This window comes from Chlorocebus sabaeus, chromosome 22, assembly GCF_047675955.1.
Source record: "Chlorocebus sabaeus isolate Y175 chromosome 22, mChlSab1.0.hap1, whole genome shotgun sequence".
NCBI classification, from domain to species: Eukaryota; Metazoa; Chordata; class Mammalia; order Primates; family Cercopithecidae; genus Chlorocebus; species Chlorocebus sabaeus.
In genome coordinates, this window is record NC_132925.1 from 95,273,630 (window position 1) to 95,392,500 (window position 118,871).

Below are 118,871 nucleotides of genomic sequence, written 5' to 3' on the forward strand. Positions count from 1 at the left end.
GTGCACCATGATTGTGCCTGTGAATAGCCACTGCACTCCAGCCTGAGCAACACAGTAACACCCCATCTAGAGATTTTTTTTAATTAAAAAAAAAACAAAAACTATTTGGTAAGAGATGCCTCACCAAGGACTTTGTCCTACATATTAGAGCTGCACATTTTGGCCACTTCTAGTTCTAAGAGAATCTGGGAGACCCTTTTAGGTTTCCAACCTCTAGAGCAGCTTTGTCCAATAAAACTTTCTGTGATGATAAAAATGTTCTATACCTGCTCTAATAGAATGGCTTCTAGCCACATGTGGTGACAACACTTGAAACCTGGCTAGTATGACGGAAAAGTTGAATTTATGATATTATATGACTTAAATTAATTTGAATTTAAATAGCCATATATCACTAGTGGCTACCATATTGGACAGTCACACTTTTTTGGAGACAGGATCTTGCTCTGTTGCCCAGACTGGAGTGTGATGGCATGATCGTGGCTCACTGCAGCCTTGACCTCCCTAGCCCAAGTGATTCTTCCACCTCAGCCTCCCAAGTAGCTGAGATTACAGGTGTGTGCCACCACACCTGGCTAATTAAAAAAAAAAATTGTAGAAATGCAGTCTCACATGTTGCCCAGGCTGGTCTCAAACTCCTGGGTTCAAGCAATCCTCCCACCTGAGCCACTGAAGTGCTGGGATTACAGGCATGAGCCACCATACCCAGCTACAACAGCCACACTTTTGAAATGAAGGAAGTACAGGAGAAAAAGGGTTAGAAAAGATGTTGGGTGAGCCAAGCCATGGTGCTTGTCCCAGGACTACTCTTAATTTCTTGCACTTCTCTTCTGTCTTGACTTCAGCAATAAAATACTTTGTCAGTTCTACTTCTTTGACACAACTTTCCTAGTACATAGCATCAAACATCTGGGCTCTCAAAACGGGCTGATCTGTTCCTTAATCCACCTCTTAAATATTAATGTTCCCCAGGTTTTCCTTGACCTTTTCACTTCACTTTTAACATCCTCGCTCTCTAGATGAGCTCACCAACTCCTTGCTTCACCCACTCTCTTAAGCTGATGACTTCCACATCTGTATATCTACTTCAGTGAACTCCAGCTCCATGCATTTGTCTCCCTACTTGTGTCTCCCTAGATATCTCACAGACACCTCAAGCTCAGCACATCTCAAGTTGTATAGATACCGATGGAACAAATATTTATTTAGCACCAGGTGAATGCCAGGCAGTGAGTTAGATGCAAGTAGGCTAGACATGAGCCCTTTGGGTATTTGCAGTTTAGCAGGTGCAATAGGGAGGTTTTCTCTTCTATACTGGCTTCAAACTGTCTTCTTCTGGTTCCATTCATTCTCACCCAAGTGCAGAGTTGGTTGTTGTTGTTGCTGTGTTTTTACTTTCACAATACCGTCCTTCTAGATCAGAGGTTCTCAACCTCTTTAGTCAAAAGCTCTTGACATTCCTAAAAATTATTCAGGACTGCAAAAAACTTCTTGGTGTTGACTTATAAATAAGATAGACATTTTTAAATATCCATTAATTTATTCAAATTCAATAATAAATTCATTACATTTTAACATTTACATTATTTACAAAATTTTAAAACGAAAATAACTTTATTTTCCAAAACCAAAGACTAGTTAGAAGAGTTGTACCATTTTACTTTTTTGTATATCTCCTTAGAGACTGGTTAATGGAAGTTAGCTGGATTGTTACATATTCTTCTGCATTTAATCTGTTGGGATATGACAAATATGTAGCCTCTATACACTCATATGAGAATGAGAATAAAAGGCAAAGAAAATCTTAACTCTTTAAGAAAATAGTTTGTGAAATTACTGTGAAGTTTGGGCTTCACGGAGCACCTGAAGGGTTTCCAGGAGTCCCCACATCGTATTTTGAGAACTGGTTGCTCTCCAGAACACCAGGGTCACTTTCTTATTTTAGGCTTGCAGATGACCTAGACTATTGTAAAGGTGGTTTGTCACATAGGGTGGTTTGGTTGGGCTGTGCCTACCTCATGTCATAGATGAATTCTCCCTTGCTGGTTGACCACGGGTAGGCTGCAGACAGCTGTCAAAGGAAGACCTGCAACAGATGGCTCCTGGTCACAGGAGTGTGCACTTGAATTGTAAGGGGTGGTCTTGGGCCACTGACACAAACTCGTGAACTGGTGACGATGATGCCTGCACATGCAGGAAGCTGAACACACTCCACGTCTTTGTTCCACCTCCTTGCTTTGTGGTCCCCCCAGTTCAAAAAGTCCACGCAAAGGTCCTCCCTCCTCATGCTTCCTCATTTCTCTTGTGGTCCTCAGGTATCTCCCCAGTCCTAGACTGAATCTCCTCTTACATTATTTTCTTTCCATTATAATGTTAATTTTTAAATATCACTTATTCCTTTTATTGGCTTTTGTTAATCAACATCTTGGTTTTCAAAACTTATTTCTGATGTGCAGTTTTAAGAATCTTATTTGGATATTAGAACTAAATATTGTTTTATTCTCCTTGCATTCCTGCTGCAACAATGCCAAATTCTCCCTGAACTGCCTCTAACTAAACAGGTAAGGGACACTTACATGGCAGGACAGAGGGAAAAAATTAAGTCAATTAACATTTCAACTGATTATCTGCCAAACAGGCAGTTGCAGACTTCATCCCCCTGTCCCCATAAACCTATTCCTCCTGGGTTCCCTAGTCTGATGGATGGCCCCAGTTTCTTTCCACCCAAACAGTGGCAACAAGGAGAATAGAAGTCAGATCTCCATTCATTCATTCATTCATCCATCCTCTCATTTAGCATTGGAATACTTACTATGTGCTGGGGATAGAGTGGGGATGAAGAAAAACACAGGCCTTGTTCTCATACAGCTTACCTTTTAGTGGAAGAGACAAACAATAAACAATTTCCATTATTAAAGATACTGTGAAGAAAAACAGATTATAAGGTCAGAGATGGCTGATGCCAGTGTTGGAATGTTCTCAGTACACCCTATAGCTCTCTGTAGCTCCTGGCACATTGCCTGGCACCAGCGGTCATATTTTAAATGAAAGTACAAGAAAAACAGATTAGCTCATACAAGTAAGGGTTAGTGAATGGGCCTCTGTGACTGAGCTGTGTTTACCCCTTCACTCCTGTACAAGCTGTTCTTTTCTGACTTCCCTTCCACAGAAAACCTCCAGGTTTCTAGAACGGGATTCCAACTTAATGGCCTATGTTATTGTAACCGAGCGAGTTATAGAGAGAACCCCACACTCTGAGACTAACTCAGGAGTCCTTTATTACCGGCGACCAAGAGACAGCTAGAGCTCGAAATTCTCTTGGCCCCGAAGAAGGGATTAGATTTCTTTTTATACCTTGGTCTAAGTAGGGGAGGGGGAGTCTAGCTGAAGCAATTTTTTTACAGAAGCAGAACAGGCAAGAAGTTAAAAGATAAATGGTTACAGAAACAGTTATAGGAAAATAAATAGTTCCAGGTGTAGGGACTTAAATTATCATGAAGTGATAAACGCAGGGGCTTTGGGTACCATCAACCGAGCGCATTCTCAGGAACTGCTGGTACAACTTGCCTCAGTATTTTATCAGAAAGCACATTCCTGGATGTGCCTGGAGTCAGCTTGCACCAGTTATGTCCTTAAGGGAGGGGGACAAGGGGCTGCAAGCAAAGAAACCAAAATGGCATCTGTCCGGCTCTCTCAGCTATGAGAGAGTCAGTCAGGTTAAAACAAGGTAGGGTATCACATTTCCCACTCGTGTTTTGGGGAATCAAATAATTGATTCCTCGGTTATAACAAGGGGGTTATATTGGATTCTAAGATACGTAAGTTTGGCAGAAGCTACGCATTGCTTTACAAAGTTAAGAAACCAATTTGATACACAAGGCCTGAAGACTAATCTTAACAAGAGGAGGAGAAGGGGTCCTGCCAATCCAGTAATTAGAGTAGTTAGCCAGGGATTCCAGCTAAATATGCTTTGGTACCAGGGGGTGTTACTTTCTCGTTCCTGCTGGCATCTATCTAGGTTTTCTCGAACTCTTTGAAGAGTATTTTTTATGACTCCAGACTGATTGGCATAGAAACAACAACCTTCTCCTAGAGCTGCGCATAAACCTCCTTGGGAGAGAAATAGCAGGTCTAAGCCTTGGCAGTTTTGAAGAACTACTTCAGCTAGAGACTCTACCTGGGTACGTAGTATATTTGTGGCTAACTGGAGATTGCTTAAATCAGCATCTACTTGTTGAGATAGGGATATTAGTCTAGTTTCTCGTTGAATCAGGGCAGTCGTGCCAAAAGCTGTTGACCCAGCTATACTAAGGCTGGCCAGAAGGGGTGCAAGGAGTGGGGCAGCTTGGCGAAACTGGGAATGCAATTCAGGGGGAGTGATGAGAAGTTGTCCTTCTGGTCCACTGTACATGTAGACCTGGGGGAGTACATGAACACATAGGAGAACACATAGGAGAGATCTAGGTTCAGGACCATTGATGCAGCAAATGAGGCCTGAAGTGCAGGCCAATCAGGTATTGTTGGGTGCCTGGTAGGAGACTGAGGCATTTAAGGAAGTAAGTAGAGACTGATTATAGGTAGCCTGAAAGGGAGAAGCAGATAAGTTATACTCTGTGCTAATTAGACAGGAGGCATTCCCTGACACGTCTCCTAGTGTAAGGGGACGGGGGCATGTATGACAAGAAAAAGAGTCAATTTTGAGCATGGCTTCTACTCCTAATCCAACATAATATGGGGGTTTAGCCTTTAGGCACAGCCAGCAATCTTGGGCTAGTTTAGGCTGGGTGAGATTAAGGAGGTGATGTACCCTGTCCAGAATGGACATCAGGCTGGGTTGGAGGTGTTGTCATTGCAGCTGGGACAGTTAAATCAACTCTATCTGAGTGTTTTTGGAACATAGGGTCACCTAAATCAGTTAAAGGTCCAATTGGCTTAGGAGGGCTCCATGGGACCAGGATTTTTTTCTGGATGGTGAACATAGTTCCAACATCAAATCTCGAAATATAAAACCTTAATCTCCATGACATGCCATAATACCATTGAGTTAAACTAGGATTACAGACAGTTATATTAAGAGGATTACAATTTCCTATAGTACATGGTTTAGGACGGGAAGCATGAGCTATGGAAAGGGTTGAGGATTGGGTTGATCCTCCAGAGTAAGTGACCAAGGTTATACAAATCCAGAGAGGGCAGAAAAACTGATAAGAATCTCAACAACTAGAGTCAGGGTGATTTCCAGGACAAAGGTAAAAGTCAATGCTCTGGAGCCCTTTTTCTGCACCCTTAGAACTTCCACATCCAGTCTGGCTTCCGGTGTGTCCGAACCCTGCAGCAAGGTCAACGTTCCCCGCTCCCATGATCAGCAGATTGCATTGCTCTTCGAGGGTACGGGCAGGTTCTGGGAACAAAGCATATAAATCAACTACAAAAGAGACTTCCTTGGAGGTTCCTGCCTTCTAGGTGGTGTTTGCAAACACGCGTCCTGTCGTGAAGGAAGTGAGGAAAAAAGAGCAGGAAGGGGCAGAGGACATAACAGGTAGAAACAGACAGAAGAGGTAAATAAAAAGAATTAATCTGATGACTTTATTCGACTTAGGAGCAGTTTTAAGGGGCCTGGCCCCGGCTTGGGGACCTGTGTTTCTTGCCGGGCTTTGTTGGCCTTTTTGATGCGAGAGTGATGAATCCAAGCCATAATGCCATCCACCCTCAGAGCCATCGGCATGGTGAGGATGACAGTATGAGGTCCTTTCCAGGCAGGAGTGAGTCCTTCTTTCTAGAACTTTTTAACATACACCAGGTCACCCAGCTGAAAAGAGTGGCAGGGCCCAGTCTGGTCAGGATCTGGGTTGGGGTGTGCTCCCTGGATAAGTGGCTGGATGATGTCTTGTACCTGTTGGAGAGACTGCAGGTACTGTAACAAGTTAGGTTGTGAGATTTCTGCTAAATGGGTATCTCTTAGCTTAGGCAAGATAGGCAGAGCCCTTCCGTACATGATTTCAAAAGGTGAAAACCCAGCTTGATAAGGGGTGCATTTTACTCTAAGAAGGGCTAAAGGAAGGAGCTTTACACAATTTTCACTGGTTTCTAGGATTAATTTTGTAAGAGTACTTTTTAGGGTGCGGTTCATGCGTTCTACTTGTCCAGAGCTCTGGGGTCGATAGGCACGATGGAGTTTCCATTGACTGTTTAATGCCTTGCTGACCAACTGAGCTATGGACAAGGTGACGTTTCGTCCATTATCAGACCTTATGGCAACAAGCAGTCTATGTTGAGGGATGATTTCATTGAGTAAAAGCTTAACTACCATAGTGGCAGTTTCGTTTTTGGTGGCAAATGCCTCAGTCCATCTGGAAAAGGTGTCTACTAGTACCAGGAGGTATTTATACCCTACCTGGTGTGTAAAGTCAATTTCCTACCTTTCTCCTGGTGAGCTTCCCCGGAGGCAGTGGCCTGGGCTGGGCTTAGTACCTTGCTTGGCATTTACCTGAGCACAAGTCATGCACCTGAGAGCTGCTTGGTTAGTTAAGTCCTGAAGGTGGGGGATCTTGAAATGGCTCCTTAGAAGCTGGGCCAGCTTTACTCCTCCCAAATGGGTGGTAGAATGCATTTGATTAAAGTTTCCCCGAGGGCTTGGGGCATGAAGATTCTGGAATCAGGAAGAGTTCACTAACCTTCCTGATTTTTACTGGCCTGAAGATCTAAAGCTTGTTTTTCTTCCTCTGGGGAGTATTCTGGGTGGTCTGGCAAGTCAGGTTGCGGAAAGGACACAGCGGGCAGCAGGGTTAAAGGTATGATCGGGAATGAGCTGCCTCTCCAGCTGCAGAGTCTGCTTTTTGGTTACCACGAGCAATGGCCGTGTCTTCTCTTTGATGTTCTTTGCAGTGAATTACAGCCACCTGTTGAGGGGGCCAAACAGCTTCAAACAGGCCCAAAATTTCTTTATTTGTGACAGCCTTTCCTGCTGAAGTGAGTAGCCCTCGCTCTTAATAGATGGCCCCGTGTACCTGTACAGTAGCAAAAGCATACCTACTGTCAGTGTAGATGTTAATACGTTTGTCCTTACCCCATCGGAGGGCCTGAGTGAGGGCAACCAATTCATCCCTCTGTGTCGAGGTACCTGCCGGCAGTGCCTGGGCCCACGGTACATCTGTCTCCGTAGTAACGGCTACACCAGCCTTTTGCATTCCCTGTTCAAGGAAGCTGCTACCATCTGTAAACACAGTGGTGTCTGCCTCCTTTAGAGGCACATCTTGGAGATCAGGTCAGCTAGCTTCCATAGTTTCTAACAGTTCTTGGCAGTCATGGACAGGTGTGGTAAAGTCTGGATCAGAGAGCAAGGTAGCTGGATTTAAACACCTTGTGGGAGAGAAAGTTAAATGAGGCTGATGTAACAGTAAACTCTGATACTGCAGGATGTGAGCATTCGACATCCATTTGCCAGAAGCACTTCATAGCAAAGTCTCTACGGCATGAGGAGCCATAAGGGTTAAATTCTGGCCTAGAGTCAGTTTATCAGCCTCCTGGATGAGGGTTGCTGTTGCCGCACGGCTCGAGACAACTTGGCCACCCGGAGGTCACAGGGTCCAGTCTCTTAGACAAATAGGCTACTGGGCATTGCCATGGCCCCAAAGTCTGAGTGAGTGCCCCTTTAGTGACTCCCTGGCTTTCATGAACAAAAAGGTGAAATGGTTTTGAGATATTTGGGAGGGCAAAAGCGGGGGCCTCAGTTAATGCCTTCTTCAGATTTTGAAAAGCCTGTTCTTCTTTGTCAGTCCAAATTAGCGGGCCATTCCCTCCAGTAGCAGTGTACAGGGGCTTGGCAATTTCCGCAAACCCCAATATCCATAGGCAACAGTATCCCACGGCCCCCAGGAATTTACGTACCTGTCTCTTAGTGGTGGAAGTGGGGATTTGCAGGATGGCTTCCTTTCAAGCATTGGTGAGTGCCCTTTTTCCCTCATTTATTTCATACTCCAGGTAGGAAATGCTGGGAAGACAAAACTGGGCCTTCTTGGCTGAGACCCAAATTCCTGAAGGAGGTAAAGTAGGTCCCTAGTATGTTGCAGGCAGCTGTCAGTAGTTTCAATAGCCAATAACAAACAGGTCGTCTACATACTGGAGAAGAGTGCAGTTTAGGTGACTGGCTCAGACGGTATAAGATCCTGTTGGAGGGCTTCCCCAAAAAGCGTGGGGGAATTTTTTAAACCCTGGGGTAATCGAGTCCAGGTTAATTGGGTTGTATCTCCTGAGCTAGGATCTGTCCATTCAAAAGCAAAGATATATTGGCTTTTGAGGGCCAAAAGAATAGCGAAGAAAGCATCCTTTAAGTCAAGGACAGTGTACACCGTATATTCTGGAGGGAGCAGGCTCAGTATTAGGGTTAGGCACAGTTGGATGGATGGTGACTGTCCACTTGTTAACTTCCTGCAAGTCCTATACAGGCTGGTAATCATTTGTTCTGGGCTTCTGGACCGGCAAAAATGGAATATTCCAGGCGGACTGACATGGTGTGAGTATACCAGCTTATAATAGTTGCTGAATATGGGGATTGATTCCCTCTCTAGCCTGCTGACTCATAGGATATTGTTTTACCTGAACCGGCAGGGTGGTGGCTAGCAGTTCTACAAGTACTGGCGGATGGTGCTTTGCCAGTCCTGGGGGGTTTGACTCGGCCCAGACTCGAAGAAAGAGAGTCTGTAAATCGAGTAGGAGAGAATTAGTTTTATTCTCTGGCGGTTGTGAGGGTGAAACTGAGAGATATTCCTCTGACAGAGGGTGGTTAGCAGGGACTGAGCAGTAGGGGGCGTTGTGTCCCCTAACATGAGGTGAGTTTGTTGGGCTGAGGAGAGATGGACGCCTATAGCTTATGAAGCAAGTCTCATCTGAGGAGGGGCAAGGGGCACTCTGGGACCATGAGGAAAGAGTGGGTTACTCTTTTCTGTCCCAAACTCACCTCTCGTGAGTGGGTGACAGGATATTCTTGAATAGCTCCAGTAGCCCTTTGCACAGCCACCTTTTTATTAGAGACACTGCCCAAGGGTGTCTGCAGTACTGAGTGATCCGCCCTGGTATCAATTAGGAAGCCTACAGGCTGGCCCCACACTGTGGAAGTCACCATGGGCTCCTGGGAGCCAAGTGAGAAGGAGCACTGGCCTGTCAATTATCAGATCCCTCCACTGCGGGGAAGGTGAGGATCATTTATTTTCTGGTTTCTCCTCTGGCTTTAATGGGCATTCCTTTTTCCAGTGTCCAATCTGCTTGCAATAAGTGCATTGGTTTCTTCGTAGGGGAGCCTGCTCACCTTTCTGGCATTCTTGGTGGGGACTCGGGGTCCCCTGGCCAGTGCTCTGTGATGGGGGTCCTACATTTTTGGCTCCTTGGACTGCAGCCACTAAGATTTTTGCCTGTCTTTTTGATGCTTTGTCTGCGGCCCTTTCAGCTCCCTGAGCTGCCTCAAATTCTCGATTGTCGAAAACTCTCTGGGCTATCTCTAAAAGCTGGCTGATGTTCATTCCAGCAAATTCCTCCAACTTTTGTAATTTTTTTCTAATATCAGGGGCTGCCTGAGCCACAAATGCCAAATTAATAGCACAGCTATTTTCAGGAGCCGCTGGGTCAAAAGGGGTATAAGTACGATAGGCCTCTTGGAGTTGTTCTAAAAACGCTCCTGGTAACTCAGCAGGCCCTTGGACAACTTCAGTGTTCTTAGACAGATTCATAGGTTTTTGAGTGGCTTCCTTGATACCCACAAGGAGATACCAGTGAAAATCATCCAAAGCTCTCTTCCCACCCCAGGGGTCTGGATCCCAATCAGCCCAATCCTCAAGGAGGTCTTGGGCTTCCTCCTCTGGTCTACCGGCTGATGTAAGGAAATACTTTCTGGCTTCTCTTTGGATATGGTCCCTCTCTTCAGAGGTGAGAAGGGTTAAAAGGAGTTGCTGACAGTCATCCCAGGTGGGCTGATGACTCCAGAGCACGGACTCCATCAGTGAGGTTAAGACCTGGGGCTTTTCAGAAAAGGGGGATTATGAGCCTTGCAGTTGTACAGGTCAGAAGTAGAGAAGGGGACATAAACTAAAAATGGAGCAGAGCGCTCACTGCCTGGAGGGATTTGGGCTGCTCTCAGAGGGAGAAGGGGGGCTGCCTCCTCTGGTTGAGGCTGTAATCAGGAGGATATAGGTGGAGAGGCCACAGGGGATGTAGTTGAGGAGACAAGGGAAGATTCTGGGGGAAGAGGAGGGTTATAGGGCAGCGGAAATGGGTGAAGGAAACTTTCCCCTTCTTCAGAAGGAGGTAGTACAGGAGGAGCCGAGGGAGCTGAGGGTTGGGGCAAAAGTCAGGTCTGGCTTAAAAGGACCTTGGAGGTAGGATCATGAATGGCGCATGAGTGGAACCATGGAGGAGAGCTCCGGACTAAATCTAGCCATTGATCAATGTAGGGAAATTGATTGGGATGACCGGGAGTTCCAGCAACGACCTGCCACACAGCCTGAACAGCTGTGAGGTTTTGTGACCCTTCTGGGAGCCACTTGGTTCTGAACTGTGACCATTCTACTTCACAGAGTGTCCGGAGTTTGCCTTTTTTAAGGCGGACCCCACAATCATCTGAGAAGCCTAGAGAGAAATTCTGCAACATACATTGGAGAGGGCTCCAATCTTTACGGGGCTAGGAAGAAGAGTTTCCAATTCTGGAGGCAATTAACAAGGTTTGAACAAAAATATTAAACCCAGCACGGACAGAGATATTCATGGCCTGGGGGGCTATAGTATCAGAAGAACAGAAGTATTATAGCTAGAAGAGGTAGGAAAACAACTATAGCCAATGCTTCTTGCCACGTAAGTCCTGTCTCCTCAAGCTTCGAGATCTAGGGAGAGGAAAAGAGGTGGGTCTGAGGGATCCTCAGCCAGTGGGACCTAAGTGATGTCCCCCTCCTTCTTGACTTATAACCCAAATATTTTTGGTGTCTCCATGACTTGAAGGCAAAAAGTTCAAACTCGGCCCTTTCCTTCAAGGGTTTAAGGAGGAAGAACAGAGCCAAGTCTTGGAGGCGCTGGACTTGCTGCAACACGGTAAAAAGAGATGTGTGGGGTAGGGGATGAGGATGAGGAGGAAAGGGGCCACTCAGCTCTTCCCAAAGGTTGGAGAGTAGCCATGGAGGGGTAAAATAAGAGTCCAGATGGAGTAGAGCAGTATGGGCATAGGTTTCTCTTCACGGTGCCTTATTTAAGGGCACGGGAAAAGTTACAGGATGACAGAAAAGGTGAGCAAGGAGGTCAGCAGGGTGGCTATTTTGAATCCACCACTGGTCTAAGGAGGAGGTGGACCAGTCACTGGGGGCGTGAGGTGTGGCAATCCAAATGCCAGCAATCTTTATGGTGCCAGAAATCCCTAACGGACGAATGTCTTCCACACCCTTCCCCATAACAACACCTGATTTGTTTCTGACAGAAAAGTCAGGACTGGGATGGCCAGCCCAACTGACTAATGAGGAATTTGACCTCCTGGGATAGAAAATCTGTATAAGGACCTTGAAGAAGTCCTTGCCCAGTCGTCTTGGGCAGTATCAACGACCTGACATACGAAATTTAGACAAACACCAAACAGGACAATAGACACTGTGGTATATAAACAAGTATGGCAATTTTTATAGACAGACGGGGGTGGGGGGGCGGTCCCGTGATGGGATAAGTCAGATGCCCGCCTGGCCGCTCCCCTCATGGGGACTTAGGCTCCTCTTGGCATTGGCAGGCCGGTATAAACCCCTGGCTCGGATCGAGCTATGCCCGATGCTGCCCTAAGCCTTATGAGGTTGCCACAGAACCACAGGTGAGGGCCCTCTCAAACTCCGTAGCTTTCACTGTGGAGCTACAAACTGGAAATTCAAGCACAAGCCCTTGAACTCCATTCACTCACTCACTCACTCGCTCACTCAGAGTTTATTACAGTTTTTATACCCATTCTAAAACAGAGTTCTCCTGGAGACCTGAATGAGAGGGAGAAGATATAGAGATAGAGAGAGACTAGACTTAACAGAGAATCCTGACAGAAACCAGGAATCTGTCCTACAGCATCCTGGCATGTGGACAGAGTCTGAGGGAGGACCCTCATCAGGGCCGTTTCCTTCCCAGAAAGACAGAGTCAGATCTGACTTACCTTCCCGGGACCAGAGACTGAGGACTCAGGAGTTGAATTTGGTTGGGCGTGCCAGCAGTTGATCCGTTCCCCTCTGGAAGATGGTGGCCTATGGGGCCCTGGAATGTCTTCAGGTGGCACCTTCCCTATAAGCCCGCCATCTGTCCGGGGGAGCCGGGAACGAGTTCGGCCCTCACCCAGTGGTAGATCTCGCTGGTGACTCCAAATGTTGTAACCGAGCGAGTTATAGAGAGAACACCACACTCTGAGTCTAATTCAGTAGTCCTTTATTGCCAGCGATCGAGAGACGGCTAGAGCTTGAAATTCTCTCTGCCCTGAAGAAGGGGCTAGATTTCTTTTTATACCTTGGTCTAAATAGGGGAGGAGGAGTCTAGCTGAAACAATTTTTTTTTTTTCAGGCAAAAAGTTAAAAGATAAATGGTTACAGAAACAGTTACAGGAACATAAACAGTTCCAGGTGTAGGGGCTTAAATTATCACAAAGAGATAAACGCAGGGGCTTTGGGTACCACCAACCGAGTGCATTCTCAGGAACTGCTGGTACAGCTTGCCTCAGTATCTTATCAGAAAGCGCATTGCTGGATGTGCCTGGAGTCAGCTTGCATCAGTTATGTCCTTAAGGGAGGGGGGCAAGGGGCTGCAAGCAAAGAAACCAAAATGGAATCTGTCTGGCTCTCTCAGCTAAAAGAGAGTCAGTCAGGTTAAAACAAGGTAGGATATCACAATGTAATTTTCAATATCATAAAAAAAGGAAGGGGTTCATTGTTTAGGGCTAACTTATAGGTCAGGAGTGGTGAAGATGTAAGACCTTGTTGAATTTTGGAAACTAATCTACCATCATTGTGGTGGTTAATTTTACGTGTCAACTTTACTAGGCAGAGGGTGCCCAGATATCTGGTTAAACATTACTTCTGGATGTGTCTGTGAGAGATTAGAACTTGAATTGGTGGGCTAAATAAAGCAGATGGCCCTCCCCAGTGTGGGTGGGCATGATCCACTGAGGGCCTCAATAGAAAGAACAAAAAGGCACAGGAAGGTTGAGTTCTTGCTCTGCCTGACTGCTTGAGTTGAGATATTGATCTTCTCCCTCCCTTGGCACTCCTGGTACTTGAACCTTCAGACTCAAACTGGAATCCACACCATTGGCTCCGTGGTTTTCTGGCCTTCAAACTATGCCACCAGCTTACCTGGGTCTCCAGTTTGCAGTTGGCAGATCGTGAGATTTAGCCTCCATAATTGCATGAACCAACTTCTTAAAATAAATTTCTCTTGGTGCATCTATATCTTCATCTAATCTTCTGTTTATTCTGTTTCTCTGGAGAACCTTGACTAATACAACCATCCTTATGAGATTTTTGAAAAGATGTGGAGATGTGGCCAAAGGTCACTGAAGGCTTCTGATCTCCCACATGGTTTCTGTGTAGGTGGAATAAAAAGAGAATCTAGAAGCGTTGGGAAGGTGGTGAAAGAGGAGTTTTGGTGTCATATGCTTTTCCTGGGAAAGCTGCTCTAGCCCCAAGGTTATGAGAGAAGTTACTGCCTCTGGGTGATAACAGCAGCTAAGGAGTGAAGCAGGCCCTTCCAATGTGTTGGCTGAGCCATGGCACCTTTGTGTGGAGCTGGCAATGTTTAGACCACATAGTAATGTCACCATTTCTGGGATAATTCTAGTAAATAAGAACAACCAGCAGGGCTGTCCAGCCACAATGACTGGGCACAAGCTGGACTTGGAAGATGTCAGGGACCCAGCAATAATGGGACTAAAGAATCCCCAGAAAACTTTCCTCTGGAGGAGAAACTATAATGCATCTTTACAGGATCATTTCTCGACGCTGTAACTCCTAATGTAACTTTTCCTAATATTAGGAAGTGTGTGATCTTGGGCATGGGGAGTCATCTCTCTGAGCCTCAGTTTCTGCTATCTGCAAAATGGGCATAGCTATCCTTAGGTGGCCATGAGGAATAAATGGGATAGCAATGCCAAGGAACCAAACACAATGCAAGGTGCACAGTAAGATTCTCAACAAATGTTGGTTCTTTTCAGTTTCCCTTGTGTCTGCAGGCAGATGAACTCCATGCCAATTTCACTCAGCTATTGCAATGGATACAGCAACCATGCTTTTAAGATCTTGAAGTTAGAAGACCAAAGAGCCCTGAAGATCTCCCAGCTTCCCAGAGAGAGGGGGCAATGTTTTTAGTGGGCCAGCAGGGTGATGTGCATGAATGCTGGTTGGGCTGGTGCCAGGCCTAAAGGGGTTGGCCTGGGAGGGTTCCGTTGTTGTGGGGCTTGGGGGTGAGTGGTTCTGTCCAACTGGGAGTAAAGTAGAAGAGGGGGCAAGGAAGAACCCAAGTGAAAAGGATGGGAGGAAGTCCCACTCCTCCTGGAAGCACGTTTGTAGCTGCTTGGTCTGGCCAGGGGCAGCTGGAGGGAGGGCAGTTCAGTCAGTTTGACATTAATTCACATCTACCAGGCCTATTGGAAGGGAACATCTATTGAGACCAAATTGTCCTGGTCTCAATCACAGAAATTTAGTTTGCCCACACTAGAAAGAAAAGCAATGAACATTTTGGATTATCCCCAGGAAGATTGTCTGTGATTTGCAATAACATCATAAGGAAAATAATTTAAAAATACGGGCCCAATATGTTCTTTATTTGGCTCCCCCATGAGTCCTCAAACAGAAGCACCCCTGGGTGGAGTCAAGAGAGGAAACAAAGGAAATGAGGTTTGGGGTTTGTAGAAATGCCTAATGTTGGCCTGCTCCAGTGCCTGGAGGGCACTGCAGAATCACTGGTGCTGCTGTTAAATCTAGTGCAGATGACAAGTTATGAGAAAGCATATTTATGTTTCCTTATCTGTTACAGTGATTGTTGGGGAAACCAGCCCCACACCACCTTGCGGGTACCCCGAGTCCAACGGAGAAAAAGGAGTTAGAAAGAGACAGAATAAGTGTTTAAAAGGCGGGTCCAGGGGACGGGAGTGGTAGTGTTGGAGGCTTGCTCACAGCCCAGAGCTCTCGGGCTCTGCCTAATTTATTGGTTTACAAGCTCTTTGTTCTTAGGGCAGATGGGAGGGGTAGGAAGGGATGAGGAAAATGATTAATCAGTGAAGGAGAACTCGTGAGTCATTCAATAAGATGTACAGCAGTGGTGGTTTCTGTGAATTTCCTTGAGCAAAGGCGTGTGTCTAAACTACTTAAGATCTTTAACTTATCGGGACTGAAACAGGTGGGAGCAGGTTTCAGGAGGAGCCAAGATGTTTGATTATGCCCCACTGCTTCAAGGGAGTGTTATCTCCTTGAGCAACTTGTGGAATGCCACTGAATGGTTATGCTCCCAGGGCATAAAAACATGAAGGCAATAAGGAGACTTTTCTCTGTAGAGGCCGCCCATGGCTCCCCATGGGTGTCTCACACAGGGGAGACCAACTCAACTGGCACCCCAGAAACTCTTTCCCACAGTGGTCAGAGTAGCTGCCCAAAAGTTACTGTGGATGGAGGGGCCAGTTGCCACCCACTCTCCTGATGGAAGTACTGAGTACATTGGCCTGAGACTGGAGTCCACTCCAATAGCCCACTGTCCAGCCCCTGGCCTTACCAATGCTCAGGACAGATTAGAAATGGACCAGAAGTCAACAGCACCCTCCTTTCCTCAACTTGCCCCTTGGGTGGGCATTAGCTCATCCAGAGAATTTGATTTGGCAGATACCATGCTTCTTTTATATCATTTCTTTGCCACCTAATTTGGACTTATTATTGTAGAAATATAAGAAAATATAAATAAGTAAAAGAAGAAAAAAAGAAATTATATTTCAAAGATAACCAGTTAAGCTTTGGTCTTTTTTTTATAGACATTTAAATTAAGGAGTGCTAAAAAAAAAAAAAAAATACATAGAAGCACACAGACACTTTTTTTTCCTTACAAAACCAGATGGTGGGAGAAATGGAGCTCTGCAGGGCATTTAAGTCTGATCTTCCTGTCACTTTATTGTAGAGTAGCCTCCACTGCAGGGACAGAATTCAGCCTGGCATGAATTCTGGCACAGAATTCATGCCAGTGAACCCTGCCCCTCACAGAATACAATTCTGGTCACTCTGGGTGACAGAAGGGGATTTGCAGCCAGTTTCAGCTGCAGAAGGGGTTACTAGCCATGTATAGAACTTTTTTACGTCCAAGAAGTTATGATTTTTAGAATAACCCTAAACAGGCAGGGCGTGGTGGCTCACACCTGTAATCCCAGCATTTTGGGAGGCCAAGGTTGGTGGATCACCTGAAGTCAGGCGTTCGAGACCAGCCTGGCCAACATGGTGAAACCCCATCTCTACTGAAAGTACAAAAATTAGCTGGGCATGGTGGTGCAAGTTTATAATCCCAGCTACTTGGGAGGCCGAGGCAGAAGAATCACTTGAACCTGGGAGGTGGAGGTTACAGTGAGCCGAGATCATGCCAGTGCACTCCAGTCTGGGTGACAGAGCAAGACTCCAAAAAAAAAAAAAAAAAAAGAATAACCCTAAATACAATCCTAATGTTATGCACCTTCCTGTCACCTTTAATCTTGGTGTGCACTTAACACCCCTGAACAGGTTTGATGAGTTCCGTAGAACCATACTAAAAGACTTTACAATTTGAGAAGGGAACATAAAGCAAAATGTAATCTCATTTATCAAAGTAATACATATTAATTGTGAAAAAATAATTCAGAAATACAGATGGTAAAAGCACTCATTCTACTTTTGCATTTAAACAGTTCTTTGTTGTTTTGGGTTTTCCTAGTATGTTTCTAAGGGGTGTGGGTTGGTCTCACACTCGTCTATATCGTTTTGTAGACTAATTTGCCTTATATATTTTAAAGCTGTGCTGATAGGTTCAGGGTGTATGTAAGTTTATGACAAATCATTCAATAGTTACTGAACATTTACTGTACACCAGGCACTGTCCAGGGTTCTGAAAAAGAGTCACGAACAGGATACACCAGGATAGAAGCGCCATCTAGTGGACATAAAACAAGTAACTATACTTGTTTTATTCAAAATTTAGGCGGGTGTGGTGGCTCATGCCTGTAATCCCAGCTACCTGGGAGGCTACTTGGGAGGCAGAAGAATTGCTTCCGGGAACGCGGGAAGCAGAGGTTGCAGTGAGCTGAGATCGCACCACTGCCCTACAGCGTAGGCGACAGAGCGAGACTCTGTCTCAAAAAAACAAAAAAGAAATAAATTGTACTATTTGAAGGAGAATCCTTAGTGTTCCCCCTGACCCCCATTTGCTCTCACTGTCTCTGAGACAGGGTCTCACTCTGTCACCCAGGCTGGAGTACAGTGGTGCAATCATCACTTACTGCATCCTCTACCTCCTGGGCTCAAGCCATCTTCCCTCCTCAGCTTTCTGAGTAGCTAGGACTATAGGCGTGTGCCATCATGTCCAGCTGATTTTTGTATTTTTTTTTTGTAGAGACAGGGGTCTCACTATGTTGCCCAGACTGGTCTCAAACTTCTGGCCTCAAGTAATCTTCCCGCCTCAGTCTCCTAAAGTGCTGGGATTACAGGCATTAGCCACCGTGCCCAGCCTCTCAGTTCTGTTTTCATCATAATTCAACATTTCACAGATTAATGTTAGTAGTCTATGTCATCAGATGATTATTTATAAAGGTAACAAATAGGTTGGAAGATAATTACAGTAATTCTTAAGCTTCTATATTAACAAGTATTGAAAATTTTCACCCTCCTCTCTTAGAGAGTGCCATTTAAACTAAAAATTGAATTTTAAAGGACTGCTATACCCCTGAAGGTGTGAAAGAGGAGCATTATATGCAGAGGGAAAAGTTGCTGCAAAGGCTCAAGATGTAACTGATTGGGCTGATCAGGTGACAGAAGGGAGGCCACTGTGCCTGGATGACAGTCACAATGTCAGAGGTGCAGTCAGAGTTGGGCAGAGGCCTGCCTGCTGAAGACCATGTTGGCCAGGTTAACCAATTTGAAGTTGCTGGGGGGAGATTAATTTCAGTGTCAGGAGGCCAATTAGGGCAGCATTGCAGGAGTACATTTGAGAAAAGATGGTGGCCGGGACCAGGGGTGAGGTGCTGTGGAGATGGAAAGAAATGGGTGGATTTACAATGTATTTTGGAAGAAAAATAAACTGGACTTGCTAATGTTTTAGATGTGAGAGGGTGGAGAATTAAGAGCAACTTCTAGACTGGGTACGGTGGTTCTGGCCTATAATCCCAGCACTTTGGGAGGCCGAGGCAGGTGGATCACTTGAGGTCAGGAGACCAGCCTGGCCAACATGGTGAAACCTCATCTCTACTAAAAATACAAAATTAGCCAGGCATGGTGGTGCATGTCTGTAATCTCAGTTACTTGGGAGGCTGAGGCAGGAGAATCGCTTGAACTCAGGAGGCAGAGGAGGTTGCAGTGAGCCAAGATTGTGCCATTGCACTCCAGCCTGGGCAATAAGAGTGAAACTCCAACTCAAAAAAAAAAAAAAAAAAAGTAACTTCTAGGTTTCCTGACATGGATATTGTTCAACAACTTAGGGATTGATTGTTCATTTTTTATCAATAAGAAATATTCCATTCTATGGCCATTAAAGGCTTAGCCTTAGAGCCTGTTTTGTTTCTACACAGCTTTTTCTCTTGTTAGAACTTGCTTGGTATACCCTTTTCCTTTCCTTTCTTTTCAACCTTTTCTATTGTTTGGTTTTATTATAGGTAAGTCTCTTGTAAAAAGTCTCCCCCCTTCTTTTCTGTCTCCCTACTTCCTTTTAATAAGGAACATAACATGTTTGCATACATTGTGATTAAGGATAGACTCGGACTCTGTAAGACTATATTAGTGTCTTTTATGTCCCATGCTTTCTCTCCTATATTCCTCCTTGTCTGCTCTTTGGTGCAGTAAAAATTGAGTGGAAAAATCAGGAACAGGGAGACTTAGTAGGCTTATACCCGTAGGCACACTGGTTCTTTCTAGAGTCTCCTTCATCTTTTCTGGGCCCACCTCACATGCAGAGGGTTCTGGTTTAGGACACAGAGATAGCTCCCTCTTCATGGCCTCTAGCCTCTCCCCATTGAAAGCATTGTTTCTCATTCTTTCAAAGACTGTATTCCTTTTGAATTTTTTTTTTTTTTTTTTTTCCCCTGAGACAGAGTCTCACTCTGCCTCCCAGGCTGGAGTACAGTGGTGCAATCTAGGCTCGCTGCAACCTCCGCCTCCCAGGTTCAAGTGATTCTCCTGCCTCAGCCTCCCGAATAGCTAATTTTTGTATTTTTAGTAGAGGCGGGGTTTCACCATGTTGGCCATGCTTGTCTCAAATTCTTGTGTTCAGGTGATCCACCTGCCTCGGCCTCCCAAAGTGCTGGGATTACAGGCATGAGCCACCACGCCTGGCCTTGAATGTTCTTATTTCCATCCCTTGCCCCAATTTAATTATTGGGCCTCCCAGTCCAACAGAGAATCACTCCTCTTGTCCTGTATTAGAAACGGAATATTCTGACCAAGGATCCAGGAAGATTGACTCCTGCTCTGCCAGTCCCACTTCTTCCGTGCTGAATTCCCAAAGGAGATCCATGCAAAGAACAGTAGCCTGTTAGGAAATGGAACTTACCAACTGTGTCTCATCGTTAACAGTTGTCACCTGTTTCCCTAATTCAGGCCCTCTGCTGAAGATCAGTTTAATGACATGGCTCTCGGATGACCATACTTTATTGTCCAAACTGGGAAACTCTGTAGAATAAAAATGAGTGAAAGGGTCTGTCATTAATAATCATACCAAGAAACCATGAAGGTCAGTGTAGGCTGTCCTGCTTTTTCAATCAGACTCAAGTAAGACTTCTACTGCCCTCTGGAGGCTGCAACCAAATCTCAGGCTTTTACCCTCTGCCGTGTCCCATAGTAGAAGAACAAAGTCACACAAAGAGAGGGCAACAGGGGTCCCAGCTTTAAAACCAACATTTATCATGTCTACTAAATAAGGTTGGCCTGGTGACGTCTGGGACTCTGACTCATCCAATTAGCAACGGCCCCTCTTTTGCTGGGGAACTTTAGAAAGGGGGTGGGAAGGGCAGTTGTCAAAGTAAGCTTTCTCATCAGGAAGATAAAACAGAGTTTTCCTCCCCGTACAGTTCTCTACTGTGAGAGTTCCTATCTTGGCTTTCCCTCATCACTTGCTAGCCTTCCCTTGTTTGCTACCCAAGAGTTCGATTCCTTGTAGTTGGTTTGCTGACCCCATCTCCTTGGTGTGCTCTCAAGACAGATTCCATTCATTCCATCTTCTCTGCACAGAGTCTCAGAATGGTCTCTGACTTACTCTCTCAAAGGGCTCCACTAGTGTTCTAGTCACTTTACTATATGTCTCTGGTGTTTGCCTTTTCTATTATTGGCAGTGGGTTAGGACAGAACTCAGAGCAAGACGTTGATTCTGGTTCAGAATATGATGATAAATTCACTGACATTAATATCTGGGGAAAAACAGATGTTTGAATCTGGAGCAGCCTGTGAAATGAAAAACCACTTAGAAAAGATACGGGAAAATCCTTCAGAAAAGAACATAAGTAGCAAGAGATCTCATATGAAAACAACTAAGGATTAAAAACAAAAATCCTCCACAAGTTAGGGAGGCCAGAAATATAACAGATTTGGACAAAGATTCAGTTCCAGCTCCAACTTAATTAAACATCACAAGGTTTCCACAGAACAGAAAGCCATAAATATGATGAATGTGGTAGAGTTCCCTCTGTATTCAGCTTTTCATCATCGAGAGAGAATTCAGTGGGGTAAGGTTCTGTCAATGTGAGTGTGGAAAGGCCTTCACTCTCAGCTCTATCCCTTATGGCCCACCAAAGGAGACATTCTGGGGTTAGACTCCCCAGGAAGATTTGCCCAGCTGTGGAAAATCTTTCAGCCAGATTTCAGATCTTAGGCAACATCAGCAAGTGCACACTGAAGAAAAATCCTATGTATGTAACGAGCATGGGAAAGTTTCAACCTGGAGCTCAGCCCTTGCTGCCCATCGAAGAGTCTACATCAGGGAGTGTTCAATAGGGCAAGGGGCCTCATGGTGCAACTCAGGGCAGGGCTGGAGAAGCCCTTTGAGGGGCATTGACTATGGGAAAGGCTGAAGTGGGCACCAGAGGCTGTGCCTGCATCAGCGACCACACCGGAGAGAAACATGTGAATGTGGGGCGTGTGGGAAAACCTCAGCTGGAGCAGAAACCTGACAAGGAATCCACACTGGGAGAAACCCTAAGGAAGCAGTGGGTTATGGCTTTGCCACCCTCCCTGCAGGCTTCTCCCTACTGTGGCTTCTGTGATGTGAGAGGAGACCTCTGACCCAGAGAAAAGCTTTCCCACAGTCACTGCACTGAGTGCTTCTTCCCAGGGGGATTTGCTGGTGGGCACCAAGAGCAGAACTCAGAATGAATGAACATTTTCCCACCTTCACTACACACATAGAATTTCACTCCAGTGCATGATTTCTGACCTTTCCTAAGGCCTGAAATCCACTCTAAAGACCTCCTATAACCAGAACAGGTATAGCCTCCTCTGAGTGACTGCATTGTTGGGTGAGCAGCAGGGGTGGAGTGGAGGGAGAAGGCTTACCCGCACTCACTGCAGGTTCTCCCCAGTGTGGAGTTTCTGATGCTGACCGAGGCTTGAAATTTGACTGAGAGCTTTCTTATGCTCCTCACCTACACAGAGTTCTCTGTGGTATGGATTTCCCGATACCTCAGGATAGATGAGCAATGAACAAAGGCCAAGGTCTTGAGGTATCTGCAGACACCAGAATTGCTCTGCTGCCTAGAGATAGTTCTAGGTGAGCGTACTTGAAATCTGACCAGAAATGCCTACTTGGAAATGACTTGCCAATGCTTTGGCGGTTTTCCTTTCTTTTTTGTCAAAAGGTTATTTGGTCTCCTCACTATAAAAACTGGTTCAAGAGTTATGCTGGCTGGAAGAAACAAAGCATTTTGATCACATATAAGATGGTATAGCTCTTTCTCACTTTCTCATTAAGCAGTTGCTTAAATGCTAACAATAAAAAGGCTTTCAGAGTTGACCGTGGATACAATAATATGACCTTCTCTTTTTCTTTAAATTTTTTTGTAAAGACAGGGTCCTACTATGTCACCCAGGCTGGTTTCCGACTCCTGAGTTCAAGAGCTCCTCCTGCCTCAGCCTCTGAGTAGCTTCTGAGTGCTAGCTGACTACAGTGGCACCACAGAGCCCAGCACAATAATAACTTTTTAAAAATAGTTTGGGCCAGGCGCAGTGGCTCACACCTTAATCCCAGCACTTTGGGACGCCGAGATGGGCAGATCACCTGAGGTTAGAAGTTCGAGACCAGCCTGGTCAACATGGTGAAACTCCATCTCTACTAAAAATACAAAACTTAGGCGGGCATGGTGGCAGGTGCCTGTAATCCCAGCTACTAGGGAGGCTGAGACAGGGGAATTGCTTGAACTCGGGTCGGGAGGTGGAGGTTGCAGTGAGCCGAGATTGCACGACTGCACTCCAGCCTGGGTGACAAGAGTGAAACTCCGCCTCAGAGAAAAAAAAAAAAAAAAAAGCTTGCCCACTCCAAACTTTAGGCTCAATGGCATTTCTCTGTCACAAACAAGAAACTTCAGAACTCTGAAGCATGACACCAAAGCCTCTCCCTGCTCTGGTTCACACCCTCTTTTCTGGCCTCCTATCCCCAATGTCCCTCACCTTGTTCTCAAGGCAAACCTATCCACAGGAGATGAAATCTCACCAGAAGTTCCTGCTGGAACCGCCAATCATGCCTCTGTCACCCATGCTTAACCAACTGAGAGGAAAGCAGCACCACTCTTTCTCTACCTTGGGCTACGTTTATAGGGTCCAGTCTTTTCACATCCCCTGGTTCCCACTAACAATCCTTTTTTTTTTTTTTTGAGATAGGGTCTCACTCTGTTGCCCAGGCTGGAGTGCGGTGGTACAATCGCAGCTCACTGCAGCCTTGACCTACTGGGCCCAAGCGATCCTCCCAGCTTAGCCCCTCCAGTAGTTGGGACTACAGGCATGTGCCCCTATGCCTGGCTAATTTTTGTATTTTATGTAGAGATGAGGTTTCGCCATGTTGCCCAGGCTGGTCTTGAACTCCTGAGCTCAAGTGATCCACCCACCTTGGCCTTCCAAAGTGCTGGGATTATAGGTGTGAGCCACTGTGCCCTGTCTGGTTCTTAACAATCTTTAATGTCGATGGGAGAAAGAAGAGATTTGGTCCTCGTTTCTCCAAGCGTGGCCCTCAGACTAACAGCTCTCCACCACCTGGGAGCTTGTTAGAAATACAGGCTTGTTGTGACACACTGAGGATGAAAAATAAAATTTTAAAAAGATAATAACACTAATAATAAGATGTAATGCAGGCTCTCAGGCCCTACCCTAGTCCCACAGTATCAGAATCTTCTTTTTAACAGGCTTGCCAGGTGATTTGTATGTACCTTCAAGTCTGAGAGGCACTGGTCTGGATGGAAACTTTTATTTACAATTTCTACTCCATCTCTAGGATCCCTGATAGTCTCAAGGAGGAGAGACTGAGAAGCAAACGGCACATAACGGGGTTAACGTCATCTCCTTGACAGCAACTAGCAGGTCATGCTGGAAGCTGTGGGCTCTAAAATCCCAAGGCAGAGGAGAAGGAAGCTGAAACCAGTGGAACCATTGGCCAGCCTCGGGGCCAAAGATAACTGGGGGTGGAGCAGTTTTTTGTATGGCCCCACCCTCCAGTCAGGCAGAGGCCAACCTTGTAACCTTGTTGGTACAAACTAAAGAAGAGGCTTCTACTACTTTTTTCATAAGAAATCAGTTGGAAACCTTTCCACGCGGTCAAAACAAATTTAGAGCAGTGCTTCTCAACTTTAATGCATGGAAGGACCACTTGGGGAGCTTTGCAAAAACCCAGTGCCTAAGCACCACCTACAAGATTCCGATTTAATCGGTTTGAAATGGGGTAGAGAATTGCATTTAAAAAAATCTCTCCATGTCTGCAGCCCAGGCATGGCCAGTGTGGGCAGAGCACCCCAGCCCTGGGAGCGCCCCGGTGGAGCGGGCTGCTTGACAGAGGAGTCAGCTGGGCCTGTGGTGGTGGGTGAGGGGCCAGGCTGGAGCTGTGGTGGTAGAGCTGCGGGGTCCTTCATGAAGAGAGATTTGGGGGCACTTCTATCTCCTCTGCACAGTTGATAGTTTGGGTAGTGAAGACATGGCTGACAGTGTCGAAACCTTTCTCCAGGACCTTCTTCCCAGGGGAGTCAAAGACTCCATCTGGGGTATTTGTACCATCTCCAGCTAGATGCTCCAATCCAGCAAAAGAGAAGAGCAGCGTGGAAGAAGGGCAAGCAGTGTCCTGGCACAGAGAATACCCCAGAATATAGAGTGGGAGCAAGAGAATGAGCCAGCAAGTGTGGTAGAATTTTCCAGTGTTGCATTTGGGATGATGGAGTGCTCTGGTTCAGTCTACTGTTGCTTTATCGAGTGTTTATTCCTGGGCTTCAGTGAGTAACAGAGTGAATTACTTATGATCCATCACTGTGTGGAGATGCTTGCTCATGGCTGGAATTTTTCCTCATATAAATTTCCAGGGCTTTTTGGGTGCTCCCCTTGTTGATGCCTAGCAAAGTTGTGAATGCCATTTGATTCCAAGATACAGCTGACCTGGCATTTGAAGCATCAGGGAGGAAGCCTCACCCATTCCCTAGTGTCCACAAAATAACTGCTGCCATGCTCTCCACTCTTTTGCTGCAGGCTCTTTCCCCCGTTCAGGGAATGTCTGTGAGTCTCTTTCCCACCCATCTTGTTGGTCAGCTGGTTACTCTCCAGCGTTTTTCTCTTCTTGACTCACTCTACTGCTTCAAATATGGTTGGTTCAATAAAGGAATTGAAACGTACCAGCGGTTGTCTAACTTAGAGAGGAACTCGCTTTACTACTTTGGGTTTGGTTTGCCCTTGGCTTTTCTCACAGCAATGCAGTCATCATATATTATCCATGACTGTCTTTTCTCTATCCTCTTTCCTTTGTTCATTATCAGTGCAATAAGGCAAAGATCCCCAGCAAAACATACCTCTTCGAGTTGCATCTCTCCTCCTTGGTGGTCTTCTTAAGCAACAGACTCTTCCACAAGACAGTCTCACCTGCAGTCTGTCTTGAGCAGCTCAACCTCTGCAGAGAAGTTCCCTTCACCACATATATCTCCACCTAAACTGAAGGCTACTGCAGGCCTGAGTCACCTGCCATTGAGGGGATGGGTGGGATTGGAAGGAGGCTGTGGCAGCTTTTTTCCCAGTTCACCTCCCCCTGCCAAGGAAGGCACGATTCATTCTGCCAAGGGCCCTCTGCATAACCCCTCTCTGAGGCACTGGAATCTTTTATCTCTGGTGCACATAAGGCAGAATCTTCCTGACACCAGTGTGTGGATTTTTAACACCACTGAGAGTTGAAAGGACCACCGTTTTTTTAGTGTGTTTTTTTTTCTCTTTTTTCTACAGTTATTTTTTTAGCATTTGCCAGTCCCTATGACTGGACGGATTTGAATATTTTGTTTTTCTCCCTGTGCCATTTACCTTCCCACCTTTCCTTCCTGCCTTCTACCACCCTTGGGTGAATGAAATTTGTAATTCCAGCTGTTGCATTTTGTGGATTTGTTATCTTTGTTGTTTTTCTGTGAAGCACAAACATTGGATGTGGGAGGTAAAGTGTCCCAGTTGCTCCTGGTCACTCCCTTTATAGCCATCACTGTCTTGTTTCTTGTAACTCAAGTTAGGTTTTAGTCCCTCTGGCTCCACTGCCAAAAAAAAAAAAAAAAGGTCTGAAGAGATGGGACAGGAAGAAAGACCTCACAGCCAGATCTTCAGACCGTCTGGGTTTTAAGGAGTGATTTTCTTTCTTCCCTTTGAAGGAGAAAAAGCTATTTTCACTGCTACATTTAAACTCCCCCAACTCGGCGGAGGTACCAATTCTGGACAAGTGCCACTGCAACACAATGCTCAGAGAGCCTGAACTTTTCAACTCTGTTGCGGGGTGTGGGGTAGAAATTTACTATTGGCCACTGCTGGGTCTGTTTCATATTTCAGAGGAATATTAGGTGCTACAAAGAGGAACTGAACGCGTAAACTTTTTAAACTAATTAAACCTGTGATTGGTTGGTGTTTTCCCGTCATTTTAAGAGACTAAATATGGCGGGCAGATGTCAAAATACTTGTACAATTTCAAAATGTCACAATTAAATGTGAGTTGGTTACACATACACATATTTTCCCAGTGTTTCTAAATGCAGCTAAGGTTGAACTACCAATTTAGAGGTCCCTGGAGTGGTTCTCTAAGCATGGTGCCCCAAACGGCTGTGTCACCTGGGAACCAGTGATAAATGCAAATTCTCAGGTCCCTCCGTAGACCTACTCAATCATAAATGTAAAAATGGGGTCCAGTGATTAAGGTTTTAACACGCTCTCCAGATAAGACTAATGTGTTTCCAAAGCATGTCATAAAGGCCAAAGAAACACACACAGGATGCAACTTGACGGTCCCTTTTGTGGATTCCTGTAATAACCTACATGTGTTATTGAAACCCGATGTTTAGATTCATGTACCTGATGTGCAGTAAGCCAAACACTGACACATCAGCACTTAGGAGCAGAGAAGGATTTATTTAGTTTGGCCAAAGCGGGTGGGTGAGAGACCCTCCCTTACTTCATTACCAAGTCTTATGTTCAAAGACTTCCCTTTGAACATAACTGGTGGCTCTTCTGAGTAAAGTAGGTATGCAGGAGGTGGAATGCCCAACAATCAAAGCTGTTTGCATCTCTTGGCCTGATCAAACTTCTGGATATCATCAAGAAGGTCTGCATCACCTAAGACTCATTGTGATTTATTTACTGTCACGTGTGTCCATCTAGAAGACCATCTGAACAGGCTTAGTGTGGGCAACAAGACTGTTTATTCACTTGGGTGTAAGTGAACTGAGTCCAAAAAGAGAGTCAGCAAAGGGAGATAGGAGAGGGGCAGCTTTGCAGGACTTTGGTAGGCAGTGGAAAGTTACAGTTGAAGGTGGTCATCTGTTGTCAGCAGGGGAGGGGTCACAAGGGGCATGGTGGGGAGATCATGAGATCCATGGTCCTGCAGAAGAATGTCATAGGGTTGATTGATCAGTTAGGATAGGGCAGGAACAAATCATAATGGCGGAATGTCATAAGGTTGGTTGATCAGTTAAGGCAGAAATTGGCTGTTTCACTTCTTTTGTGGTTTCTCGGCTGCTCCAGACTTCTTGGCTCTCGAAGGCTGTCTAGATGTATACGTGCAGGTCACAGGGATTACAATGGCTTAGCTCCAGCTCAGAGACCTGACATTTATTTGCTTGTTTATTTTTAGAGACAGGGTCTCGCTCTGTCACACAGGCTGGAGAGTAGTAGTGGAATCAAAACTTATTGCAGTCTGCAACTCCTAGGCTCAGGTGATCCTCCTGAGTAGCTGGAGCTACAGCACATCCAGCTAATTTTTTGATTTTTTTTTTTTTTTTTTTTTTGTAGGGAGGGTCTTTCTCTGTTGCTCAGGCTGGCCTCAAACTCCTGGGCTCAAGCAATCCTCTTGTGTTGTCAGCCACCCAGAGTGCTGGGATTAGAGGTGTGAGCCACATGCCTGGTCTCCTTGTTCTTTAAAAGAAAAACAAGGCCAGGCGTGGTGGCTCACGCCTATAATCCCAGCACTTTGGGAGGCTGAGGCAGGCGGATCATGAGGTCAGGAGTTCGCCACCAGTCTGATCAACATGGTGAAACTCTGTCTCTACTAAATATACAAAAGTTAGCTGGCATGGTTGTGGGCACCTGTAATCCCAGCTACTCGGGAGGCTGAGGTAGGAGAATCACTTGAACCCGGAAGGCAGCTGCAGTGAGTCAATATACCGCCATTGTACTCCAGCCTAGGCAATAAGAGCGAAACTCTTTCTCAAAAAAAAAAAAAAAAAAAAAAAAGAATTTGCTTGCCTGGCGCAGTGACTCATGCCTGTAATCCCAGCACTTTAGGAGGCTGAGGTGGGCACAACACAAAGTCAAGAGATCAAGACCATCCTGGCCAACATGGTGAAACCCTGTCTCTACTAAAAATACAAAAATTAGCTGGGTGTGGTGGCATGCACCTGTAGTCTCAGCTACTCGGGAGGCTGGGGCAGGAGAATTGCTTGAACCTGTGAGGTGGAGGTTGCAGTGAGCCAAGATCACACCACTGCACTCCAGCCTGGCGATAGAGCAAGACTCTGTCTCAAAACAAAACAAAAGCATTTGTGTTTTTATATTATGTTTATGTTACAAGCAGTACCTTCAGCAGAACCAGCAGCACGCTTATGCTGGGAATATCAGTGATGTGTGTATTTGTTAATGGCGGCCAGTGTTGAAATGATACTTCGCTGTGACACCCACTTCAAGGGTATGGACTGCTATGTCTGTTGGGGGAGGAACGGAACAACGAAGCAAGTAGCCTAATAATCAAACTATAACTGGGGATAGATGCCCGTTTCTGGTCCCTGTCAATCTAAGAGGAATGTTGACAGAAGAAAGTGTAACCAAAAGAGACTTACCAGGCCTGGACAGGATGCATGAGAAAAAAATTTGTACCTTGCAATTTCACTAGAGTGTGTCTAGGTGCAGATTTATATTTATTTATCCTGTTTAGGATTTATTGGGCTTTCTAAATCTAAGGATTTTGGTTTTTCAATAATTTTGGAAAATTAACAGCTATTCTATCTTTGAATACATGTGGTTAATTTTTTTCTTTTCTGGAACTCCTAATAGCTGCAGGCAAAATCTTGTAATTTCTTCCTCCATGTCTCTAAGACTCTTTCATATTTTCATTTTGTGTGTGTGAACCTATGGATTCTACTGAAACTTTCATATTTTAAATCTCTGCATCTCTGTGCAGGAGAGTTTTCAGGTTATCTAATATGCAAAATTACTTGAAACAGAAGTCCTGCCCACAACTGTTGATTGGTTTAGAAATGGGCACGCAACTTCAACTGACCAACCAAAGCCTTTTCCTGAGATTGTTTTGAATTAGAACTAAAGGCAAAGCTATTAGATGTGTTCTAACTGACTTTCTAGTCTCTGGTTTCAGGGATTTCTAAGATCCAGCTGCACCCCTGCTGTTCAAGTGTTTATGTAAGATACTTCCCCTTTTGCTCCAACTAGTTTGATCTGTGGCTCTTATGTATGATGAAGAGAGCCCTAATTAATGCACAGGATTATTTCAAAATTTCCAAGTACCATTTCAGAGAGGGAGTGAGGAACTGCAGACTAAGGATGATGTGGGAAATTTGAGAGATTTTTTAAAACTTTGTATATTCATTATCTATGTGTTGCTACATAACAAATTATCCCCAAACTTATGGCTTAAACAACAAACATTTCCTGTATCACCGTTCCTGTGGGTCAGGCATTCAGGAGTAGCTTAGCTGATTTGTTCTTGCTCAAAGTCTGTCCTGAGATTTTACCTGTGATGTTGACCAGGGCTGTCATCATCTAAAGGCTTGCCTGGCACTGGAGGAACCACTTCCAAGATGGTTCACTAATGTGACTGTTGAAGTGGGGCCTAAGTTCCTCGCTAGCTCTTGGCAGGAGTCCTCAGTCTCTTGCCACATGGGCCTTCCATGATGCTGCTTAAGTGTTCTCAAGGCATGGCAGCTAGCACCCTTTAATGTGAGTGATCTCAGAAACAGAGGACAAAGGAAGCCATAGACATTTTTATAACCTAGTCTTGGAAGTGACCCATTATCACTTCTGCCTTATTCTATTTGTTAGAAGCAAGTCACTAAGTCCAGCTCCATCTCTTGAAGAGAGAAGTAGCAAAAACTTGTGGACATACAGTTGACCCTTGAACAACATAGGGGTTAGGAATACTGACCCACCATGAAGTAGAAAACCTGCATATAACTTTTGCCTCCCCCCAGATTTAACTAGTAATCGTCTACTGTTGACCAGAAGCCTTAGAGATAACATAAATTGTTGATTAACACATATTTTGTATGTAACATGTATTATAGACAGTATTCTTACAATACAGTAAATTATGAAAAGAAAATGTTAATGAGAAAACTGGGCAGTTGTAGTGGCTCATTCCTGTAATCCCAGCACTTTGGGAGGCCCAGGCAGGATTGTTTGAGGACTGGAATTCAAGACCAGCCTTGGCAACATAGTGAGACTCCATCTCTACAAAATTTTTTTTGGCTGGGTGCCGTGGCTCATGCCTGTAATCCCAGCACTTTGGGAGGCCGAGGTGGGCAGATCACGAGGTCAGGATATCAAGACCATCTGGCTGACATGGTGAAACCCCATCTCTACTAAAAATACAAAAAATTAGCTGGGCGTGGTGGCAGGCACCTGTAGTCCCAGCTACTCAAGAGGCTGAGGCAAGAGAATGGCATGAACCCGGGAGGTGGAGCTTGCAGTGAGCTGAGATCGTGCCACTGCACTCCAGCCTGGGCAACAGAGCAAGACTCCTTCTCAAAAAAAAAAAAAAAAAAAGAAAAAGAAAAAAATTGTTTTTAATTAGCTGGGCATGCCAGGTGCGATGGCTCACGCCTGTAATCCCAACACTTTGGGAGGCTGAGGCGGGCAAATCACCTGAAGTCGGGAGTTCGCCACCAACCTGACCAACATGGAGAAACCCCGTCTCTACTGAAAAATACAAAATTAGCTGGACGTGGTGGCGCATGCCTGTAATCCCAGCTACTGGGGAGGCTGAGGCAGGAGAATTGCTTGAACCCGGGAGGCGGAGGTTGCAGTGAGCTGAGATCGTGCCTTTGCACTCCAGCCTGGGCAACAAGAGCGAAACTCTGTCTCAAAAAAAAAAAAAAAAAAATTAGCTGGGCATGGTGGCATGCACCTGTGGTCCTAGCTACTTGGGAGTTTGAGGCAAGAGGAACCCTTGAACCCAGGAGTTTGAGGCTGCAGTGAGCTGTGATCATGCCACAGCAACAGAGTGAGATCCTATCTCAATTAAAAACAAAAAAATCTTCTCATACCTGTAATCCCAGCACTTTGGGAGGCCAAGTTGGGAGGATGACTTGAGCCCAGGAGTTGGAGAGCAGCCTGGGCAATATGAAGAGATCCCATTTCTACAAAAATTTTAAAAATTAGCATGTGTGGTGGTGTACACCTGTGGCTCCAGCTACTCCAAAGGCTGAAATGGGAGGATTGCTTGAGCCAGGGAAGGTGAGGCTGAAGTGAGCTATGATTGTGCCACTGCACTCTAGCCTGGGTGACAGAGCAAGATCCTATTAAAAAAAAAAAAAGTCATAAGGAAGAGAAAATATATTTATTATTTATTAAGTGGAAGTGGATCATCATATAGGCCTTCATCCTCACTGTCTTCACATTGAGTAGGCTGAGGAGGAACAGAAAGAGTAGGGGCTAGTCTTGCTGTCTCAGAAGCAGCGGAGGCAGAAGAAAATTCATGTATAAGTTGACCCAGGCCATTCAAATCCATGTTGTTCAAGGGTCAACTGCATTTGAAAAACACCATGTCATTCCTCCATGGGTTATAAACGTCACATTAGCCCTGCTGCTCCATCCAGACCACCATTTCACCTGAATTTATAACCTTCCTTCTTAGGAGGATCTTGATGTCAGTTTTTAGCACTCACTACTCCTCATGTCAGGAGCTACACCCATGTTTGCCAGTCACCAAACCTGCATGTTGGTCATGACCAAGGCTGGAAGACCTGATGAATTGTAACATTTCCTCCAGATGCCAGACAAACCTCAGATGGGTTACCCCAGACCTGAACACTGACCTACATCCTTCACATGATGGCAGTAGATAGTATGCGCACACTTCACAGGAGTCCCTCGTTTACACCAGTCATGGTGTTCAGCAGGGAGATGCCTGGGCCCTGTGACTACCCAGCCACTTGATTTCTGCCTACTGTCTCCAGTCTGTCTCCTGATTTGGAAGGAACAGTTGAGGCATTCTGACTCTGTATTTAACTGTCCTCTGCCACTGTCCACTGATTGATGATTATACATAAAGTGTCAACTGGATACTCAGTGGTACACATCTTCCTACTAACGACTCCCCTAGTCCTTTCATCTTGCCTTTTATAAGTCTGCATCCAACTTGTTACACTCTAACACCCCCAACAGAACAACTGTGGTTTCTGTATCTCCCAGCTTCTCTGCACCGCCTACCTCCACTAACATCCTAGCAGCCAGGCCATACAAGATAAACTATTTTCCGGGGTCTTGACATTAAGGTAACCAGAGTCAGGCCATGTGGGAGATCATAAGCACAGGACACATCCAGCTCTCCTTCTGGCAAGCAACCCACTCATCTCCAACCTACTCAGAGAACAATGACCTAGGCTTGTTGAGAATAAAAGAGGTCCTTAATCCCATGGCCCTCTGACACCAGCTGTCCCCACCTTGTGGATCCACCTCATCTTTCTGACAGCAAGGCCAATCCTGAATCATTCATATGGTCCAGCAACTAAAGGGTTAATTTGGTGATTCGGGAGGGGCTAAAGGAGCTGTTTTTCCATCTTGTCTCATTCTACCTGTGAGGAGGGGTTGCAGGGAGGGAAAGAAATTGGCCTCTTCAACACCTCCTTCCAGTCCACAGACAGAACTGAAACTGTTACCTAGGTCTCTTCTTCTCAGGGATGATATTTAAAAGATTAACAACCAGTGGCTGGGCGTGGTGGCTCACTCCTGTAAACCCAGCACTTTGGGAGGCCTAGGCAGGTGGATCACCTGACGTCAAGAGTTCAAGACCAGCCTGGGGAACATGGCAAAACCCCACCTCTACAAAAAAAAAAAAAAAAAAAAGAAAGAAATTATCCGGGTGTGGTGGTGCACACCTGTAGTCCCAGCTACTTGGGAGGCTGAGGTGGGATGATGGCCTGAGCCCAGGAGGCGGAGGTTGCAGTGAGCGGAGATCCTACCATTAACTGCACTCCTGCCTGGGTGATAGAGCCATACTTTGTCTCAAAAATACATAAATAAGCCAGGCGCAGTGGCTCATGCTTGTAATCCCAGCACTTTGGGAGGCCAAGGCAGGTGGATCACCTGAGTTCAAGACAAGCCTGGCCAAGATGGTGAAACCCCATCTATACTAAAAATACAAAAATTAGCCGGGTGTGATGGCACGCGCCTGTAATCCCAGCTACTCAGGAGGCTGAGGCAGGAGAATCGCTTGAACCCAGGAGGCAGAGGTTGCAGTGAGCCAAGATCGCACCACTGCACTCCAGCCTGGGTGACAGAGCGAGACTCCATCTCAATAAATAAATAAATAAATAAATAAATAATAAACAAGGCCGGGCGCTGTGGCTCACACCTGTAATCCTAGAACTTGTGGGAGACCAAGGGGGGTGGATCACCTGAGGTCAGGTGTTCAAGACCAGCCTGGCAGACATGGCGAAATCCTATCTCTACTAAAAATGCAAAAATTAGCTGGGCATGGTGGCCTGTGTCTGTGGCCCCAATTACCGGGTGGCTGAGGCAGGAGAATCACTTGAACCCAGGAGGGGAGGCAGAGGTTGCAGTGAGCTGAGATCACACCACTGCCCTCCAGCCTGGGTGACAGAGGGAGACTCCGTCTCAAAAAAAATTAAATAAGTAAAAAATAAATAAATTCCTAATGCTAAATGCCACATAATCAAATCAAAATTTTACGGAAGTATGTGAATCCCCTAACAGACTAGCTTTTCCTGCAAACAGGAAATTCATAGCAACCATTCAGAAAGAGCCCAGTTAACCTGAGTCAGCATAAGGCCCCCTCTGCTTTAATCCTTAAAAGAAAAGTAACCTGATGTTAATCAATCTATTTTTTTTCTATTGTTTGGCTTTCTTGTTCCCACCTTTAAAAACCCACTGTTCTGCCACATGCTGTCTTTTTTACAGAAGTTTTTACTACTTTGTACTTGCTTCTCCAACTCATAATGTTACACAGCCTCTCCAGGATGTAACCCAAGAAGCAGCCTGCTCTTTCTCGTTCTCTCTCTCTTCCTTCTCTCTTTCATTCCTTTTCTCTCTCACTTCCCTCCTTGCCTCCCTCCGTCCCTTCCTCTCTTCCCCGCTTCCTTCCTTCCTTCCTTGGGTCTCGCTCTGTTGACCAACCTGGAGTACACTGACCCAATCATAGCTCACTGCAGCCTCGACCTCCCCGGCCCAAGCAATCCTTCCGCCTCTGCCTCCGTAGTAGCTGGGACTACAGGCGCACACCACCACGCCCAGCTAATGCTCTTTCTGGTGTGAGTTTTGACCCTCATCCTAACCTGTTGTTCTTTGAGTACACTCTGGGCCTTGATGCATCGGGTCATTCCTGCTTTCCCAGGTGGTAACCGTTCCCGGGCAGGGATTTTAGTTTTCCTTGGAATCTTGCCCCCTCACTATCCTGCCCACAACCCCCTACGTCTAGCTTCTGGGATCCCAGCTAGGAGCCATGCTATCTCCAACTCTCCCTCTACGGGGACTTGGGACGGGAGAGCTTTTATGAAGCACCGTAATGAAAAGACCAAAAGATTTGGATTCAGTGGCTATTCCAGTTACGGACTCTATTTCCTTTGGCAACTCTAATCAATGGTGACAGCCAGTGTATTATGAGCTACCGGAAGTATACAGAAAAGTACCAGAAAAAAATACAAGCATTATCATCAGTCGCTTTCAATTAAATAACTGTTACATTTCAACATAGTGTTCGTAACCACTTTACATTGATGTATTTGTGTAATTTCTTATTATCTGTTTTTCCCACGAAGCTCCAGCTCCATCCAAAGTGGGCAATTGAGTACCTTGGTGTTGGGAAAGGCAGTCAGTCATGTGCAGCCTGATGACCCTTGAACAGTTGCAAAACTGTGCCTAGGGCTTGTAGCATTTACTTAAAAGGAGATAATGAGCTCTAATGCCAGTGCTGGGCTTATTGCCTTGTTTGGGAATTTCCCCATTCAAGGGTTTTATGTTTGGGGACTTGCTGGCCCTATTTTGTTTGTTCTTTGAGACGGAGTCTCGCTTTGTCTCCCAGGCTGGAGTGCAGTGGCATGATCTCGGCTCACTGCAACCTCCGTCTCCCAGGTTCAGGCCATTCTCCTGCTTCAGCCTCCCAAATAGCTGGGATTCCAGGCGCCGCGCCACCACACCCAGCTAATTTTTAAAATTATTTTTGGTAGACACGCGGTTTCACCATGTTGGCCAGGCTGGTCTCGAACTCCTGACCTCAAGTAATCCGCCCGCCTCGGCCTTCCAAAGTGTTGGGATTACAGGCGTGAGCCACCGTGCCAGGCCGCTGGCCCTATTTTTTTTTTTTTTTTTTTTTTTTGGAGACGGAGTCTCGCTGTGTCCCCCAGGCTGGAGTGCAGTGGCGCGACCTCGGCTCACTGCAAGCTTCGCCTCCCGGGTTCACGCCATTCTCCTGCCTCAGCCTCCTGAGTAGCTGGGACTACAGGCGCCCACTACCGCGCCCGGCTAGTTTTTTGTATTTTTAGTAGAGACGGGGTTTCACCGTGGTCTCGATCTCCTGACCTTGTGATCCGCCCGCCTCGGCCTCCCAAAGTGCTGGGATTACAGGCGTGAGCCACCGCGCCCGGCCGCTGGCCCTATTTTCACCGCTAGCTTTGGATCCTTTTCTTCCCTGAAAGGAGAGAGGCCTCTAGGGCAGCCGTGTAGACCCGATGGGAGGGATGTAGAATAACACTCCAAAGCCGATATAGGCCCGGAACGCGCCTAAGCATCAGAGCATGGAAGGGAAGTGTCCAGCGGAGGGAGACAAGAGATATTGTACAAGCCCTGGCGCCCGCCGCCCTGGGGCCAGGGAGAAGCAGAGACGTTGTGCCTCCCAGTTTCCTAGAGAGGCCGCGGAGGACCTGGGGAGGTGACACGCGTGCGCAACTGGGGCAGTCGGAAGGTAGGCGCGGGGCAGTCGGCTGAGGTGGCTGCAGTAGGATGATTGTCTGTTGGCGGCGGGAGTAGGTGAGCAGCCCGGCGGGGCGCGGGGCGCGGGATGGGGAGCGGGGGCACCTGTGCAGGCGAGAGTGGCGGGTGAGGCCCGGCCTGGAGGCTGCATCCGGGGCGGGGGTCTGACCGTGGATCCTGCCCCGCCACGCCGAGGGGGTACCTCTTCGCCCCCTGGGCGTCTGGGGCAGAGAATCTGGAAAGAGTCCCGGTTTCTCCCGGCTTTATCTTTTCACCCAATTATGCGAATAAAGCGTACTTATTAGAGACAATTAGATAACATGGGAAAGTGGAAGAAAAGTGAAAGTAGCCACCGTCCGGAAATCTTAGTCTCCAGGTCTCCTGATACTGAAAACATCTGGCATAGACTTCTCCCTTTTTCTTGTCTTATTTCACTTCCTAGCACCTGTCGCCGTCTAGCATAGCATATATTTGTTTATCGGTTTATCTTCCCATAAGCCCCTTGCGAGGGCAGTGCTTTTTGTCTGCTTTATTGTTGTTACCTTAGTGTGTGGGACATAGTAGGTGCTCCTACTATGTTTGTTAAATTAATGAAAGAAGGAATATCTAAACTGGGAGACAAGAAGAATTGACAGTTTTTAATGTCTTTTTTTTTTTTTTTTTTTTTTTTTAATAGCCCATTGCCAAGTTAAGAATGTGAGAGTGACCTTGCGCCTGGAACATTTCCTTGCAGAGTTAGAGCCCTCACAGCCTGTGCTGCTGCATTTAATGCCTTGTGTCTTTCACTGTTTCAGGCTTCGTGTCTACTCCTTTGTTGTGTTTAATCTCTTAAGTCAGTGGCCTTCATTCATTCTCTCAGCTTTCTGTATTTCACACCCCATGGGAGTGGGGAGGGTGGATTGAGATCTTTCTTCCTTACTAAGTGGGTTGTGTGCATCACACCAGCTCTATTGCTGTGGAGTGGATGTGCTAGCTCTGGGGGATCTTTGCATTGCAGGAGGCTGGATCTTGTGCCCTGTTTCTCCTTTTGCTGTAAGTTTACACTGTTTCTCTTGGGGCCTCATGTGGTTGATGTCTGTCCTCAGCGACCTCAGATCATGTGCTGTCCCTTCCTTGATGGCCTTTTAATCTTGGCAGCACAGCCTGACCACCTGGTGAATAGTGGAACGGCCATGGTGATGCACAGGGATCTAATATGTTCCTTTTAGGTGCTGTATGGTATTTCATCATATAAAAATGCTACTTTTATTTAGCCATATTGATGGACAAGTAGGTTGAATCCAGTATTATGTTATTACAGAGAATATTCTAGTGAATACCTGTCTAAATGTCTGAATACCCGTGCAAGTGTTTTTCAGGGCAGATTCTTACAAGTTAAATGCCTGTAGCATAAGGAATATGTCTTTTTAGTTTTACTGTGGACTTTCAAACTATCCTACCTGTTAGCTATTACATTTCCACTTCTATTAGTGGTTTGTGTGTGGTGTTCTTTTTTTCTTTTGCTTTTCTTTTGGACAGAGATTTTTTCATATTGTTGTATTCAAATATATTCACTCTTTTCATTTTGTTGTCTTAAATTCTTGCTTACACCAGGGTTCTTAGAGTCTTATGGTTTTTTTTGGTTTGTTTTTAAGCTTTTTTTTTTTTTTTTTTTTTTTGAGACCAAGTCTCACTCTGTGTCACCCAGGCTGGAGTGCAGTGGTGCGATATCAGCTCACTGCAACCTCCGCCTACCTGGTTCAAGCAATTCTCTGCCTCAGCCTCCCGAGTATCTGAGATTACAGGCACCTGACACCACACCTGGCTTTTTGTTTTTTTTTTTTTGTTGTTGTTTGTTTGTATGTTTAGTAGAGATGGGATTTCACCATCTTGGCCAGGTTGGTCTTGAACTCCTGACCTTGTGATCCACCCGCCTTGGCCTCCGAAAGTGCTGGGATTACAGGTGTGAGCCACTGCACCCAGCCTGTTCGTTTTGTTTTTTAAGTTTCTTTAATTTATTTTTTGTGTGATTTTATTTACTATTTTTATTTGCCTAGCCAATTGTGTCAATACAATTCATTGACTAGTTTAATTTTTCCCACTGACTTGTAAGGCTACTGTTACCAACTCTTAAGGGGGGTTGTTTGACTTCAGTGGGTCCTTTACCTGCCTGGTGGTGTTCATGCCAATAAAATGAGACCAAGTTCCGTTAAGCAGAGCAGAAACTTTGTTTGTTGATGAAGGACTGGGGAAGGAAAAGCTTACGCTCAAAGTACCCTCCTCTGGGTGTGGTGAAGAGGGATATTTAAGGTCTCTTAGGGCATGTAGTGGGGCAGGGATTCCTGGAAAGAGGTGGGGCCCTATGGGAAGAACTGGAGTGTGCTCAGTCTCATTCTTTCTTTTTTCTTGTGTGTGTTTGTTTGTTTTTGAGATGGAGTTTCACTCTTGTTGCCCAGGCTGGAGTTCAGTGGTGTGATCTTGGCTCACCGCAACCTCCGCCTCCCAGGTTCGAGTAGTTCCCCTGCCTCAGCCTCCCTAATAGCTGGGATTACAGGCATGCACCACCATGCCCGGCTAATTTAGTATTTTTCGTAGAGATGGGGTTTCTCCATGTTGGTCAGGCGGGTCTTGAACTCCCGACCTCAGGTGATCCACCCACCTCGGCCTCCCAAAGTGCTGGGATTACAGGTGTGAGCCACCACGCCTGGTCAGTCTCATTGTTTCTTTTGTACTCAGCGCTATATGTGCCTAGGAAAGTGTATTTCTCCCTTCTAGGTGGAGATTTTAATAAGGTAATGAAGCAAGGATTCAGGCCTGGGTAGCACTGCTGAGCTAAGTTCTCGTTTGTGGTTACTGACATGTGGTCTTTGTCTCTGTAAGCAAGCACAGCTGCTGGCACAGGTGAATTTTACAGCTGCTGGGGCTCTTCAAAAGAAGGTCTTGCTGCTGTAAGTAGACAGGGATTGTAGGAATTTAATCAACTTGAGCAATCAGACAGTTTTACAGCCTCCTGGCCTGCAGCCTGTTTCTTCCTAAACTCTGTGTGGATTGCAATCACCTAGTTAGTTAAAACCAGCTCCTGACAGACCCCAGCAACTTATAGATGAACCTGAGTGAACTCTTCTCATTACATGCTAAAGTCTCCACCTGGGAGTAGGTATAGCTTCATTACCATAACCTCGTGACTTAGGTGCTGGCATAATGACTGCGTCTGTACCACTGGGACCCCTCCTATACATGCGATAATGTAGCCTCTCCCCTCTCCATTGCTCCGTAAAACTCTCCTATTTCCCTCGGAGAGACACTGCTTTGGAAAATATTCCCAGTGTCCTCCTTACTTAGCCAAGTAATAAAACTCCTATTGATCCAAACTTGCATACTCACAGTTGTTTGTTACTTGCCAGGTGAATGAACCCCATTTTTTTTTTTTTTTTTTTTTTTAGGTAACACTGTGGTGACACTATCTCTGTCATACATCAAACTTATAAAATTAGCTGGGCATGGTGGTGCATGCCTGTAATCCCAGCTACTCGGAAGGCTGAGGCTGGAGAATCACTTGAATCCAGGAGGTGGAGGTTGCAGTGAGCAGAGATCTCGCCACTGCACTCCAGCCTCCGCGACAGAGCAAGACTCCGTCTCCATAGAAACAAAAAACCAAACCTTACATATGTATATAAGCCTGTGACAGGATTCTGTACTTTTCCTTTTATCTACGGTTTGCATATTTCTTCAGTAATACATGCTGTGTTAAGTACTGCAGCTTCATATTAAACCTTATTGTCTGGTAGAACAAAACTTTCCACATCTAAAAAGTTTTCTTGACTATTATTTTACTCATTCGTTTGAATTTTAGAATATGCTTATCAAGCTCTAAGAAAAATTACATTGTGATTGGCTGGGATTTTGTTGACTTTGCATGTTAATTTAGAAAAAATGGACATCTTGAAGGAGTGTTTTCCCACACAAAATGTATTTATATGTGTTATGTCTTTTGGCAGAGTTTTCTATTTCTCCACTAAGGTCTTGTACATTTTTTATTGGCTGTATTTCTGAGTACTTTATATTTTTGTTGCTATTGTATTAATTCATTTCTGATTGGTTGCTACTGTGTTGGAAAGTTATTGAGTATATGTTGATTATATATTCAACCTCCTGAATGTCCTGTCATGTTCTAACCGGTTTTTTGGTTCATTCTGTGTAATTTTTTAGGTGATGTCTCATATCATTCATGAGTATATTTGCTTTGCATCTTTCTTGTCTGTTTTCTGCATATTTTTTTTTCTTGTCTAATTGCATTGTCTAGGATTACATTGTTTGTTTCTATTTGTAATTGCAAAGCATTTTGTGTCTTTACCATTTAGTGTCACGTCTGTTGGAGATTTCTTTTATCTATTCTGCATATCAGTTTAAGGATGTCTCTATTCCTGGATTGTTAAGAGTGTGCACAAAAAGAAGATATAGTTACTTAATTTTAAGAGAATACCAATACTGTAAATAGCTTTATGCCAATAAATGTGAAAAGCTGGATGAATACTTGGATCGTTTCTTCCTTCTTACTATTATGTATAATGCTGCTATGAACATTTGTGTATGAGTTTTTGTATGGACATTTATTTTATCTTGGGTATATATATAGGAGTAGAATTGCTAGATCAATTAGTAAATGTATGTTTAACTTCGTGAGGAACTGTCAGACTGTTTTTGTAAGTGTATGCATCAATTTACATTTCCACCAGCAGTGGATAAAGTTTCAGTATCTCCACATTCTCACTGATTTTTTATTTATTTTTCTGAGACAGAGTCTTGCTCTGTCCCCTAGGCTGGAGTGCAGTGGGGTGATCTTGGCTTACTGTAGCCTCAACCTTACAGGCCCAGGCGATCTTCTTACCTCAGCCTCCTGGGTAGCTGGGACCACAAGGTGCGTGCCACCAGGCCCAGCTAATTTTTTGTATTTTTTATAGAGATAGGATTTTGCCATGTTGCCTAGGCTGGTCTTGAATTCCTGGACTCAAGCAATCCCCTCACCTTGGCCTCCCATGATTGCTTATTATTGGATTTTTGTTCTAGCCACCTTACTGGGTATGAAGTACTATCTTATTGTTCTGTTAATCTGCATTCCCTGATGACTATCCTGTGTACTTATTAGACATTTTAATATTTTCTTTGGAGAAATGTCAATTCAGACCTTTTGGCCATTTTTATTTTTGAGATGGAGTCTCATTCTGTCACCCAGGCTGGAGTTTAGTGATGCAATCTCAGCTCACCGCAACCTCCGCCTCCTAGGTTCAAGTGATTCTACTGCCTCAGCCTCCCGAGTAGCTGGGATTACAGGTGCCTGCCACCATGCCCGGCTAATTTTTGTATTTTTAGTAGAGATGAGGTTTCGCCGTGTTGGCCAGGCTGGTCTCAAACTCCTGACCTCAGGTGATCTACCTGCCTCGGCCTCCCAAAGTGCTGGGATTATAGGCATGATCCACTGTGCCCTGGCCCTATTTTAAAATTTGTTGTTTTTTTCTTTTTATTGTTGAGCTGTAATATATAAAGAATATAAACATATATTCTGTCTATATAAAGAATATAAATATATATTAATATATTTATATATTAAAGAACGTAAATATATTCTTTATATATTCTAGATACAAGTCTTTACCAGATACATGATTAGCCAGTGTTTTCTTCCAGTCTGTGGATGGCTTTTCACTTTCACTTTCTTCTTATAGTCTTTTGTGTACAAGAGGTTTTCCTTTTGGTAAAGTCCAATTTATTTATTTTTTTCCTTGTTTTCATATGATTTTGGTGTGCATGTGGCAAGAATCCATTGAATGTCACAAAGACTTATACCTAGGTTTCTTATAAGAGTTTTAGAGTTTTAGTTTAGTTTTTTTGTTTTTTTTTTTTGTTTTTTTTTTTGACATAGATCACTCTGTTGCCCAGGCTGGAGTTCAATGGCACGATCTTGGCTCACTGCAACCTCTACCTCCCATGTTCAAGCAATTCTCCTGCTTCAGCCTCCTGAGTAACTGGGATTACAAAGGCCCACCACCATGCTCAGCTAATTTTTTCTATTTTTAATAGAGATGGGGTTTTGCCATGTTGGCCAGGCTGGTCTCGAACTCCTGACCACAGGTGATTCACCTGCCTCGGCCTCCTAAAGTGCTAGGATTACAGGCGTGAGCCACTGCACCCGGCAAGGTTTAGTTCTTATATGTAGGTCTTTGATCTTTTAGAAGTTATTTTTATGGATGGAGTGAGGTAGAGCACCATCTTCATTATTTTGCAGGTGCTTATCCACTTGTTGCACCATTTGTTGAAAAGATCATTCTTTCCACTTTGAATGATCTGGCACCATTGTTGTAAAATAATGACTAGAGATGTATGAGTTTATTTCTGGACTCTTAATTCTAATCCATTGAACTGTATGTCTATTCTTATGCCAGGAAGCAATACAGTGAAGACTGTTGTTCTGTAGGAAGTTTTGAAATTGAGAAGTTTGAGTCCTTCAACTTATTCCTCTTTTTCAAGAAGAATTGTGATTGTATGGGTCTCCTCACATAATTTTAGAATCAGCTTTCGACTTCTAAAAAGATGCACCCTGGGAATCTGATAGGGATTGTGTAGAACCTATAGATGAGTTTTGGGAATATCAATGGGACTTGTGTTTGAAGAAAAGAGAGGAATTAAAATGTTTTGGCCAGTGCGTGAATTCATTGACATAACTTGGGAAATCCAGAGAGGAAGGCAGTAAGAACATGCATGTTAGACACTGAACTTAAGGTGTTGCAGGACCCCCAAGTGAAATGTCCCATAGGCAACAGGAGGCATGTGGTAGGGGTCTAGGAGGGAAAGAAGAACTGTGAGAGCAGTATTAAAGCAATGGGAGTTGGTCAGATTGCTGATGGAAAGAACAAGGAAGCACTGGGGCCTGAGTTTTAAGGGGTCTATAATGAGAGGGCAGGAGCAGGAAGAGGAACCAGGGCATGAGGAACCACAACTGTGAGGGGAAAATCAGGGCTGGCTGGTGCTAGGGAAGCCATGGGAGAGAGAGTGTGGCCAGAATAGCTTCCTTGAAAAAGGTTGATGAGAGTGAGGGCTTGGAGGAACACCCAGTTCTCAGCTTGATACGGGACCTTGTACTGTGCCCTCCAGGGAAAATTCACAGCACTCTTGGGATAATGCCTTATGGAAGAGGTTAAGAGTCAGTGTGTGTGGAGGTGCCTGGGTTCTCTTGAATCCACTTATTGGGAATATAGATCTTATGGGAGCCAGAAGCAGGGCTTGTCCCACTCATAGCTTTCTTTCCTCCCTCAGCTCAATGTGCTTCTCCAGTTCCTACCCTTCCTCAAGTGGGGAACTCAGGACCTCGGATGGTCAGGCCCCAGGTGAGCTTGGTTCTTTGTGTTTTTACCACATCCCCATTAGTCTGGTCCAGGAATGGCTAGAGGTCTCACCCCCAGGACTCTGCCCCATCTAAGACTGTTCCTGTGGCTCTCCTGCCTCATTGCTTCCCCTGGAGGTAATGGACTCTATCTTGCCTTGGACTTGTCATTTTTGAGGTGTCATCTCAGCTCCTCTCTCCCACACTTTTGCCCACGAAGAGCAATACGGGACCTTAGCTTGATATGGGACCTTGCCCTGTGCCCTCTGTACCCCTGATGACTCTGCCTTTCAGGCTGTGAATGTTACTGAGCAATTGGAGCTTGTCATTCCAGGATACTGTGGCGTATAAGGACCTTTCTGTGGGCTATACTCAGAAGAAATGGAAATGTCCCGCACTCAGTCAGAGAGCCCTGCAGTGGAACATGATGCTGGAAAATGACTGCAGCATGGCCTCCTTGGGTAATGATTCTGTTTCCCAGTCACTTAGAGTCTGCATGCTGCACATTCTCTTTTCTATATTCCTTGTCTCTTTAAACTTTTTACTAAGAAAATTTCCAAACACAGATAAACTAGAGTGAATAATATAAGAGCCAGTGTGTGTGAAGCTGCCTGGGTCCTCTTGAATAGGGACCCTCTGCCCCCTTCCCTCAGCCTGAACAATGATCAGCATCCTCATTACCTCATTATTGATTGACATAAGGTGATTTAGGTAGGGTTTTTTTAGTTGTAAGGAATAGAGAGCCACTCAAGTTATTGTAAGAAGCTGTGAGTCATAGGCTTGAAGGAATGAGAACCCGGAAAAAACTGATCAGCCAGACCAGACTGTGGGAAGCAAGGCCTTGACTCAGGGCAGCCTGGGAGCCTGAGCAGCAAAAGCAAATGCATGTTGATGCCTGTGTTCCAGTGTGAATGTAATATAGCTGCTCTCAGTGTATCTGGTTTTTTTCTGCTTGTCCTCCTGCTGCCCGTTTTCTTCACTGTGAATCTTTTGTCCTTATCATAGCTCTTTCCTAATTGTATTTCCTGTTCCCTTATATTTGTTGCTTGCTGTGTCTCCTAATAGCTTGACTTCTCTCCATGTGTCACTTCAGATTCCACTGCCACTCATAATTTTGCCCTACTTTCAGTTCCAAATTTCCTCAGAGACAGATTCCTTTTGCTATAGCCATTACCCATCATCTCAGTTGGGCAGAGCTTTGGCCCAGGCCATGGCAGAGGCTGAAGACCAACCTACAGATAAGCTGCCCTTGGATCTAGTACCTGGTTCTAGTCCATTCACTTGCGGTCCATCATGGGATGTTCAGAGTCACTTGCCACAAAGCATGGTTGCCTAAGTGTTCCTCTCTGCAAAGACTGGGGCAGTGCAGTTTCCTGGGAGGGCTTCTTGGCAGGGCAGGTGCTGTAATTGATTCGTATAGGGCAGTAGCCAACTCTGGAAAGGGTGGGCTTAGGAATCACTCACCCAGACATCTTAAACTTTTCATAGGCTAACTGGCATGATGGCTGTGGCCCCAATTCAGATGTGATTGAAAGGAACCCACATTTTGGTGTTTTTCCTTGGCCATGATTGCTCTGCCTTCTCCCAGATTTTGTATTCAGAATTCCAAAAGGCAAATATTTACCTGTTCAGTTCCTTTATATTCTAGAGAATCAAAGAAATTTTAATTTATATTTCAAATGATTGATGTCCCTGTTATCTTTTCTGGGAGTATACAACTGGCTTCTACCAGGCCAATGCTCTGAGGGCCAGTGGCATCCCCACTTTTAGAAATCTGCTGTCTCCTTCAATACTGCCATCCAGCTTTTCTTAACCGATAGCTTCTCCGAATCTCATTACTGTCCTGTCATACAACATCTCTCCTTTTGTACGCTTTCCTAATCATACCCTCATAGTAGAAATTTCTCAACTCATTCCCATCTTTTCCTTGTCTCTTTCTTATATTTGACTTGAGGTATTTGCCAGCCTTCCCTCTCCCAACATCTTTTCTGAGAACCATGGAACCATATAATGTCATGGTTGGAAGGGAACTCAAAGTTTACCATTTTGCTAAAGAGACATGGCATGAGAGTGACTTATATAAGATCACAGCATGCTTTGCAATCCAGTCCCTTGCTTTCCAATGGCCTTTCTGACTTGGCTGTGCTGGCTCGATATCTTTTTTCCACCCTCCTCCACTGACCATCTTCTTCTTCCTTGTTTTTCTATCCCTAAGATACAATTGAGCATTTTGCTCTTGTTTTTAATGTGTCATCTCATTTCTTAACCATAATGTGACTTTTTTTCAGGTACGTTAGCTCTTTATGATTCTGTTTCTTCAACAGGAAAAGAAATGAGTAAAAGTTGTCGTCTTCTTTCTTTTGGCAGCAGGTGGGAACATGATGGAGAGTTCGGAGTTGATTCCGAAGCAGGAAATTTTTAAAGGATCAGAGTCATCTAATAGCACATCAGGGGGACTCTTTGGGGTGGTTCCTGGGGGAGCAGAGATTGGAGATGTTTATGAAGATACCTTCAAAGAGTTAGAAGGACATACCACAAATGAAGAAGGGAGCAGACTAGAAAGTGATTTCTTGGAAATAACAGATGAAGATAAGAAAAAATGCACAAAAGACAGATATGAGGAATATAAGGAAGTTGGGGAACATCCACATCTGTCTTCCAGTCCTGCTGAACATGAAGGAGTTTTAAAGGGACAGAAATCCTATCGATGTGATGAATGTGGCAAAGCTTTTTATTGGAGTTCTCACCTTATTGGCCATCAGAGAATCCACACTGGAGAGAAACCCTATGAGTGTAATGAGTGTGGGAAGACCTTCAGGCAAACCTCCCAGCTCATTGTTCATCTCAGAACCCACACAGGGGAAAAACCCTATGAATGCAGTGAGTGTGGAAAGGCGTATAGGCACAGCTCCCACCTCATTCAACATCAGAGACTCCATAATGGGGAGAAACCCTATAAATGTAATGAATGTGCAAAAGCTTTTAATCAGAGCTCCAAACTCTTCGACCACCAGAGAACCCATACTGGGGAGAAACCTTATGAATGTAAGGAGTGTGGGGCAGCCTTTAGTCGCAGTAAAAATCTTGTTCGACATCAGGTTCTGCACACTGGTAAGAAACCTTATAAATGTGATGAATGTGGGAGAGCTTTCTGTTCCAATAGAAATCTCATTGACCATCAGAGAACCCACACTGGGGAGAAGCCTTATAAATGTAATGAATGTGGCAAAGCCTTCAGTCGGAGTAAATGTCTTATTCGACATCAGAGCCTCCACACTGGCGAAAAGCCGTACAAATGTAGTGAATGTGGGAAAGCCTTCAATCAGATCTCTCAACTCGTTGAGCATGAGCGAATTCATACTGGAGAAAAACCATTTAAATGTAGTGAATGTGGTAAGGCATTCGGTCTGAGTAAATGTCTTATTCGGCACCAGAGACTTCACACAGGTGAGAAGCCCTATAAATGCAATGAGTGTGGAAAATCCTTCAATCAAAACTCATACCTCATTATACACCAGAGAGTTCACACTGGTGAGAAACCCTATGAATGTCATGAGTGTGGGAAGGGCTTCAGTTATAATTCTAGTCTTATGGTACATCAGAGAACCCATACTGGGGAAAAACCCTATAAATGCAATAGTTGTGGGAAAGCCTTTAGTGACAGCTCACAGCTTACTGTGCACCAAAGAGTCCACACTGGAGAGAAACCTTATGAATGTATTGAGTGTGGGAAAGCCTTTAGTCAGCGTTCTACTTTTAATCACCACCAGCGAACTCACACTGGAGAGAAGCCCTCAGGTCTGTCTCAGTCATCTTCTTAAGGCATGGTTCTCTGAGACAGAGAGCAAAGACCTTTGAGTTAAGCTTTCTTTATAAGAACGATGTTGATCATGGTCTCCTTGGAGACCACTAATCACAGTGGGGACCATACCCTACTTGCTTTTCCTTGGGTCACTAAGGTGGAAGAGTAGGTGCAAGTTAGTCTGATCCTTACTTAGTATTAGGAAATTAGGGATTACATCTGTCATGAACTTGTAGGTTTCCTTCTTTCTCTTAAAAAACTATTTAAAAAATCTGTCTTGTTAGTATGCATTCCATAATCAGATTCTGCATTTGAAGAACAGCAGTTGTATTATCTTTATTCTATTGCAGTTCCTCCACTGGACCATTTACATAAAATCACTTTTAAAGTCATTCTACAAGATTGTTCTTCCCTGCTCCTTGGCTATCTCCTTCCACAGCTATTTTTAAAATTTGTACTGTAAGCTACATCCTCTCATCATTTTTGTGTTTTCTAGCTAGAAAACTTTTTCTTCCTGTTTACTAATCACTTCCTTCACAATGTTCAAGATTTATGCCATCTCTGAAAGACTTTCTTCTTCAAATAGTTGTTTGTTTAGTTTATACTTCTATTGATTTGGCCTTAATGCTTTAAATTAGCTGGTGCTACAATGTATAACTGTTAAATGTTTTTGTAAATTGTTCTCAACTTACAATGTGATATGTGTATCACATATATACAGAGTATACACATATATAGTTGTGTATGTGTATACTTTCTTTTTTTGTTTTTTGTTTTTTTTTGAGACAGAGTCTCAGTCTTGCTCTTGTTGCCCAGGCTGGAGTGCAATGGTGCAGTCTTGGCTCACCACAACCTCTGCTTCTCGGGTTCAAGCGGTTCTTCTGCCTCAGCCTCCCGAGTAGCTGGGATTACAGGCATGCACTACCATGCATGACTAATTTTTTTTTTTTTTTTTTTTTTTGGATTTTTAGTAGAGATGGGGTTTCTCTATGTTGGTCAGGCTGGTCTGAAACTCCCAACCTCGGGTGATCTGCCCACCTCGGCCCCCCAATGTGCTGGGATTACAGCTGTGAGCCACTGCACCCAGCTGCATATGTGTATACTTTCATACCAGCTTTTAAGCTTCTGAGATCAGGTATGGTATCTATTTATTTTAGTATATACATAATAGTTTTGAGTATGCTAGTTCTTAAATAAGTTTTAAAATTCAAATAGAGCCATCATTAACATGGGCACAGGCTCCCCTCTCCCCATCACATCCACTGCACTAGAAGCTTCTAAAGAAGGAAGTAGGCTGGGTGCAGTGGCTCACACCTGTAATCTCAGCACTTTGGGAGGCCGAGGCGGGCAGATCATGAGGTCAGGAGATCGAGACCATCCTGGCTAACATGGTGAAACCCCATCTCTACTAAAAATACAAAAAAAAAAAAAAAAAAAAAAAAAAAAAAAAGCCAGGTGCGGTGGCGGGTGCCTGTAGTCCCAACTACTTGGGAGGCTGAGGCAGGAGAATGGCATGAACCCAGGAGGCAGAGCTTGCAGTGAGCCAAGATCTCTCCACTGCACTTCAGCCTGGGTGACAGAGTGAGACTCCGTCTCAGAAAAAGAAAAAAAAAAAAAAAAAGGAAGTGGCATCATAGTATATCACATACAAAGGCTCATGTAGCCCTGAAAGTCTTACTACTGGTACCTCAGCCTTAAAGAGCTAATGGATTTGTGTGTGAATGAGTGTCTGTTTATCTAGGTACTGGGTTGGGCAGATATCCTACTGATAACATACTTTGACCTGCACACTTATTCCATTTCTGAACTATTTGACTGCATCCTGCTTCCTAAATAAAAGTTATAGTTGGCTGGGCACAGTGGCTCACGCCTGTAATCCCAGCACTTTGGGAAGCCGAGGTGGGCAGATCACTTGATGTCAGGAGTTCAAGACCAGCCTGGCCAACACGGTGAAACCCTGTCTCTACTAAAAATACAAAAATTAACAAAGTGTGGTGGCGGGCACCTGTAATCCCAGTTACTTGGTAGGCTGAGGCAGGAGACTCGCTTGCACCTGGGAGGCAGAGGTTGTAATGAGCTGAGATCGTGCCACTGCACCCCAGCCTGGTGACAGAGTGAGACTACATCTCAAAAACAAAAAACAACTTATAGTCAAAATTTACTGCAAGAAGACTTGACTTTCATGGCTGTAATATAGATGATTGAAAATTTCAACTAGTAGCATTCCTGGATGATTAGAATTCAGAGTGATGAGGTTTTTGGTAAAATAGTGGTATCAAACTAATCAGTTTTCCATATCAGCTAGTCCTTTCTCACTACAACTGCTGTCTTAATTTCAAGATGAGAACTGTGCCTTAATTATCTTCCAGACCATCTTTCCTTCTGCAAAGACATGCAAAGACATAAGAAACAAGAAATATTCTCAGAGTATTTTCTTTCCTTCTGCAGTCCTGTGTCAGTCCATGAGCTTGAACCACCTTTCCTTCCACCCTTGCAATAATGGCCCAGTGCTGGTGGACCTTTGCCTCTAATGTTCACCCTGTTCTCTTTCCATCCCTGAGTTTTTTTTTTTTTTTTTTTTTGAGATGGAGTCTCACTCTGTCGCCCAGGCTGGAGTGCAGTGGCACGATCTCTGCTCACTGAAAGCTCTGCCTCCCAGGTTCACGCCATTCTTCTGCCTCAGCCTCCTGAATAGCTGGGACTACAGGCGCCCACCACCACGCCCGGCTAATTTTTTTGTATTTTTAGTGAAGATGGGGTTTCACCATGAACCAGGATGATCTTGATCTCCTGACCTTGTGATCCGCTTGCCTCGGCCTCCCAAAGTGCTGGGATTACAGGTGCGAACCACTACACCTGGCCTCCATCCCCCAGACTTCTTAACAGGCTGACAGGACCCGCAGTATGACAAAGGTGGAGGAGGAGGCTGGAGGGGCAATGTCAGTCATGTAACCTGGAGGGGTGATTTTGTGAGCTGTTGTGTATGTTTCAGACAATGCAGAAGAAAGGAAAGAGAATTGAGGATCAAGAAAATCAGAATTAAATGTGATTGGGGAGATGTCTCAGACAAAGTCAGAAAGGATTACTGGGGGCCTAAAGTTTTTCAGGGCCTTTAGAAATTACTGAACTTGACTGGGCACAGTGACTCATGAGCCTGTAATCCTAGCACTTTGGGAGGCTGAGGCAGTCAGATCACTTGAATCCAGGAGTTTGAGACCAGCCTGGCCAACATGGTAAAACCCCGTTTCTACTAAAAATACAAGAATTATCCGGGTGTGGTGGTGCACATCTGTAATCCCAGCTACTTGGGAGGCTGAGGCAAGAGAAGCACTTGAACCTGGGGGGGCAGAGATTGCAGTGAGCCAAGATCACACCACTGTACTCTAGCCTGGGCAACAGAGCGAGACTCTGTCTCAGACAACAACAACAAAAGCACAAAACTGAACTCATGACACAGCTGGAATTTTACCATTTGTGAATATGTATTTTAAATGTTTTCAACTTGTTTTTTGTATTTTTTTTCCATTTTCCTTTAAAAGATATGCAGATAGGACTTTTTCCTCTTTAAGTGTCTTATTTTGGGAGCCTCCAGATTTCAGGGAAGAGCCCCACACCATATGAGTACACGAGTTGGACATTTCTGGTTCCCTGCCCTGAGTTGGACATTGCCAGTCATGTCTGCAGAACTATCCTGCCTGTTGGGAGCTGCAGTTTTACTTTCTGGTTCTTGTCTGCTCATCCCCTACCATACTAAACCTCTAGAGTGTGGGAATGTGCACCATTCCTGACTATATTAACTCACTACCACCAGTCTGGTGGGGGTGCTCAGTACAAGTGAATCCTCAAAAAGCCTCAGGCTCTTGGATGGAGGAAAATTGGCTGCATTTGAAAGCCATACTTCAGGCCGGGCGCGGTGGCTCAAGCCTGTAATCCCAGCACTTTGGGAGGCCGAGATGGGCGGATCACGAGGTCAGGAGATCGAGACCATCCTGGCTAACACGGTGAAACCCCATCTCTACTAAAAAATACAAAAAAAAAAACTAGCCGGGCGAAGTGGCGGGCGCCTGTAGTCCCAGCTACTCGGGAGGCTGAGGCAGGAGAATGGCTAAATCCGGGAGGCGGAGCTTGCAGTGAGCTGAGATCCGGCCACTGCACTCCAGCCTGGGTGACAGAGCGAGACTCCATCTCAAAAAAAAAAAAAAAAAAAAAAAAAGAAAGCCATACTTCAATTTCTATTGGTCATTGCTAGTATAAACTTTAATTATTGATTTAAACAAATTTTATCTGGATCCAATTATGTCGATAAATTATTTTTAGGTTTAATAGTTTGTTAGATTCATTTCCTAGCTTTTCTAGGCTTATAATAATTTATTTGTCTTTTAATTTGATGTCACTTATGTTGTGCATTAGCAAGAACTTTGAAAAACATGGAACAGTAGATGTCTTTCTCTTAACTCTTGGGGGAATGTTTTTAGTCTTTTGCAGTTTCATATGGTGTTCATTGTTGGATTCTGATGTTCTGTTGCATTTAGGAAGTTTCCTTCTAATCTTATTTCTAGAAGAAGCAGTGTAGTTTAGTGGTTAAGAGCATAGATTTTGTTCCCAGTGCCCTAGGTTCAACTTCTGAGTCCACCACTTTGTTAGGTGTGTGACCCTGGGCAAATCACTTAGCTTCCTTGTATCTTAGTTCCTCCATCTATAAAATGGAGCTACCTCACAGAGTTGTGAAGAATACATTATTGTAACAATGCTGGGCACACAGTGCACAGTTTCCCAATTGTTATTATACTTAGAGTTTTGTTTTCGGTTTTTTTTTTTTTTTTTTTTTTTTTTTTTTTAGACAAGGTCTCCCTCTGTTGCTCAGGCTGGAGTGTAGTGATGTGACCATAGGTCACCTCAGCCTTGAACTCCTGGGCTCAAGGGATGCTCCTGCCTCAACCTCCCCTGTAGTTAGGAATACAGGCATGTGCCACCACGCCCGACTAAGTTTTTATTTTTATTTTTTGTAGAGATAGGGTTTCGCTGTTTTGCTCAGGTTGGTCTTGTGGTCCTGGCCTCGAGCGATCTTCCTGCCTTGGCTTCCCTAAGTGCTGGGAATACAGGTGTGAGTCACTATGCCTGGACTAAAAGTTTTTATTAGGATTGGTTACTATATTATATCAAGTTTAAAAACTCCATTGTTGTAATTTTATGAGTTACTTTTTTTTCTTTTTGTAATTCATTTTCTTGACAAGTTTGCAAATATTTGCAGTTTCCTTGTACTTTTCAAGTAAAATCTATTTGTTCATAGTTTTTATTAAGTACAGAAGTAGATTCAATTTGGTAATGCTTTGCTAGCTTTGCAAAAGAATTTGGAAAAAATTTTGTTTAACTTATTACCACGTAAAGTTTGTGTAACATGGGAATTGTTCCTTGAAGACTTGCTAAAAGTAACTGGGCCTGGTTCTTTGGGTGAGGGGATTGGGAGGGATATATCTTTAGCAACTCTTTTAGTCAGTTTGAGCTATTATAACAAAATACCTAGAGGGTGGCTTAAACAACAGACATTTATTCCTCACAGTTCTTTAGGCTTTAAAGTTCAACATCAAGATGCTAGAATGGTTGAGTGCTGGTGAGGGCTCTCTTCTGGTTTGCAGATGGCCCCCCTTTTCCTGTGTCCTCAAATTTCAGAAAGCAAGAGCACTGGTGCCTCTTCCAAGTATAATATTTGAGGTTAAGGCTTCCAAGTCTTTTAAGGGCATTAGTGAGAATGAGGGCCCCATTCTCATGACCTACTCCAATCCTAGTTATTTTCCAAAGGCCCGCTACCCCCAAATATTATATTTGGGGTTAGGGCTTCAACATAAATATTCATTCCATAACATTTTACTGCTAGCCTTCACATCCTTACATACAAAAATAAGTTCATTCCATCCTAACAGCCTCCAAAGTTTTAACTCATTCTAGTATCAACTAACATTTAAAGTCCAAAATCTCATCTAAATATCTAAATCAGGGCCTGTTGCGGTGGCTGATGCCTGTAATCCCAGCACTTTGGGAGGCCGAGGTGGGTGGATCACGAGGTCAGGAGTTCGAGACCAACCTGACCAACATGGTGAAACCCCATCTCTACTAAACATACAAAAATTAGCCAGGCGTGATGGTGTGCACCTGTAATCCCAGCTACATGGGGAGACTGAGGCAGGAGAATCGCTTGAATTGGAGAGACAGAGGTTGCAGTGAGCCGAGATTGCGCCATTGCACTCCAGCCTGGGTGACAGCGAGACTGTCTCAAAAATATCTAAATCAGATATGGATGAGACCCAAGTTTTAGTTTATCCTGAGGCAAAATTCCCCTCCAGCTGTGAAACCAGACAACTTATGTGCTTCCAAAATACAATGATGGGATAGGCATGGATTAGGTATTCCAATTCCAAAAGTGAGAAATTGGAAGGAAGAAAGGGATGATGAGGCTGGGTGTGATGGCTCATGCCTTTAATCCCAGCACTTTGGGAGGCTGAGGTGGGAGGACTGCTTGAGTTCAGGAGTTTGAGACCAGCCTGGGCAACGTAGGGAGACCTCATTTCTACAAAAATAATAAAAATAGTCGGGCATGGTGGCTTGAGCATGGGAGTTCGAGGCTACAGTGAGTTGTGATCGTACTGCACTCCAGCCTGAATGACAGAGTGAAACCCTGTCTCAATAAAAAATAAAAAAGGATGGGGGAGGCAGGGTATGATGGTCCTATGCGAGTCTCAAACTTAGCAAGGCAAATTTCATGAAATCTTAGGCCCATGAATAATCCTCTTTGGTCCTATACTGTCCTCTCCAGGACCCCCTGGGTGGTGGTCCTGACCCTACAGATCTGCCAGGAAGGGTTGACTCCCCCGTAGCTTTTGTTGGAGACCATCTGGCCTGTGGAAACTGGGGCAGTATCCCTCATGATCTCTGAATAGACAAGAGAAGAGTCATTCTTGTATGGAACAGTGGACATTCACAGCCTTCCTCATTCCTGGCTTCAGGACTTCAGATATATCAGAGCTAAGGGCTTCAACATATGAATTTTGGGGTCACAGTTCAGTCACTAGCAATACTTCCATTCCCCTGACCTGCAACATGTCCAGTTACTTCTGAAAATACTTGTCATCCACTATATTAATAACGTGCTTATTGCCAGCCTATGAAACAAGTTGACCACTCCATACATAAGGTCATAGTTAATATGACACATGCAGGCTGAGTTGTCAGTCCTGATAAGATCCAGGGACTTGCCCAACAAGTGCAGTCCCTGGAGCTACCTGGTCCAGTAATTAGAGGAGTATTCCTGATAAAGTCAAAAATTGTCCTTGGCAGCCCCCACCTAAAAGAAAGAAGCTCAATAGCTGGTATGCCTCTTTGTCTATTGGAGATAACATGTATCACATCTCAGTATTATTTTGCCTCCTTTAGTTAAAATTACCCACAACACAGCCACCTCTGAATGGGGCCCTCAACAACAGCAGACTCTAGAGGCCTATCATGCATTAACATAGGCCTGCCATTAATGTAGGCCCATGGAACTACAGGTCTCATTGACTCCTACCCATATGGATTGGATACTGTGGCAACAAGAGACTGCTATCAGGGTGCACCAGGCCCTTGGCTTTTGGACATATAAATTATCCAAGATGGTTGCCATGTACATTCCCTTTGAATGGCAGCTACTAACCTGCTATTGGGCTATAAGGGAAACAGAACACTTGACTACTGAAGCACTGTATGTGACCTTAAGACCTGAGCTGCCCATGTCATGCAGGTATTGTTAACGAAAAATAAAAATGGAAGCCCCAGTTTAGAAATACCCTAAGGCTGACCACCTGCAACCGTGTAACCAAAACAAATCATTCTGATTTCCCTGAAATGCTGTCTCTGATCATAAATGAAATGCAAAATGTAAGCTTTACATCCTTGCCAGCATGATTCACTGAAGTTAAACCAATCAGCTATAGACCAACAAGCTTAAACAGCTCAACTTTCCATAAAAAGAATGTATAACAGCCAATTATAAAAAAGGTCAAAATATCCCCCCCTTTATGCATTATAAACTGTGTTGTAACTGCTGTAAGATTAATTTCTTACCACTTGATTTGAGTCTTCTAGATTGTGGTCTGTACTTCTTGTTTGAACAATAAACTTCTAAATTTTTCTTAACTTTATCTGATTTTATTTTTTTCACAGTGCTCACTAATCCTAATAAAACACGACAGGTTCAGCCAAGTACCATCATTAAATGGAAATGTTACATATAAGATGGAACCTGATTGGGATCCCAGGGGGTCTACCAACTCCATGAAGTAACTGTCTTGCCAGAGGACGCTGAACAGCCCATATGGGATGTTCCCTTAGCTAGGTGCAGCCTAGGTTCGAAGATGTTCCAGCTGATGGTATGAGTTGACTCACTGAGGGATCTGTGAAACTCAAAACTGATAAACTCTGTCCGTTGTAGCCATCCATCTTGCTATGGATTGAATGGTTTTGTCACCTCCAAAATGTTAAAACTTAATCCCCAGCAATGCTGCATGCTTATAGTCCCAGCCACTCAGGAGGCTGAGGTGGGAGAATTGCTTGAGCTCAGGAGTTCAAGACCAGCTTGGGAAACATAACAAGACCTTGTGTCTAAAAAACAAAAAAATCCCCAATACAATAGTGTTGGGAGATGGGGCCTATGGGAGGTGTTTAGGTCATGAAGGCTTACCCTCAGGAGTGGATTAACGCCCTTAAAAAAGGCCTTGTGAGAGTGGGTTTGCTTTCCTCTGCTGTTGTGCCATGTGAGGAACAGTGCTGTTTGCCTCTGGAGAGTGCAATGTTCAAGGCACCATTGTGGAAATGGAGACTTTGGACTTCCCACCTCTAGAATTGTGAGAAATTAAATTTCTATTTATAAAATTACCCAGTCTCAGGCATTCTGCTATAGCAGCACAAGTAGACTAAGACACACACTAAGGATAGTCATCTTTTGACTGAGACCAGACAAGGATACTCTGCCCAATACTCTGGATGAACTCTGTGCTGTGGTGATGACTGTGCAGGAAAATATAACAGCAATTCTCTGCCACACATTTACAGACTTACGGGCCATTACAAATGGACTAGCCATATGTCCAGTGACTGGCAGATTAATGATTGGACCATTAAGGGCTCCCCTATGTAGAGACAAGGACTATGACAGCAGTTTGTGAACTAGGAAAGAGACCTACTTGTCACTTATGGCATAGAACCATTCAAAAGAGAACATGAACTCAGAAGCTGATCTAGTATGTGCTCAGAAAATGGCCAAAATCATCCCTTGGATCTACCACAGAATGGGACACGGAAGTCCACCTCAGATGCAAGAATGGGCCACATCACGAGAACTTGCCCTAAAAGAAATGGAAGTCAAAGATCCAGTGCAGTCGTGTGAGGCCTGCCTTTAGCCCAGGCCATACAGTGTGGTGAACTAGGACATAACATCTGGGACAGAGGGCCCATGTCAGTGTGATATTGATCACATTGGACAGCTAGCTCCCAGACATGGATTCTGGTGAAGCCTCACTGCCATGAGTATACGTTCTGGAGATGGGACCACCATTCCAGTATGCCATGTAGATACGGAAACCACTATTATGGCTTTAGAGAAACACCTCTCTTGTATTCTGATATCCAGCAGGATTCCAAGCCAATCGAGGCCACCACATTTCCTGCTGCACAAGCTACACAGCAATGGGCATTTTCCCATGACATATGATGGGACATTTTATACTCCCTAACATTACCTGGTGAATGAGTTGATAGAATGATGGAATAGTAGAACTTGAAAAAAAAATTAGAAAGAAAAAAAAAATGATGGAATGGGTGGCTCAAGCAACAACTATGCAAAGGCCATTGGGGAGAACAACTTAATGGGTGGTACCCCCACCTCACAAAAGCCATCTGAACACTAGAACACTGCAGCGGAAGAGAAACACATCACTGCGATGCATTTTGGGAAATACTGAACTTGGGACAGGTGGAGGACCAGGCAATTCCTTGATTAGGCTGAGCCTATGAAATCCCAATCTGAGTATACCCATCCATTCTTTTTTTTTTTTTTTGAGATGGAGTCTCACTCTGTTACCCAGGCTGGAGTGCAGTGGCATGATCTCGGCTCACTGCAAACTCCACCTCCTGGGTTCAAGCGATTCTCCTGCCTCAGCCTCCGGAGTAGCTGGGATTACAGGCGCATCCCACCACGTCTGACTAATTTTTGTATGTTTAGTAGAGACCGGGTTTCGCCATGTTGGCCAAGCTGGTCTCGAACTCCTGACCTCAGGTGATTCGCCCACCTCGGCCTCCCAAAGTGGTGAGATTACAGATGTGAGCCACCACGTCCAGCTCCCAGCCATTCTTCTTTCTTCCTGCTGGAAATCACTACCCAGGGGTGGTTTTGGCCTGGGCCACAGTAGTGCCACCAGTGAGCCTCCTGATTTAAATCTGGAGGCATTGGTACCTTTGGGCATTTCTCTCTTGTGGGACCTCATGGGGACAGGGAAAGGGTTGATAGAATATTGAGGAACTAATGTTCCTCCAGTTGTAACCAGCACCTCTGATCCCAGGGTGGGCAATATTATAAGATATGTCAGATTTCTTCAGAATGTGACCTCTCTCTCCAGGTTGGATGACCAAGGCTGAAAGGTTTAGGTCAAGTAACAGGGGTCGTGGATCCCTGCAGAAGTTATAGCCTCAGGAATCAGAATACTCACCCCATGTCATTGGACAAGAGCATCTCTAGAGGGCTGGGGAGTTTCACAGGCTGGGGCATGTGGGATCATCAATCTTTACCTTGTTCAGTCTCACAGAAGACTCTGCCATGCCTGGCATGACAACACCTAGATAAGAATCAGTACAGCTGTGGTGAGAAAGAGGCAAGCAAACAATGCTGGAGTTGTTACTGAAGTCTCTCCTATCCTATAATTCCATTGTAATGGCCTGGCTGTTACCCAGTGTCTTGGACTTTCCTCAAACTATCACGCCTGGCCCAGTTCACATTCTAAGCTATCAGTGGCTCAAACTGCTGAATGACTCCCTTGTAACAAGTCCACAGGCAGGCATACTCTAGAGTATCCTGCTTTAACATTATGACAAAAGGACTCCCGTATTGGTGTGAGCATTACTGACTTCAGACGTGGATGTACCACATGTAGTTTTTCTCACCCTGCAACTGTGGGGCAAATACAGGCTGAGACTGTATATAAATGGACTGACCAGGACTATAACAACAAATGCCTGACAGGTGTCACTTGTGCCCTTGTAGGTATGTATTCCTCTGTGGCCCTCAGTGTCTATCTCCAGAAGGATCTTGTTGCCTTGGAGTCCTGGGGCCCACTGTCCATGTCAACAACTGTACAGACAGCTAGAAGGGACCTGCTCTGCCAACCTGCCACAGGATGACTTGTAGCACTCTCCCAGGAGAACAAACCAACAGCTGGTTTCATTCTGCAGTTCACATCCTTTTTTTTTTTTGAGACGGAGTTTTGCTCTTGTTGCCCAGGCTAGAGTGCAATGGCGCGATCTCGGCTCACCGCAACCTCTGCCTCCCAGGTTCAAGCGATTCTCCTGCCTCAGCCTCCCTAGTAGCTGGGATTACAGGCGTGTGCCACCACACCTGGCTAATTTTGTATTTTTAGTAGAGATGGGGTTTCTCCATGTTGGTCAGGCTGGTCTTGAACTCCCGACCTCAGGTGATCCGCCCACCTCAGCCTCCCAAAGTCTTGGGATTACAGGCATGAGCCACTGCGCCCAGCCATTCTTTTTTTGTTTTTTGTTTTTGTTTTTGTTTTTTGAGACAGAGTTTTGCTCTTGTTGCCCAGGCTGGAGTGCAATGGCGCGATCTCGGCTCACTGCAACCTCTGCCTCCCAGGTTCAAACGATTCTCCTGTCTCAGACTCCCGAGTAGCTGGGATCACAGGTGCATGGCACCACACCCAGCTAATTTTTTGTATTTTTAGTAGAGACGGGGTTTCGCGATGTTGGGCAGGCTGGTCTCAAACTCCTGACCTCAGGTGATCCACCCACTTTGGCCTCCCAAAGTGCTGGGATTACAGGCGTAAGCCACCATGCTTGACCCAGTTCACCTTCTAATACCAGGCATCAGCATATAGACTCTTGAAAAAATAGTGCCCAACCTGTCCTTAACCGTGGTGGAAATAACTAATGCTGCTGCCCAAGCTATCCAAGACCAATGAGGCTCACTAAACTCGCTAGCAAGGTGATAATGGACAATTGAACAGCTTTTGATTATCTGCTAGTGGAATTATGCCATTGCTAAAACCTGTTGTTCTGTGTATGTTAATTCAGAGAAAGTAGAAACTGAGCTACAGAAGATCTATGCTCAGGCAGGATAGTTATCTGCTTTATGCTTGCAGTCTCCCTTAGACTCATTTGTTGAATTCTTCAATTTCAGTTGCCTTATTCCGGGCACTTGGGTTACTGGCTGAGCACCATCCTGTAGGGAGGCCTGATCATCCCCCTGGCTCTGGTTCTCCTAGTGATCCTGTGAAGTGCTGTATCAAAGTGACAGGGATTTTCAGCAAACTAGGAATAGAGAGTAACTTTCTCAACTTGATAGAGAACATCTACAAAAAACCTATAGCTAACATTACACTCGATGAGAACCTAGAAGCCTTTCTGCTAAGAACAGGAACAAGACAGGGATGTCCCCTCTCCCAGTGCTTTTCAGCATAGTACTGGAAATCCTAGCTAGTGCAATAAGACAAGAAAGGGTAATAAAAGGTATACAGATTAGGAAGAAAGAAATAAAACTGTCTTTTTTCACAGATAACATGATTGTCTATGTAGAAAATGCAAAAGAACAAAAAAATCCTGAAACAAGTGATTATAGCAAGGTTGCAGAATACAAGGTTAATGTACAAAAGTCAGTCAATTCCTTATATATCAGCAATGAACAAGTAGAGTTTGAAATTTAAAACACAAAACTCCATCTCAAAAAAGAAAATTATACAAAATTAGCCAGGCATGGTGGTGCATGCCTGTAATCCCAGCTACTCCAGGGGCTGAGGCAGGAGAATTGCTTGAACCCAGGAGGCAGAGGTTATGGTGAGCCGAGATCACACCATTGCACTCCAGCCTGGGTAACAAGAGTGAAACTGTCTCAAAGACAACAACAAAAAATTAACATTAGCACCCCCCAAAATGAAACACGTAGGTATACATCTAATAAAATATGTACAAGATTTATATGAGGAAAACTACAAAACTCTGATGAAAGAAATCAAAGAACTAAATAAATGCAGAGATTTATATTTAGATGTTCATGAATAGGAAGCCTAAATATTGTCAAGATGTCACTTCTTCACAACTTGATCTATAGATTCAATGCAATCCTGATCAAAATCTAAGCAAGTTATTTTATGGATATCAATAAACTGATTCCAAAGTTTACATGGAGAGTAGACCCAGAGTAATCAACTTAGTATTGACGTAGAAGAACAAAGTTAGAGGACTGACCCTACTTGACATCGAAACTTACTATAAAGCTATAGTAATCAAGGTCATATGGTATTGGTGAAAGAATAAACAACTGGATTAATGGAATAGAATACAGGGTGCAGAAATAGGTGCACATAAATATAGCTGGCTTATCTATGGCAAAGTTAGAGTAAAGGCAATACAATGGAATAAAGTTGTCTTTTCACAGATGGTGCTAGAATAAATGGACATCCACATGCCAAAAAAATTTTGAATCTAAGGCCAGGCACGGTGGCTTACACCTGCAATCCCAGCACTTTGGGAGGCCGAGGCTGGCAGATCCACGAGGTCAAGAGATCAAGACCATCCCGGCCAACATGGTGAAACCCTGTCTCTACTAAAAATACAAAAATTAGCTGGGCGTAGTGGTGCACACCTGTAGTCCCAGCTACTCAGGAGGCTGAGGCAGGAGAATCGCTTGAACCCGGGAGGCGGAGGTTGCAGTGAGCTGAGATTGCACCACTGCACTCCAGCCTGGTGACAGAGTGAGACTTCATCTCAAAAAATTTAAAAAAAAAAAAAAAATTGAATCTAGACACAGATCTTACACTCTTCACAAAAATCAAGATGAACTATATGCCTAAATGTAAAACACAAAACTAGAACACTCCTAGAACATAGAAAAATATCTAGATGACCTTGGATAGGTCTAATGACTTTTCAGGTACAACACCAAAGGCACAATAATGGAAGAAATAATTGATGAGCTAGATTTTGTTAAAATTATAAACTTCTGCTCTGCAAAAGATACTGTCAAGAGAATGAGAAGACAAGCCCCAGACTGGGAGAAGATGTTTGCAAAAGACATATAAAGAACTGTTATCCAAAAAATATGGAGAACTCTTAAAACTCAACAGTAAGAAAATGAACAACTCAATTTAAAAGATCAACAAGGCCAGGCATGGTGGCTCACGCCTGCAGTCCCAGTACTTTGGGAGGTTGAGGCAGAAGGATCACTTGAGCCTAGGAGTTCAAGACCAGCCTGGGCAACATAGTGAGATCCCCCATCTCTAAAATAAATAAATAATTTGAAAAATCACCAAAACCTGAACACACACTTTGCCAAGAAGGTATGAAGCTGGCAAGTATGCATGTGAAAAGATCTTCAGCATCATATGTTGTTAGGGAATTGCAAATTAAAATCACACTGAGAGGAGACACTGTGACACACCTATTCTGAATCTAAACACTGACAATACCAAATGCTAGTGAGGATACTAGCAAACAGAAGCTCTCACTCATTGCTGGTGGGAATGTAAAATGGTACAGTAACTTTGGAAAACAGTTTGGCCGCTTTCTTATAAAACAAAAAATACTTCACCATCTGATCCAGCAATTGTACTCCTTGGTATTTACCCAAATAAATTGAACATTTATGTCCACACAAAAACCCGTACACAGATGTTTATAAGCAGCTTTATTCATAACTGACAAAAGTTGGAAGCAACCAAAGTGTCTTTCAGAGGCAACGTGGTTAAATAAACTGTGGTATATCAAACAATGGAATATTATTCACTGCTAAAAAGAAATGAGTTATCAAGTCATGAAAAGACATAGAGCCCAGCCTGGGCAACATAGTGAGATCTTGTCTCTACTAAAAATAAAAAAATAACATTAGCTGGGTGTGGTGGCATACACCTGTAGTCCCAGCTACTCAGGAGGCCAAGACAGGAGGATCGCTTGAGTCCAGGAGATTGAGGTGGCAGTGAGCTATGAGTGTGCCACTGCACTCTGGCGTGGGCAACAGAGCAAGACTCTGTCTCTTAAAAAAAAAAAAAAAAAAAGAAAGAAAGAAAAAAGAAAAAAAGAAAAGACACAGGAAACATCAATCTGAAAGGTCTGCATACTGTATGATTTCAACTGTATGACCTTCTGGAAAAGGCAAAACTATGGTAAAAAGATCAGTGGTTGCCACAGGGAGGAGGGAGGGATGAATAAGGAGAGCACAGAGGATTTTTAGGGCAGTGAAACTATTCTGTATAATACTATTTTATGGCTATTAGTAAACTGATTCCAAAGTTTACATGGAGAGGCAAAAGACCCAGAATAGTCAACTCAGTATTAAAGTAGAAGAACAAAGTCAGAGGACTGACTTTACTGGACTTTAAGCCTTCCTATAAAGCTATAATGATCAAGACCATCCTCCTGCCTCAGCCTTCCAAGTAGCTGAGACTACAGGTGTGCACCACCACACTATTCTGGAAATTATTCCGTATGATGCAGAATACATGTATGTGGATACATGTATTTATACATTTGTCAAAAAACCATAGAATGTATAGCACCAAAAGCGAACCTTAATATAAAGTCGTGGCCTGGTGTGGTGGCTCACGCCAGTAATCCCAGCACTTTGGGAGGCTGAGGCAGGTGGATTACTTGAGTCCAGGAGTTTGAGACCAGCTAGGGCAACAGAGCAAAACCCTGTGTCTACAAAAATACAAAAAAATTAGCCAGGTGTGGTGGCTTGCACCTGTAGTCCTGGCTACTCAGGGGCTGAGGTGGGAGGATCGCTTGAGCCTGGGAGGTCAAGGCTGCAATGAGCTGTGATTGTACCACTGCACTCCAGCCTGGGCAACAGAATGAGACCCTGAAAAACAAAACAAAAACATACACACACACACACACACACACACACACACACACACACATATATATTTGATTGTAACTAATGTACCACTGTGGTTTGGGATGTCTATAGGGGGAGGTTATGTGTGTATGGAAACAGAGTGAATTGGGAACTCTCTGTTCTTTCTGTTCAATTTTGCTGTGAACCTAAAACTGCTCTAAAAAATAAGGGTTGTCCAGGTGCGGTGGCTCATGCCTGTAATCCCAGCACTTCAGGAGGCTGAGGAGAGTGGATTGCTTGAGCCCAGAAGTTTGAGACCAGCCTTGGCAACATAGTGAAACCCCATCTCTACCAAAAATACAAAAATTAGCCAATTTCATAACCTGGTCTCAAAATAAATAAATAAATAGATTTTAAAAATAAGGGTTATTCATTTTAAAAAGTGACAGGAAGATTCTGTGAGCAAACCTAATCCATAGGAGTTGTTCAGGCCCCATCAGACCCAGCTTTGCCTCCAAATTCAGGGCAGATGGTGGTCTGCTCGATTCAGTATCCTTTCATTTGCTTTTTCAGCAGCCAAGCAAGGGTCAGTGGGTAGACTGCTGGGAAAGACAGTCCTGCACAGCCTGTCAACCCTTGCAGTTTCAAAGCATGTGCCTTGGGCTTGGAACTTTTACTTACATGGTGATAAAGAGCCTCCACACCCTGTCCTGGGCTCACTGCCTTGTTTGGGAAGATCTTTTCCTGTACCAGGTTTGACATATACTTCTTTGTTCTGCTTAAACATGTGCATCATATGGCACCAGCCCGACCCCACTGCTATATCTGTTCTCAGTGGGAAGGGAATGGGGTCCTTCCCAGGCAACACGCAAAGAATGTATGCAGACCATCTGTCTGCCTTGGTTGCAGGGCAAGTCCCACTGGTCATGGGGAACCAATGCTCTCTATTGAAGCTGATCTTACTGTCTCTTCTCTGCATGAATAAAATGTTCTATCCAGTGCTTGTGTAAGTCTTGTCTTTCTTGACACCCCCAAACCTGCAAACCCTGCAGTGGCTTAACATCGCAGGACTGCTGCTTTTGGTGGTACTCATTGTTAAGCTCTGCTGTCCTCTACCCAGCAGGACTCCTCTGTTGGAGGTGGAAACAGGTATCAGTTGCTTGACACCTGGTGACTGATATACCCCAGGTCTGGAACAGTAAATTCCAGTGCACATAGTGCACACTCAGTAAATTCTTTGTGAATGAAAGAATGAATGAGTATAGATAGATGTGGCTTCCAATACCCATACTGATACTTCCTACTTCTTTGTTCAGACAGAGAATAAGGAAAGCAGGAGGAGCAGGTTTGCTTGGAGCACAGGTGGTGAGTGAGTTGTTGGTGCCAGTGGAATGGTAACACATCATGAACTAATTCTATTAGTTGTCTCAAGTCTTGGAACTTCCACCTCCAGACTTTGTTTCTTTTTTTTTTTTTGATATGGAGTCTTGCTCTGTTGCCCAGGCTGGAGTGCAGTGGCGCAATCTCAGCTCACTGAAAGCTCTGCCTCCCGGGTTCACGCCATTCTTCTGCCTCAGTCTCCTGAGTAGCTGGGACTACAGGCGCCCGCCACCATGCCCAGCTAATTTTTTGTATTTTTAGTAGAGATGGGGTTTCACCCTGTTAGCCAGGATGGTCTCGATCTCCTGACCTCGTGATCCGCCTGCCTTGGCCTCCCAAAGTGCTGGGATTACAGGTGTGAACCACCGCGCCCGGCCTCAGACTTTCTGTAAGAGAGCTTTGCTCCCTTATGGGCTCTTGTAATGCCAAAGCTTTGCTTTCTAAGCCTGGCTCTGATACAGACTTATTACAGAAATCAAACACTAATATGATTGTTTCCTTTCCCCTTACATTCTCGCTCTAATAAGGCCAGCACCCTCTCCTCTCTTCCTGCTTCTCTCTCTCTCTCTCTCTCTCTCTCTCTCTCTCTCTCTCTCTCGGCAATGGAAGTCAGTGAACAGGAGGAGGATCACTTCAGGGCCCTGAGGAAAAATAAAATTTTGAAGATTATTTAGTGATGTGATAAAAAACACTTGATATTAGAATGGCGAATGAAAAAAAGGCAGGACAGAAGCAGTTGCCAAAAGATGAAATTGCAACAAATTTAGTTTAAAGACCAAATTAGGCCAGGCGCGGTGGCTCACGCCTGTAATCCCAGCACTTTGGGAAGCTGAGGCGGGTGGATCACCTGAGGTCAGGAGTTCAAGACCAGCCTGGTCAACATTGTGAAACCCCGTCTCTACTAAAAATACAAAAATTAGCTGGGCGTGGTGGTGGGCGCCTGTAATCCCAGTTACTCAGGAGGCTGAGGCAGGAGAATCACTTGAACCTGGGAGGCGGAGGTTGCAGTGAGCCGCGATCGCGCCACTGCACTCCAGCCTGGCTTCAGAGCGAGACTCCGTCTCAAAAATAAATAAATAATAGTAATAAAGACCAAATTAGGTTTTGTTAGTGATTCTAGATTCAGGCAACATCTCATTCTATAAAATAGAATGGGTATTCTGATAAACTGAACAGAGTAGATTGGCTTTATGAGCAGAAAAAGGCCAAATAAAGCAAAAATAGGGAACCAAAAGCAGACTGGTTGGCATTAGTTATTTCAGATTACTTTCCTTGTAAGGGTTAAAGCAGAGGGGACTTCGTTATCATACCAGCTAAATCTGGCCTGTTTGAGGATTTGGCTATTATCACAGTAGAAACCTCCTAAGGGCCTGGGTTAGATATAGAGAAGATTGATTAGTCAACAGATGTTTATTGAGTACATACTATGTAGTGAGTGTTGTTCTAAGTACTTGAGGTATAGCAATGCATGTAAACAAAGATTCCATAGTTTTTCTTCCTCATGGCTATGGCCTGACTCAAAGATTCTTTTGCCCCCTCTATTACCAATAAAGTTTAAACTCCTCATGTATATTCCCTCCTGGCTTCCTGATCCTCTCTCTTTCTCTACTTTTATGTTCAGATGCAAGGAATATCCTCTGCAGAAAAAGATGGAAGGTGGAGGAGGGAGTTGAGTTCAATTTTTCATTTTAAGTCCTTCATTAGTACTACTTAATGTATCAGTATGTTTTTGATATAAATGATAATTTTAAAATTCATTTAAAATTGGATCACCTTCTAAAATCTCATGTTAAAATGTATTTTTCAGTATCTTAAAATTAGAGACAGAAGGGGGAATTCAGAGAAGATTAATTATACTGAAAGGACACAAAAACACAAAGACTTACCTACCCCCTTGCTCCCTATGGTTACACCCTTTGTTCTGCTTCTGCTTTCTTATCTCTGCATGTACCAGAGGTTTCGAAAGTTCTGTGAGTACCTGTTTTTCTTCCCGGGGGTTAGGTCACAAGACATGTTTAAGTAAGATAAACCCCTGCTGCCATAAACTGGTTGTGCAACCTGACGCAATATGATTAACTGCCTTTGTGTAGAAACTGCTCTTCCGTCTCAAATGTTGAACTGAAATACCCGAAATGGCGGGAACCAATCATAACTAGCCAAATCGCCTTGTTTGAATACCAGCCAATCATACATCTGATCTGTATAATGATTCAATGACCACTTTTCTTAGACTATCTAACACTGTGTAAAACTCTGGGAGGGAACTCTCTCTCTCTCTCTGGACCCTCTCATGCTGAGAGTGAGTGGGAGTTCCGGGTTCGAACCTGTAATAAAGATCCTTGCTGCTTAGCTTCGACTCTGGACTCTGGTGGTCTTCTCCGGGGAATAAACGGACTGGGCACAACAATTGGGGGCTCGTCTGGGATTTCCCCCCGAGTCCACCAGACCCCTGAGTGAGTGAATCTGTAGGTAAGCCGGCTTTGTCACTGTCTCTGTCCTTGTCTCTGTCTGTCTCTCTGAAATTTCGTGAAATCCGTAATTCGTAATCTGTATTGGTCTGATCTGTAGGTGGCACGGTCTTGGCGGACGCGCTAGAAGACAGCCACTCGGGACTGGTGGGAGACATCCCCCAGTGCCCATCTGGGGGCCTCCATCCTTGGTTGCCCCATCTGACTTAGGTCGGAAGTCCGACACGCGCTCGCGAAGGCTCACCGTCTGCCACTGTCTGTCCGTTATTGTTAAGTGTTAAGTGTAAGTCCAAAACAGAACATAAAACCTTTTCTTTCCCTTCCAGGACCAGGCCTGTCGGATATTTCCCTCTGCTTCACACTCATTTTCGCCCCTCCTTCTCTTTGTAGGAGCAGTCCAAAAAAATGGGCAATCACCAGAGCACGCAGCTCTCACTCCTTGTCACCAATTTCAAAGATGTGAAGGCTCGGGGGCATAACTTAAGTGTAGAACTGAAAAAAAGGAAAGCTAGTTACTTTCTGTCATTTGGAGTGGCCCTCTTTCAGCGTCGGGCGGCCCTCCGAAGGAACTTTCTGTCTCTCTATTATTACTAAGGTAAAAACTAAGATTTTCCTGCCAGGGCAGTCAGGACATCCTGATCAAATTCCTTATATTATAGTGTGGCAAGATCTCGTGGAAAACCCACCGCCCTGGATAACTCCATTCATCCCTGAGCCCTGCAAGGTCCTAGTAACGCGACCTACAAGACAAAGGACCCCCTCTGCTCCCTCGGCCCCTGTGCTGCCGGACAGCCAGGATCCCCTAACATTAGAACTCACTCTCCCCCCACCATATCCGCACCTAGTCCCGCAGGACCCAGTCCCCCAGGGTGGTGCTTCCGTAGAGGGAAACCGAGAAGCGGAGGCTGCCGAGAGCAAAAGTAACCCGGGGGGGCCGGCCGGCCGAACGCGAGGCCGCGTACAGCGGGACCAAGCTTCCCGACTCCCTGACTCTACTGTAGCCCTGCCTCTCAGAGAAATAGGATCGCTCGATGATACCAGACTCTCCCGTCTCACATATTGGCCTTTTTCCACTAGTGATCTATACAATTGGAAGTCCCAAAATGCTCGGTTCTCAGATAATCCCAAAGATCTAACCTCGTTGTTAGACAGTGTCATGTTTACTCACCAGCTGACCTGGGATGACTGTCAACAGCTCCTCCGAATCCTGTTCACAACGGAGGAGCGGGAAAGGATCCAGGTAGAGGCCAGAAAACTAGTTCCAGGAGATGACGGCCAGCCAACTGCGAATCCTGACCTCATTAACGCGGCTTTTCCCTTGACCCGACCCAGATGGGACTACAACACGGCGGAAGGTAGGGAACGACTACTCATTTATCGTCAGACTCTGATGGCAGGTCTCCGGGCTGCAGCTCGCAAGCCCACCAATTTGGCTAAGGTATATTCTGTGTTACAAGGTAAGACAGAAAGCCCTACTATATATTTAGAGAGATTAATGGAAGCCTTCAGACAGTTTACCCCTATGGACCCAGAAGCACCGGAAAATCAGGCAGCGGTAGTAATGTCCTTTGTAAACCAGGCAGCGCCAGATATTAAAAGAAAACTCCAAAAATTAGAAGGTTTAGAAGGAAAGCAGATACAAGACCTCCTTCAGATGGCTCAATGAGTTTATAATAATAGGGATACGCCAGAAGAAAAACAGTTCAAGGCTACCAGAGAAATGACCAAAGTCTTAGTGGCAGCTTTCCCCCAGGCAGGAAACGACCAAAGCAGAAAGCAGAAAAAGCAAGGCTCTAGGCAAAGATTAGAAAAGGATCAGTGTGCTTATTGCAAGGAACGTGGTCACTGGATTAAAGACTGCCCAAAGAAACGGGGACCAGCTAACCCTACCTCCGTACTCGTTACCCAGGACTCTGACTAGGGAGGACGGGGTTCGGACCCCCTCCCCGAACCCAGGGTAACTTTGCAAGTGGAGGGGTCCCCAGTTCGCTTCTTGGTCGATACTGGGGCGGAACGCTCAGTCCTAACCAAACCAATTGGAAAAATGTCAAAGAAAACATCATGGGTGCACGGGGCCACAGGCATCAAAAAATACCCCTGGACAACCCAGAGGACTGTAGATTTAGGAATGGGAAAAGTCTCCCATTCCTTCCTAATCATCCCAGAGAGCCCCTGCCCTCTACTAGGGAGGGACTTGCTGACGAAAATGGGGGCCCAAATCCACTTTAAGCCAGAAGGGCCCAAGATAACTGATTCCCAAAACAGGCCAATATCTATCCTGACTGTCACCTTAGAAGATGAGTACAGACTCCATCAAAAGCAAAAGCCCCCTGATCAGGAAATTGACTCTTGGCTCCAGCGTTTCCCTGAAGCATGGGCAGAAACTGGGGGCTTAGGGCTAGCTAAACATCGACCTGCCATATTTGTGGAAGTTAAGCCGGGGACGGACCCGGTTCGGGTTCGGCAATATCCTATGCTCCTGGAGGCAAGAGAAGGAGTTACGCCCCATATCCGCCGACTCCTAGACCAGGGAGTCCTACGGGCTTGCCACTCATCCTGGAATACTCCACTGTTACCTGTCTGTAAACCCAACAGTACAGACTACAGGCCAGTACAAGATTTAAGAAAAGTTAATAAAAGGGTCATGGACATACATCCCACTGTGCCCAATCCATACACCCTTCTGAGTGCCTTACATCCCGAAAAACAGTGGTATACCGTTCTTGATCTAAAAGATGCTTTCTTCAGCCTTCCTCTGGCTCCCAAAAGTCAAGAACTCTTTGCATTTCAATGGACGGATCCTGAGAGGGGCATCAACGGTCAGCTAACATGGACCAGGCTGCCACAAGGGTTCAAGAACTCGCCAACCCTGTTCGATGAAGCCCTTCATGAAGATCTAGGTGAGTACCGGCGGCAACACCCTGAAATAACTCTTTTGCAATATGTTGATGATCTCTTAATAGCGGCCAGGTCCCCGGAAACTTGTGTTCAAGGAACTGAGGACCTCTTGAAGACTCTGGGGGAGCTAGGCTACCGAGCCTCAGCAACAAAGGCTCAGATCTGCAAGTCGGAGGTAACTTATCTGGGGTACCTATTAAAAGGGGGGCAACGCTGGCTAACCAAAGCCCGAAAAGAAACAGTCCTACGCATCCCTAGACCCCAGTCGACACAGCAAGTGAGAGAATTCCTGGGGTTGGCAGGGTTCTGTAGGTTATGGATACCCGGATTTGCTGAGTTAGCCAAGCCCCTATACCAGGCAACAAAGGAACGGCAGCCCTTCAATTGGACGAAAGAGGCTGAGCTGGCCTTTCAACAAATCAAAACTGCCTTGTTATCAGCACCTGCACTGGGGCTCCCTGATGTCTCCAAGCCCTTCCACTTATACGTGGATGAAAGTAAGGGTGTTGCAAAAGCCGTGTTAACACAGTACCTAGGCCCCTGGCAGAGGCCAGTTGCCTATTTGTCAAAAAAATTAGATTCAGTGGCTGCTGGCTGGCCATCCTGCCTCCGGATAATCGCGGCGACCGCCCTAATGGTCCGAGACGCTGATAAACTTATCATGGGGCAAGAGTTGCGCGTTATAACCCCACATGCCATCGAAGGCGTCCTCCGGCAGCCGCCGGACCGATGGATGAGTAACGCCCGACTCACCCACTATCAAGGACTGCTGTTAAACCCCCTCAGAATAACTTTTCTGCCCCCAACCTCTTTAAACCCTGCTTCACTGCTGCCAAATCCAGACTTGGACGCCCCGTCCCATGAGTGCACTGAGATACTGGCTCAGGTGCATGGAGTCCGGGAGGACCTGCAAGATCGTCCGCTCCCCTACACAGAACTCATCTGGTTCACTGATGGCAGCAGCTACGTCCACCAAGGCCAGCGGTATGCAGGAGCGGCTGTAACATCAGAGACAGAGGTAATCTGGGCGGAACCCTTGCCTCCAGGGACATCGGCCCAGAGAGCCGAACTGATAGCACTCACACAGGCCCTCACCCTAGGGGCAGAGAAAAAACTGACAGTATACACGGATAGCCGCTATGCTTTCGCTACTGCGCACATACATGGGGCCATCTACAGAGAGAGGGGACTATTAACAGCTGAAGGCAAAGAAATAAAAAACAAATAAGAGATCCTAGCACTATTAATTGCTTTGTGGAAACCAAAGAAATTGGCTATTGTACATTGCCCTGGGCATCAGAAACCAACTACGCCAATTGCTCGAGGCAACTTCTTAGCCGACCAAACTGCAAGGAGCATAGCAAAAGCTCCCAGTCAGCTCCTCGCGCTCCAGCTCCCTGATCCAGGCCCGCGAAATCTGCCATGTTTTCCCGACTATACCGAGCAGGATCGTGAATGGATGGACACGCTTCCCCTAAAACAGGTTCAAAATGGGTGGTGGACTGATATAAATGACCAAACCATCCTACCAGAAAAATTAGGGTGGCAGGTGTTGGAACATATCCACCGGACAACCCACCTGGGTACCCGGCGAATGATAGACTTAATCAGGCACGCCAAGTTCAGAATCAGGCGCATAGCTGAACTGGCCAGCGATGTCACAACAAATTGCAAAGCCTGCCAACTGAACAACGCTTGCCCCAAAACCCAGATCGCCGCAGGGATTAGGTGTAGGGGAACTAGGCCTGGCATCTATTGGGAAATAGACTTTACTGAAATAAAGCCTGGAAAATATGGGTATCAGTACTTACTTGTCTTTGTAGACACTTTTTCAGGATGGACAGAAGCATTCCCAACTAAGAGAGAAACTGCTCAGGTTGTAGCAAAGAAAATTTTGGAAGAAATCCTCCCCAGGTATGGCTTTCCCGTCCAGATAGGGTCAGACAATGGACCAGCCTTCGTTGCTAAGGTAAGTCAGGATTTGGCTTCCATTCTTGGGGCAAGTTGGAAATTACATTGTGCTTATAGGGCCCAGAGCTCAGGACAGGTAGAAAGGATGAATCGGACTCTAAAGGAGACCTTAACTAAATTGACCATGGAGACTGGCGCTAATTGGGTAGTACTTCTCCCCTACGCTCTGTTCCGGGCCCGAAATACCCCTTACAGACTGGGCCTCACACCATATGAAATCATGTATGGCAGACCCCCACCCCTGGTCCCCAGTCTAAAAGATGACCTACTTAAACCTGAAACTGAAAATGTCTCTGAGCTCTTGTTCTCCTTACAAGCCTTACAAAAAATTCACCAGGAAATTTGGCCCAGACTACGAGAACTGTACGAAACAGGACCTCCGCCGACGCCCCATCCGTTCCAGCCAGGAGACTGGGTCCTAGTCAAGCGCCACCGGCAAGAAACTCTCCAACCCAGGTGGAAAGGACCACTGCAAGTACTCCTAAGTACTCCCACCGCTCTCAAGGTAGAAGGCATCGCTTCGTGGATCCACTATACACATGTCAAGCCAGTGGACCCATCATCCGACCTTCTCGAGCCGTCTGGAGCACCGGTTACATGGACTGTAGACAAAGCTAAGAACAATCCCTTAAAGCTAACCCTGCGCCGACATCCCCATGGCCGTACCCATGTTTAGCTCACGTATGCTTTTATGCCTTATGCATCTGACTTTCCTCACTGCTGCGCCGTCTAACCCCTATGTTTGGAGGTTCTGGCTCTATGAAAACAAAACTCATCCTGGAGAAACCCCCAAGCGGGTAAACTGCTGGCTAGTGCAGATTGCCCCCCCTCAGGGTGTAATACTATAGTTTACCTCAATTTCACTAAGTTCCAAATTGCCCAGCCAGCAATACCTATGATCTGCTTTGAATATGACCAGACTGAATATAATTGTAAAAATTATTGGTGGCACCAGAGTGCAGGTTGTCCTTATAGCTACTGTAAAATGCACTCTGTCCGATACTGGAGAGAACAACAGGGGTGGTATTTTTACCAAACTGAGTCTCCCGTCACTTACACTTGAATAATTAGAGACCCATGGGACTCTCGGTGGACAACCCCACAACATGGAGGAGTATATTATTCATCAACTAGTACCTGGCCCAGTAGCCACTTATATCTGTGGAGAAGTTTAGTCCAGATTCAACCCCTAATCCATACACAAATCCACAGGCAAGAAACCAAGCTATCACAAGACTTACGGCCCTTCTCTTGGCTGACCCTACTACAGGAAGGGCTAGCATTCGCCAACCTCACCGGTTTAGGCAACCTGTCCTCTTGCTTTATGTGTGCAACCCTAGGAAAACCGCCATTAACCGCTGTTCCCCTATCCTCCCCTCCCACAAACTATACGGGTTTTAATTCGTCAACAGTCACAATACCTGATGTGGCCCTGTACCGTGACCCATACCAAGAGAAATACCCCTACTGTTATTCGGCATCTAGCAACAGCCTCTGTAACCAATCGGCTATATACCCTAATAGCCCCATATATGCTCCCCCTGGTGCGTTCTTCTGGTGTAATATGACTTTGTTAAAAATTCTGTCCAAAAGCGTCTCTGATGGACAGTTGTGTATCCCTGTTACATTAGTTCCCCGACTGACCCTACTGACCCCGGCGGAGTTCTTAGGCTGGGCAGGGACAACCCCAACTGAAACTACGCGACATAGACGGGCAGTTTTTTTTACCACTAATTGCCGGTATATCCTTAACCACCTCTATTGTTGCAGCAGGGCTAGCAGGAGGGGCACTACAACACTCCATGATAGAGAGCGATAAGTTACTCCAACAGTTTTCCATGGCAATGGAAGCATCAGCCGAGTCACTTGCATCTCTCCAGAGACAACTCACTTCCCTGGCCCAGGTAACCCTACAGAATAGAAGAGCCCTAGATCTGCTCACCGCAGAAAGAGGAGGGACCTGTATGTTCCTCCAAGAAGAATGCTGTTTCTATATAAATGAATCAGGGTTAGTTGAAGAAAGAGTCCAACGTCTGCATAAACTAAGCTTAGAAATGAAAAAGCAGCAATTTACTACAGCTGCTAATAATTGGTGGACTTCATCAATGTTTTCCCTTTTACCTCCTCTCTTAGGCCCCCTAATGTCTTTACTGCTTCTATTCACTATAGGCCCCTGTATAATAAATAAGATTTTACAATTTGTCAGAGAAAGATTTGATACCATCCAACTAATGGTCCTCTGTAGCCATCACCAGCCTCTCCTGCACCCAGAAGGAGAAACTACATTATAAAACTCTGAAAATCCAAGATTGGATGTCCAGTTACTTATGAGAGGGGGAAATGAAAGGACACAAAAACAGAAAGACTTACCTACCCCCTTGCTCCCTATGGTTACACCCTTTGTTCTGCTTCTGCTTTCTTATCTCTGCACGTACCAGAGGTTTCAAAAGTTCTGTGAGTACCTGTTTTTCTTCCCGGGGGTTAGGTCACAAGACATGTTTAAGTAAGATAAACCCCTGCTGCCATAAACTGGTTGTGCAACCTGACGCAATATGATTAACTGCCTTTGTATAGAAACTGCTCTTCCATCTCAAATGTTGAATTGAAATACCCGAAATGGCGGGAACCAATCATAACTAGCCAAATCGCCTTGTTTGAATACCAGCCAATCATACATCTGATCTGTATAATGATTCAATGACCACTTTTCTTAGACTATCTAACACTGTGTAAAACTCTGGGAGGGAACTCTCTCTCTCTCTCTGGACCCTCTCATGCTGAGAGTGAGTGGGAGTTCCGGGTTCGAACCTGTAATAAAGATCCTTGCTGCTTAGCTTCGACTCTGGACTCTGGTGGTCTTCTCCGGGGAATAAACGGACTGGGCACAACAATACGATGTAACATAATATGTAATATATTTCAAATGGCCACAATTACACATAATTTAACTGTTTAAACATTTGTTCTGTGTTTTTCTTTTAGGAAAGTACCCTATTCCAATGGATCACAGTAATTACCATCCTCAGATACATTGCCCTATTTTATTTTCATCCTAATATTTCAACCGCCCTCCCTCAAACTACAGAGAAGGGGCTGAATTTGAGGCCAGAAAAGGAGTGAAAATCCTACCAGGCCAATTTGTTTGCCCACAGCTGATTCTCAGTGTTAACATCTTGTCTCTTTTCTCAAGTCACATTCCAGATCCCCATCTCAACACCCCAATTTTTTCTTCCCCATTTCAAAATAAGAAGAAAAAAATTAAGGAGGAAATTTCCCCCTTCTATTTGAAAGGCAGAATCCTGATGCACTTTAAATTCCAAAACAAAGAAGCAAATGAACATACAATCCTTTAGCATGTGGTTTTTACATGTAGCAAGGAATCAGGGTAAAAGGATAATCTACTCCCAGGTTCTCAAATGTTGGAATCATCTGGAGATTTAAAAATCTAGGCTTGTCACTGTCTCACCCACAAAGATTTGGGTTGAATTGATATGAGGTATGGACTTTTTAAAAGCTCTAAGGAGGATTCTAATCTGCAGCAAAGTTAAGAACCACTGATTTACACGCACAGTTCTTTGCTGCTCCAAGTGTAGTCCAGGAACTGCAACATGGGTACACCTGGAAGTTTGTTAAAAGTATTCGTTGGTCCGTCCCCAGACCTCTTGAATTTGAATCTACGGTTTAACCAGATCCCAAGTGATTTGTATTCATATGCACATGAGAATTTGAGAATCTTACCTAGGGCTTTTACTAAGCAAACTGCCCTGATCTGAAAGAGAGTATATAGTGCTTAGGAAGTACAGCTAGCAAGAATATGCCTCCTACTAGAAAAGTGAAGAAACCTCATGGTTATAGGCTCGAGTGGTGTGACACTCGGAGAAATCAGGTATTAGCAGAACTCTGAGATTCAAGAAGCTGTGTAGGTCTTAAAATCAGAGCTGCAGTCCCAGTGGCTGCTCCCCGAACTTGGCAAGTGCTAGTGAAGCCAATCTGGTTGATCTGTTTGATCACACTAAATGTGGGTGCTATCCATGCTAACCACCTATCACGTTGAAAAACATCCAGTAAGTACATCCCAAACACACAGAACCTGCTCAAACTCTTCTATGATGGGAAAATTTTGTTCTGAAACATAACTTGAAAACTCTTCTCACCACTATGGGTGGTTCTGAATCACTCAAGAACATTATATCGAGTGGAAATTAATGGACAAATTAGGCATTGACAAGCAGTTTCTATTTTACTTTTTGCATGTGTTGGATATTTTCCAATCGCCCCTCCATATTCAGTCTCAGTCCTCAACCCTGCTGTGACACTTGGGAGACTGAGTTTCCTGGATTGCCCTCTGGCTTCCAGTTGGGTTGGGCCAATGGGAAGTCCTGGCAGGAGATCAGAAGAGAGCTGGGTTCAGGTTATTTATTATCCCAGCTTCCTTTGTGCTGGACTATGGATTGGATGTAGCCCTCAACTGAAAGCCACAGGTTCTCTCAAGTAGCCTGCTCCTAGGGGTGAGAATAGCTTCTAAATGTTGCTAGCCATGGGATTCTGCACCACCCCGTGTTGCATTTCCTTAACCCTGTCCACTTTGTGTACGTCGCCCCTTGTGAACTCTCCCCACTTACCTTGTTTGAATGTGTCATCTGTTTCTCTATCACCTCACCACCATCTCCCTGGTGTTCAGGATCTATTCTCTGTTTCCATCTTTGGTGACTGGAGCATTAAAAAGGGGTAGACCAGATGAGTAAAGCAAAGCCTCAGGGCACAGATGGGCATCATCAATGCCCATCTGAAAGATCAATTAGCAACATGTTGCAGCCTACCACTAGGAAGCATAGGCCAGAGGACTACCAGGACAGCAGCTTGCAGCATGCCCTCCAATGGCAGCATATGGCCTTATGGCTTTGGCTCTGCACCCTCAAGGTTCTCTGGCACCGGCAATAGGTGACATTTGCTCCTACAGGGGGTGGGCAACCCTTCCATGTTGCTTCACCTCCTCTTCAAGCAGCCCCTCCACCCTCCCAACCTACTCCTCCCAGATTCTACATATTATTGGGCAATGGCATCATTGTTCACTCACCAGGTGAGCATAGTTAGAATTCACCCACAGGAGAAAACAAGTGAAGGCCGTGGGAAGCTAAAGTATGGTGCACATCTGGGCTGGTTATGAACAGGTATTCCTGCGTATGGTGATGATGGGGATGAGCTCGTCTTGGAAAGGCAGGAGTTGTGGCACCTAGCTTCCCGTAGGATCTGGGTCCCCTCTTTGAAGGGTACCCAGGCGAAGAATGAGCGGCTCCCTTAACCCCTTCTCCTGGCCAGAACCAGTCTGCTAGATATTGCTGGCTCTATTTTCACTCCTAGCTTTGGATCCCTTTCTTCCCTGGAGGGAAAGAGGCCTTCAGGGCAGTCCCGCAGACACGACAGGAGGGATGTAAGAAAACAGGCGCGGCTGGGCATCCAAGCGTGGAAGGGAAGTCCACGGAGCGTGGAAGGGAAGTCCAGCGGAGTGAGGTGGGAGATGTTGGGCAAACCCCGCCGCCCGCTGCACTGGAACCGGAGAGAAGCAGAGACGTTGGGCCTCCCAGTTTCCTAGAGAGGCCGCGGAGGGCCTGGGGCGGTGACGCGCGTGCGCGACTCGAGCCGCCGGGAGGTAGGCGCGGGACCGGTGCTGCGGTGGCGGCGGGTGGACCGATTGTCGCTCGGCTGCGAGAGTCGGTGAGAGGCCTGGCGGGGGGCGGGGGTGGGGGTGGCGGCATTGCGGGCGCAGGGCTCCCCGAAGGCCGCGGCATCCTCGGGCCTGCTCGGGCGGCGGACGGGGCCCAGCCTGGAGGCTGCGCCTGTGGCTGGGGTCTGGCGGTGGATCCCGCCCCCGCCACGCTGAGGGCGTATAGAGAACCTCTTTGCCTCCCGGGCGTCCGGGGTAGAGAATCTGGATTCTCCGGGCATTCTCATTTCATCCAATTATGCAAATAAAGCGTATTTATCAGAGACAATTAGATAACACGGGAAAGTAGAAGAAAAGTAAAAGTAGCCGCAATCCTGAAATCTGTCTCCAGGCCTCCTGACATTTAAAATATCTGTGCATAATTCTGCACACTGACATCCATAAATATATATTATGAAATGAGAGCGTGCTATTGCTTTTTAAAAAACTTGTTAGTATTATTGTGAGGAAACAGTATTATGCCAAAATACACATAACATTTGCCATACAATACATAAACGTTTACCATTTAACCATTTGGAAGTGTATAATTCACTGACATTATGTACATCCATACTACTGCTTTTTAAAAATCATAATCTCCTGAATTTGTAGAATGCATTTGTTGGTATTTTGGCTAAAATTAGTGCTGGCATTATGACACCACTAAAACATTTTTTTTTTTTTTTTTTTTTGCGAGGATAATTAAGAAATCATGTTGGCAGTTTATTTTCTGTAAGACACATTTACATGAAGCTCTAAATAGTGAAGTGACATTTGTGCAGAAAAATAGCAAAATCTTGTTTGTGAGGGTGATTATCTTTCACAATGAAATAACTGGTATATAAAATGCAGTTTTTAAACAAAGGCAGAGCTCTAACCTACAGCGATTGTAGCACCCTCAGACTTGCACAGGCCTAAGAGATGAGAGAATTGTCTCCTTCCGAATTTATAAGTGGTGGCCAGGAAAGAATGTTATTCTGTTTCAAACTGCTTTCAGTGCAAAACTAAAAACTCAGCATTAGGTTGGTTGTTTTGCGAGGAAGTGCCAGGGAGTGGTTTGAGCAGTAATTTGATTAAGCAGTTTCAGAGAGCCTCCATGTGTTGTGTGTGTCTGCATGTGTGTGTGCATGCATGTGTGTGCATATTCAGGGACCAAAGAATTAGGCTGCTCTTTTATGTTATCTTAATGAAAGGCAGACACATTTTGGTTAGGGGAAAAAAAGAAAAAGTCTCACTGTAAGCCGAAAAGATGAGAATGTTTTGAAGATAAACCTCAGTATGCACTTAAAAAGGAAACTGACAAAAAGCATGAAAAATGGCAAGTATTCCACCAGTAGGTTTTATGTGACTTCTGGTGTCCCGGAAGAATTAGTGCATATGCAGTCTACGATGTCAGAGAGTAAGCTATAGTAAAACATAACACTATATTTTGCAATTTTCAATATTTTGTATTAGAAACAATGTGAAAGTACATTTCTGTGATTCTCAGGTGAATCGTTAGGTGTTCTGTAAGATTGAATTTATGAATTTATTTTTTTCCTTCCTAATCTTAAATTTCTTTTTTTCTTGTTTATTTTATTTTATTTTATTTTATTTATTTTTGAGACGGAGTTTCACTTTTGTTGCCCAGGCTGGAGTGCAGTGGCACAATCTCCGCTCACTGCAGCCTCCGCCTCCCGGGTTCAAATGATTCTCCTGCCTTAGCCTCCCGAGTAGCTGGAATTACAGGCGTGTGCCACCATGCCCGGCTAATTTTTGTATTTTTAGTAAAGACGGGGTTTCACCATATTAGTCAGGCTGGTCTTGAACTCCCGACCTCAGGAGATCTGCCTGAGCCTCCCAGAATGCTGGGATTACAGGTGTGAACCACCGTATCCAGCTCTTGTTTTATTTTACCATGTATCACTTGTCACTGTTTAGCATACCACGTATCTGTCTCCTCATAGGCGCCTCAAGGCAGCACTGGAACATGTAGTAGGTTCTCAATAAATATATGCCAAATTAATGAAAGAAGGAATCCAAATTGGTAGATACAAATCGACAGTATTAAATGTCCTCGATTTTTAGGAGCCACTTGCTAAGCTAATCTTTAATACCTGGCCGTGCGTAGTGGCTCATGCCTGTAATCCCAGCACTTTCGGAGGCCGAGGCGGGTGGATCACCTGAGGTCAGGAGTTCAAGACCAGCCTGGCCAACATGGTGAAACCCCCATCTCTACTAAAAATACAAAAAATGAGCTGGGCATGGTTGCGGGCACCTGTAATCCCAGCTACTCAGGAGGCCGAGGCAGGAGAATTGCTTGAATCCAGTAGGCGGAGGTTGCAGCGAGCGGAGGTCGCGCCATCCTACGCTAGCCTGGGCAACAAGAGTGAAACCCCATCTCAAAAAAACCAAAACAAAACCTGTAATACCTAAAATGGAAATAAATCAGATAAAAATGATGACTGAATGACTGGAACTTTGCAATCTAAGATAAGACAAACTTTTTTGAAACAGAGTTAGCGCTCTTCGCCCAGGCTGGCGCGATCTCAGCTCACTGCAACCTCGGCCACCCCCGCCGCCCCCCCCCCCCGCCGCCCCCACGGGTTCAAACAATTATCCGGCGTCAGCCTCACGAGGCCTCCCGAGTAGCTGGGATTACAGGCATGCGACACCACGCCCAGCTAATTTTCATATTTTTACTTTTGAACTCCTGACCTCAGGTGATCCACCTGCCGTGGCCTCCCAAAGTGGTAGAATTACAGGGGTAAGCCACCGTGCTTGGCCGACAAACTTTTTATTTGGAATAATTGTAGACTTACAAAGGGTTGCAAACATTTTAGAGTTCTCTTACACCTTTTACCTAGTTTGTCTAAAGTTGCTATCTTGGGTTACCATAGCATGTTCATCAAAATTAAAAAATGTACGTTGGTACAGTACTATTAATTAAACTGCAGGCTTTTAAAAGTTTATCTTTTTTCTTTTTTTTAACGTTCTTTTTCCATTGTAGGATCCAGACTAGAATTCCTCATTACATTTAGTTGTCATGTTTACTTGGTCTGCTTCAATCTGTGACAGTTACTTAGTCTTTCAAAACACTTTTGAAGAAGTGTTTTATATTTGGTTTTTTTGAAACGGAGTTTCGGGTGGGAGTGCAATGGCGCGATCTTGGCTCACCGCAATCTCCACCTCCCAGGTTCAAGTGATTCTCCTGCCTCAGCCTCTGGGCAGGAGAGTAGCTGGGATTACAGGCATGCGCCACCACGCCAGCTAATTTTGTAATTTTAGTAGAAGCAGGGTTTCACTGTGTTGGTCAGGCTAGTCTCAAACTCCCGACCTCAGGTGATCCGCTCACCTCGACCTCGCAAAGTGCTAGGATTACAGGCCTTAGCCACCGCGCCCAGCCTTGTATTTGTATTTTTATAAAGTCCCTCAATTTGGTTGCATCTCAAGTTTTCTGTCAAGTTTTACCACTCGAACCTTACTGTCTTTCTCCTAGTCATCGGTAATTATTTGGGGGAAGATAGTTTACTGCTTTGCAAATGAGATAGTTTCTCTTTGAACTTTGGTCTAAGTAGCATTGATTGATTGATCTTGCCTACAGCAATGACTGCTGTGGTGTTGGGATTTGACTTTCTCTTTCCTTCATTCCTTCTAAGCATTCATTGGATACTTACATATGATTCTCATTCATTCAAAGTATTCATTGGAATACTTTGTGAGGAAGAGCTATCCCTTCTCCCCTCTTATTTATTTATTCAATCAGTTATATTATTTTGTGCTTTGGGTACTTATTTTATTCATTGCCCTAGAATGCAATACTATTGTTACTTTATTGCTGAACTTATTGTAGCTCTTTGACTATTGGGAGCTGTGTCCCTTTGCCCGAATTTTTTTTTTCCAGTCCTTCCCTAGTTTTTGTTTTCTGGTACCCAAAACCCTTATATTTTGCTCTCCGGCCTGGCATCAGTCAATTCTCCAAGGATCCCTGTTTGTTGTTGTTGTTGTTTGTTTTAATTGGAGAATAGTATAGTATTTAGAAATCAAATTTTGGGCACTCCCATTATGAGTTTATTTCTTAATTGGTAAATGAATATAAATATTATTTTAAGGCTTTAAATATGTACTGAAAGCATTATTTTTTATTTTTTATTTTTATTTTTTGAGATGGAGTTTCGCTCTCGTTGCCCAGGCTGGAGTGCAATGGCATAATCTTGGCTCACCGTAACCTCTACCTCCTGGGTTCAAGCGATTCTCCTGCCTCAGCCTCCTGAGTAGCTGGGATTACAGGCATGCAGCACCACGCCCGCTAATTTTTGTATTCTTAGTAGAGACAGGGTTTCTCCATGTTAGTCAGGCTGGTCTTGAACTCCCGACCTCAGGTGATCTCGCCTCAGCCTCCCAAAGTGCAGGATTACAGGCATGAGCCACTGCGCCCGGCCTGCATTTTTTCTTAAGTTGTGATTATCTTAGAAACTTGTTTGCTTAGTATCAGTTTATATACCTTCTATACACTTACACTGGTAGGAAAACACAAAAATAAGAGACTAGCTCATGGGGACATTAAAAGGAAAACAAAGAAATTACATTGGCCATGAGGTGAAGAAACAACGTAACAGAAGAAAATCTCCTTGAAAAGTATCAAGATCTTGGTTTGAAGTTTCTCTGTTCTTTTCAAAGCCATTTTTTTGTGGGAATGAAACTGGGTTAAGGTATAAAGCTCTTGGGGGGAGAGTCCTGAGAATAAGATCCAGCTCAGATTCCTTCCCAGTCCTCAGTGTAATTGTGATATAATCTCAGCAAGAAGATAAATGAAGCTTTTCTTCTATCCTCAAAAGCTAGTTGGGACTTGGGAGAAGCCTGTGGCATTAAGATACCTGAATTTCATTGGCAGGCTCAGCTATCTGCTGGGGTAGCTATGTTCACTATGCTCTGGGTCTTTCCTTCAGAGTTTGAGAGGCCCATGAGGTCTCAGCTTTATTCATGTTCATGATTGCAGAGGCTGGGCTAAACTTTCTTTGACTCAAGAACTGAAATCCTCACTATATTCACAGGCATTCGCCCTGACTTTTCTGTTAGACTTCTCATCACCTCTCTACAAATACATTACTGCCAGGCAAGGTGGCATGCACCTATAATCCCAGCTACTCAGGAGGCTGAGGCAGAAGAATCATGTGAGCCCAGGCGTTCAAGACCACCCTGGGCAATATAGTGAAACTCTTGTTCCCCTGCCCCCTTCCAAAAATCTGGAAGTTAGCTGGTGTGGGGCGGGGGAAAAGTCACTGACCCTTCTGGACATTTGTGTAGCAGCTGCTTCAGAACAGTCCTGCTTGGAGACCTATTTTTGGAGCTGATTTGACTGTGGGTGTCAATTTCCTGAGTTTGGTCAGTACTGTTGATATTTTTCACGGGGTACATTTCTTAAAAGTGTTTCTCTCTGGCCTCAATTTCTTTCTCTTTAACTTAATTGCCAGATTTATCTTCATCTTTAGCAGCATTTTGGTTCTTTTCGTACTTTGGTTTTCTTTCTTTTCTGTCTGTTCTGCAAGTTTGGCCATGAAAGTCTCTCTCCTTTTTCTGTTTTTCAGCTTTCTCCTGATCAGGTGTTTCTCCTTCGCTTTTGTGCTGCTGGAACCCACCGAGGCTGGAGCCTGCTCCTCTTGGTCCTGAAGCTCCCACTGCTTTTCAGTCTTCGAGTCTCCTTTTATAGGCCTTCATTTATTTACTTTATCTCTTCTTTCATTTTCCCTTTTTTTTCCTTTGAATACTTATTCTTTCTCCACTCCCTTTTTTTACAGCAAGGCCTCAGTTCTCTGCCAGAACTGTAGCCGCTTCCTCAGCATGGGTGATCCCTAATGTAGCTCTTTTCTTGCCTCTCCTTGGCCCTTAGAGTAGGACTGTAGTTTCTTTGTTTTTGTAGGATGATTGCATGCCTTCTAGCATGAGTCTTCACATCTTAGTTTACTGTCATTTCTTTTGACAGTATTAGCAGCACTTGCTGAGCACAGAGGACATTGGATAGGTATTAGTTCAGAGCAAATGTAGAAGGTGGTGGCTCTGTTTTAATATCATGAGTGTCACTCCTTTTACATTTGCTTCACAGTGGTGGGAGATGGAAGGGGTCAACATTTTCAGGGGATATGACCTTCATCTGTGACTTTGTGCATAGGGTAGTGGGACCACTTTGCAACAAGTTCTGAGACCTGTTGTCCATCTCACACTTTTTGTAGACTCTCCAGTTCTTGTCTCGTGAGTCTTCAGTTTGTCAATTCAGTGACTATTTATGGGCATTTTTGGAGCCTGGAGTAGATTGATGGCTGTTACTGATGGGTCTTTTCCACCAATAATGTCTGGGTACTTTTACTCCTAGATAAAGAAGCTTTTAGGGACAAGAAGATACTGATGAGAATGCTCTCCAGACTGAACCAAGAGTCATATTGGAGAAATTCTGGATGCAGGTGATTCGTACAGAGTCAGCTGATCCTGTGTCTGTGGAACATTAATGGCAGCACTACCTGTATTTCTCTTTTTCTTCAACTTTTATTTTTTTTCTTCCATTGTTGCTGGCTACTACTTTTCTTTGTTTCTGTTTTCTTTCTGGATAGGTTTTTTTGTTGTTTTGCCTTTTTGTTTTGCATGTTTTGTTTTGGTAGCATTTTGCTCTTCTTGTTCTCCATCTCACTTGCCTGTTTTTTTAACCCTTACATCTGTTCACCTGGAGAACTTCCTTTTGTAGTTGCTTGAGCTGAAGCCGTTGTTTGTGCTCAAGTCCCCCCTCAAGAATGTGGTGTCCCTTCCACTGTGCTTCTGCCATCTTCAGTCCTATGAGTTGCTACTCAATTGCTTTGCTTCTTAAGCAGAATTATTGATCACTTTGCTGTTTATAAATGTAATAGGTAACAATTTAGGCAATATAGGCAAATAAGGAAGGAGAGCCCTGTCATCTCACCTCCCAGAGGAAATCATGACTAAAAACACTTTGGTAGTGAGGCTTAGGAGCTTTTATGTGCATACATAAACTGTGCTTTACTTTTCATTTGCTTTAAATTTTAAATGACAGTATAACTATGCTTTCTAATACTTGCTTTTCAATTTACTTTTCTTTTAGGAAATAGAAGACAAAAAAATATAAAGTTGCTTTTAAATGCAATTCTCGGCTGGGCGCGGTGGCTCAAGCCTGTAATCCCAGCACTTTGGGAGGCTGAGACGGGCGGATCACAAGGTCAGGAGATCGAGACCATCCTGGCTAACACCGTGAAACCCCGTCTCTACTAAAAAAATACAAAAAACTAGCCGGGCATGGTGGCGGGCGCCTGTAGTCCCAGCTACTCGGGAGGCTGAGGCAGGAGAATGGCGTGAACCCGGGGGGCGGAGCTTGCAGTGAGCTGAGATTGCGCCACTGCACTCCAGCCTGGGGCACAGAGCAAGATTCCATCTCAAAAAAAAAAAAAAAAAAAAAAAGCAATTCTCTACCTTCCTATCCCCACCACCAGTAAGAGTTTTTGTAAATTCTTCCAGGCTTTTAGAATTTGTTTGAGTAGTTATAGGTACATTTCACATACATGTGTATACACACACGATTGTACATTTTCTTTTTCACAATTCGTATTTAGGATGTGCTTTTAAACTTAGCACGTATTTTTGTTATTGTTGGGAAAAGCAGTCATGCACAGTTTCTCTCTCCTTACTTGGCTGTGTAGGAGTGTCCTTGGATGCCAGGCATTGTGGCTCATGCCTGTAATCCCAGTGCTTTGGGAGGCCAAGTCAGGAGGATCTCTTGAAGCCAGGAGTTTGAGACTGGCCTGGGCAACATAGTGAGACCCTGTCTGTTAAAGCCAGGGTGAGGGTGGCACATGTCTGTAGTCTCAGCTATTCAGGAGGTTGAGGTGGGAGGATCACTTGAGCCCAGGCGTTTGAGGCTGCAGTAAACTATGGTCGTGTTACTGCACTCCAGCCTGGATGACAGAGTGAGAAAAAAGAGTGGCCTTGGGCCCAAAACATTTCTTTACGAAAGAGTGAAAGAGTCCTCACAACCTTTGCTGGGTTTAACATCTTGTGAGGGACTATCTTGTTTTTCTGCACTTGATGTACTCCTCTATTCTGATTTTTGTTTTTGTTATTGTTTTTGTTATTATTATTATTTTTTTGAGATGGAGTTTTACTCTGTCACCCAGGCTGGTGTGCAGTGGCATGATCTTGGCTCACTGCAACCTCCACCTCCTGGGTTCAAGTGTTTCACCTGCCTCAGCCTCCTGAGTAGCTGGGATTACAGCCATACATCTCCACGCCTGGCTAATTTTTGTATTTTTAATAGAGATAGGGTTTCACCATGTTTGCCAGGCTGGTCTTAAACTCCTGACCTCAGGTAATGTGCCCACCTTGGCCTCCCAAAGTGCTGGGATTACAGGCATGAGCCACCGTGTCGGGCCTCCTTTGTTCTGTTTCTAAGTGCATGAATCAGTAGTCCTCATTCATGCTCCTAGCTTTCTGCATTTCAGACCCCACAGAGGAGGGATTTAAGGTCCTTCTTCTGCAACATGAAGCGTGTATACACACACCACCTGTGTAGACTGTTGAGTGGTTCTGCTGGCCATGAGGGACCAACACATTGCAAGTGGCTGGATCTTGTGCACTCTCTGTCTCCATAAGTAAACATTGTATCTCTTGAGCTAGGTGGGGGTGGTGTCTTTTCTGAGTGACCTCAAGTCATACACTGTCTCTTCCTTGGGTGACACCTAGTTGCCTTGTAACCTTAGCTACAGAGCCTTATCACCTGGCCTATGGTGAAGCAGTTATGTTGATGTATAACAATTCTAGTACATTCCTTTTAGGTGTGTGAGTATTTCATCCTATAAAATCCTTTTTTTTTTTTTTTTTTTAAAGAGACAGACTCTCACTCTCCTCCCAAAATACTGGAATTACAGGCATGAGTCACTGCACCTGGCCAAATGCTTCACTTTTATAACCTCCCAAGAGGTTCACCTTGCCTGCTGCCTTGACAGAGCTGATTCATCAAGACAGGGGAATTGCAATAGAGAAAGAGTAATTCATGCAATAGAGAAAGAGTAATTCAGCCAGCTGTGTGGGAGACTGGAGTTTTATTATTACTCAAAGCAGTCTCCCCCAGCATTTGCAGAGCAGTTTTTAAGGATAATTGGTGGGTTGGGGGAAGCCAGTGAGCCAGGAGTGCTGATTGGCCAGAGATTAAATCAGAGAGAGTCACAACTGTCTTTCTTGTGCTGAGTCAGTTTCTGGGTGGGGGCCACAAGATCAGATGAGCCAGTTTATTGATCTGGGTTGTGCCAGCTAATCCATCAAGTGCAGGGTCTGCAAAATATCTCAAGCACTGATCGTAGGAGCAGTTTAGGGAGGGTCAGAATCTTGTAACCTCCAGCTGCATGACTCCTAAACCGTAATTTCTAATCTTGTGGCTAATGTTAGTTCTATAAAGGCAATCTAGTTCCCAGGCAAGAAGGAGGTCTGCTTTGGGAAAGATCTGTTACTGTCTTTATTTAAACTATAAACTATAAGTTTCTCCCAAAGTTAGTTCAGCCTGTGCCCAGGAATGAACAAGGACAGCTTGGAGGTTAGAAGCAAGATAGAGTTGGTTAAGTTAGATCTCTTTCACTGTCTCAGTCATAATTTTGCAATGACAGTTTCAGTGCCTCCCTTTGGGTTTTATGACACCTTAATAAGGTGTAGGTTATGAAGGTGGGAAAAGACCGTTGATTGCTCTGGCTTCTTCCTGCTGACAGGGGACATAGTGGGAATGGGAGTGAACCCCAACATGAGAAGAGTAGAACTGCTTTGCAGCTGTCTGAGTGTACTCCTGCAGGCCTGGCTGGGTGTTCATGGCTTGCATGACAAGAACACTAGTATTTTCATTTGTAATTTTACTACAGTGTTGACGTGAAACAGCCTACTCTAAGGTAAAGAATGAGTCCTAGGATGAGGAGTACAATTCCCAATTTTAAAAGCAAAGATTTGAAAGTATTAGTTTGGGAACTTCTAACCCACAAAGAATTTAGAATTTAGTTTAAACTGCAAAGAAAAAACTTCAAGAACAGCTAACAACACTGTACTATAGTTTTTCTTTTGAAGCATAATTTTCTCTCTCCAGTCCCCATTTTTATTAAAAACAAATCTTGACAGAACTGATTTGTTTACAAAATAAACTTTAGTCTTACTGTGCTTGGCCTGATTGTTTGCATAAAGTGCCCCAAGAATAATTATTTTTCACTTAGGCTTTTTAAGTTGGCTTTGATAGAACCCTGTTCCATGCAGAATCTCAGTTAAGACTTTTTAAAAGCTGAGCCCAGCCATGGGTTTGTACTCTCAAATACCTGTGAGTTGGGCAAATTCCTCTCCTCTTCAGGTCCCAGGGTAACTTGGGGTTCCTGGGCCTGTTAGAAAGTGAGATTCTTTACTTACCACAGGTCGTCAGGAACCTTGTACAGAGACTGTGTGGACAAGGTATGAGGCCAGATTCCCCAACAGGCTTTAATTGGCTCTATAAGTCAACTTTGATTCTTTAAAGGAAGCATGATTTATCCAGCTGTGTCCTGATACAAAAGGAAACAGATTCTTCTTGCACTTACTCAATGAACTGTACTGCCATTAATTGAGAATATTCACAAATAGTTTCCAAATTCTGGATAAATCAGGTAGAAAGGAACAAATATGCTCCAAATTTTGTTCGCAGGAGAATATTTTACTCGTTAAAAGTTGCAAATAGCTCTAAAGAAATAAGTTATCTTAACTCTGAAAACAAAAGGTTTAGCAGTGTTTAACATATTAGCTTTCCATGAGAGTCCTAGGAGCTTGTTTTATTCTCTATTCCAATAGCACAATTTTTAAAGTTATCTGAGACTGGCACTTAGAGTTCTACATCTGATTATAAACTGCCTTTTGAAAAGGACCAAAGCAAGACAAAATATCTGTGGATGACAAAAATCTATAGCCACTATGAAAGCTACAATTGACTAGGAATTTTGGTTACTTCTGTAGCGTACAACAATTTTACAAAACAATTATAATGATGTACACTAAATTATGTCAGCATTATAGAAGTTTCCCATAATTTTGGAACACATACTGATAACGTGTTTAAACAAATACAGTCCAAAGTAAACCAAACACCATTCATTCTTCTATTTGAAAGTGTTTATTCTAATACTACAATCTCCAGAGTTAATTAATCTGAATCCTGCATTTAAGAGCACCTGTTAAATTTTATACCAGATTATAAAACCATCTTTTAAAGAGGACCAAAATGAGACAATTGTCTGTGGATGACAAAGACATTTTAGGCAACCACAGTTAAAGACATGATTGACAAGGAAATTTGCCACCTCCATGGCATACAGTGTGTTAACATAATTATAATTATTACTGATAACATATACTAAGTCATATTAGTATTATAGGGGTTTTATATAATTTCAGAACATATACTAATAACACACTTGCACAAATCTAGACCAAAGAAAGCCAAACACCATTTTATATTTGACAATGCTTCCTGTATGATTTTTGTACCAAAGAAGCCAAATGCCATTTTTGGACTTTAGAGGACCGAATATCTAAAATTCTAGGTTGGAAAGAGACATAATTTATAATTCTATTTTGGAAAGTTTGTCAAGTAGCAAAGGTTTAAAACACTGGATATCACAAAATAGAATCCCAGGTCATCATAAATCATTCATTTGGCCAAAATTCCAAAAAAAAATTTTAAAAAGAAAATCCTTTACTCTGATAGAGGAGACTTAGCTTTCCAAAGAAGACCCAATGAACATAAAAAAAAAATTTTAAAAAGAAAATCCTTTACTCTGATAGAGGAGACTTAGCTTTCCAAAGAAGACCCAATGAACATAGCATGAGGCCAACCGAATCTCTCTTCTCTCCTATTTTTCCCTGCCATTTACCCAAAGGAGAAAACAAAACCCTTTTATTATCTTTTAACATTACTTAAAAATCATCTTCAAAAGAGAAAACCAAATTTCATGTTTGCATTAATGCATCTTTAATGTTAAAGCTAGGTTTTTTTGTTTGTTTGTTTGTTTTTGAGACAAAGTCTTGCTCTGTAGCCCAGGCTGGAGTGCTGTGGCGTGATCTCGACTCACTGCAACCTCCGCCTCCCAGGTTCAAGCGATTTGCCTTCCTCAGCCTCCAGAGTAGCTGGTATTAGAGGCGCGCGCCACTGCACCCAGCTAATTTCTTGTATTTTTAGTAGAGAGGGGGTTTCACCATGTTGGCCAGGCTGGCCTTGAACTACCAACCTCAGGTAATCCTCCCGCCTTGGCCTCCCAAAGTGCTGGGATTACAGGCGTGAGCCACGGTGCGCGGCCTAAAGCTAGTTTTTTAAATAAAAGTTTGTATCTCTATCCAGTTTTAATTAGTTTGACCATAAGATAAGATTTTCATAAACTTTTTAGACCCCTTTACAATTTTCCATCAAACAGCAGATAAATTTTCTAAGAAAACCCTGTTATTCGGACACATGGGCCCGGATTTTGGCCCCACATCACTATAATTTTAATATTTTAACCTATGGAAAAAAGCTAAATAATTTCTTTTAAATCTTAGCCAACTTGTTTATACCCACAGAATTTTTACAAGATCAACCCTTCACAAACCCTTTTCACTTCGCTTAAACCTTCAGTTTTGTTCCATTCCTCTTTTAGGTGAAGACAATCCTTAAAACCCTCTGAAATGGACAAAATTACATTCCCTTTAACAAAAGCCATATTCCCATGCCGCCTTATAATCTTTTACCAAAAACACATTTTCTACACACCTTGTATGTAAAACTGTTTCTCCAGTGGTCTCAATTAAATGTTACAATGTTAACTCTTAGCAAATTTTATTTTCAGTGGAAAACCTGATAAGCGATTTTTTGTTTTTGAGACAGTCTCGTTCTGTTGCCCAGGCTGGAGTGCGATGGTGCAATCTCGGCTCACTGCAACCTCCACTTGCCGGATTCAAGCAATTCTGCTGTCTCAGCTGCCCAAGTAGCTAGGACTACAGGCGCATGCCACCATGCCCAGCTCATTTTTTGTTTTTTTTTCAGTAGAGACGGAGTTTCACCATGCTGGCCAGGCTGGTCTCGAACTCCTGACCTCGTGATCTGCCCACGTTGGCCTCCCAAAGTGCTGGGATTACAGGCGTGAGCCACTGTGCCCAGCCAAGCAAGCGATTTTAATTATGTATTTGGGGTGGAGCCTAGGATATCAGACAGAAATGATGATAAAGTCTGACTCTTTTTAGCATAGCTAATGCGCATGGCTCTCCATATGTCCCAAGGCCTTGTCTATAATCTAATGCTCCAAAATAGGTAAATTGAACAGTTCTCAGAAGTCAAAGAAACAATTGGACCTTAAAGCATTTGGCAAATCTGATATCTTAATTTAGACCAAATGTCTCCATTTCAAGACGTTTTATTTTATCTTTAAAACTGTCTTTATTTCCAAAAGAATACTAAAGTCACGTGAACAAAAAGGCATTAAAAGTTTCTATTTTTCTGACAAAATATTTGATTTAAGCGCTTACTTTCCTAAGCCAATCAGAGCTCTTTTGTATATAAACATACAACATATAGAAACACACAGAAGATTCAGCCTTTGTAAGATTTTTCATTTGCCAGTTTCTTGGTTGGATTACTGGCTTCAGAGTTGAGCCCTTGGAGGAACAGGGCCAGGAAAACATGTGTTTCTAGGGCCACATAAGCAGCAAGTAAGCAGCTGAAGGCAAAGACAGATCCCCAAAATTAAGGGTGCCTTTTTATACTGGATCCTGGATCCCCAAAAGGAGGGAAATGCTAGAGAAGACAGTGCAGTGCTGCTGCTGCCTTTTTTTTTTTTTTTTTGAGATGGAGTCTCACTGCAATATCCAAGCTGCAGTGCAATGGTATGATGTCAGCTCACTGCAACCTCCGCTTCCCAGGTTCAAGCGATTCTTCTGCCTAAGCCTCCCGAGTAGCTGGGACTACAGGCACGCACCACCATGCCTGGCTAATTTCTGCATTTTAGTAGAGACAAGGTTTCACCATATTGGCCAGGCTAGTCTCGAACTCCTGACCTCAAGTGATCCGCCCACCTCAGCCTCCCAAAGTGCTGGGATTATAGGCATGAGCTACCGTAACCAGTCGACAGTGTAGTGCATCTACCCTGCATTTCATTGCAAGGCAACCCAAACCGAATTATCCCGTTTTGTAATCAGCCCATCTCTCATGGGAGTCTCATTCCCCCCACTCAAACATCCCAGTGGGGATGTTTCCTTATCTTCCAGGTGGGCAAGAGCATGCTTCTCTGATCCAAGTGTGCAGAATCAAGTATCCCTCTGTAGTTACTCTTAGCTGTCCCTTAAAGTATGCGTAGTTATTACACATCAAAACTCTCTTATAATGCGAAGTAATTTCTGATACCCCAATACTCAAAAACGTCAGATAACACAATGCAAAACAGAACAGAGCCTTTGATTTTGAAAGAGATCTATCAGCTTTTAATTCCTGTGGTTTCATGAGGAAAACATAGGTGGCTTGTTTGTTTGTTTCCCCCAAAACAGGGTCTGTGGTGCCTCGTCTGTTTTTCCCAATGAGTCGCAGGCTACCAGAAGTTATCTTAGGGCCTCTCTTCTGTGCATTAAGAGTGGCTAGACAGGCTGGGCTCAGTGGCTCACACCTGTAATCCCAGCACATTGAGAGGCTGAGTCAGGCAGATCACCTGAGGTCAGGAGTTCAAGACCAGCCTAGCCAACATGGTGAAACCCCGTCTCTACTAAAAATACAAAAATTAGCCGGGTGTGGTGGCAGGCGCCTGTAATTCCAGCTACTTGGGAGGCTGAGGCAGAAGAATTGCTTGAACCTGGGAGGCAAAGGTTGCAGTGAGCTGAGACTGTGCCATTGTACCCCAGCTTGGGCGACAGAGTGGGACTCCGTCTCTCACACACACACACACACACACACACACACACAAAAGGAAGAAAGATAATTCAGTCGACTGAGAAGAAAAAACCTTTTTCCAGAAAAACAAGTTCCAAGAAGAAAAAGAAGAGACCTTTTAAATATACCTATAGCTTGTTTATCCACTTTTAATTAAGCTTTTAACCATAGCACTCTTAAAAAAAATGCTTTAAATATTTTTTATTACCCAACTTTAGCCATACCAAGTGGCCAATATTTTTGGCTTTTGAATTTTACTGCAGGTAACTTCCCACATGAAATTAATCAGATTTCACTAAGGTTATAACTTAGCCATGGACACACGGGTGTCTCAAAGAGATGGTAAGCAGTTTCTTTTTTTTTTTCTTTCTTTTTTTTTCCCCAAGATTTAGAATCTCCCTCAGGGTAGTTTAGAGAAAGGAAAATTCAAGATAGGAAATCAGAAACTATTCATGGGCGGGCGGGGAACCTCAATAAATGGAAAAGTTACATAAATAAAATACCAGAAAGGAATCATTCCGGAAGCCAAGAATAGAACCCAGGCTGCCATTGTCATAAAAGCAAAGCCTTAGCTGCTGAGTTAGAGCAATGAGCAGTTTCTATGGTTCTTCCCAGAAGGAGCCTAGAGAAGCCAATTTCAAGCTTGCAAAGTTTTTTAACTACTCAAGATAATTTTTACGGCTATGACATGAACCTCAAAATTCCTGTCCTCTGGATGGTGAAAACCAAGAGAAAGTATCCCCACGTGGTCACAAGGTTAAGCTCTTAAGGACAGAAAACAAGACAGATTTCATACGGTATTGGTTTCAGAGACCTGTAGCAAAAAGTAACTGTCCAACCTGCTAGGCTGGCTTGAAAAGCAGGCTTATAGGGGTCCTAAACCCACATTCTATCCTGTGATACTCATTTCTCCATTACAGAACACAGAAAGACAAATTCTTAGCGCAAAGTGCACCAGATTTGCTGCCACCTAAGACTAGTTTCTATTAAACCCTTGCAGAGAAACCAATAGTGACATTTACCCAGACAAGAGAAAGAGAGACCAAAAACTTGCCTGGTAAGCCTTTCTTACCCTTTTTTGCTGGCATACCAGGTTTCTGGGCTCCTTTTCTCTGCAGCTTCCAGAAGAATGGAACAGCTTCTGATGACCCTCCTCACTGTACCATAGCTGTGGGGTTCAAGCCACTTTACAAAAGAAAATCACTCTTTCCTGTTTTATGGAACCATAGGCAAGATTCTTAATTTGCCCAACAGGCTGCATGGGGAACCAAATTAACGTTTTCTATCCCAGCAAAACACCCATAACAAAACAAACATTAGTCACCTTGTTCAGCACCCAAAGCCAACCTGACAGAGCTCAAACTTCTTCCCATTGGTCCCTGTTGTCTTTGATCCATTCCAGATGGGAAGGGACAACCTGTGAATGGTAATTCACAATGGGGTCTCTGGGCAAGGGGAAGAGCAGGTAGTCATCCCAAGAGACAGACCTGTTGAGCGTTGAGCCGCCTTTAGAGCTCATCGAATGGGACCAGACAAATAAGGAGCGTTCTTTGAGTTAGGCCTACTGGACTTCTATCAGGAATGCCTCTGAGATCGCTTCCACATAAACAAACACATGCAAAGGTGAGGCAGACAGAAGGCCTTCCAAATCAGATCCCTAACTAAACCATCCTCCTATTCTCGGTCTGAGAAACCTCTAAATCTTCCTCATTGAGTTAGAAGTCTTCCAAACCAGGACTCTTCCTACTGGTTAGAAAGAGTCCCTCAGGAGCCAAACAGACACCCCACAATGGTGCTACAGACACAGACACCCCATAATGGGGCTACAGACACCACACCATAGGGCTACAGAAGCTGCTGGGAGAAGGAAGAAGGCATTGGCAATGCCTAGGATATTCACCAATGCAGACACCCTGCAGTGGGGCTACAGACAGACACCCTGTGATAGGGCTACAGTTAAGGGATGTCCCCGCAGGACTGTTTCTCCATTGCTATTAAATCTGTGCACATTGGGTCGGCAGTGCCCCACCAGTAGAGAGAGTACCAGAATCAGCCCCCGGTTCCAAAAGAACTAGGTGGCTGCTTGGGCTGCCTTCTGGATCCATCGCTGGAGGGGGACCACTGAACCAGGGGCAGGTAGCCACAAGGGCAGTCCCGGACAAGCCCCCAAATTTGTAACTGCCCAAGGAGTAAACTTTGCCTGCTGCCTAGACAGAGCTGTTTCATCAAGACAGGGGAATTGCAATAGAGAAAGTAACTCACACAGAGTTGGCTGTGCGGGAGACCAGAGTTTTTTTATTACTCAAATCAGTCTCCCCAAACATTCAGGGAGCAGAGTTTTTAAGGATAACTTGGTAGATGGGGGGAAGCCAGTGAGCTAGGAGTGCTGATTGGTCAGAGACGAAATCACAGGGAGTTGCAGCTGTCTTCTTGTGCTGAGTCAGTTCCTGGGTGGGGGCCGCAAGATCAGATGAGCCAGTTTATTGATCTGGGTTGTGCCAGCTAATCCATCAAGTGCAGGGTCTGCACGGTATCTTAGGCACTGATCTTAGGAGCAGTTAGGGAGGGTCAGAATCTTGTAGCTTCCAGCTGCATGACTCCTAAACCATAATTTCTAATCTTGTGGCTAATGTTCTATAAAGGCAATCTAGTCCCCAGGCAAGAAGGAGGTCTGCTTTGGGAAAGGGCTGTTATTGTCTTTGTTTAAACTATAAGTTTCTCCCAAAGTTAGTTCAGCCTGTGCCCAAGAATGAACAAAGACAGCTTGGAGGTTAGAAGCAAGATGGAATCAGTTAAGTTAGATCTCTTTCACTGTGTCAGTCACAATTTTGCAAAGGCAGTTTCACTTTTATTTTTTCTTTTTTAAATTTTTATTTATTTATTTATTTATTTATTTGAGACAGAGTCTTGCTCTGTCGCCTAGGCTGGAGTGCAGTGGCGCAGTCTTGGCTGACTGCAAGCTCCGCCTCCCAGGTTCACGCCATTCTCCTGCCTCAGCCTCCCAAGTAGCTGGGACTACAGGTGCCCGTCACTACACCTGGCTAATTTTTTGTGTTTTTAGTAGAGACGGAGTTTCACCACATTAGCCAGGATGGTCTTGATCTTCTGACCTTGTGATCCTCCCGCCTTGGACTCCCAAAGTGCTGGGATTACAGGCGTGAGCCACCACGCCTGGCTCACTTTTCTTTAGGCCTATTGTTGGGCAAGTAGGTTGTTTTCAATATTATGTTATAGAGTGCTGTAGTGTACACTTATGTATACCGTGCATCTATTTTTCCAGGGTAGATTCTTATTTTATTTCATTTTTTAATAGAAACGGAATCTTGCTGTGTTGCCCAAGCTGGGCTTGAATTCCTGGGCTCAAGTGATCCTCCCATATTGGCCTCCTAAAGTGCTAGAATTACAGGTGTAAGCCACCATGCCTGGCTCTCAGAGGAGAGTCTTGGAAAATTCCTGGGGCATGAAGAAAGTGCCTTTTTAGTATAAATCTTTAACTAGAATTCATTTTTTTGGTGTGTGGTTTTTTTTTTTTCGTTATTTTAATTTGGCTAGCCAGTTGTCCCAATGCAATTAATTAGATAGTCTAATTTTTCCCACTGATTTGTAATGCTGCCTCTATCATAGACCAAATGTATATGTATGCTTAAGCCCATGTCAGGATTCTGTATGTACTGTTTCTTTTATCTACTATTTGCATATTCCTTCAGTAATAGTGTTTTTGTTAATGTAGCTTTGTAGTAAGCCTTAATGTCAGGTAGAACATATATTTTCACCTCTAAAAAGTTATCGTGGCTATTCTTGCCCTTTTACTCATTTGCTTGAATTTTAAAATATGCTTATCAAGCCCTAAGAAGAAATAGTGGAATTTGGTTGGGATTTTATTAACCACACATTACCTTAGGAAGAATTGGCATTGTGAAAAGATTTGTCTTTCCATACTTAAGATGTATTCAGGTCTATTATGCCTTTTGTTTCTCTTTTAAGATCCTGTACATGTTTTATTAGCTTTATTTCTGGGTGTTTTATTTTGTTGTTGTGTTGATTAATTTTCTGATTGTGTTGCTCAATTTATTTGACAGAGCAGCTCACAAAACTCAGGGAAACACATTTATCAATTTATTATAAAGGATATTTTAAAGGATACAATAAACAACTAGATGAAGAGATACATAGGGGGAGGTCTGGCAGTGTTCTGGGTGCAGGAGCTTTTGTTGCTGTGGAGTTGGGTTGCGCCACTATCCTGGCACATGGATGAGTTCTTGTTCGCCTTCCTACAAGCCTCCACAAGTGCAGTTGTCCATAGCTCTCTGTACCCCATCCTCTTGGACCTTTTATGGATACTTCATTGGATAAGCATGATTGAAGCATGGACAACCATGTAAAACATGACTGGACAAAAAGAGTTGGATCTCATATTAATAGACTAAGTGGGGACACTCAGGCTGTTAGTTCAAATTCTTCTTGGCCTCTCTATGCAGCATTTTGACTTACTGAGTATGAGGCAGGACTCCCGAAATGGGTGTCCTATGACCTACAATCAGATATGATAGGTCAGAGAATTTACGGCCAACAGAAAGACGGAAAAGGGGGAAGATGACTGTGTATTTTTAGTTTCTATGGCCTGCCTTGGGGAGAAAAAGGAGCAGGTGAAAGGAGGGCAAGAAAAGGTCAGAGAGAGAGATGTTCTATTTTTTGAGCCCTGCTTCTGAGGCCTAAAACGCACCAATATTATAACAAAAGGCTGTATTACCTTTATCACTCTGAAGTTCCAAAGCTGCTTCAGGAACCAAGGACAAAGGCCAAATAATTCAACAAAAGATATGCTTATTGTTTTAATCACTTAGGAAATAAGGGCTATGGGAGTTAGGAGCCATGAACCATGGATAAAAACCAATGTGTATATGTATCATAATATCACACAAGCCTAAGAACTATTTGCCTCATCCTAGATCCTAAAGGTTTTCTCCTGGGTTCTTTTTTTTGAGATGAGTCTCGCTCTTTTGCCAGCCTGGAGTGCAATGGCATGATCTTGGCTCACTGCAACCTCCGCCTCCTGGATTCAAGTGATTCTTCTGCCTCAGCCTCCTGAGTAGCTGGGACTACAGGCACGTGCTACCATGCCCAGCTAATTTTTGTATTTTTAGTGGAGATGGGGTTCATCATGTTGGCCAAGATGGTCTCAATCTCTTGACCTCGTGATCCATCTGCCTTGGCCTCCCAAAATGGTGGGATTACAGGCGTAAGCCACTGTGCCTAGCCTCCTGGGTTGTTTTCTAAAAGTTGTATAGTTTTATGGCTTAACTTTAAATCTGATCCTTTTTTTTTTAGAAGTCTCACTCTGTCGCCCAGGCTGGAGTACAGTGGTACGATCTTGGCTCACTGCAACCTCCACCACCCAGGTTCAAGCGATTCTCCTGCCTCAGCCTCCTGAGTACCTGGAATTACAGGTGCATGCCATCACGCCCAGCTATTTTTTTTTGTATTTTTTGTATTTTTAGTAGAGACGGCGTTTCACCATGTTGGTCAGGCTGGTCTCGAACTTCTGACCTCGTGATCCACCCGCCTAGGCCTCCCAAGGTGTTAGGATTACAGGCGTAAGCCACCACGCCCGGCCAGGTCTGATCCATTTGAATTCAAGTGTACAAGAGGCAAGGTTTTGGTCAGTTTTCCTTATTTTGCCTGTGGATGTCCAATTGCTCCAGCATTTGGTGAGAAGACTACCCTTCCTCTTTTGAACTGCTTTTACATCTTTATCAAAAATTGATTGGAGGTCAAGCTTAGTGGCTCATGCCTGTAATCCCAGCTACTTAGGAGGCTGGTGTGGGAGGATCGATCACTTGAGACCAGGAATTTGAGGTAACATAGGCCCCATCTCTAAAAATAATTTTTAAATTATCTGTGGTGTCACATGCCTGTAGTCTCAGCTACTATGGAGGCTGAAGCAAGAGGATTGCTTGAGCCCAGGAGTTTGAAGCTGCAGTGAGCCATGATCACACCACTGCACTCCAGCCTGGGCAGCAGAAAGAGACCCTGTCTTTAAAAAAAAGAAAAAAAAGAATCAGTTTTGTGTATCGCAGGTGTGGACTCCTCTACATAGTGATGTGATTCGTAGCACAAGCTCTTTCCCCAGGTATGAAGAAACAAACATTCCTTCAGAGCCCAAAATATACTCCAGATAGTCTCTTTTTTGAGATGGAGTCTCGCTCTGTTGCCTAGGCTGGAGTGCAGAGTGGAGTGCCACGATCTTGGCTCACTGCAAACCTCTGCCTCCCAGGCTCAAGCAATTCTCGTGCCTCAGCTTCCCGAATGGCTGGGATTACAGGCACATGCCACCATGGCCAGCTAATTTTTTGTATTTTTTGTAGACCTGGAGTTTCGCCATGTTGGCCAGGCTGGTCTCAAACTCCTGACCTCAAGCAGTCCACCCCTTTCGGCCTCACGAAGTGCTACCTCCTGAAAGTGGCTTGAACCCTTGGACACCACATTTTATGATGAATTATAAAAATAAATACAAGAGTTGAGTGGCAAGCTGGATTAGTAGTTTTCAAATTATAATTTGTAACTCATTGTTGGGTCATAAAATCAACTAGGGGATTCTCAGGATTTTTTTTGTTGGTTTTTGAATTGCTCATTTGAGATATTTTAAAATATAGTAGCAAAATCGCACTTGATATTTAAAAAATCAGTTGGGCATTCTTTTGTGGTTCTGTTTCTGATTTTTCTATTTTATTCCATTGACCTAAGTGCCTCTTCCTCCACCAATACTACATAGAATTGATTGATGTAGGTCTAAGTCTTGAAATCAGGTAGATTGTTTTCAGACCGATCCCTCCCAATTTATTCTTCTTTGTCATAATTGTTTTTTGGTTTTGTTTGTTTGCTTGCTTGTTTTGAGACACTCTTGCTCTGTTGCCTAGGCTGGAGTGCAGTGGCACGATCTTGGATCACTGCAACCTCTGCCTCCCAAGTTCAAGTGATTCTTCTGCCTCAGCCTCCCTAGTAGCTGGGATTCCAGGCACGCACCGCCATGCCTGGCTAATTTTTTGTATGTTTAGTAGAGACGGGGTTTCGCTATGTTGCCCAGGCTGGTCTCGAACTCCTGAGCTCAGGCTGTCGGCTCACCTCTGCCTCCCAAAGTGCTAGCATTATAGGTGTTACCCACCACGCCTGACCTATCGTAATTTTAGCTATTCTAATTCCATTGCCTTTCCACATAAGTTTGTCTATATCTACAAAAAATCTTGTTGAGATTTTGGTAGGAATTGCATTAGACCTATAGATCAATTTGGAGAGAATTTACATCTTTACTGTCACATCTTCCTGTACATGCATATGGTATGTCTGTTGATTTGTTTAGATCTTCTCTGACTTTTTTCATCATCCTTTTGTGTTTTTTACAAAGTTTTAATGTGTAAGTTCAGCATATGTTTTATTGTGGGATATTTTCTTAGCTTACTCCAGTGGGGAACAACCTAGCTCTGGTCTACTTGATACTGGCATATATATCTGTGGAAAAGCTCTTCTTGTACATACAAAGATGATCCCAACCAGCAGAATCCAACTGCACCATGTATAATGGACTTTATTCTCTCATCCCCTCGTGCACAGAAATGCTGGTTATTTCAGTCACTTGCCGATGACTTCTGATGTCCCAGCAAATGGCATTGTTGACTGCAGTGCTGAGAAGATACTTCTGAGGACCCACGTCTAAGGTGGACTTAGCTCGCGCTCTTCTGGTTAGTCCCCGAACAGGAGTGATGCCTCCAGGCAGGTGGCATGCTGTCTATCCAGCCCAGGCCCAGTCTTCGAGGGAGCGAGGGCGGCTTCAGACAATAAAGAAGGAAGAAGAGGATGAAAGCTATACTCCAGTGCAGGCTGCCAGGCCACAGACGCTCAACCGCCCTGGCCAGGAGCTGTTCCGCCAGCTCTTCAGACAGCTTCGCTACCATGAGTCTTCGGGGCCCCTGGAAACTCTGAGCCGGCTCCGGGAACTCTGTCGCTGGTGGCTGAGGCCTGACGTTCTCTCCAAGGCACAGATCCTAGAGCTGCTGGTGCTGGAGCAGTTCCTGAGCATCCTGCCTGGGGAGCTCCGGGTTTGGGTGCAGCTCCATAATCCTGAGAGTGGCGAGGAGGCCGTGGCCTTGCTGGAGGAGCTGCAGAGGGACCTTGATGGGACATCATGGAGGGTGAGTGTGAGCAAGTGTGTGGTGCCCAGGGAACTCTTCCTACTGGTGAGCCAGCTTGTCTGGGGATGGGTGTGGCCCTCTGAACTGTCAATATAGAGGAGTGCAGGGAGGCCTTCCCTTCTTCCCATGGTACCTGAGCAGCTGAGAACAGGACCCTGAGCCATGGACCCTTTAGCAGGTATCCTTTCCTAGCTTCCCAGAGGAATATCAGCTCTAGATAGGGTCAGCAAGTCTCCATAAATAATGCTAACTTCTGGGTGCAGTGGCTGACACATGTCATCCCAGCACTTTAGGAGGCTGAGGTGGGAGAATTCCTTGAGGCCAGGAGTTCAAGCCAGCCTGGACAACATAGGGAGACCGCCCCCCCACACACTGTCTCTATACATAATTTAAAAATTAGGCCAGGCATGTTGGCTCACACCTGTAATCTAAGCACTTTAGAGTCCAAGGTAGGCGGATTGCTTGAGTGCAGGAATTCGTGACCAGCCTGGGCAACACGGCAAAACCCTGTTTCTACAAAAATTAGCTGAAATGGTGGCATGTGACTGTAGTCCCAGCTACTTGGGGGACTGAGGTGGGAGGATCATTTGAACCCAGATAGGTCAAGGCTGCAGTGAGTCGTTATTGCACCACTGCACTCCAGCCTGGATGACACAGCAAGACCCTGTCTCAAAAAAAAAAAAGCCCAGTAACTAGTCTTTGGACACAGTGGCTTACAGTATACAAAGTCCATCTCCACGTATTATCTAATTTGACTTGAGACTAACTGTAGCCCTGTAAAGTGACGGGTGTTGGAATAGCACTTAGGGTTAGGGCTCTTGGCTTCTCAGTGGGAAGAGTACATGTTAAAACTCAGAAGAGCGCTCTGCAGGCACCATGTAGCTTCCTTCTCAGTAAGCCCTCTTTTTTTTTTTTTTTTTTTTGTGAGGTGTACCACACCATGCCCAGCTAATTTTGTTTGTATTTTTAGTAGAGATGGGGTTTTACCATTTTGGCCAGGCTGGTCTCGAACTCCTGACCTCCGGTGATCCATCTGCCTTGGCCTCACAAAATGCTGGGATTATAGGCATAAACCACTGTGCCCAGCCCTTCTCAGTAAGCTTTTGAGGATCTTTTCTATGTGTGTGAGATGGGAGGCAGGGAAGATGGACATGAGTGCTGAGGGGCAGTGCTGGGCTGAGAAGCAGGAAGACCTCGATTTTAGACTTCATTCCACAACCTCAACATCTGTGGCCACATAGTTGTACCTTTCAGAGCCTCTCTTCATTAAGAAGAAAATGCAGAAATGGTCTAATCATGAGAATTTGTTCAGTAAATATTCAAGTGCTTATCATATGCCTGGCCCTGGCAGAGTTGGCAGTCCCAGGCCTGGCAGTTGAGTGGCAGCCGGTCAATTCAAGTGCATTCTTCCTGTCCTGCTGCTGCACACAGGGGAGCTGATGCTTCCTGTATTGTTTCAGTTTTTGAAAAAAAACATTTATCAGTTTTTTAGGGCTTCTTTAAAATTTTATTTATATAAAAATACAGGATTCTGGCCAGGTGCAGTGACTAACGCCTGTAGTGCTAGCACTTTGGGAGGCCACGGCAGGCGGATCACTTGAGGTAAGAAGTTCGAGACCAGCCTGGCCAACATGGTGAAACTCCATTTCTACTAAAAGTGCAGAAATTAGCCAGGTGTGGTGGTATGCACCTATAGTCCCAGTTACTCAGGAGGCTGAGGCAGGAGAATTGCTTGAACCTGGAAGGTGGAGGCTGCAGTGAGCTGAGATTGCACCAGTGCAGTCTAGGCTGGGCAACAGAAAGACACTCTGTCTCAAAAAAAAAAAATATATATATATATACACACACACACACACACACACACACACAGACACATTCATACATATACATATATATATGATTCTGGACACATAATTCATGTATAAATGAAAGTTGTGGCTGGGCACGGTGGCTCACGCCTGTAATCCTAGCACTTTGGGAGGCTGAGGCAGGCAGATCATGAGGTCAAGAGATCAAGACCATCCTGACCAACATGGTGAAAACCCATCTCTACTAAAAATAACAAAAATTAGCTGGGCGTAGTGGTGTGCACCTGTAGTCCGAGCTACTTGGGAGGCTGAGGCAGGAGAATTGCTTGAACCTGGGAGGCAGAGGTTGCAGTGAGCTGAGATCATGCCACTGCACTCCAGCCTGATGAAAGACTACGTCTGGAAAAAAAAGAAAAAAAGATTTCTGAAACAAATTTGACATACTTGTCCCTGAAACTTTATTGTAAAAATTAAATCAAGTAAGACATCAGGACATGGTAATAAACACAGGGTAAAACTGTTAGAAAATATTTTTGCACCACATGGGGTACTATTTTAAAAAATTTAAAAGAGTATTTGTTATTTTTACCAAAACAATGAAATGTTCAAAAGGACCTGATTAATTTATAAAAGGAAATAAGGTACACAGTAGTTACAAAATCGTGGCTTGGTTATATTCAGCTCATTTACAGCTAGATGTAATTTTTAAAACCTGTGAAAACATTGCCACATGAGCAGAAAGCTGGTTGAAAGGTACTTAGAAGACAGTGGGGACTGGGAGAAAGCCCCCCAAATTTGCAAAATGGAGAGAAATGCTTTAAGATACATGTAAAGTCACAGAATTGTTCTATGGTTCAGCAAAATTATCACAGTGTGAAAAACCAGGGCCCAAGAAAGTTTGTCCTTCAACTCGTTTTGCTGTGCTTCCATATATTTTTTTAAAATTCTCCCTTTATTAGAAGAATAAAAAATGGGAGATAAATTACTGTGATCAGTTCATCGTCTTTAGTATGTATCTCTGTATCAGATGATTAATGGCCTCAGGCTAAGATTTGTCCATATCGGTATAGAGAGTGTCTCGGTCACAGGACCAGAAAATCTCAAATTGTAGTTTCCTGTACTCACCTCTATATGAGAGACAGCCTTGCCTCAGAGACCAGAGTTATTTGAAGTCTCAGGGCAAACGCTTCCTCTTTGTTGGTCTCTACTTAGATGGACACTGCCATTTTTTACACTGGAGACTTTTTCTTCTGTGGTTCCATGGCTGACTCTCATGATTAGCATTGCCTCTTTATTATTCAAAGCAAGTTTACAGCTTGGGAGCTAGCCTGCCTCTTTGAGTTCACTTTGTACATCAGTGCCTAGAGGAGCACTTGACAGTAGATAAATCTTGACTATATCTTCACTGTGAACCATTGTGAGTTTAATTCTGAAGAACTAGTTCCTTCTCTCTCATTTCTAAGTTATAGGCCTGGGGTGGGAGCTGAGGGATAATGGGAAGGTGGCACTGTGTCATATGAGGCCCGACAAGAGTGCTGTACTGACTTAACTTGTGCTTCCTTGTGTTGAGCTGGAGTCTGTCTCTACCTGGACTCTCCCAGGGCCCTCATTAAAGCCCAAGGAGGCTGAGGTGGTTGGAGGTACCTCCCTGGGTGTTCTTCTTGCCTGGAAGTAATAAAAGACCTGGCTTACCTATCCCTTGGCCTTTGTCCTTTAGAGATTGGTCGTGTGGTCTCTTCTCTGAGTTTGCTTTCTGATTCCCAGAAAGATCCTCTCACAACATTTTCTTCTTGCCAGGACCCGGGCCCTGCCCAGAGCCCAGATGTGCATTGGATGGGTACAGGAGCCCTGCGATCTGCACAGATATGGTCCCTTGCTTCACCTCTCAGGAGCAGCTCTGCTCTGGGGGACCACCTGGAGCCTCCCTATGAAATAGAAGCACGTGACTTCCTGGCTGGGCAATCCGGTACTTGCTGCCTGGCCTTAAGACCCCAGCCTTATGCCACACTTCTTGCATCTCCTGTCGTGTTGTCTTTTCACATCTGTCCTCTCATGTGAAACTCTTTCTGTCCTGGCCCTTAGCTCTCTGTCCTCTCCATCCATTCTATAACCCATATGTGGCTTGCTCCTCTCCCATTACACCCCCTGTCCCACTACCCCTTTCCTGGCCCCAGTAGATTGAGGACATGTGAGATAGGTATTTAACAGCATTCTGTACCTGCTCATGGGTCCAGGAGTCCTCTACTGGGGGGAAGAGTGGGCCTCTCAGTGGGCTGTCCAGAGCTGAGTCGCTCTCTCATGGCTTTTTCTCCTTCAGATACTCCTGCTGCCCAGATGCCTGCCCTTTTCCAGAGAGAGGGGTGCCCAGGAGACCAGGTAACACCACCCAGGTCCCAGAAAGCCCAGCTTCAGGTGAGCCACAGGACATTTGGTCCTTCATGATGTCCGCACGTCACTGCCTAATGGGTTAGTGCAGCTGCCCCATCCTGGGTTTCTCTGTCTAGTAACCTTGCATCCAAAGACCCGTGTTCCGGAGACCAGATTATCCCCCTCAAGCCCAGAGGTCTTCTGCTGGGTGATGGTCTTCCCTTTCACCTTTGCCAGGTCCATCCTGCATTCACAAAGAGCCAGTTTATTCCCCTTCTCTCCCCTTCCACCTCAAAGCTGGGAGCTATGGACCAGCTCTAGGGCACAGTGTTTTTTCAGGAGACTATGACTTTCAAGGATGTGGAGGTGACCTTCTCCCAGGATGAGTGGGGGTGGCTGGACTCTGCTCAGAGAAACCTGTACAGGGATGTGATGCTGGAGAATTATAGGAACATGGCTTTCCTGGGTAAGTAATCGATATCCTCATGCTTCTATCTATCTTTATTTCTGCCTTCTTGGGTTGTTTTGTGCTGCTGCATAGAAAGGGACCTGACCTGGTTTTAGATCCTGGCTCTGTAACTGCTAACCAGATCACTTAGTCTAGCACCTTGGTAGCCTCTTTTAGAAAAATGGGGAGAATAATGCCTGCCATTCTGGATTATTGTAAAGATTAAAGGTGGCTGGGTGTGGTAGCTCACACCTGTAATCCCAGCACTTTGGGAGGCCCAGGTGGGAAGATTGCTTGAGCTCAGGAGTTTGAGACCAGTCTGGGCAACATAGTGAAACTCTGTCTCTACAAAAAATACAAAAATACAAGCATGTGGTATGTACGCCTGTAATCCCAGCTACTTGGGAAACCGAGGCTGGAGAATTGCTTGAGCCCAGGAGGACGAGGCTGCAGTGAGCCAAGATCGTGCCACTGCACTCCAGCCCGGGTAACAGTAAGACCCTGTTTCAAAACAAATAAAAACAACGGATTAAAGGTAATATGTTTTAAGTTCCTAGTCCATTTAGACATTCAAAAAATGTTGGCTGATGTAACCAGTTAAGCAGACGTGTGAGTCTCACCTCTGGAAAATTCTAGTAATCCTTTTGGGGTCAACTTCTGTCAGTCTCTCTTATCTCTGCTCAGGGCTATTTGAAATGACTGGGCCTCCTTCGCTTCTTCTGCTGCCTGCCTTCCTGGCTTTTCCCACCTTCCCACCAGGACTTCAGGCCCAGAGGTCCTGAAGAGTAGTTCTGTGTCATCCATCTCCCTTCTCATCCCATTCCCTTCTCTTCTGCAGTGGGACCATTCACCAAACCTGCTCTGATCTCCTGGTTGGAAGCAAGGGAGCCATGGGGCCTGAACTTGCAGGCAGCTCAGCCTAAGGGGAATGCAGGTGTTGCCCCTACAGGTGAGTTCCAGAGAACCTGCCAGGTCCTGCTCCTCCTGCTTTTACTTTTCTCTTTCTTAAGGTCAGTTATAGAAGGAAGATCTTTAACAGTGTTGGTAAGGGTGCTTGGGCCACTGGGTCTCTTTCATCCTGGCTGGCCTCTGAGAGGTCATTCACTTCCAGCCATGTCTATTCTCCTGTCCCCCTTCCCCAGCAGCCCTCTCAATAATAGTTCTTGCCTGCTGGAGGGCTTCACTGTTCCTGTCTTTCACTCACTGATGCTCCTCCTCACTCATGGCCTGCACTCTTGCTAAATCTCCTGTACTCACCCCTTTCTGCTCTTAGGAGCCCTCATCCCACTCCTGTTCTTTCTTTTCTTGGTCCTTATTTCTGTAATAGGCTGGTCTCCAGCCTTTTCAGCCAAGTGCTCCTTGGAGCCCCACCCCTTGGCTTTTGGGTACCTTTCTATAATGCCATGATTCTTCTCCCACTCTGGCTATTTAACACTTTCTTCTTAATCCTTTTTATTTCCCTGCTGGATGTGATGTCTGCATATCTCTAGCTGCCCTGCCCATCTTGCTTTTCTCCTCCCTTCCCTGTAATCTGGGATAATCTTCCATGTTTTGCCTTATGTTTGACTGTTTTATAAAGGTATTGGCAGTCAGGCAAAAGCCTCACCACCCAGACATTTTATTGCCCTTTGGTGCTTTCTGCAGTTCCAAGTGTGGAAAAAGGGTACATTCTCTTGTGTTTTGTTTTTTGTCAGGAGATGACGTCCAGATTAAAACAAACAAATTCATCTTAGATCAGGAACCTTTGGAAGAAGCAGAAACCTTAGCTGTGTCATCAGGATGTCCTGCGACAAGTGTTTCTGAGGGAATTGGGCTCAGAGAATCTTTTCAACAGAAGAGCAGGCAAAAGGATCAATGTGAAAACCCCATACAAGTAACAGTTAAAAAAGAAGAGACCAATTTCAGTCACAGGACAGGAAAAGACTCTGAAGTATCAGGAAGTAATAGTCTTGACTTAAAACATGTTACATATTTGAGAGTTTCTGGAAGAAAGGAATCCCTTAAACATGGCTGTGGCAAACACTTCAGAATGAATTCACACCATTATGACTACAAGAAATATGGGAAGGGGCTCAGACACATGATTGGCGGCTTCAGCCTACATCAGAGAATTCATACTGGACTGAAAGGGAATAAAAAGGACGTGTGTGGAAAAGACTTCAGCCTTAGCTCTCATCACCAGCATGGGCAGAGTCTTCACACGGTGGGAGTGTCATTTAAGTGCAGTGACTGTGGAAGGACTTTCAGTCATAGCTCCCATCTTGCATATCATCAGAGACTTCACACTCAAGAGAAAGCATTTAAATGTAGGGTGTGTGGGAAAGCCTTCCGGTGGAGTTCCAACTGTGCGCGGCATGAGAAAATTCACACTGGAGTGAAGCCCTATAAATGCGATTTATGTGAGAAAGCTTTCCGACGTCTGTCAGCCTACCGTCTGCACCGAGAAACCCATGCTAAGAAGAAATTTCTTGAATTGAATCAGTATAGGGCAGCTCTCACCTACAGCTCAGGGTTTGATCATCATTTGGGAGACCAAAGTGGGGAGAAACTCTTTGACTGCAGCCAGTGCAGGAAATCCTTCCACTGTAAGTCATATGTTCTTGAACATCAAAGGATTCACACCCAGGAGAAGCCCTATAAATGTACCAAATGCAGGAAAACCTTTAGGTGGAGATCAAACTTTACTCGTCATATGAGGTTGCATGAGGAGGAAAAATTCTACAAACAAGATGAATGTCGTGAGGGCTTCAGGCAGTCTCCTGACTGCAGTCAGCCCCAGGGTGCCCCTGCTGTGGAGAAAACATTTTTGTGTCAGCAGTGTGGGAAAACTTTTACTAGAAAGAAAACTCTCGTTGACCACCAGAGAATTCACACAGGTGAGAAACCATACCAGTGTAGCGATTGTGGGAAGGACTTTGCCTATAGGTCAGCCTTTATTGTTCATAAGAAGAAGCATGCCATGAAAAGAAGACCTGAGGGCGGGGCATCTTTTAGTCAGGACAGAGTGTTCCAGGTTCCTCAGAGCAGTCACTCCAGAGAGGAGCCCTACAAATGCAGCCAGTGTGGCAAGGCCTTCCGCAATCACTCCTTCCTCCTCATCCATCAGAGAGTTCACACTGGAGAGAAGCCGTATAAGTGTAGGGAGTGTGGGAAAGCCTTCAGATGGAGTTCCAATCTCTACCGACATCAGAGGATTCACTCTCTTCAAAAACAGTATGATTGCCATGAAAGTGAAAAGACTCCAAATGTGGAGCCAAAAATCCTCACTGGTGAGAAACGTTTTTGGTGTCAAGAATGTGGGAAAACCTTTACACGTAAAAGAACCCTTTTAGATCATAAGGGAATACACAGTGGAGAGAAGCGCTATAAATGTAATCTGTGTGGGAAATCTTACGATAGAAACTATCGCCTTGTTAACCATCAGAGGATCCACTCTACAGAGAGACCTTTCAAATGTCAGTGGTGTGGGAAAGAGTTCATTGGAAGACATACCCTTTGCAGTCACCAGAGGAAACACACCAGAGCAGCACAGACTGAACGTAGCCCACCTGCGCGGTCTTCCTCTCAGGACACAAAGTTGAGATTACAGAAGCTAAAACCAAGTGAGGAGATGCCCCTCGAAGACTGCAAAGAAGCTTGCAACCAGAGCTCCAGGCTCACTGGACTTCAGGACATAACCATTGGGAAAAAGTGCCACAAATGCAGCATCTGTGGGAAAACTTTCAACAAGAGTTCACAACTCATTAGCCACAAGAGATTTCATACTCGAGAGAGGCCGTTCAAATGCACCAAGTGTGGGAAGACCTTCAGGTGGTCTTCAAACCTGGCTCGGCATATGAAAAACCATATTAGAGATTAGCCTGGGACCTGACAATGACAGTGGGGGAGGGTTCTCAGTCCCCTGCTAGAGAACCCTTAATTATAGGCAGTGTGGAGAAACCTTCACAAAGGGCCCAGCCCTTTCTATTTCAGAAGCTAGTGACAGAATCCCAAGGATTTAAAAGCTCGGGGAGTCCCCAGCCTGCCTGCTGGGATGTGACGCCGGGGAAGCTCAGCAGCATGTTCTTTGGAGCCCTTCTGGAGACTTGGGTCCCTAGGAGTGGCCTCTGCACCATAGCCTGCAGCTCGCCCGGTCAGGTCTCCTTCCACAACTCTGAGGAGAGAGACGACTGCCCTTTACAGTTGGACAAAATATCTGTGGCATCATGGGCTGTGGCTGCTGGAAAGGGGCCAGTGGGATCCTAGATTTATCTTCAAGTTTGGTCTGTGGCCATGCCTATTCTGTTGACTTTAAAAGCAGCAGCATCAAGAATGCCTTGTCTTCTGAAATGCCCCCTGGGGAGTTCTGGCTGGGGCTTCAGTCTTCCTGGCTGGCTTTTGGATATCTGCTAGGGGGTTAGAGAGGTCTCAGCGGCAGGTGGAGGAGAGCAGGATGCTGGACTCAAACACTTGGCTTGTGGAGCTCTACCAGTACCCTGTTGCCATCCCCATCCCACAGGCCTACATAGGCGGCAGCATCCATCTGTTTAACAGAAATGTGCTGAGCACTCCCATACACCAGGCACTGGTTTGTTTGCCAGAGACCTAGCAGGGACCAGAACAGATGAAAATCCTGCCATCTTGGATCTTTACACATGACAGACAAATGGGATATGCAGTATTCTGGATGGTGATGTGTGTAGTGGACAAAGTGAAGCAGAGAAGAGTGAGAGGGAGTGCTGGATTGGGAGATCAATTGTGATTTTAGATAGTCTGGTCAGGGAGGGCCTCAACTGAGAAAGTGAAATTTGAGCAAAGACCTGAAGGAGGCCAGGGAGGTAGCAGGTAACTGTCTAGGGAGAGTTGCAGGCAGAGGAGATTGGGTCTTGTCTGGTGTCCTCAGGATAGCAAGGAAGCCCCTGGGATGGAGTGCAGGGAGCCAGCTGGAAGGGGAGGAGAGGGGCCAGGGAGACCATAGGCCAGGCCATGTGAGCATTATGGGTCATTACAGGGGTTTGAGCTGCCTCGGAGGCAGGGAGCTTTTAGACAATTTTGAGTTGAGGAGTGATGTGGTTTGAATCTGAATTACGTTTTATAAGAGTTAACCACAGATCCAAGGACTCAGTAAAATGGAATGGGTGAAAGGCTTCTCATGTGGTTACCCTTGCTGCCAGTTCCCATAAATCAGACTCCTCCCCACTCCGTTTCTGAATTTTCTATAGGATCCTCAGCCTCAGCAGATGTAAATGATTACCATTGTTGTGTTCACGTCTCTAGCCCCTGCATACTGCAGGGCCCTCTCACCTTCACATACCCCTCTCCCTGTATGAGATCTGGTGCTAGCAATCAGATTCAACCCGAAGGAACAAGTGCATGTGCCTGCTGCTCTCAGGAGAAAAGGCGGCCTGTTCTGGAAGGAGCTCCTTCACTGGCCCACCCACTTGTGTTGAAGCAAAAAGCAAGAATCAATTACTTAAAGGCAAAGGAGTGCTATTGCTAAAGCCTGTGAGCAATCATTGCTTCTGATTATTGAAGAGGTCAGATTGTAAATGAAAGGATAAAATGTCTTAATAGTAGAGCAGTGTCCCCGACTGTAGCGGCCCATTCACGGAGCTGGTCACTTCTTGAAATGAGAAGAAACCAACCTGGAAGATGTCTTTTTCAGTACAGTATGGAATAATCTTATCTGCTCTGGATTGCCATGAGCAGGTGAAAATGAAGGCTCTGATATTGTGTGGTGGTGTCACGGGATGGTGGGGGCGGGCCAGAAGTCTCCTGTTGGTGTTCTGATGCCTGTTCAGCTTTGTCCTCAGGAAGGTTTGGTCATCTTGGTTCCGCCATCTCTTGCCTTCCTACGGCAGCAGCTGTTCATGGCAGTGAAGATGTCCCTTCACTGTCCCAAAAATGGCACTAGAAGTGGCTGGGCAGGGACCAGAGTCATAGGAAGGGTCTTGGAGTCATCAGATCTGGGTTCCAGGCATGGTGTGCCTTTTCTTGGCAGGAATGATCTTGAGCAAGTCAGTGAACCTCTGCATCGATTTCCTTATGTGTGAAGTTAGAGTGATTTGCTGTGCTACCTGACTCCTGAGATTGGTGAAAGAGGGCTTGGTTTACCAAGGCTCTCCATCAGGTAGTTGACCTCTAGGACCAGGGCCTTCTCAGAGGTGCAGCTCCCATGTCAGTGGGTGTTATAACCTTGGAAATGTCCCTTTCCGATCATATTTTTAGCACCCCTTTTCTCCCATCTCTGCTCCCTTTGCCACAGGACATCTTGTAAAGTTCCTGCCCCAGTATGGGGATATTTTTAGTTTAGTTTTTTTTTTTTTTTGAAACAGGGTTGTCCAGGATGGAGTGCAGTGGCAGGATCACAGCTCACTGCAGCCTTGACCTCCCAGGCTCAGGTCCCACCTGAGCCTCCCCAGTAGCTGGGACTACAGGTGCGTGCCACCATGCCAGCTAATTTTTTATATTTTTTTGTAGAGACAAAAGTTTTATTTTATTTTTTTCCTATGTTGCTCAGGCTGGTCTCAAACTCCTGGGCTCAAGCAATCCACCCACCTCTGCCTCCCAAAGTGCTGGGATTAGAGGCATGAGCCACTGTGCCTGACCTGTCATTTTTATAGAATGAAATGTGCTTATTCTTAAACATTCTAATCAAGTTTTAAAATGTGCAAAGAATGAAGTGAAAAACAGATTTTTTTTTTTGAGACGGAATCTCGTTCTGTCGCCCAAGCTGGAGTGCAGTGGCGGGATCTTGGCTCACTGCAAGCTCCGTCACCCGGGTTCACACCATTCTCCTGCCTCAGCCTCCTCAGTAGCTGGGACTACAAGCGCCCGCCACCACGCCCGGCTAATTTTTTGTATTTTTAGTAGAGACGGAGTTTCGCTGTGTTAGGATGGTCTCGATCTCCAGGATGGTCTCAATCTCCTGACGTTGTGATCCACCCACCTTGGCCTCCCAAAATGCTGGCATTACAGGTGTGAGCCACCGTGCCTGGCCAAAAAACAGAAATTACTTTATCCTGAAGTAAGCTGTTTATATTTGGGATTATGCTGATCCCATTTGTCCAATAACCTGAGTTTTCAAATAATTTTAGTTCTATAAGTACTATAATTATATAAATATTAATAAATTCAGATTAGCTGAAAGGAAAAAAGTAGAAGCCTGACTGCTTGGTGCTAACTACAAAAGATTTTGGCAGAATCAGTGTTGGATTTGGCTTTCCTGTCCCTTCCCCACCCCATCCCCCCAGAGTGTTCTGCCTTGTGCTGCCTCCCTTCACCTGGAGTGCCACACCCGTCTGTGCCAGTTCAGCTCTTCATTCTTCAAGGCCTGACCTTGTCTGACCCTTGTGCCTCTAAACCCCTGGCCCCACCTCTCTTGGTGCCTGTGTCAGGTGATGTTTGTGTTTTTGGTTATGCCCGTCACCATAGCCAGACCAAGCACTCTGGAAGCCATGGTTGGGTGCTTATTTATCTGTTTGCCATGCACAAAAGATCTTGCACAAAATTACCTCTGTTAAGGAGTCTGGAACTGAAGTTGGTTTGGCTAAGTCAGGGTTGGGTTTTTTTTTAAGGGGCTGTGGGGTGAAATGTTGACTGGAAGCCACCCACAAACACACACCTGCTGGTTAGGAACCCGGCTGTGGGTGGTTCTGAGCTGTTTGGCTTCAGTTGACAGTTTCCGATTGCCCTAAGCACCGGGTCTCATCTTACATCTCGTCCTGGCCTGGAAAACATTCAGGTTCCTTCCAACCATACCCACCTTTCCCCCACTCCCTTGGAGGAGCTGAAGTTGGGGTCGAGGAGTGCCAGATGGCGGGAGTGGGCATTTGAAGGTCTTTCTGTCACCTGTTCAGTGTGGTCTGCCCCACCCCTGCTGACCAAGAGTGTCCGAAATGTGAAATAATACCATCTCACACTCATCAAGCTGGCACATTTTTGAAAACCCAAGTGTGGGTAAGTGTGTGGAACAATGATAATTCATACTGCTTTAGGAGTGGAAATTGTGAGAAATACTGTGCCAGGCAATTTGCAAAATCTTGGAAAGTTGTGTGCACTTACCCACCCAGCAGCTCTACTCCTGGATGTATCCTAGAGAAGTGCCATGTGAACAGAGAAATGAGTTTAAGACTTCACTGAAGTATTGTTTAGGTAGCAAGATTGGGAAAAGCCTGCATTTCATCAGCAGAAGAGTGGATAAATAAATGGGTTGTTTTTGGTCCTTGGAAAGTGAATATGAAAGAGTTACGTCTCAACACAGATAGATGAAAAATTATGCTGAGAAAGTTGGTGAAGCTACATACAAGGTACTGTTTGTGTAAAGTTAAGCATACTGTGTATCTGTGGGCACGTTACTTCAACTTGTTTTTCACCTTTTCTATAAAATGGGATCGTAGTGGCAATCTCACAGGGTGATTGTGGGTGGGGGGTGGTCAATGAAGTAATGCATGTAAAATGCTTAGAATAGTGTCTAGCATGTAAGCATTGTGGACATATAGAAAGTGTTATTGTTTTGCACAGTAATCTATTTTCTGTGGATTCAAATAATATGAAATGAAATCCTGTATTGGAATGATGTGTGCAAGTCACCATTCTGCCTTCCTAAGGCAGGAGACCTGATGGATTTGGGGAGGGTACATGGGGGCTTCAGTTGTGTTTTCTTTCTTTCTTTCTAAAAATTGATGCAGAGGCATCAGAATGTTAAGATTTTAACAGGATAGTGTGGTGGGTTCTTTTTCACTGTTTGCTTAAAGTGTTTCAAAGTAAAAATATTTCTTAAGCATGGTCTCTGACATCTTATGATTTTATAGAAATCCCTGCCAGGTACATGATGTTACTTAAAGTGAGCCACCTAATCTTTCAAGGCTTCTATTTCCTCACCTGCAAAAATTGGGAGTGTCAGAGGCGTTTGAACCAGAGTGACTCCATCTTGAATAGGGACTGGGTAAAATAAGGCTGAGACGTACTGGGCTGCATTCCCAGAAGGTTAGGCATTCCAAGTCATGTGATGAGATAGGAGGTCAGCACAAAATACAGTCATAAAGACCTTGCCAATAAAACAGCATGTGGTAAAGAAGCCGGTCAAAACCAAGATGGCAATGAAAGTGACCTCTGGTTGTCCTCACTGCTGTAATTATACTGTAATTACAATGTATTAGCATGCTAACAGACATTCCCACCAGTACCATGACAGTTTACAAATGCTGTGGCAGGCCTGGCGCAGTGGCTCACGCCTGTAATCCCAGCACTTTAGGAGGCCAAGGAGAGCAGATCATGAGTTCAGGAGATAGCAGCCTGGCCAACATGGTGAAACCCTGTCACTACTGAAAAATACAAAAATTAGCTGGGCGTGGTGGCACGCGCCTGTAATCCCAGCTACTTGAGAGGCTGAAGCAGGAAAATCTCTTGAACCTGGGAGTCGGAGGTTGCAGTGAGCTGAGATGGTGCCACTGCACTCCAGCCTGAGTGACAGAGCAAGACTCTCTCAAAAAAAAAAAAAAAAAAAAAAAAAAAATTGCCATGGCAACATCAGGAAGTTACCCTATGTGGTCTAAAAAGGAGAGGAACCCTCAGTTCTGGTAATTGCTCACACCTTTCCCAGAAAACTTATGAATAATATACCCCTTGTTTAGCATATAATCAATAAATAACCATAAAAATAGGCAACCAGCAGCCCTTGGGGCTACTCTGCCTGTGGAGTAGCCCTTCTTTATTTCTTTACTTTCTTAATATTAACTACTTTGACTTTGTGGACTTGCCCGAATTCTTTTCTTGAGCAAAGTCCAAGAACTCTCTGTTGGGGACTGGATCACGACCGCTTTCTGGTGACAGGAGCAATACAAATGGCTGTCAGTAAAGGAATGCTTAAGTAACTCTAGTACATTTATGATGGAATACCAGGCCACAGTTGTTTTTGAAAATGAGAATGTTCTCTGTATACTGACACACAATCACCAAGACATGCACTTTATAGGAAATTATAAGCTCTTCCTTGCCTAAATCTCCTTAATTTTGCTTAATAAGTAACAAGTGAAGCCAGAAGCTATAAACTCCTAATTTTAATGAAGAAATGGGATCCGGAGAGTGGAGATGCTTTTCAGTCATTCTACTTTATTAGATGAGGAAAATGAGAGTAAATATTTGTATGCCAGCTACCACACCTTTTAAAGTTAATGCTAACCCTGCTAAGAACAGCAAGGAGATTTTTTTATCAGCCAGGTTTTAGTTGCCAGAAACCACACCAGTTATTTTAGCAGAGAACTTATAAAGAAGTGTATATATTTAAGTAGCTAAAAAGGCAAGAAGAAAATGGCAAGGTGTCTTGGACGTAGCAACTGCTAAGCAGGCGCCACCCCAGGACTGGGGGAGCTGGAATAGAGTCTCCGAGCCATGTTTGATATTTCTCTGCTAACAGCTTTCAAGCTCTTCCCCCTTAATTTGCCCGGATCTGGACAAGCTGATAAGAAAGCCCAGGCACTTCCTCTTTGCGCCAGAGGGGAAGTTCAAACTGTGCAAACCCTGACTGTCACAAATGCACCGAGCTTTCATAACTATAATAAAAACCAGAGCCACTTGCCCCTCCTTTCACTGAAGCCCAACTGACTGGCGTGGGTGCCCTCTTTGCTCTCCTTAGAAAGCCTCATGTGAATACTAAATGTTTTCGTAACCTCTTGGTGTCTGCAGTGTCATCAGTTTCAAAATCCTAACCAGTTTTGAGTGATGGTAGTTTGTTGATCCCACCTCATATGGAGCAACGTGCAAAGCAGGAACAAAGAGACTTCGCTAGAAGTGTTGAAAGGTAGGAGATTGTAAGAGGGGCCTTGTGGAGCTGAACTCAGATCTATGGAGGAGGGGTGGACTGCTGTACTGACATAGTGTCTGTGCTCAGGGAGGGGCTCTGTGGCCTTTGGATCCATGCTTCTGTGGAGGGGTCCCAGCTACTAATGCTGGGGCAGGGAGTAGAAGGGAGGGTCACAATGAAAGTTTGAATGTTAGTTAACCACCTTTTGCCTGAAGAACATGTAATGGCCTTCCCTGAGGTATATGTCTTCCAAAAGTCTGCTGACATTGCTCAGGACCTATGCCCACCACTTTTTGCGTTTTGCCTTTTTTTTTTTTTTTTTTTTTTTTTGAGACAAGCTCTCACTCTCTCACCCAGGCTGGAGTGCAGTGGCACGATCTCAGCTCACTGCAACCTCCACTTTCTCAGGCTCAAGCGATTCTCCAGCCTCAGCCTTCTGACTAGCGGGGACTACAAGCATGCACCACCACGCCCAGCTAATTTTTGTATTTTTGTAGAGACAAGGTTTGGTCATGTTACCCAGGCTGGTCTTGGACTCCTGGTCTCAAGTGACCCACCTGCCTCAGCTTCCCAAAGTGCTGGCATTACAGGTGTGAGCCACCATGCCTGGACTCCTTTAAAAAAAATTATTTTTTGACTGGGCACGATGGCTCACGCCTGTAATCCCAGCACTTTGGGAGGCCGAGGCGGGCGGATCATGAGGTCAAGAGATCAAGACCATCCTGGCTAATGCGGTGAAGCCCCATCTCTACTAAAAATACAAAAAATTAGCCGGGCGTGGTGGCAGGCTCCTGTAGTCCCAGCTACTTGGAAGGCTGAGGCAGGAGAATGGCTGAACCCGGGAGGCAGAGGTTGCAGTGAGCCGAGATCGCCCCACTGCACTCCAGCCTGGGCGACAGAGTAAGACTGTGTTTCAAAAAATATATAATAATAATAATTTTTAATTTTTTGTGGAGTTAAGAGTCTCCCTATGTTGCCTAGGCTGGTCTTAAACTTCCGACCTCGGGATCCTACCACCTCAGCCTCGCAAGATGGTGGGATTACAAGTGTGAGTCACCGCTCCCAGCCCCTTTTTTGCTTTTAAACCTAGAGCAAACTACAACTTGATTCGTGTTCCGGTACCAGTAAGGCCTAAAAGAGTGAAGTGCAGGCTGGGCACGGTGGCTTACGCCTGTAATCCCAACACTTGGGGAGGCCAAGGTGGGCAGATCACGAGGTCAGGAGATTGAGACCAGCCAGCCTGGCCAATATGGTGAAACCCCATCTCTATTAAAAATACAAAAATTAGCCAAGTGTGGTGGTGCGTGCCTGTAATCCTAGCTACTGGGGAGGCTGAGGCAGGAGAATCACTTGAACCCATGAGGTGGAAGTTGCAGTGAGCCGAGATCCCAAACTGTACTCCAGCCTGGGTGACAGAGTGAGACTGTCTCAATAAAAAAAGAAAAGAGAAGTGCAGAATGTGATTGAGGAGATACAATACTCTCCAAATTGCATAATTTCGCCAATTTTTACAGAAACCTGGGGAATCTGTAGAGATAGTGTCAGAAGCATTGGAATGAGAGCAACTCCATGTTGAATAGGGGCTGGGTAAAAGTGTCAGAGGTGTTTAAACCAGAGCGACTCCATTTTGAGTGAAGGCTAGGAAAATGAGGCTGAGACTTGCTGGCCTGCATTCTCAGAAAGGCATTCGTAGCCTCTAGGATTGAATTGGGACCCCTTTCCTGTAACATATTTCTGGTGACCACAGAAGGGACTATAGTGCGGAAACCCTGACCCCAAGGGCTACCTTTGTGTAAGTGTTGGGGTCCTATAACATATTTCTGGCAAACCACAGAAAGGATGATACTGAAGAAATCTCCCCAACCCCAAGGAAATAGACAGCAGCACTGATTGGATGACTTTGGCTAAGTGATGGGGTACTCAAGTAAAGAATGGGATTGGGTTAGAGGCCCAACTTAGGAGGGAGTTAGAGTTTCTCGTAAGACAGAGTGGGTTAGAGGCCCCTCTTAATAAAAGGCAAGGACACTTGACTGACCTCAGGTTAGAGGTTACTCCATCCTACTCTGTCTATGGAGTAGTTGTCTTTTCACCACTTTACTTTCTTAATAAACTTGCTTTTGCTTTGCACTGCGGACTCGCCCTGAATCCTTTCTTGCACAAGATCCAAGAACTCTCTCTTAGGGTCTGGATCGGGACCCCTTTCCTGTAACAAAATGAGGCCGAGACCTACTGGGCTGCATTCCCAGATGGTTAAGGCATTCTAAGTCACAGGATGAGATCGGAGATTGGCACGAGATCCAGGCCATAAAGACCTTGCTGATAAAACAGGTTGCAGTAAAGAAGCGAGCTAAAACCCACCAAAACCAAGACAGTGATGAGAATGACTTCTGGTTATCCTCACTGCTACCCTCCCACCAGTGCCATGACAGTTTGCAGATGCCATGGCAATGTCAGGAAGTTACCCTATATGGCCTAGAGAGGGGAGGGATGAATAATCCACCCCTTGTTTAGCATATCATCAAGAAACCATAAAAGTGGACAACCAGCAGCCCTCGGGGCTGCTCTATGGAGTAGCCATTCTTTTATTCTTTTACTTTCTTAATAAACTTGCTTTCTCTTTATGGACTCGCCCTGAATTCTTT

The 118,871-nt window shown here is 44.8% G+C and overlaps 2 protein-coding genes, 1 long non-coding RNA gene and 1 pseudogene across 7 annotated transcripts; 3 read left to right on the forward strand and 1 right to left on the reverse strand.

Moving 5' to 3' along the window:
* Window positions 1–19,770: 19,770 nt before the first annotated feature.
* Window positions 19,771–77,495, reverse strand: LOC103227494 (uncharacterized). The gene is made up of 3 exons (XR_495181.3): window positions 77,091–77,495; window positions 76,636–76,723; window positions 19,771–19,871 (listed from the first exon to the last, which is right to left on the reverse strand). It is a non-coding gene; the product is annotated as an uncharacterized lncRNA (long non-coding RNA).
* Window positions 24,367–25,265, forward strand: LOC119625902 (etoposide-induced protein 2.4-like; annotated as a pseudogene).
* On the forward strand, window positions 35,700–48,845 carry LOC103227493 (uncharacterized). Of its 3 annotated transcripts, none has more exons than XM_007983873.3 (4): window positions 35,700–36,107; window positions 43,341–43,411; window positions 43,742–43,868; window positions 45,778–48,845. In XM_007983873.3, exons 2-4 carry the CDS (start codon window positions 43,397–43,399, stop codon window positions 47,226–47,228), a joined length of 1,593 nt encoding a protein of 530 aa, XP_007982064.1. In that variant the 5' UTR covers window positions 35,700–36,107; window positions 43,341–43,396; the 3' UTR covers window positions 47,229–48,845. The 3 variants fall into 3 exon arrangements, with proteins under 3 accessions (XP_007982064.1, XP_007982063.1, XP_072866398.1); XM_007983872.3 differs by having other exon boundaries at window positions 35,705–36,107; window positions 45,775–48,845; XM_073010297.1 differs by lacking the exon at window positions 35,700–36,107 and having other exon boundaries at window positions 43,286–43,411; window positions 45,775–48,845.
* A 129-nt stretch (window positions 77,496–77,624) lies between the features above and the next one.
* Window positions 77,625–114,212, forward strand: ZNF445 (zinc finger protein 445). Of its 3 annotated transcripts, none has more exons than XM_007983868.3 (7): window positions 77,625–77,728; window positions 100,246–100,823; window positions 104,429–104,597; window positions 104,949–105,043; window positions 105,338–105,464; window positions 106,285–106,395; window positions 107,141–114,212. In XM_007983868.3, the coding sequence occupies exons 2-7, from the start codon at window positions 100,395–100,397 to the stop codon at window positions 109,303–109,305; spliced, it is 3,096 nt and encodes a 1,031-aa protein (XP_007982059.1). In that variant the 5' UTR covers window positions 77,625–77,728; window positions 100,246–100,394; the 3' UTR covers window positions 109,306–114,212. The 3 variants fall into 3 exon arrangements, with proteins under 3 accessions (XP_007982059.1, XP_007982061.1, XP_007982062.1); XM_007983870.3 differs by having other exon boundaries at window positions 104,949–105,007; XM_007983871.3 differs by lacking the exons at window positions 77,625–77,728; window positions 104,429–104,597 and having other exon boundaries at window positions 100,715–100,823.
* The last annotated feature ends 4,659 nt before the right edge of the window (window positions 114,213–118,871 follow it).

Coding starts and splice junctions, on each gene's coding strand:
- ZNF445 (XM_007983868.3), top strand. CDS start 100,395: ATGCCTCCAGGCAGGTGGCATGCTGTCTATCCAGCCCAGGCCCAGTCT. Junction 105,044..105,337: donor CCCAGAAAGCCCAGCTTCAG/GTGAGCCACAGG, acceptor GTGTTTTTTCAG/GAGACTATGACTTTCAAGGA. Junction 105,465..106,284: donor TAGGAACATGGCTTTCCTGG/GTAAGTAATCGA, acceptor TCTCTTCTGCAG/TGGGACCATTCACCAAACCT.
- LOC103227493 (XM_007983872.3), top strand. Junction 43,869..45,774: donor CTGCAGCATGGCCTCCTTGG/GTAATGATTCTG, acceptor TTCTTTTGGCAG/CAGGTGGGAACATGATGGAG.